Below are 144,179 nucleotides of genomic sequence, written 5' to 3'. Positions count from 1 at the left end.
ATTTTCAACTATTACAACCATTTGCATACTTACCAATTCTTCCACCAAACTCTAGCTCCTTTGTTTTTGATGATGCTTTCTCAATTGTTTTTATTGTCTCAAAAATCTTTTTCTCTGAATATATTTCTTCTTTTTTCTTTTCTTCTTTTCTTGGACGTAAGCTGTACTGTTCAAGCACACGCTCTATTTCCAGGTCTGGTTTCAACTTTTGCTGTTAATGAATAAAAAGAATTTACTAAAAAAATTCCCAGTGATTTTACATTATTTTGTGCCACTATTTTATATTCACTATAAAACACTGATCTATAATGTGTTCTACTTCTATGTATTTATATGAAGAGACTACTAAAACCAGTTTCATTGTGATCACTTAGGCCTTAATTACCTATCAGCAGCAATTCCAGTATAGGTCATCCATTCCCACCCTCCTCCCTTCCTTTCTGCCATAACTCTTTGCATTAGCTAACAATCAGGACTAAAGACCTGATCTGGCTAAAAAAAAAAAAAAGAGATAAAAAAATCCCAAACCGAACAAAACAAACCAAACAAAAAACTCAACAGTAAATTTATTTGACCTCGAAGTTTTATGTTGCACTCTATTTCTCCTTGATTATTGTACTGTTCTTTTCCAGGGATTTCTGAGAAAGCTCAGTTGGAATGCAACGTAAAACTAAGAGTAAATACAATGTTCGTACCTCCAAGATTATGCAGGATGTGTCATTTTTTTCCGTACTGTCAGGTTCACCATTGTACCTTCTGGTGTTATTCTCACTCGGTTTCTGGTTAAGAGGAAAAACACAGTTTTAGCTTTCTGAAAATAACAGCTGCATTAAGTATATAATGAATAATTAAGAACACTAACTATCTAGGGTTTTTTCAACTGCAACTGCTCTTGATTTTCTCCATGGGAAAACAAGTGGTTTCCATATCCAAAGTATGGACAGTTTCAGCTCACAAACAAGGGAAGAAAACTCATTTAAGAAAAGGAAAAGGTTACTGACCTTTTTTAATTAACAGTGAAATTAAGAGAGCATACAGCTTCCGAGTTATTTTTAACTCATCATTAGGAACTGCCAAGTACAAAATACATGTCTATGTAGTAATTCTACTAGGAAAGCAGAGGAAATTTCAGTGTCCTATACAAGACACAGCTCTGCAGGACTGAAAGTTTGATTTTCCACTGAGTATCTTTCTAAGAAAAATTCTGTTACAAAATTCCTTTTAATGAGTCTAGCTTACACAACACTGAGAACACATGACTCTTCTGTTTTATTTCAACTTAAGCTTTGTTGAAAAGGAGCAGGTCATTCCAGTCGTACAACAACCAATGATCAATCCTACTCCTCGATTAGAAGCCAGGAGAAAAACAACAAAGATATTTTAACCTTTTTGTCCAAAGTACAGTGTAGCTGCTGGCTACAAACTACTTAAAATGAGCATATGGTCCACAGGCTATGCACTGGGTCGCACAGCTCGAAGTAGTTCACTGCAAAGCAAAATCCACAGCAATTTCAGTGCCACAGAATGCTTTTATAGTAGTAGCAATTTACTAAACGAAACCTATCTATTTAGTTTAGATTGGTCTGGTTTAGTTTAGTTGAAACCTAACTAAAACCTCTATATTTTCAATAGATCAGCAGAAGGCATTTCCAATTCAAGAGACGTCTCAGGCAAGTATCACCTGAAGCTATCTCAATGGCACAAGAAGCAGAAGAAATGCCGTTTGTGTCTTAACAGAGAAACATCACCTCTACTATGCTTCCCTTACAGAACACCAGAACCATTTTTAGTACTCAATACAACCTTCACAAAAAGGCCAAGAACAAACATGATAAATTTCAGCTAAAAATCACATATTTGATAAACTTACAAATCCTTACAGGATCGTTTTTATCATGAAAACAGTTCTGCAATATTATTGATGAGCAAGGCCATATATGTATTCCACACTTGAATTCTGCAGCAGTTCTCCCACAGAAGCTTCACATGTTTGCCTTTACCATTTTAATGAACTGTATATGAAAACAGAACTTATTTTATTTCAAATTCTAATACCTACCTCCTATGTATTGATCAATACATCTTAAAAGTAGGCTAACTTCCTTTGCCCCATTTCATAAGTGGGAGCATATGGCTAACAATGACTTCAGTATTAAAAATATTAAAGAATTTGTGTTTGTTTGAATTCTGAGAACTTCACAGTACCACCAAATTCAAATCAAACTTAACAACGTAAGTTTACATTTCAAGAGTTTCCTCGCAACTCTGCAAGCTAGAAAGCCTATTTTCAAAGAAAAAACAGGCAGTTCTGAGATCCATTTTTGCAGCTGATTATGTTGCTCAGGGAACATGAACTACAGCTGGCTTTTACAATAATAAACCCAGGATGCATAAAACAAATCTTTCGCAAATAGCAAAAATTTGTTTTAAAAAATTCCAACAAACCCACACACAAAGAACAAACAAAAAAACTAATACCTGTAGAGCTAAGCTGGTTTCCTGAACAGTTTTCTTCTTGTCATCTTTATGTTCTCTGCTTTGGGAAGAAGAACGACGTCTGCCTTTTGCTGGCCGACCAGGAGATCTAGATCGAGATCTGCTAGTACTTCTTCTGGAGGGAGAACTTGAAGAGGACTGGCTCTTCCTGTGCTTGAATGATGATTGTGACTAAAAGAAAGAAGGGAAGAAAGCAAAATCTTATCTTAGATGCTCCAAAGAACAATTTTAGAAACTTGGTTTTTTTGTGACGAGGGCTCTGGCATATAGTTCTACAGAATTGTATCTTATTTCCTTTACTAATGCTGTACAAAGGCTGTTAAAAGAGCGCTACAGCCTACTCATTTTCTAGGTAATACCCAAATAATCCTGTCCCAAGTCCAACTGCTGACAATTCCTATCAAATCTACAGAAATCAGGATATGGATGGAAGCTATCAATGTGAGCACCAAGCTCTTAAGTGTACTACCCCCTTAAGCCTTTGCATAAGTCAATGAAATGATAGCTGTCTCTTAAGAAATGGCTAACATTTCAATTACTTAGCGTTATTAATACATTTGGCATATCAAGATGCAATGATCTGTTTAAGGCAACATAGCTCAGATCAACATTAAAAAAAACCCCAAGTGTGCTGGTAGTCAGCTAAAGCATTAAATTAGATGATTTCATAAACAGTTTTCCTCAAAAGTACCGAGTTTTGTTTCTATGAAGACTACAATGCTTATTTTCCCACTTGAAATTTCCACAACACAACTTTTATAAGCCATAAATGCTTTATGACAAAGAAAGGTATTTTCTTAGCTTGAGTTTGCTAACCTGCAAGCATGAAGTAAACAAGTTAGAAAGTCTTAGAGCAGTGAAAACGTTTGTCTAGCTCAAGGTAGAAACATTTTGTCACAAAAGAAAAGATCAGTTACAGGGCATGTACACTGCCACCAAAAAGTGAAACTACAGTTCACATAAAGACACTCAAGTTAGCTTTGAACTTCTGCAGGTTTCAGAACAGGCCTTAAAAATCAACTACAGCAAACATTCAAATAGCTGTCTCACGCATGATCACATTTTAAACTGAAATGAAACTTGTACACAGAGTTTTAAAGGCCTTTCTTAGTAAGAAAAAAAAGAAATAATAAAGATACGTAAAGAGGAAGGGATGTGCTCATATACGTATGACATGACCCTTTTTCAAAAGTCCCTAATTGTCACAAATAGAGCAAAATACTTTACGAAACCTTTGGGGACCTAAAACAGTACAAGCTATTCACAGATGTTATAAGTATGTGCTTAAAGGGCATGCACTATTTATATTTACAGTGATCCTTAACTACATGCTTGCATTTGTTTTCACATTGTCTTATTCAGAAGTGGAAAAAAGTCAAATTAGGATTAGGCCGCTGATTACTTGCTACCCGAAAACAATTTTTCATGAACAATCATGCTATAGAGTTCCTAAATGATCAGACTTGTTTTTCCTGAAATGTTTTTCAACATAAAGAAAACAATCATGCTTCTTTAAAGATAGGGTCAGCATTCTGAACTTCTACTTCACATGTCACATAGGAAAAAGCTATTATTTAGCACAAATTCCTTGAAGACACAGTTAATGAAAACTTGCAAAGCAACTATCCAATTATAAGTTGTATTTTTATCTACATCACAAAATCAATATAATCTTCCATTAGAAATACTGATAATTACATAAACGTGTACTCACCCTTATATCACTTTCTTTCAACGCAAGTTCAGTCCCATCTTTGTATTTAACAGTATAAAGATGAGAAACATCATCGTAACTAGTCACTTGTACTTCATAGTACAGGACACTTCCGGGCCAACGGCCCATCACCATCTCACCATCAGCAAACCTCCGGCTTGGCATCTTCCAAAAGGAATCCTTAGAAAAGAAACAAATCAATACATATGACAGCTAAACATTAGGCTTATTTTTTCCCTACTCTCTCTCCATATCATTTAGGCTGGAACAGGGAAACTTGAAAGTAAACAACTCTTCACCTTAAATAGGCAAAAATCTGCCTGATAAGAAAAAAAGCAATGATCTGTTTTCCGAATTAATAGTAAGCAGAAGAAACAGTCTTAAAATAGAGCGAAGATTGAAGTAGATGTAACGAAAAAATGTTCAAATGAACAGTATCTAGACCAGTATTCAACTATGATATACAATCTCCATCAGAGACCATCAAAACCAGGCAAAGCATATATTTGACCAAAATTACATAATGCAATTGATCTTATCTATAGGGGAAAAAGTAAATTAGATGGTATCTAAGTGTCCTCTAACCCTCTTTTCCCGTGGTTCTACAAAAATTACAGAAGTGATGATTTCTAAATGTTAAACGTTCCCAGTCTATTCAATACACACAGCCACATTACATACTTTCTTCAGTTTATTATGCCAAACACTCGGAAGTTAGGAGCCTAAATTCTGGTGTTTCCTGTCTGGGTTGAATATTTTCTCTTTTCCACCTATTTAGTACAAGGCATGTAATGGCTTTTGCAGGGGCCTGTAGGAAAAGAAAGTACAGCATCAGAGCAACCAGATAATATCCTGAAAAACTAAATTCCATCCCCCTGTCTGCACCATAAGGTTTTTACTTGATATTAGCAAAACATGGTTTAGGTGACTACCACCCTTGGTCCACCACACCATGGTGCTGGGAAAACCGCAACTGCAACTTAAAAGTTATGTTTTTAAATGTGAAGTCCTGTATAACTCCCTGAAAAGTGCCTTGTACTCCACCATTGCCTTCTGAAAATAGGTATCCATCACAGAAGATACTTTTAACCTGAACTTCTGTTACTCAGGTCTCAACATATAAAGCGATGGTAAAAGTCTAAGGTAAAATACATATACTTAATATACTATCACCTTTGTGTGATGAACATAGGAACTTAGAATGGGGGGGACACAACCCAAACAAACCAGGAGTTGGTTTTGTTTCAAAGCATTTGAACTTGTTTGCTATAAATAAGATGCGAAGCCACACAAAATGAGGTGAAAACAAATATTTAACTAGATACTCATTCATTACACATTAACTAACCTGCAGTGAAAAGTTAGATTCTTTGGCAAAAAATACTGTTAATATGCAATCACAGACCTTCAAAACACATTGGGGGATGGGGCTAAGTGAGGCTTTTCAATCAACTTTTGTTCTGGCATTTCCTGAAGCTGCTGCTGTTAGATTTTACACCTGTGTAGCTCTCCACGTGGAAGAAGAAACAAAAAAACTCGGCAAAATTCCCTTGTGGATTTTACTGCTAATATTCCTAATTGCTTCAGAACAGAAATATCTGGCTATCTCCTTTGCTGTAGAGTATTTGAAAGAGCAAAAAGAGTAAGTTTTATCATTTGGTTTCACTAATACTTGCCAGTTAGAAAAACTACCAGAGTTCTGGTCTATACTTATAGGCATGTGCTCTTCCAGTTCATCTATCTTCTACCTAGTGTTTCTTGTTCCAGTCTCTGGTTACTTTTTTTATTCTTTCTGAATTCCCACTCCTCCAACTCTCTTTTATCCCAGTCAGTTTAACCCCCTCAAATTCATAGCCTTGTTTCTTATGACTTCGTGAAATACAATTTCCATATTTTCATTTCAAATTCTTCCCCATTCTCTCCTTAACCCCCTTTAATTCTTTGGGGGGGTTCCGCCTTTTCTGCCCGCATTCATCAAACTAGCTCCAGTTCCTCTTCACCACCTCTGGGCCCAAGATCCGATCTCAATCCCCATCTCTGCCTCCTTGTCCAGTTTTCTCACCCAGAAGACAGTTCTTTAGGAGATCCACGTCTACTACTGCCCTTTCCCCAGTCTCTCGCACAGTTCCAGCTTCCTCCTCTTCCATAAGTAGTCTAAACACCACTCCTCCATCAAGTCCAGTCATAGCTTTCACCAGATGTCTTAACCTGATCTATGACTTCACTTCATCTTTGCTGTTGTACTTCCTACACTCCAGCCAACTCTTTCTTCTCTTGACCTGGAACACCTCAGGCATCATATGTAAACTCAGAGCCTGACCAAGACAAAGCTGCCAGATCCTAGGACAACGTTGTGAAAAACAGAATCTTTGGAGTTTAAGTCCTTTTTGAAAAAGGGAAACAATTTTTCATAAAATCGTTACTAAAGCCATGTAAACTGATTTTTATGATTTATAACAACCAATTCAAAATTTAGATACAATTTCATAAGGATAATAAAATGCAATTCCCTGTCAAACTTCAAAACCCAGCACTTTTGTACACGAACATGAAGACAACCCAAAGAAAAGGTAACCTGATGATTTAATTCTTTTTAAAGGCTGAAAGACCTTCCTCTCCTAGAGTCTTGTTCGAAAAAGGAGCTGAAGTTAAGTTTTAAGAAGTTGGAAAATGTGGTTGAAGGACCTGAACTGTGATTCAAAAGTAATGAACAATCTTATTAACAGGAAGACCTACTTATTTTTCCATTTTTTCCTTAAATATTAAAGCTTAATAATGGGATCAAACATTAAACACTAAAAAAAGTAAACATTACTTCTTACCCTATCAAAAATCACCACCTTGTTCTGCACCCCTGTGCCTCCTGCGAGGGAGGTTTTCAATCCTCATTCCATATATCCCACTTCAAAAAGCTACAACTTTTAAAGGCAGCCTTCATCTGTTCAGATAACAAAAAACATTACTGGCATCAGAAAAATAAAGATAGGTAGTCTTTAAAAAAAACCCACAGCTTGGAAATTACATTTTGAACTTACTGCTCTTTCAAGCTCTACACACCCCCGATAATTTTCAGGGTATCATGTGGCATCAGCCTAATGTTCACAGTAGTCCTATACAGACTTTTTAATTCCCAGGGCTTCAAAACATATATCCAAGCGACCTCAAAAGAAAATTATTTCATACAACGAACCCTGTACTGTACAGATACCTGATGGCAATACCTGATCACTTACTCCCAAGATGAAATTGTGGGTTTTGCACCATTACAATTCTCCTTTAGGAACCCAGGGAATGGCTCAAGAGGATTTTGCATCCTATACCAAGCCAAGACAATTAACGCAAAACTCCCTGGAGCTTAAAAGTTGGTGAAGAAGAAAAGTTACTGCTGACTCAACCAAGAATGAAACAATTAAAAGAGAAACATGGTGGAGAAACATATTGCTCCATACATTCATTTCTGGTCTTTCTTAATGACCCTCCCTAGATATGTGGAAAGATACTTCAGTCCTGTCAAGAAAATAAGAAACAGACTGCAAGCTTGTAGTCACTGGAAGCCCATACCACATCATCATAAGTTGGGTGCGCAGTTTTAAGAAAAAATAAATTTAAAAAACCCACTAAACAAAGTTTTCCCTCTTGGGAAAAGTTCATACATATCCAGTGATTCTACTTACTAATTCTGACATCTCAGCACTGGTAGATAACGCTGTGTACGTCAGAGGAGGGAGCCAGTTGAATGCAAGAAAAGAAGACAGGAAAATAAAGGGAACATTGACAGCTAAGGCTAACAAGACACAGCTTCCTACGTGGAAAGTTACTACTCAATTCACCAAAGAGCCCGAGCTGTGCAGAACCTTTTCAGGACCACCATTACTCATTCCACATTTCTAGCTCTTTACCTCCACAATGGTGGAGGCATCTACCACTGTTCAAGCTCAGCTCGACCGAACAGCCAAATTGGCTTCACTGCTAAAATGAGGCGCCACTCAAGGTAAAATAAAAACCTATCAATCCTCAGGCAGGGAAAGGAGGTTTTTCCCTTTAAAAAGGCTTTTCACCAGAAGCCCTGAAAGCGGAGGGCGAGCGCCAGGAACTTGGACGCCCCAGGCAGGGCCGCGAAAGGCGGCGGGGTGAAGGCCGCGGCGGGGCCCTGTTGACAGGAAGGGCCCCACGTGCCGGGGGCGGGGGGAGGCCCGGCCCCTCGGCCCCGCTCCGCGGCCCCGCCCCGACCGCACTCCCGGCCCGGGCCTGGCGCGGGGCCTCCGCCGGGGGGGAAGGGAGGGGCCGCGCCGGGCCAGGCCGCCCCTCTGCACCTCTCCCACGGCGCGTCCCCGCCGCAGCGGGTGGCCGCGGCCTTTCCCCGCGCCGGGCCCGGCGTCGCTGCGGAGGAGGACGGCGGCGTCCCGAACAAAGCGGGGGAAGCGCAGCCTCCCTACCACCAGGGCTCAAGCAAGCGGCCCGGGCACCGGAGAAGGGCGCCGCTCGTCCGCCCACGGGGAGAGAGGCCTGAGCGGGGCCGCGGCCCGACGCCCGCGCATGGGGGCGGAGAGAGGCGGCGGCGGCGATTGGCCGGAGCGCTTCCCCCCGGGAAGGCCGCGGAGGGGGGTGTGTCCCGGCCTGCGCCTGCCCCGGTGCCGCCATTCCCTTACCTGGCGCCCGCCCCCACCGGGCCGGGCAGGAGGCGCTTCCGCGGAGCAGCGGGAGCCGGGCCCAAGCGCGGCGCTCTCCGCTGAGGGGAACAACCGCCCTGAGCGACGGTTACCGCCGCGCAACGGTCCGCCCCCTCGCCCCGCCCCTTCCCGCCCGCCAACAGCGCCTATTGGCCAGGACGCGCTGTTTGAATCGTGGGTGGCCGCACGCTATTGGCTGTCGTGCGATGGCGCGGTCCTCCCGCGCGAGGCCCGCCGCCCGCCCGCCCCGGTGAGGGGACGAGCGGGGCGGCTCGGGCCCCTCACGGCGACGCGGTCTGATAACGGGTGCGAATGCGGAGGGGAGGAGAAGCTCGGGGAGGGGGGGAGCGGGGATGAAAAGCCGCGGTCGCCATGGCGGCGGCGTGGGCCGCCTGAGGCCGCCTGCGCCACACAGGCCCCGCCGCTGGGCGGTAAACAAAACCCGGGGTTTTGCGTAGGGAGCACTCGTGGCCTCGCCGCCTCAGGCGCGGAGGGGGCGTTTGAGGCGGGGAGCCCCCGCGTGCTCCTACGCTGACCGAAAAACTGCCCGCGCTCCTGGCAGCCGTACACCTCCAGCACCCAACGAGGCTGAAATGTGGTAAAAACACCTTCTCTCGCTCGGAAAGAAAAATAAAAAAGGGAAAAAAACCTGCAGTGAGTGGTTAACACCGTTCTTTTGAGGCAACTTTTCCAGAAAGGCTGTTCAAGTTACTGGCAGATTTTGAAATCAGGAAGGCTAAGCAATACTTCAGGAGGCAGAGGAAAAACAGGTTGTGAAAAAGTTAACGAGTCATCACGCATAGTGAGTTCTAACGTAAAATAAGTTGTTTCAAGTGTTTGGATCTTTGTTAAGTCCTTTAATCGTGAAATACGGACGTATTTACACCTTTATGGACATCCCAAACTGTCTAAATTCAGACACAGGCTCACAGGTCATATTCTGGCCTAATAAAGCTTCCCACATCCAGGAAAATTCCCGAAAGACAAGACCACCGTTTCCCAATACAGGAGACTGGCAATACCACACAAGCACAGCAAAAATCTCGGATTAAAAAAACCCAATAACAACAACATCACCACAGAACAAAAAACCACCCCAAAACCACAACCAAAAACGAACAGACATAAATAGGGCCTATGGTAACCATGGGCTTAACTTGTCCGAGATTTACTGTTACGTATTTGCTCACAAATTTGTTAGTTAATTTTTTTTAAAGCTTCTAGCTGTAATATTTGAATTAAGAGTAAGGAAAGCTTTTTACCTAAGCAAATGAATGCAGGAAATGGGCCTTCATATGTGAATTACCCAAGAAAATATATTTTACTATTTATTCTGCCTGGTTTGGCCTTGAACTTTCCAATTTTCCCAAGCAATTTTTTTTTTTCATTTTATTTTGTATCCCTCCTTTTTTTATACCAAATAGGTCAGGTTGTATTTTCTTATGCATTCATTATCTTTTTCACTACATGATACAATAAGAGGTATCTAAATGAGATTAAAAGTTACTCAGTCAAACCAGAGTCATGTTTAAGCACAGATTTAAATAAATTCAGTCAGAATAAATTTGTTCTTTAGTTGCGTTAAGGCAATCACCTTTTATCTGAAAGACATTTGATAACTCACTATGCAAAAGAATGCAACTGAAGCTTCATTTCTGGCTTCAGATAATGAATGTTTTTGGTTCCAGCTAAGATTTGCTTTATTACTATAGCACAGTTTACAATTACAATGTTAAGAACGGTTTTCAGTAGATGTCTGAATTACAGCAACTAACGCGTGGAATGAGCCTGCTTCATTCTGTTGGCAACAAAAGCCTACAATTACGCTTAAATATGAAGGTTTTCAGTTGTAATCTGATTTAGAGAATAAAGATGCCTTCAGACTAATGGTTTGGTTTTGGGATTGTTTACCGAACCTGGATTAGAAAGCTATTGGGCCATTAAGAACTGTTTATTGCAATTCTGCCAGTGATCCTGTTGATAATTGGTATGCATTTGAGAGACTATTTTGGAAATACTTATGGGACCATCACAGATCAACTATTAAATGGGACAAATGTGAAACCCAGTCAGACCCTCACCATCAAAATGATATTACCTGTGCACTGCTACAAGTTAGGTTTTCAGCGTCTGTATAAAGGACTCGGAAGCAGAGAAATTTGCCAATCTACACATAAAGCATCTCAATCCCACAACATAAAACTGAGAAAAGAATTCTCCAGGCTTTCATTGTAATGGTAAGTATGAAGCACTACAATATCACATCTACCCGAGAACAGCTGTGTCCTCGTAAGATGCTGATCCTTCAAAATTCAATCCTCAGTTCTTCTGATTCCAGTAAGAAGTGTAAGAGGGCTCTGGTGCTGGAGCTAGTCCCACCGAGGCTGCCTGCCACCTTTCCTTCCTCTGATTCCTCTCCCTGAAATACTCTTCAGCCAGAGGTAGAAAGAGGGGCAGAGGTTTGGGAAGAAGCCATTCACAAAGCACTGGGCAGTGGGTGTTAACCGTGACAAGGCTCTGGAGAATGGTGGAAAACAATACTGGTAACCAAAAATGGGATTATTTTACTTTCCTCCAGTAAAGGCCAGGAAAAATTGCTTCAGATCTAAGTTATGATTCTCAAGTCTCCTCAGGACACAAACGTAGCAATAAAAAGTGCTTGAAATTAAGAGAAAATATAAATCAGTTGGCTATGTAGAAATTTAATATGAGTAATATCATCTGTACTCTGTAAAATCTGAGTGTTGTCAAAGTGGAATTTGAGATTGTCTATAGGACTGAAGTCTCACATAGCTCTGATTAGCAGCTAGGAAGGTCTATAGGCTACGCTTACTTGCATGGTGTTACATACTTAACTAGTCCCGGGAAGTTCAGTTGTCCTGACTGGCCTTGGGAGAACAGCTTGGCTTTAGAGAGGACCTCTCTCCAAACAATGAACCCCTCTAAGACTGGAGGCACTGAATTTAGTATCCCAAGATACCAAGTTATCTTTAATTTAATAAAAGATATTTTTAAAAATACTAAGTCTAGTTAATATCCCAAGAGTTACAGTTCAGAATTAGTGACCATTCAAGTCCCCTGAATTGTTATTAACCAGGTTATTGCTGCCTGTGATATTATGAATTACTGCTATTAGCGTGTGTACTGATATTTAAGCTAATACACCTGGAGACTCATAACTGTATGCTTTCTCAATGCCATTTGAAAACTCAGGTCCCACAGTAGAGCCCTCAGATAAGTCAAGTCTATGGAACTAAATTCAGGTTATAGCCAACCTGTCTTCTTTTAATTAATGATCTGTAAACGCTTCCTGAAACATTAAATTTTACTATAAATCCTCTGACCTTTATTTTTCATTGTTACATAATAATTTTTGCATATTCAATGTCTATCTTGCATTTTTTCCCTTCCTATTTTTCATTTTACATGAAAATGTTTGTGGTTGACAAGTAAAATAAATCCCATCTCAGAAGTGTTCTCATTCCAATAGAGTTTAAAGACAAAAAATTTAACTCAACTTTCATTGAGCAGGCAAATAAAGTTCTTACATTCATTTTTACATGGTTTCTGTTCATCTACTTACGTCTTTTACTGTAGTAAGATGCAGATTTTTATTTTTTTAAAATATAAATGTTAAAAAGGACAATTCTGATACCAGTACCTATCTTTCATGGAATTAAACCCACTTTAAATTCACCAAGCCACTTACGCAGCATTAAGGGAAAAGTATACAAATATTTCCAATATTCAGGAAGTACGACCTTAACACACTGCAGCAATAAGAGCTGACCATGAACTCCCCTAAATTTGTTTAGCTCTGAAATACTTCCAACATTTCTGGTCAAAGTTGATCTTTTTCAGTCCCACAGCTATATCTAACAGCCTAGCTGTCTGGGGATCTCCCATCTATCCGTACCATACCGAGCCATCTCTGTGCTTAAGACAAGTACTATTGTTATTTGGGTTAGTTTACCCTTTTTTTTTTTATAGGTGCTGTAAGAAGGTTGCAAAACCGAGTCCTCCTATAAAGTTGCCAACCCAAGAAGGTTGAGAAACGTTCTGATAAATGGCTTTAGCAGAGGCTTGGGAGGTGGGTGGGGTAATCAGCTTCTATTTCCTCTCCTGATCAGCCCTTTGCTTCTGTGGAAGAAAACACCCCTAAGACTCATAGTAAGGTGTGGGTGTTATAGTCTGTTAAAAACCCCATGTATTTATAGATATGTGTACTATATGTATATACTATATATGCATATACTATATAGACTATAGTGTGTATATATATACACACACTATATGCTTTCTCTTTCTCCTTCTGTCTAGTATTATGTATGATTAAAGCATGCTGGCCTGTCTAGTGAAAATACCTCTACTGTTTGCCTGAGAAGAAGAAATCTCCTAGCTGGCAGCTGTCTTCACAACACACGCAGCCGAGCAGAGTTATCTGTAGTAAGTAACCTGTAGTAGGTAAGTAAGCAGTAACCAAGTAGATGGTGATGAACACATGCGTTGTCTATTTTAGATCACAAAGCATAACCTGGGAGAAAAGGCAGACTGTGTTCTGCACACTGACAAAAAACTTCTCCTCTCTGCTTTTCAAACTGCTGTTGAAAAACTAAGGACAATCCACTTTTTAAAGCTGTTGTGAAGATTAAAGAATGTGAGTGTGATCAGGCACTTTGGGGATTGTTTTGGTTACTATATGTGATTTTATTAATATTTTGTTCAGTGATAGAATGGTTTTTAAAAAAGGAGCAGGAGAATTGGGATTAACCTCTGAATTTTACTGAACTAAATCAATAGAAGTTTTGTTTGTATGGACCTCAGTGAAGCAGGGATTCCACCCTTGACCATAGAAGTTGTTTCTCATTATATATTAATTTAGGATACATCGAACTGGAAATTAAAACCCCCTATAAAGGAACAGCCTGCTAACAAACAGTACAGCTCTGGGTAAATTAAATGGAGCACTTGCATTCTGGGAATTTTTGCAAAATGTTTATCTTTAGAAACAGCTTTAAAAAAATGCCCAAGGCTATCAACCCTGCTGGGCTCAGCAATAAGGAGAGGGATACAGATACATACAAACTGACTTCAGTTCTCTAAACAGGAGAAGGAGAAAAAAACCCACATTGACACTTTGATCTCCACAACAGTGCAACAAGCTTCCTTTCTGTATTGTACGTGAATTTATAAATAAGACTCATTATTGACTAAGGGAAGTTGATGCAATTCTCCAAGCAATGGGTCTTAAGATAAGGGGTTTGGCTACTGTATCTTCTGCTGGGCCGCTTACCTTCCCATTTTTGCAGCACGACTGTTAAATTACTCATGCAGTAAGCCCCTGAAACAGTCGATTTTCTGAAAGCTTATGGAAAACACAGACTACAGTATTTCCAGGTATTTGTAAGATGGGTCAGAGGTATTTGCATTAAAGAATTGTAAATGTTTAAACAGAAAGTGGTTTTAATTCTAGAGAAAGATAGAAAACTTTATTACTTTAAAATATAAAGAAAAGCCACTGTCGCCTCCTGGGCACCTCCTGACTCACAGTTTCACAGGAGGCTTCTGGCTTTTGAACCAGTATCCTCCTGTCTTCAGAAAGAGCTTACAGAGCAGAGACTGACATCAGCTCGTGCTGCAGCCATCTGGGATCTCTGCAGGATGGGAGGGACAGAACATACCTTCTCCTGGTTCCTGTGTGACAGCCTGCCTTGGATGAAGGGAGAAATTTGGCCTTGCTCCCCATTTATGGCACGTTAACAGTGTTACATCCCTAAACCGTGAAGGCACCCTGGTGCCTGGAAAAAAAAAACGAACACCAACCTTGGCAAACGCAAAACAGGCAGAACCCAAAGGTTTTGAAGTGACAACCCAAACAAGTACACATGTATATGTGTCTGTGTGTGTATTGTACATACGTGTATATGTATAAAGAGTGAACAAAAATGTTAGCTCTCCAGCCTTATTTTTTGAGCCAATTCATGATTTCTGTGCCTGTGGCTGGCAGTATGCACAACTCCCTGCAGCAGCGGAAACTAATACCAAGGAGGCTTTGTAGTAGAAGCTGAAGAGAGCCACACGCTGCTGGTCCGGAGTGAACGAGCGGCGGAGCTGCTGGTGCTCAGCCAGGCGGGGGTCAGCAGCAAGGCTGCAGACTGGGCCAGGTTGGCAGCATGCGAGGCACTGCGTCAGGGTGGAATATTGCACCCAAGGCCAGTTTTCAAAATTGTATTAAAAATGCATTGTAATGATTTTAATTGAATTCTGAAAAGGGAGAGCACTGTACTTCTGGGAGGAAATATTTGAGGAAAATAATCAGGGTAAAATTGGGCAAACGTTTGTAACATATTTCTAGCAATGGGATATGTAGGAAAGATGATAAATTTCTTACCAGAGTACAGACACCAAAGAAATGATTTTATTTAACATGGCACTTATATTCAGTCTCTTGTATGCGGTGGTACTGCTATCCTCACACCTCTCATCTTCTTATTCTAGAAAAAAAATAGATGTAATTACTGAAACATGCAGGCCCAAAACAGAAGCAATAAATGAAGAAATCAGCTCGGTGCATCTCACAAAAGATGAGCTCACGTACCTTGGCTTTAGGAGCCGGTATTGCTGCGTATCTACTCTCAATTAAATTGACTTCTTCTCTGATTAAACCTGTTCTACTAGTCCTGTTTATTATTTTTTTTAAATACAGTAATTTAAATGTGAATTAACTCTTTGAACTTCAACAGCTATATTTCTACTAACATGTTAAAATATATACATGTACTTAATTTTTCCACTGTGTTTTCTCAAGATGGAGGCTTTAAACAGGTGCTGGCAAGAAACAAACAAAAAATGGAAGATTCATTCAAATGTGGCCACCAAAAGTGCAAACCTGTGCATGACTTCTGGACTGGGTTAACTTTATTTTTTTAGTATCTTCCACTGAAACTGCCCAATAGAGCTGGACAAAAGAAAAGAGTTCTAAAATCCAAACTAGCATACATGCATCAAGTTACGCATTTTAATAAATATTAGTAGTAAGTCAGTATTAGAGCAGAGCTTCAATGTGTATGTGTGATCCTTCCTAGGCATTTTTCATCACTCGACTTTTAAAATTCTTGTTACAAAACATACCCATATAAAGTTAATTTCATTAGAAGCAATTTCACTAAATGAACCAGAACCCTTCGGGGCAAGCCTACAAGGCTATGCCTCCCTCATTTCCATAAATCTTTCACACATTCCTTCCCTACATTTTAAAGTCTATACCCTGGCCATCACTTTCTACATGGCCCATTTATAACACAACAACAACTTGATCTCCAAATTCTTGGTTAAGCAGTGAGCAGCTAACAGCTGGAACAGAAGAGCTGAAAGACAATATTGGCGTGAAAAGTTTCAGCGAGCCAATACCTGGAGACATAAGAGGCAAAGATGGTTGCATACTTCAGAGTCTTCTCTTTTTCTTTGTCTCTCTCCCCCATTTCTCTCCAGTTCTCCCATTTGCCAGGCAGGGTGAGCTGAGCTCAAAACATGAGTTATGGGAATCAGAGGCTACGGTCAGACTTCTCATTTAATTAAAGGAGAAAGGATAATTAGGATGGTTTCTAGCCTAAACTGTACCAAAAACCAAATTCATAATTCTGGCACTAGGCAGACTGCCAGTTTTCAAACACTTCTTTCTTATGCTAAATTTTAAATGCAGAATCATCCCTGGCTGTTAATGCAACAGTCGTCTGTTCCTGCTGTGGATACATCTATAATTTTCAAGTTTCTGATAGCACTCGCAGGCGTTCCCAAGCAATAAACGGGTCAGTGTTCTGAAACGAATGACTCACACCTTTAAAAAAAAAAGAAAAAAAGTATTTCTGTTATGACCAATTCCCACACAATGTTTATTTGTTCAGCGCTACTTAACCACACACGCACAAAAGGAAAATACATTTTGTTCTCAAAGAAAGCTAGTGTTGCCGCAGACGTGGGTACCTTGGCTTAGAGTCCTGGTAGGGCAACTCAGGTGGCTCACAAATGTTTTTCCCCAGCCTGTGCAGGGCTGGCCAGTCCCAGAGAGCTTTGGCAAGGCTTTTAAGGCCAGAATTAGACTGCTGTGCGCACAACGCAGCTGGCATTTTCCTGGGCAGTAGATGGCAGGATTCTGGTTTAAGATTAATTGTTGTTAAATAGAGTGTTAAACACAAAAAACCAAAGCACAGGTACCTGAGACTGAACTGCATGAAGTTGCTTCCCCCCGCCAAGTAGGAGGGTCTTGCTGATGGCGCAAGCTGTTATTTCGCTGGCCAGAAATGCACCTCAGCGATAACCTGACCTGAAAGCACCCTCCCGAGCACGAAAACAAAGATGCTTCCTGCTCCTACGTGCTTTGCGTTTATGCCAGCAGGCAACGTGACTCACTCTGTTTACTTTTTAAAGTGTGCTTTCCCTTCAGAATGACTCCTGCTGACCTGGCCTGGATGGATCCTTTCCACTACGACAGCCAGAGCCGCGGTGGTGCACAAGCCCGTGGGCTGGAAGACCCACAGATCTTAGCAGTGCGTAAAACCGGGCCGCGCTGGACATATTTTCCCTTTTTCTCCTTTTGTTTCTCTAAGATGAAGCTGCTGTTGTGTGGCTCGGAGGTTATTCCTGTAAAGCATCAGCATTACCCATCTCACACACTCACACTCCTGAAGAAAACACACAGCACATGGCAGGAGGACCTCGCAGTGCAACGGCACTGGGGATCCGAGTCTGAAAAACACACCGCAATCTAAACGATACTTCACTCTCTTACTTCTCTGTTCCTTTCCTCTCTGCTATATATAAAAACACTACTCGGAGCACGTTTCCCCCAGTTACGACCTTTGCCGACGTCGCGCCGGCCTTTTGGTGAAGCTGTGGTGGCACGGGGCAGCTGGCTGCAAAGCGGTTTCCTGGGCTAGCTGATTTCGGGCTCTGTGGAGGTGCAGCATCCACCCCGTGTTCGCCTGCCGCTTCGCACTGAGGCACCGCGTGAGCTTTCCCCTGAGAAAGGGAGAAAAAAATAAAACCCAGGTAGAGTCGTGGAGCGGCTACTGATGGCCGAAAAAGCCGGGGCTGCTTTTGCAGGCTGAAGCAGATAAGGACTCCAGCAAAGCTAAAGAAAAATCAGGAGATCCGCACTGCATCCTCCAGCCTTACTTCAAAGCTGGGCGTTTAAAGCATTTTCAGGTTTGAAGTAGAGGGTTTTTTTCTGTGCAAACAGAAGAGGATAAAACATCATCAGTTGACATAAAATTGTCTCTTTCAAATAGTCACAATGGCTCACACGGGCTTGGGTGGCAAAAACTTTCCTGTTCAAGGTATCCGGAAACACTTCACAACATTCAGGCCACTAAAGGAGGTTTGTAGACAGCTGTTGAACCAGCCTCGCTCACAGTCCCACCTTCCGCCTGCAGCCCTCACTTTAAAAAGGTCTAATCCATAAGCGCACAAAATCTGGGGAGGCTTCTCATGTTGCTTCAAAAGAAAACCTCAGGGAGAGGCCTTTCTCCAAATGCTTTATTACCTACATATTTACATTTCAGCAGAGAAACTGTATGGGTCACCCAAACCGTAAACTTCGCCAGTGACACTGCTGCTCTAGTGTTCGCTTGGAACTGAGTTTTACTTTCAAGTTCAAGATGAGATGATTTTCTCTTCCTGCACACAGCTGCCAACCGCTTCTTGAGCCTTCTCAAGCGCGGCACGTTTCCTTTGCCGGGAGAGGAGAATTTCTGCTTTTCAAAGCACTGAAACCCTCCCCGCACCCCAGTCTATCCCCCGGTGACTGTACACAACCTCTCAGAAGACCAAAAAAAAAGCAAAATGCTGACTTGTTTGGCCCCTTTGTATTTATTTGGTTGCTTTGTTCATTAACTGTTCGTGTCTAAACCTTCCTTTCCTCCCCGGAGCCGGCACAAGGAGGTAGCATTAACACTTAACTGCAAAAGGGAGCCCGGGTTTGCTTCCCTCCTCACTCCCCAGTTCTGAATAAATCAGCACCAGTGATTGCCACTGACTTCCCTTTGCAAAACGAGAGCCCTGCTAGTCTTTAGAGACTTCTGCCTACCTGTCCTATTTCTTTTACTTTATTTTTATTAGCACAGGCGCCGCGCTGTTCTGTTCCGGCTTTGCAATACTGCTTTTCATGTGCATGCAAATAGACACGGTATCACAGCTCCGGAAGGGCCAGGGAGGAACCGAGTCATGCACTTGAGAGAAGTCGTCTTTAACTCAGTAGTTAACAAATGATGCTAAGCAAATCAGAGATTACAGGCTTAAAAACATGTAGGAAACTGTGTTTAAATAGGTAAGAAATTTATAAGTGCAAATTTATATAATTATACAGGCTATATATTGCACATAACCCACAATATATAATTAATAACGATAAAAGTATGCACAATTATATAATTCATGGCATTTGTAATATAAAACCCGTTTATTATATGTATGTAATAGAAACACTTCAGAAATTTTATAATAAAAATTTTACTTGGTAAAGCCAGCTGTGAGCTTTCTGTGCAATTCTGGAGAGTACTTTTTACTTGAAATCTACACAACGCAGTTAAAATCTAGTTTATAGCTTCAACACATTCAACGTGTAAAAATTTTGCCTATAAGCAAGCGTTTCCAGAAGCAACGCGCTGTTGTTTTGCTTCTCAGACAGGAAAAGTATTGTACTGCGGGCATCCTCATCAGCTGCGCTAGCGAGAGCGATTCTGAGACACGGTCTTCAGCAGTCCTGTTCGTCACAGGGATTTCTCCTAAGCTGCTGCGATTTACCCAGTTTGAGAATGCGCCACAGTGCAAGCGTAAAACAAAACGCAAAAAGAAAGAAAGAAAAGAAGGGGAAAAAAGGAAAGGAAGGGAAAAAGGAAAGGAAGGAAAAAAGGAAAGGAAAAAAGGAAAGGAAGGAAAAAAGGAAAGGCAAAAAGGAAAAAAGAAAGGAAAAAGAAAGGAAAAAGGAAAAAAGAAAGGAAACAAGAAAGGAAAAAAGAAAGGAAAAAAGAAAAAAAAAAAGAAAAGCACTTCAAGCCTTTAATTTTTAAGCAGTTTTCTTCATTTCAATACTTCTCCACACATTTCTTCCCACCTCTCTTCATCCCATTGCAAAGCAGCCAAACTTGCCTAACACCTACATTAGTGGCAGAGGAGCAGAGCTGAGCTTTGATGTTGCGCTCTGGGTCGGTGTCGCTTCACGTGGGGAGGAAAACAAACCCTCAGCCGTTTCTGCCAACTGAATTCCATCCCCGGGGTGCGCGTGCTTGGCTGCAGGGCGCAGCAGGGACCTGAGATTTATTTTTTTTTAATGCAGCCTGTTACCTCTCCGTAGAAACACCATTTTTAGAGACGTTCTCACAGAAACCACTGAGACTAATGTCATGGTGAGCTGCTGCTGGTCTTCACCTTACGGTCTCAGGGGTTGGTTTACTGCAGGGTCATACAGATGGGGGAAAAAACGGGACAAGGCAGAGAGGAGAAATTCTACGGTGAATTACACATCTTTTGCACAAAATTCAGCTAGTTTATTCACAGCTGTAGTACTCTATGTATTTGCTCCCTGGTATATACTATACAGAACAAAATGATACTTTAAAAATATGAGGGGCAAAATTAACAAATACAAAGAACATTACGGAAAAATCCTTTTGTGGGAACTAGAACGAGAGCTTCACCTAAATTGATGGAAGCTGGAGTCCTGCCTATCATGCTGATAAGAAACACGGGAGCATTAACCATATCCAACAGGACACCAAGGCTGTGGGCTACTCCACGCCTCGCTGGTATGACTATAATTTCACGTTCCTTTGGAGTGCATATTTCAACTGCTGTATTTTATGCATGATTATTACTCAGCTGGATACCAACAGCCCCCTCGCCTGCCTACTTTATGTGCTTACACTGAAGTCCTCCCTTGGTGACTGGCTCCCTGTGCAGAGAGGTGGGTGTTGGTCTCTTCTCCCAAGTGACGAGTGACAGGAAAAGAGGAAATGGCCTCAAGTTGTGCCAGGGGAGGTTCAGGCTGGATATTGGGAAAAAGTTCTTTACTGAGAGAGTGGTGAAGCACTGGAACAGGCTGCCCAGGGAGGTGGTGGAGTCACCATCCCTGGAGGTGTTCAAGGAACGTGTGGACATGGCACTGTGGGACATGGTTTAGTGGGCATGGTGGGGTTGGGGTGATGGTTGGATGTGATGATCTTACAGGTCTTTTCCAACCGTAGTGATTCTGTGATTAGCTGCCACAGGCTGGGGGCTTATTTTAGGGATGAACAGCCCACACAGCATTCATAGCATGAAAGAAAAAGGCATACAGAAGCTATCCTGGTTTCTTCCCTTTTCTTCCTTCAACATCGCTCCTCTCGGCTGTCTCATCTTTCTCTGCTGAAGCCCTCTGACAGGCAATGGGTGATGCAGAGCACTCACACGTGCGGCCGTCCCGTCTGCGTGAGCACACATCGCTGTGCTCCTTTCCAAAAGGACGTCGGGTGGTGAGCAACGGCAACCACGGCCCCTCCACAGTTTTCAGCCCAACCAAACCCGAGGACTCTGTACGATCAGGTTATTAGGGGGCTTTCGCTAGACCACAGGGAGCGGTTTGTAAGCCCAAACTGTTGGCTCTCAGCTGTGACCCACTCACAAATATCGGGATCCAGCTGGGCAGGCGTCTACCCACCGCCACAGCCAGCTCTTACTCTCCTGTGCTTTCTGAGGTCCCCCTAAAAATCTTTCAGGGAGGCAGAAGAAAGAAGAACAAATCTTACGCCACAGTTTACTTGTCCCGGTATCTTGACAACCCCAGGAATTGTTCTGTTAAAAAAAAAAAAAAAAAGGCTTTGATTCACTAAGTTGATAAATTATTTTTATCTAGTGCTTACACAAAGTTTCCTGTAAATTTTGTCTATTGAATTTGTAGCAGCAAATTCAGTCTGTTCCAGCTTCAGTGGCCATTCCAACTCTCCATCCAAAGAGCTTTCATTACTAACATTTGCAGGGAAATGTCTAAGACTGGATAAAAATACACAATTCAGTGACTGCAGAAGTTACTATTGATCTGAACCGGAATTAGATGACTGTGTGATGTCCTTTTTGAACCCTGCATCTACCGCCCTCTCAATACATGTATTTCTTCTTCCTCTTCTTTGAGGAAGCCATCTGAAAGCCATCTCAAGTGCAACTTGAGACAGACAGACAGACACACAGGGGGATGATACTTGGTAAACCTATTTTTTCACGTGCTACCTGAAAATTAGGATTTATTTGTTGTGCAGATCTAACAAGGTGACACAGCACTGGCTTGAGTTGGAAAGGCTGCCCTGTGCCTATTATATTATGACCTAAAGGGTATTTCTCAGTGTTAAAGCAGCTGCGCTGTTTGCTCTTTTAAAATACATGTCTGGGGACGAGAAACGGGCTCCAAGTGTTTGTGTGTCCAACCCCAAACATTCCGCAATAGCCTGCGGGTCACACGAAGCAGCAGGTTGGCAGAAGGGTGTGCAAGTGAGCTCCCTTCCTTCTTCAGCTCATAAAAACCCCAGCTGAAACAGCATTTCACACGTCTATGCACGCAGCCAAGCTGTAAACGTCAGGGCTGGGGAAAGGTTTTTGCACCATTAGCAGCCACCTCTGACAGACTACCACACAGCGAGTTCAAAGTAAATCACGCCTTTCTCAGAAAAAGCCCTAAGCAGCACGCCTCCACAGCAACCTCACGTACAAAACCGGAGAGGGTAACGCAAGGGACCGTTTACCGGTACCTCTCGTGCATGTTAGAGCGTGCGCTGGGAACATGTGGTTTCTGGTCTGAGGTGCTGCAGTTAGAGCAGGGGAAAGCACAGCCATCAGTGTAGGTTCTGACCTCTCCCACTGGGCGTGTATTAAACACATCGCAATTAGCATGCTAATTATCCGTGAGAAGAATGGCCTGTAAAGCTTCCATCCCTGTCTTTTCCTAGAGGGGGGAAAAAAAAAATGTACTTTCCATCAACTTGCTAGACTTTGCCTGTATCTCACAGTATTCAACTTTTTTTTTCCTGTTTGCAGATTTCTAACAGGTTTTTCAATGGAAGCGCAAGCCACTGCTTCGCAGACGTAGGACTCTGAACAAAAGGCTTACGTTTCTTCATTCTCCTCCGCGTTTTCCTTGGAATCATTGGCAGATCCCTAAAGGTTCATCGGCTGAGAATGGCGGCACTATGTTATAGAGCAGTATGAGCCGGCGGCCGCCGAGGCGTAGCCCAGGATAACCCCCCACACCGGGCACCCCGCGCACCCCTGAGCTCACTTCCAAAGCCAGGAGCCTGCGAGTGCCCCCCTCTCCGATGCCAGCCGGGGCTGACAGCCACCGCACCGTGGTGGGGAACCAGGAAAGCTTTACTCATGTAGTCGCCGGTTCCCCAGACCACCCCGTATGCCTTTGGGTGAGGTGTTCCTTTGCTAAGCAGCTTTCCTGGTCAGTCTCATGAAAGAAAATAGGGTTGCGAGACAGGGAGATGAGTCCAGAGAGAGAGCGTGAGAGTACGAGTGTGTTTGGGGACCAGGGGTTGTGCAGTCTTCCCCATGTGCAGCTGTGACCTCCTCCTGGCTTATTGAGATGTTGTTCTTGGGCTCATGCCCCACTTACCCAGTAAAACCAGGTGTGATTTACTAGGTGTTGACCTTAAACAGGCTGTGCAAGAGAAATCTTGAGGTTGAGGCACTTCTCATCCCTGCTCTTTCTCCCTCCCCACCCTCCTGCGTGGGACGTAACTTACTCACAGCGTAAAATCTTGATCTGATGCTTCTTTCGTGGTCTCTTCCTTGCCCGCCTTGTGACCTGTACCTGGTGCTGTGTAGAGGCCTCCAAGAGCAAAGATGGCATTTGCTGTGCCACAGCGCTGGTGTGTTATTAACCGTATTACACTTCTGCAACATGACTTCAATACACTGCAACAGAAAAATATTTCTCTACTGTTTAACGAGTAATTTCAAGCTGTGATAACACAAGGTTTCAATTTTTGTCTGTGATTTCAGCATCGTGAGATTTGCTGTCTGCCGGTAGGCGTATTCCTATGAAGACACTGAGCAGCACAGAAAAGATTGATTTTGTGCTTGCTGGATTCACCATCAGCTTCCAGGTAATGCGGAGAGCTGGGAAGGCTGCTTTGGCCAGTGAATCAGAGGAACGAACTGGATACACTCTTTCATCAGGAAACAGCATCCAGGTCCGAGCATTGCGCTTTGAACAAGCAGCCGAATTTTAATCTGGAGGGAGTTCATAAAACCACCAGCCTCTGGGACCCCGAGGGAGTGGATCGCATCAGAAGCCGCAGGTGTCACGCAAATCAAAAGCAACAGTATAAACGCACATACTTTTTTTCTGAAAGCCCAGGAGACTCCAAGGGCCCTAATGGAATAAGTTGTTGCGAACTCGATGCAAAAACCCCAGCCACCGTTAATGCCCCCACGAAGCAGAATCACAGAATCACTAAGGTTGGAAAAGACCTGTAAGATCATCAAGTCCAACCTAAAAAAAAAAAAAAACAAAAAAACCCAAACCAAAAACCACAACACACCAAAAACCAACCCACCCAACACCACAGCACCATGCCCATCAAGCTACATCCCACAATGCCGAGACTGCTCTGACCTACATTGCTCTTACCAGCCGTGCTCCAGCTTCAATCACGCTCCGCAGAAGCGAGCGCGCAGCCCTCGCCTCTCGCAGCAGCAGCCGACGCAACATCATTAGCAGGTCTGGCAGCCCTCAGAGAAATAATTACGCGCATTATGAAGCAGTGACAGCGATGACAGGCTCAGAAGGCGGTCCCATAATCGAGTGAATGTATAGATAAGAACAATAATAGCATACGGTAACGCAGAGGAAGATAACAAGGGGTTATTGAGATACGCTGGAGGAGTAGAAAGATCAACTCAGACAGGAGGGAATCAAACTGTCATTTCTTTTGATTCAAGTTCAACCTCAGCTATAATCTATACATTCAGGGTTAGGTCCAATTCAGACTACTAACGGACACCCCCCCACACACCCCACACAACTTCATGTATGGAATTGAGCGAGATCACTTCAGACTTCAGCTTCACTAGGAATGTTTTAAAATGTGAAATTATATAAAGTTCTGAGAATGCTCAAAAGGGAATTTTTCTGTAGACCATTTTTGTGTTGCTAGGCAAAAGATGTAGGAATCGTTCTGATTGAACCTCAGACCCAAGGGGCAGAATGATAATTTAAATCTTGATTATTGAAATACATACTTTATAAGAGATTTTAAAAGTATTGGTCATCTTTGGAAAATCACAAGTTTTAACATACTGGAAGTTATACATGAAAAACCAGTAGCATCCCTTTAACGTTACACCGGTGGCCTCATCAGCTGCACTTGGTAGCAAGTTGGGCATGTTTTGATTTGGGGGTGAGATACAGCATTTTATGCTAAATCCTGAAGCCCGTCAGTTTTCGTTGTATCCCATTTACAGCGGATACTTCCAGACAAACATGCAGCAAACCAACATCAGCTCTTGCAGTACCCGCCTTAGAAAAAAGGAACAGAAAACAGCAGTGTCCCCGTAGACTTCCTGGGTGCAGGTACGCTTATAGTCCTCTGTAGATATATGGTCATTTACTGCTTGCGTTCCTCCCCTCCCCTCTCCCAAATTAAGCAGCACACACTTTGATATCATGTATTTAAATCCCTACAGTTCCAACAACCAGGGCAGGACCTTCCCAGCAATGGGGCTTTTTTCCCTCCTAGATATTCTGCAATTTAAAAATTAAAATAAAATAAAATTTAAAAAAAATCTCTGGTTCGAGTTCAGTGAGTTGGATAAAGTTCAGATCATCCCCTATCAGCACGTCTGGAAGGCGTAGGTGGAGTGTGGGACACTGGATGCGTAACAGATGCGCCGATAACCTGCGTACGGGCACCGGCTGTACATCCAGGACTCCCGCACCCATTCCTGCACCTCGGCTGCTGGGCTGCGTGAAGTCAGACCCTCTTCCACAGGACCCGGGTTAACAAGGAGGACTTTAGGACTGAAAGCAGAAGAGATGGTGCAGATGGAAACCGCGATTCAGGTTCAGCGAGAGTTCACGTGGAGCACGGTTTAAGTTTCCAGGTGGAGCCAGACGCAACGCGGAGTCAAGCCCCTTTCAGAAGGAGATGAATTTGCCGGGGTTCGCGGGGCTGCGCCAAGCAGACGGCCGTGCTCGGGACGAGGTGCGAAGGTTTGCAGCGGCGTTTCCAGCTTCATTCAGCTCTTGCTCGCCCGCAGGACAAGCTGGGGGCATCTGAAAGGTGGGGAGGAAACGGGCAGGGGTTTTGTTCGGGGTGGTTTTATTTTTTTTGGTGCTGTGGCAGATGAAAGCCTTTGGCAGCGCATGTAACTTGCTGTCCCAGCAGCGTGGTTTCTGCGCTTCAGAGCATTTCCTGTGCGCTGCCGCAGCCCCGTAATTTCTTGGCGTTAGGGCTGAAGTGCTCGCCGTGCGGCGAGGATTTTGGTTAAAAACAAAGGAAGTTTCCGTAAGCTGTCAGGTATCAAATGCCCAAACAATAGGGCAAGAGTTGTTTTAAAATAATATATTGGATCATTTAGGTCAACATTAAGTTCCTTTATGCCTTTTGTTATTCTGTTCCAAAACACATCCCCTTGTAATATTCCCAAAGCATAATACACTGTGTCAGAGCATCAGTCCTATTGAGTTGCCCAAATAAAAACCTCAGACACTACTTAGGATCAAATTCTGCTCTATTAAAATAGTCTGAGTTGTGCTGGGTTTATGCTGTTGCAGCTCTGAAACATAACACAGAAAACAGTTTCATTTATGTAGCACCGATACCGTGCGCAATAGGTTTCACAAAGCTTCATCAGCTCTTTGCTGTATAATTTCTCTATTGCTTCCTGCTGTAGAGAATAAGTTACGTGTACGAATGGCTCTTGCACTCCACAGATAAAAGGTGAACAGTATTTTTATGATGCCTTTGATTTGGTCACCCGCAATATGTTTACTTGCCAAATTATTATGCAATACAGCAGTAGGCCCATTGAGATAATTTAGTTGTTCACTACTATAATTATCAGATATATGTGTATGTTTTCTATACTAATCTGAAACACTGGACCCAAAGAGTATCTGCGCAGACCTAGTGTGCCAAGTTAAAATTTTCCCAGTGGAAAAAGACAGCTTTCAGATTATTCACTTTTTTTTTTTTGCAATTATACATAATACGTTTAATGCCATTTTAGATAAAATCCACAGCTTGAAAGCAACCATACAATTTAGGTCTTCAAAAGACATCAGTACCAGACAGTGCTGCTTTGAATTACATGATTAAATGAGCTACAAGGACTTTTAAGCTCCGAATACAACTGCTTCTTGCTTACCACTGACGTTGTGTTAACTGACCATGTGTTAACTGAATGCATCTTTTTACATTACCTCCAGAAGAGTGAATACCTTCTGTGTCTAAAAAGCACATACTGTGTTCTTTCGCTTGACGTGTGAAATTCAGATAACCCTGTATCTTTTCTGGTGGGGAGCCTTGGGGGAGAATAAAGGAGGGTCTTACTTGTTCAGTTTAAATCACTGAATGTTTGTCTAAGAAGTAACTTCCTTCAGCATTTAAAATAAGTTGAGTCCCAAGTGGTGAAATACAGTTCCACAGACTTGTGTGGCATTTGATGGGTTTTCACAGCAACGTTAATTCAAGAGTGATTTGCATCGCCCTCTCTTCTACGCATCCGCATCAATGACTTGAATTAACCTCCGAGGGGCTGCACGCGTATGGATTAGTGCCAGGGAAACGCTTACGTACGCAGCTGGAGGTGCACTCGCTATTCTTCGGGTACCTCCTTTTGCTTGCATTGCTCCTTTCTGAGGACATACTGCTTGCTTTGACAGTGTCCCAGGGGAAAACACTGAAATTACCCGGCCTGACGAGGGAGACACATTCAGGTGGTTCAGCCATTTTTCATCTGTGCCAGACTGCAACGAAAGGCGACTTCAGCAGGGCTGAGATGTTCTAGGACTGACATTGATTCAGGGAAAGGAAATCCTTAAAATAAATAAGTAGATAAAAATCAGTGAGTTTATTCCATGATATTTTAAGCAAAGTATTAAACTTGTAAAGTGGATTACAGGGAAATTCTGGCTGGAACAAACCCGAGGAGTGCCTCACCCAGCCTCTGGCTCAAACCATGGTCAGCTGTAAGGTCAAGCCTGCTCACTCAGAGCTTTAAATGTCCTTGATACGGCATTTAAATAGGTCAATGAAACGTTCTTTAGTGCCCGTACTAATACCCAGCTATCCCATCTATCATCACCGAAAACACCGCTGTTGTAAACCTTGCCAGCAGATGCCACTACAGTAAAGTTGTTATAAAACACATAGAAGAGTCAAGATGAAGAGGTTTTGTTCCTTGGTATGACTTGGTACCTACTCAGCAGTTTCACAGAACTACTTAAATCAGAAGCTGGTCATTGGAATAAAATCCCCCAAATCCTGCACCCCCACCGCCCCCTCTCCCGGGGGACTGAGTTTTCTGGGGTTTGGCGCAGAAACAAACCCACGGCATTGCTAAGCACGAAGGTCTCGCTTGATGCAAGCAGGAAGGCTGGACGTGGCTGATCACCGCGTTTAACCCACCGGGGCAGATGCTGAGGTGGTCAACGAGGGGCACGACAGAAACCTCAAGGAACAGCTGCACTTGGAGCATCCTGCCTGCGGTTTGTGCTGCCTGAATCCTCGGAGACCTGCTGGTGCTCAGGCAGCCTGCGGCATCTCAGCTCCTTCCATAAGGAAGGGACTAGAAAAGGGCTTGGGTTTCGGTTTTGGTTAAGTTTCACATAAACTTCTTGATACAAGCGACCTGGCCGGGCACAAGCAATGAGCAGGCGCCAGCAGCCGCGTCTTGGGAAGACGGGGCTCCGCCTCAGCTGGAGCATCCTCTTGGTCGGGTCCCTGGCGCTGAACATCCTTACACTTTTCGGTGCAGGAAAGGGCAGCACTATTACTAGTAAAGTGGCCGGACAATACCTGTCTGTCCTTGAGGAGGCTGTGGGGAAGCGGTGGAAGAACCTATCTGCTTTTCTTGGCCTGCGTTTGCTGGAGACAGTTACTCAGTGATAGGAGAAGACCAGCTGCAGAAACACTCCTGCACCGCTGCCGGTTAGGCAGCCTGAGGAGCCTGATAAGGCTCAGAATGCCATGCTGGGGCCTGACAGCGGTGGCCCATGACTTATCCAAGAAGCAGCTCTCGACAGCAGCAAGGCGGGCAACACCACGCCCCGACCTCCCGCAGCTGCCTGAGGAACGTGACTTTATTTTTAAAATGAACCTTACGGTTACAAAGGTGCCGTAAAGGAGGTGGGAGGAAGATCGTATGCAGTGGGTCACGTACTATAAGGAAGGTTGAATGACATGGAGGTGAACCTTCAAATTGCAGAACAATAATTAAGGTATCACCGCTTCTGAAGACAGTTGTGGTGGGCACGGGAAGGCAAGAAAACACGTCTATAATGGCTTTACTTAGAAGGGGGAACAGAAACAAGGCAGACCCTTAAACAAAAAACATGGTGTCCACACAGTTCCTGGACATCCTATGAACTAAGGGAGCCCACCAGCTTCTGGAAGAGATAGAGAGGGACACAGGAGAAAAGCACTCTGCTCCCAGGAGGAGACAGGGAAGTCTCCCCTGAGCTCTTGGGTTTTCCAGAAGGGAATTTCTCCGTTCATGATGCCCTGGGGGAAGGAGCTGCATCCACAAGAGTCCACTCCTTATTTGCGCCAACGTTCAGCTAAACAAATAATATTTCCAGGGTCCTGTCAGCAACAACTAACTAACTAACTCCCCAAAGCCTTTTTGCCCTACCAGCCTCACACTCCACTGGCCATGGGATGGTACCACTTGTACGTCTCTATTCTGAACACATTGGTGGGATTAGCAGCTCTCCACACGGCAATTTTCTGTGAACGTAGATTAGTTGTATGTTTACGGCACATGAACGCGTTGCCTCATGTCAGGAAATAACATAACTCAAACCGCAGAACCAAGATTTCCTTCTCTTTTTTTTTTTTTCTCGCAATTTTAGCAGCTCTTAGAAATACAACGGTGTCAGGGTCAGATTTTTGATAGAAGGTAAAATGCATTTTTTTTTAACTGGTTGATTATTTTTTGCCTTTCAGAAAATTCTACCTGAACATAACACCAAGGGCTGAGATCAAGAGCCATTCAGTCACTGGAGTAAAACAAAAGAAACAGAGGAATCCTTCAATAAAATCACTTAGAAGAATGAATGCACTTCAGTAAAAACATCACTAATTTGCACCAACTGGACATTTGACAGAAGCGAAGCAGCAGATGCAGACCTCTTCTCCTTTCCCCCGCCAGCTATTGGTATTTGATGGTACTCTACCATCATCACTTGACATTTTAGCTGCTCCTTTTGTAACACAACCTAGTACTTGTGCATGCTCAATACAAATTTTGGACCACAGGCAAAGCAAACTAAACACACAGAGTACGTCTTGCTGCCCAGAAGCATGAAGTCCACTCATCTGCATCTTTTCCGCTCTTGCAAAAAGCGGAAGGCGTTGTAATTGTGAGCTTAAGTTAAGTAAGAGTTAAGATTTATGGATGAAAAGCCCATCAAGAATTTAATACCTTCGCTAGACTAAGAACATCACAGCTGCTGATTTAATGAGAGGAATGACACCAGTTTCTTGTGATACCCCCTATGTAGTTTGCTAGGAATATTTAACATGAGTATGAAAAACTCCTTTTTAAAAGTCTAACCTTGCAGTCCTCACGCAAGCAAAGCTTCAGTTTTGAATGAAATCTAAAGGATTAGAGCCTCTAATCAAAATCTCTTTATTGCCGCAGGCTGCTTTGTGTTCTTGCGTAGAATTTCTATAGACAAAATCTTCATAAATGTAACAGAAACGTGGGCATGGATGGGACCTCCAGGCATCATCCAGTGAAACTCCTGTGATGAGATAGGATCAGGGAAGCCTCGGTCAACATCGTTGAGATCGTACTGTAAAATCCTCCAGTGAAGAAGAATGCACATTTCAGGCTTTCACCCTGTGAAATAATTTTAAAGCTTAAATAAGTAATTTATACTTAATTTAAAATAATATTAACAAATAATTTTAAGACATTTCTTAATAAAATAGGTCTTCATTGCATCTAATGAAGATGATTATCTTCCTGAAAAGCAGCCATGGAGAATATGGATCTTCACATCTTTATAAACAAACCTTTTCCGTTGGAAGACCAGTGTGCCTTCTCGGTTGTCTCTTTTCTAGAATCAACATATCCGGTTCTTCCTGATTTTCTGTGAAGGTCATTCTAGCTCTCCCATCTGCTTGTTCTGTCTCTTAGGCCTTGACTAAATTCAATTAATCTACTGCCCTCCTCCCCGGTTCCAGGTAGGATGGAGTGAATACTACCCATGCCACCCATATATTATGCTTTTCAATACCTCTCCATTATTTCACGGGGGTTTTGTTTTGTCTTTCAACCAATATAACATCACGGGCTCCCATCGGGTGTGACACCCAGCTCACTCCCCGTTTTCCCCACAGCATCCCGTTCCCCCACCTCCACACCCGCAGCACCGGGTGAACGTAACTCAACCATGTCTGTGTGTTTCTCTTGCACTCGAGTATTCTGCGGTTCATCTGCGCTGAATGCCATATTTAGATTTGAGGCCGTCTTTTCAGCTTACCAGACTTGTTCTGAACCCTCAGTCATTTATTTTAAATGGCTGGAAGAAGCCAGCCCAGGACAGATGTTCATCTGGATTTCACTTGACAGCATGTCTTCTTCCCTCCCCATTTGGGCAGGGAAATAAATACTCCTTGCAAATATCTTCTTCCACCAAATCAGTCTGAGCCATTACCGTAACAGTAGTGAGCTCTAGACTACACTTTCTACTCCTTTATGTGGTCTTGTGGGACACTCCCAGAGCATCATTACAGTTAAGATACAATCTTGATGTCTTCCTCCTTATCAGCTAAGCAGATGACCTCATTCAAGAAAACTGGATAGGTTTGTTCTCTTCAAATCCACAATAGCTTTTTTTTTCCTTTTTAAGCCAAATTACTTTTTGAATACTTACAATCACACGTTTTAATAATTTCAGCGTCTTTTGAGGATCAAAGCTATACTGATGCCTCCACAATTCCTCCAGTCCTCCTTTTTCAACCCTCTTCTCATTGGTAATGCAGACTGTGTTACCAAAATCAGCTGGTACAGACAGAGCTTTAAACAATCATTTATGTTCAGCTGTCAAACCACGAATTTCTGGAGCCTATCAAATGCAAATTGTAAGACAAAGGTGCCTTAGAAAAGCTTCTTTTTCCATGCAGTTTCACTGCTGCTTAAAGCGCAGTTGTTCTGCAAAAGGGATTTAGAAGAGCGTTGTAAAGCATCACGCTTTTTGCACCCCGTCTTTGTACGACTTGTTTGTTTTACAAACTCAGAGACAGCTCTTCCAATTGTCAGTCCTAAAACTTAATCCTGCCTCTGGAAGTCAGCTCTTTCTTGTTCGGGAACCCCACCGCTATCCACAGCGACCAACCTTTATTAGCAATAGCCATCCCGCAGGCGGAACCAGCCCACTTAACAGTTCTGGGGGCAATGCAGAAACCAGAGTGCAGTTCAACACGACATGGTTGGCTCTGCGGGATAACTTAAACAAGTCCTCCCTAAAACCAGCAGAGACATTTGAACTGACGCGCGATATCCCACCTTTGCTTACAGTCAGGAAAAGAAGCTAAAACTGTGAACATAGGTGCAAGCACTCAGAAGTCAGGTAAGAAGTTAGCCATTTTAAACAGAGGAATTAAATAGGCCTTAAAATACCCGGTCCTTGCTCCAGGGCTGCTTCTGAAAACGAAGAACGGTGCTGACCAGCAACGCCTGCCACCGTGCCTGCTGTCCCACGGCTGCACAGCAGCTGGGAGGACAGAACCGCCCTGTGTTTCCTCTGACTTACCCCCAGACAGGTACAACCCTTTCTTCAACTCTCAGACGTCGCCATCCTTGCTTCCCAGTTACTATTTCACGAGATTATCTCTGCCAGCGATGACTTTTTTCCTTACGCCTGTCTCGCTCCAGCTTTGTCAGTGACACTTTTGCCTCTCTACATCCCACACAGACCACCGTTCCGTGAATCCCATTACGGCCTGAGATCTTGGAAAGATCTTTGTTCAGTTTTTTCATTTTAAACAGAATCTCGTGTGCTTAGGAATAGGGATCATATGCAGGAACCTCTTCTCTTAATTGCCCCATCGTATTTTTGCTGAAGCTAGCAGAGCGTAAACACCCCCACACCCCCATTACAATTAATACCTCTGTTCCCACAGACCTTATTTTTCCTCTTCGTTGGCTCCAGCTATTTCACACGTTTCCCGTGACATAGCACAATATTGGGCATTGTATCTGGAGTGGAACCGCCCCGTGATTTACTTCAGCTGCTGTCTTTGCTGGGTGATTTCACAGCAACTGATTATTTGCTCATTAATATACAGTCATGTGAGTAACGCTCCAGTTTGAGCATTCTTGGGGGGGGCATTTCATATGCCTTTATTTTTGAACTGTATTCTTGATACTGGAGTAAATGCTTGGGCGTTTGTACTACTGCGTCCTGAGACTTGTCAGGTTTGGTGTTTGGTTTTTTTTTTTCCCCACTTGTTTAATGGCAAAGAGCATTATTCCAAGCAGCATAGTCCACATCGCCTGCCTCCTCCCCCCTTCTCCATAACCGCAGCCAGACTATTTTTCCATTCATTACAGCATCGCTATTTTTGGGTATAACTTAAGATGATCCTGATATGGTGGGACTCCAGCTGCAGGGAACCAGCATAATACTAGTACATGATTGCTAATAAAGCCCCAGTGAACTATGGCAGGGTGCAGGTCTTCTGGAACCTAAACTTAATTACTATAACCCAAGTCACCTTCGCAAAGATTTGCAAAGTAGCTCCATATTTAGAGGCTCAGAACCACTCTTTGGCTGATGGGGCTCACCAGAAAATCCCAACCTCTGCCCTGAAGTGAGCAGGACATCTCATCTGCTGCAGCCCTGGAAGCTCAGGAACTCTGAAATACTAAACTCTGGACCAGAATACATGAAAAAAAAAAAAAAGATACTCTGAAGGTCATATATCTGATTGGCAGTGTAGAAGTGTCTCTAAACTCTTGAGTTGAAGACCCTTTCATTGGACAAAACTGTATGAATCCCATTATCCTCCAAAACATACAATTTCGATATACAGTGCACAAAGGAAATACCGTGTGATGTTCAACTAACATTTGGATAAACTGGCGGGCCCCTGAGTGTAGTGGAAGGTGGTTCTAGGTCAAGTTCTAGATCAACTTATGGCTCTAGACTTAGTTCCCGATCATGTTCTAAGTCGGAGGGAGGTTCTAGATCCAGTAACATGGAAACTTTAGTAACTGCTTAGTTCAACAGCCTGGACTTCATTATATTAAGTAGATTTCTGTAAACCATTATGGTATTGACTTTGTATTTCTTCTGTATCTCAAAAGGCCAACAAAAACCAGTCCAATCTTGAGTTCACAAGGACCTACAAAAAGTCTTTTGGGAATATTTTGATAGTTGAGCAATGAAGCCACATAATTCCTGGCAATTTCTAGAGTATCTTCCACTGTTTTGCACGGTGGTCCGACTTGAAGATGACATAATTTATGTTATCCACAAAGCCTTTACACTGCAAGGGAAAGAAATCAAGATGGCTCAAAGATCTTAAACGAGCAACACCCACCCTCCAACACAAGATCTGCCTTGTGCCAATGTTTGCTTTGGAAAGAAAAAATGCTGAAAATACATTACCCATTTAGAGCTTTTACACTTTATTTTACATCAGTCATCTTTATCTTCACAGCACCTGGGAGAAATTTAGGTGTCTGATTCTGTACTGTTCCCTACTATAAACTTTGCATTTTTTACATATGACAAAATTGATCAGTTTTAAGCATGACTTGCGAGAAAATAATTTTACTTGACCCACTTCATACTCGCTTCTTATCCTGTCCTCCAAAAATCTTCCTATCTTCTGTCATACTGAAGATTGATTCTATTGGGGAAGATGAAGACCTAGATAAAATTAGTAAAGGACACCACAAAACTGCAACTGCGAAAACTGAGCAATGGAAAAACAGTAAATTTAAAAGTCTCTTTAAACCCATACAAACATTGAGTGAAGTAACCCAGTCCCCAATCTGAGCGTATTTAGGCCTGTACGTTCCCGTATTGTACATTTATTAAAAGTGAAGACAACCTTTACAACGTGTTTAACAGGATGAGATGAAGATTTGATGCTCGCATCTCCAGAAACGTTTCAAATACATAACTAACGCCTACAAAGATTTTAGCTCCTAAACTTGAAAAAATACTAGTCTGGAATAGCGCAGCCTTTTGGCACCAAACGAGATTCCTGCGACCCTCACCGTCAAGCAGGCGACAAGGGCAACACGCTGCCACGAAAGGGGCAGTTCATCCTTAGCATCACGCTAGATGCTCTGCGCTCCCTACGAGCCCTCTGCTCATGCTTCAGGAGTTTTCTTTGCAACCAAACACCAAGATCATGCGCAACACAAAAGCGGTTCGGAGGAAGAGCTGGCACGTAAACCAGCCACATCCAATGTCTATCTTCTGTTATCTGACAAGATCAGAGTAACTGTGGAAAGAGAGAGTCCCCCAGCAGTCTAATAATACTGCTCAAGATCAGTAGCAAAACTATTAAATGCTGTAGCGGGAAGGTATGCATCTGCTTTTGCTGAATTACAAAAATCCAGGCAACAGAAGTACTAAGGAAATCCATCTCGCTGCAGCTTAGGGGAAGGATGCTGTGCCAGCAAAGCAAGAACTCACGATCCAGAATCCATATTGTGCATCCTTGAGACAACACTGTTTTCTAGGGGAGGTCAGGCAACTTCTGTCCTCCCCTCCGGCAGCTGCAGCACAGAATTTAGGTTTGTAACACAAAGTTAGCTGTGGCTTTAACACATACTTTTTAGCTTAACTAAAAAATGCCTTTTAACTACAAAAAAAGCCTTTTTAGCTTAAATAAAAATGCCTTCAGGCTTATAGGGTTAGTCTCTGCATCTGACAGAAACAGGGTTTTGTTAAACTTGCCTATGCTGTTTCTAACTGCTGGATGACGGCAGGCTCAAGAAAAAGAGCCAACAAGCTCAGTATGGCAGCACCGGAATGACCATTACAATTATTTCCTACTGCAACCTACGCGGAAATTAAGTTTCAGCAGCAGTATTTCAGCTTTCAGGTTCTTGTTTTGGTTAAAATGGATTTGTTCCCTCAGTGGCATCGGGCAAATAAGTTGTATTTTCTTGAAATAAGCTCTATGTGATGAATTTATGAGAAATATATGAGAAAGGATGTAAAAGTTCACAAAGGAAGGAAAGCGTTTTTCAGATTTAGCACTTACTCAGGCATCTGGAGGCCTAAGGTTTTGGTAGGAAGGTTAAGGTTTGTTTGACAAGGTGGTCATTTGTATAAACCCAGGCCCGATCACGAAGAGGCTGGAGGTTATTCCCATCTCCTGGCAGTCCGGGCTGATCAATCGCCAGACCAGCTAGCAGAAACAAGGTAGGTAAGAAAAAGAAATAGGCTAGAGAAACTGAAATGCCTTGTTCTTGCCTCAAAACCCAGCTCAGGCTCTGCCATGTGTGCGGTATGAGAGGACAACCTTGGTCAACGTGCAAGTGAGAGGCTTCTGAGGGAGAAGATTTTGGGAAGCCTGGAGGAAAAAATGAACCCGTACCTGTGTGTCTACCTTTAAAGATGAGTTTCGGCCTAAAAAGACCATGGCTGAACATGTTGGAGTGGGAGACGGACCCGGAGTAACGATGGAATCTCAATATGAGTATGGTCGTTCTCCCCTTTATTCAAGCTTACAGAGTACATATAGACAGATGCCAAGAACATGCGTCCACAACAGTTGTATGATTGGCTTACAGCCTCTGTTCACGCGCCAAGGCGGCGAGTGAGATTGGTACACTTCTCCTCTTCGCGAATGTAGCTCCTTCTTCTTGTTTACCATTCCACTCTCTCTTACCACAACAGGCTTTCAAGGACAGTTAACGGTTTCCTCTGAGCCTTCCCTCTCATCAGAGACTGGGTTGCTCATGGGAATCAGATCGTGTCCCTTGTTACTAAGCCATTCCTCCACATGAACAGTCATCCCCTGCCTTTCCTTAGCTACTTTAAGACTAAAAACAGCTGAAGGAAGTTGTTCTCCAGATTTTGAAGGGAACAGTTCAATTAACAGTTCAGCGATGCTTCAACAGCACCACAGGATATCCCCTAGGATCGGAACTATGACAACTATGAAACAAATCTGTTTTGATTCTCCTCATTGTTCTACATGTTGAGCATCTAAATCCTTTTGTTAAAAGCAAGCCATCACAGAGCAGAGACTTTTCTGGTTTGCGCCCTCTCAAGCACTTGAATTACCTTTCTACAACACCAAAAAAAAAAAAAAAAAAAAAAAAAAAAAAAAAAAAAATCAGTGCTCCATTGCTAGAAAAAACCTACGCATCTTACATCCGTCATTATAAAAGGACCATTTTTAAGTCACTGTTTGCAATACAGAATCTCAACCCATCTTTGCAGCACTGCACTGAATTTTCCTTTGGGAGCCATCAGCTTTGGCAATGACATCTGAAAAAAAAAAAAGAGACTCTGAGATAACTCTGTAATTGGAGCATTTTCATTTTTATTCCTTTTAAAGCAGACATCAAGCCATTTCTGAATTATTAGTGAGGAACTTCTCCATAAAAAGCTGTTTTCCTTACTTCTAGCAAGTTTAGTACTACTGAAACTCAGTAGCAGAGTTCATAACCTCCCTAACGCTTGAAACGGCTGCATCACCCTGTAACGCCGACTCCAGACAGCACGAGCTGATGATGCTATCCACCTCCTTACTCAAAAAGATGATGTTACTTGTCAGTAATTGCTATTTATTGATTCAGTATCTGTATCTGTTATTTAGCAAATCAATTTTAGTTTAGAAATACTGCCAAATGTCTTTTATTCTTTATTCACAGCATACTGCAAGTTGCTATAGTGCAGTCATATCGCAGTATGTGAAGTTACTAGGACATTAATAACATGCAACACCGTACGCAAAAGGCATGCCGTTCTTGACCATATAGATTGGAAGTAAGCAATTAAAAACAGTTTGAGCCATTCTGTTGTACCCTGATGGTACTAGAAGCAGGATTCCCAACCTCCAGTAAAAAAAGCCATTTCCTGTAATTCAAGTTATATTTTATTGCTTACATATTTTTCATAGACGCATAAGAAATACTGGGCAGTATTTCCTAGACTGTATACAAGACAATTACATCTGATGGCTGGAAACATTTCAGACTAAAAAGACCAAACTCTGTAATACAATGTGTATGGGCTTCAGAGAAGCTGAGAATACTCAGGGCTTGAAGATGTGCAGTATTTTTATTCATGATAGCGGAGAGCTTATAGAGAAACAGTTGCTATTTGGGTCCAGTTAAATAAAGCTCGAAACCTATTGCCTTTAGAATAACATGCAGGGTAAATATATACTGACTGATTTGCTCTAAAGGTTGCAGGCTGACCGACTGACACTTAAAAGCATTGGGTTTTGTTTTCCCAGAAGACCAATGACTTCATGGCAATGAAGTTGTCCTTCAGGAGATTGAGGGAGCAGTGTTTCAGACCTGCACTCCGCTCCCTTTATGTTAGTCAAATATGTAAAAGACACGGCTTCGGTTATATATGTCACCTTACGTTTCTATGCCGTTAATGAAAAAATAAAAGCATAGAAGTGAAAGTAATACAGCAAGACAACACAGTGTTTTATGAAGTGCTCATTCCCCTCCCCTTGATCATTAACCATTATTAACATCGTCACCGCTGGTTTTCCTTGCACACAATGCTTGGGAACACATGAAATCCAGACGCTCCAACCAACATCCTTTATTTTGACCCTGCTAAACGTGCCACCACCTTCAAAGCCTTTTGCAAAGCTATTGCTTCATTTTCAAGGAAGGAATTTGCATTTCTGGCTCTCAGAAACCCTCTTCTGGAGCCCTCTCATTTGCCTACCACTGCTGTGGACTTGTGATTTCTTTACCTACTTTCCCTAAAGGTGCTCTACCCCGTTCCCATCCCTAAGCTCATCCCTGGGGATCTCGACCTTCAGGTGACTTTCAGATGCCCTTCCATTACACCATGTCAAATAGCTCACACGAGGATTTTTCTTTCCAATCACCCTGTGCCGCTAACTCCACGTGGTAACCGAGCCCAGCCGTGCAGCAGAACTCAAACAAAGCTGTTCGTTCCCGAATGAGAGCACAGAGCATCTCGCTGACTCTACGATAAATTGTTAGAGCAAGCAGCAGCTCACCAAGTGAAACAAGAGATGGAAACACGTTTGAAAAGTAACACAAACCAACAGACAAAGAACTGAGAACTCCCATTTTCAGTTACAACCAATAAATTGCAGAACCTGCATATTTTCAGCTTGCAAGTTATCATTATGTAAAAGTCTTCTTTGAACAGTGGTGTTTTTAATAAAAAATAATTTATTTAAAGAGTACTTGCAAGCTGTCACTAGTGTGCAGCCTGCGTGTTCCCCTTTCACATAGCTTGAGATCTGTGTGGGAATGGGACCTTGTGAAGACTTGCCATGAGTTTGTCACCACAACTTCACAGAGTATCTGACTCCAGAGTATCTGAGAAGAATATTTAAATCTCTGATGGATTTTTTTTTTTCCCCTGTGAACTAGAAACAGGACAACCAAAGCAGGCTTAGGGGGCTCATCCAGCAATGGTACCTCCCAAAATGACCTGACCACACACTGACCTACCATGGTAGAGATACTCCAATCTCCAACTTTGCTTAGCGTCACTTACTATTCTCTTTAATAACAAAAGACTATAGGGGAAAAACCCAAAAAAACCAAAAATAAACCAAAAGAGAAACGGTGACAAGCGTTTGATTTCCTTTCGCTGCTGGAATAATGCCTCCTCCTCATCAGACAAAGCCTGAACCTGCGCAGCCCCAGCTAACCGCACTCTGCCTTTGGGTACGCAGTATTTGTCAGGCACCGCACCTCCGACGCACCTGAACTTCCCGTCTGACAGGATCGCACCCCTCAGCTTCCCCACTGCTTCTGGGGGCGGTGGTCATCTCTTTACATACGCTCCATGAAGTCATGTAACAGTGTTGATTTTGGGTTTCTAAGTGACTAACCCCTACTTCAAGTCACTTTTGGGAGGTCGGACACGTAAACTGGCTCCTTAACTGAGAGACCCACTCCCATACAACTAATAACATGTAGCATAACAGTAGGATATAAAAAGGTTCTCTCCTCCGACAACCCAAACACTCTCCGAAATATCCGAGTTAAAGAACATGACGTTTAAGGCTGCGTTATACGCAGAATGCAAAGTTTTGCCCTTCGGGTCAGGCTATGAGGAGCACTGCAGTAATGCAGATTGTTCCAGTAATTCTTGAAGAAGATCTGCTGACAAAACCGGCATACGTGCCAACAGTCCTTCGTGAATACTAATGTCTTTCTAGCATTGCTGGCAGCACCAGGCAGTACTCCTCAGGGCTGCATTTCTGTAATCGCTCACTCTGAACAAGGGAAAGGACTTTTCACTTACCCTATGAAGCCCCTTGACAGACCAACTCCATCGGGACTGGGCTCCCCTCGGGCCCCTCTTCGCGTCTTATACTGTAGCACATTGTCAGCCTGCGGGACTGGGAGCCTTGGAGAGCTTTTCTCATTAGCAGAGCAAAGATTACTGGGCAGAGATGGTAAGCCACGTTTTGGCCAATTTTGTCTCAAATACGAGCATCGTTCAATGGCAGAGATAAAGGTCTCAGCCTAAGAACCAAGTACACCTCTGTTTCTCATCTGCTGCAGCCACAAGGCTTCGTGGCAGTGACAGACTTCCCCAGATCCACATTCAGGAGGCATTTATGAGCGCGCCTGCACTCCCCCTTTCCTCAGGGCTACATTTCAGCTGCTGGGGCTGGTTCTGCAGCTTCACAGGACTTACCGGGCTTGGTAAGTTGGTTTCATAATACGGTACTGGAAAAAATTGTCAACCAGCAGATAATTTACCCTCAACACAGAGGTAATCTCTTTTTTTTTTTTTTTAAATGTACTAGGCCAACAACAATGGGCAAGCAGCCTTAAATTAATTGCCCAGAAAGCCACCTCTGCTGACTATCTCAATTTGTGGATTCCAGCAACATCCAGACTGGGTTTAAAACCTGTTAGCGAGTTTCCAGGCCTCTTGCAGCCCCGCTCATTTCTAGCTGCTTCCTTCCCTGCAGGTATCAGCCTACACCGAACATTTCCACAACTCCCTTACACTTTCTCTTCTTATACCCACTTTCTTGCTACTCTTTACGTTTTTCTCTGCCCGTGTCAGCAGCTTGCGGACCAACTCCTAGAGGCTCTGCAAAGAAAACCAGGATATAGTTCAGCACACTCACAGTGTAGTTAGCATAGATAACTTTATTGCAGAGTTGAAAGTTGTTCAAAAGAGTAGGTAGGGACTTAAGTGGCTCCAGCTGGCTAGTGATAAAAAAATGACAGATTTAAGACAGTAAACATAGACTCACGATGCAAGATCACTTCCAACTCTACTGTGCTTGAGCAGTTGCAGAAGAGACCTGCAGTCTCAAAGAGAAGTGAAAATGTCACACCAGGAACAGCTCTAAAATAGGTTGGGAAGGGAGGAGAAGGTGGTCCACATAACTGCACAGTGATGGCAAAATTAAGCATCTAAGAAAAAACTGTCAGCCTGCAGCGGAGAGCTGCAACGGCCAGAGCAGCAATACAGTTCATCTGCAGGAGTTGCTCCACGTCTTTGCCATTTAACATTTTATCAAAGTAGGACACCAGATAAAGAATACTCACTAAGTAAGATTCAGGACACCAAGCTCCAAAAAATAAGCGCTAGAAAACGCATTTATTGACTGAGAGTTCAACTGGGATCCATTTATAAAATGGAGGTAATTTTACAAAGCTCCTCAACTTTCAGCATCACTGTGACAACCAACTACCTGAAGAACACCCTGTGCAGTTAACAAAGGTACTGATTACCAGGTAACATGGAGACGCTCGTGCTGTGACTTTAAGGTTTTGCTGAGCTTTCCCAACATCTAGAGCTACACCACCTTTTCCGTATCTTGGACAATTACACCGAGTTCTATTAACACAGTTACTTTTTTTTTATTCGGATTATAAACCCAAATCAACTTGGATAGATTTCCTGACATGACATACCAATTTCAACAGTCTTAGGTGATCATCTCCAAGGAATGAAATACTTAACTCCTGTCAGGCATTCATATGGGCTAACTTAAAAGAAACAGTCTTTTGAATGTAAAAAAATATACATTGTAACAGTTGACTTAATAAACTTACCTCTCTCTCTTCATTAAGATTCTCCTAGATAGATGGAACTGAGCATTAAATAATCCTCAGCACTTCCATAGCAAAAAGTCACCCCCTAAGACAAGTATTTTAAGTGAACTTTAGCCTGTTCTTCAAGTACTTTGCACCAGCCCCAGATCCACTGAAATCACCGTCTCCTTCCCTTTTCACATGCTCTCTATCAAAAACCCCACAGTGATAGCCTACACAGTCAGGAAAATGTACGGTCCCCTGAAGAACTGCTAGTCTTGGGTACAAAGCCAGTTTTGGAAACTTTTTCCTTGCTCCCCATCAGCCCAGTCTTGTTCACCTACCGAAAACAGAGGGAATCTTCTCTTGATTTTGCAAGCTTTGTACGATTAGTCGTAAGAGACACAGTGGCAAGTAATATTTAGCACTGGAACTGAGCCTACTTAAAATATTTTCAGAAGAGCCTATGTAAAGTGCTGATAATTACCAGTTTGATCAACCACAGACCACCTTCCTACTTTTGTAAACACACAACTTTAAAAAATAGATTCCGTACACCTCTTGACACTGACAGACAGATTTTTCTAACACTATTCAGAAATTTAAATCAGAAGTTTTTATGCTTGTTGCCTAAATACTACCCCAATTTAGACCATTTTAGAATCTAGTGATAATTTTATTTAAAAAACCCCTTTATAACTCATTAAGGTTGGTGCCAAACTTGGCACCGGTACCAATGATTTGCCAAAGCTGGATCATCCCATTATCTCTCCGAACAAAAAAGCAACAGCAGAGAAGTACAGCTTTCAGGATGCTAAGTTAAGGACATTTAAACAGCTACGCTCAATATTCCGCTGTAAGACAAATTGAGCAAAACTGTCCTTAGTGTACAGAAAGCTATATTAATCTTTCATGGTAGGTTTTCTTTATTACCAGTATTGAAAATAAGTCATGAACATAAAAGCAGCAGAAGTCAGACTAACTGTAATTATTTTCCCCCACTCTTTCCCCCTCCCTCCCTTCAAAGTTCTCCGTGGATACAGAGACCAAAGTGTATGCCGTGTGAGAATGTAAATTAAATCATGCATTTAAAATGTATTTGAATTTATGTACAGCAGTAACAGTTCACGAACGTTACGCAGTCCCTGCAATTACATTCGCTGGAAGGTAAGTCTTCACTTTTCTCTACTGAATCTTCTGATGGAGAAACAGAAAGGAGGGGTGGAATCAAGGAGTAAGGAATGATCACAGTCATTAAAAATTTTGGGAACTCGAGTAGTAAACCTTGGAGAGTCTTCTACAAAGTTCCAGAAATAATTGGTGGCAACGTGTATATATTGCAATTTTATTTCATTCGCTCAAACAAAACGTTAGCATGTAAGAAATTTAAAATGACACAATATGATAAAAATAGCAGAGAATGAACTGAGAAACTAAAAAGAAGGTAAACCTAAATGCATGAAAAGTCAACATTCATTAGTGATCATCTTCAGTCTTTGATTGACACTTGATGCTCGATAACTTTTTAAAAACAATGAACTGGAAATCATTATGACTATCTGAAGAGATTTCAGCACCAGCACTAAGATTTTTACATTCAGTTGGTTTGCAGTTGACTTGGTAGCCACTTGTCTATAGTACAGGTTTATCACAGGTCAGATCACAGTGTTGAGGAAAGCAACGCCTTCCTGGCATTAGAAAGGATCCCTTAAACTGCCCTCAGCTTAAGACATCCATTGTACAAAAGCACAGAACCACCACAATATGGTTTTTAAAGAGCTTAGTTACCAGTAAGCAAAATATTCTTAGCTTCTGCAGTTCGTTTTCAATACTGAAATCTCTGGAAACGGTGCAACTGTCAGTAGGACAGGAAATGTCTACAGTAATCTTTAATTCAATCCGATTTTCTGGAAAGAACCAATTCGGCAGTTTGGGATTACAGAAAGTATGTATGTAGAAGCAGCACAAAAGACGACATCTGTTCCTTTTTCTTTTAAACAGAAATCATGTTAATTGTAGACCAAGGCACAAAACGTTTAGTGCATAAGCCAGTTCCTTGCACAATCTAGTAGTTCATCCTTTAATTTTGGACCACTTATACCCATTCATGCTATTCCACTATGCTACTCCTGGACTCTCCTAGAAACAAATCAAACATGATTTCTGACAAGGGTAAACTTCCTTAATGCTCAAAAAGTCCGTGGAAAACAAAAAGTTACATCAACAAAGATGAAAATGCCTCCTCTTGTTTTGAGAAAAACAGTACTTGACAAGCTTACTATGTTTTTTTTTTTAATGCCTTCAGTAAATGCATGCAGAAGAATGTTTTTGTTTTTCTTTTTTTTTCTTTCTAAAAAATTATTAATAAATTAGGCAATGGAGTTAGGCAACGTTTCCACTGTAGTCTTCTCTTAGAATTTGAACCTATAGAAACAAGAAATGTTTGAATTGGAGAAAAATTTCCCATTGAAGCCTTTCCAAAGCTGTAAGTGCTGTTTTGCTTTGGTGTTCAGCACTTAAGACAGTATGTTATTGAAAGCATTTGTCCTACGAATGGAGCGGCATGTACTTTTAAGCTGAAACATTAATCTCCCCAAAAGTTGTAAGTAAACTTTTCTTTTGGATCAGCACAGATCCCAAAGCAAACATGGCACCGTTACGGCTCAGAAAAATTGACAGTGCAAAGGAAAAAGGAAGATTTTGATCCATATTCCAAAGCACTACAGATCCAATTCACAGAATTTCTATTCCACTGAACTATACCACATTAAAAAAAAAATAATTAAAAAAAAAATTATTACAAGCATAAAATCTGAAAACCCTGGGAAACAGAAAGGTATCATCTCCCCTAAAAATGATTCTCAAATTGCTGACTGAATCCAATGGCATACCACTGCTGTTTTTCAGGGTTTGGGTTGTGTGGAGCTGTGGGGTTTTTGTTGGTTTTGAGTTCTTTTGGAAGGAGGGTGGCAGATAAATTAGGAGGAGAAGGGGACGTTTACTGTGACCTCGTGCTCCGTCGTTCTAAGGTAACTAACTGCTGTCCTGTTTCATTAAACAATCAAAAAAGGAGTCTCAGAAAAGAGTGAAGCAGAGGGTCATGGTAAAAAGGTAAAGGACAACGCACTTACGCAGGGGCATCCTCAGTAACTCAGATGCCTGCATGTTTGTTCTCTCACAGAGAAATAAGTTAGGTTCACGTGGGAGTTTCAGAACCATTATGGAAGTATTACTGAATTTCAAATAGAAAACTGAAAAAAGATACAAAAGGATTAAGTACCTGGTTCCATTAACATGGTTACTGATAAAAGTCACATTTTCCTCATGATTACACATGCATGTAAGATGAAGAAAAAGTGTAGAAATTAATAAAAATGTGTCACCTTCCCCCTCCCTCATCCCGCATCTTTCTGGGCATAAATTAAGCCTTACAAATGAAAAGGCTACTCTGTGACATGCAATTTTTCTTTTAATTAAAAAGCTGGCTGTGTTGTGTTACATTACAAAAATGTCCACATGCATAAGTCTAAAAAAAGCCCCAAAATCTACTGTAAATCTACAACATACTAATGATTTACATTTGACTGCTGATTCGCATTATGTAGAAGTCTTAGATTTGGTAAAGCATCGTAACAATGTAGGAAGGCATCTACATCTTTAAACTCTGGACTGTATTTGCTTTTTTTTTATTATTTTCCTATAAAATTGCATGAAGGCTAACTAGAGAGGCTTCCTATCATAGAATTCCAAAATCTTGATATGTCATCACTGTCTAGGTCATTCACTTAGAAATATTGCCCTTTAAAAGCGCGCGTTTCTAATTGTTCCATGTTTTGTGAACTGAACTTCTACACATCTGATCTTTTAAATTATCCATGGAAATTATCAGATACGATAGGAAGACAAACCTGAGATACATTTGAATTACAACAGTATAACTTGCTAACTCCTTCATTAATACAGAAAACCTCTCTGAAAAGCCTTCCCAAGCTTTTCCCTGTTTTTTGTCTTAACAACAAATTCTGAAACATGTGCAATTTTATCTTGACATGAGTAGACTTCAAAGCACTGTGATCTTGTCTGATAGGTGTAGGAATTTCTGCATAATCATTACAGTAACTTTAAGAGTCTTTTCCACCCTGCTGTAAAGGTCAGAAAAAAGCTGCAAACTAGGAGGGGAATAGCATATCACCAGAGTGATGTGTCTGAAGCTTTTCAGAATAGGTTGTTTCTCCCTCCTTCCAAGCGTCTGTCTGTCTGTCTCCGTTTTCTTCTAACAGCTCACAAAATGTAGTCAGTTTTATACCAAGTTAAAGAGTCACATCGGCTTAGTACTAGTCTTTCTATGCAGTATTCGACTTGCTGAGTTCCTGCCTGATAGCTAGAGAGAAAAAGAGAGAGAGAGAGAGGTTAACAAATCAAATAGTCAAAGTCAAGGCAGAAAGCCAGAACACACAACTGACCCCTTAAAGAAGGCTCACCCTGCTCCAACAGTCTTACAACGTGAATAACCTATATGCAAGATAGCTTCATGTGGCTTCAGACAAGTGTCATTCTCAAGCAGGCAGTACCCTTTTTACTCCTGTAAAATTTTTGTTAATACCTTATTTTTCAGTTCTGCATCTCCAGCAAGTCTATGACCTTACCTGATGACAATCACTACCACTGGGATTATGAAGGAGTGTGTGTGTGGGCTCATTTATTTAAATTTTTTATATTTGTTTTAAGAGCAGTCTCAGGGCCCTCCCTTGTTTGCATCGTACTGTTCTAAAGGGCTGCGGTACACAGCTCAGTCAAAATGTAAGGAAAAGCACTGCATTCTCTGTTAGCCCAAAACCAGCCAGCTCTTTCTTTCTACGACATCAGTTGATGACATTTGATATTTTACCCACAGTGGTATCAGTTTAATATGACTTCCCCCCGCCCCAGCTTTTTTCCCATACTTTATTTTGGTACTTTCCACAAAGCAAATAAGCACACCAAGGTGGTAAGTCACACAGGGTTTTATTTACTTCTCAACTGGTGGACCTTTAAGATCATGCTTTTTCAATGATTTCCCTTAACTACAGAAGAGTACTTCGGAAAATACCTTATGTTAAAAATAAAAATTAAAGTTGTGAGAATTCTTTTCTTTGACTCTTATGTTACAAACCAAAGAGGAGAAGACTGAAAGCTGGAAGCACAATCCTAGTGTGACTATTACAAGTATTGAAATATGCACCTCAGCAGCTCTGGATAACCCACCTACCACCACATGACACTAAGGATAACTGCAAATCACTCAAATACAGCATCCCTCCAACCACTTTTAAAATACGCTACTTGGTGTCAATGCTCCATTAAAACAAAACACACAGGAGAGAAAACATTGAAGCACAACAATCAGAACAGGACTGGCACAAATGAAAGTATGCCACCAGACTAAGAACGAAGCTACTTTTACCAGTATATCATTCTTGGGCTAGAAACACATTACATTTACATTGTTGTGCACCTGTAGCTACTTACTCTAAGTCTGAAGAGCAGAAGCAAGCAGATTGATACCTACCATCAATGAGTTCTTCCTTTAATTTCGTTAACTCCTTCCTCATTTCATCTAAAATGTCCTGTGGTGTCAGAGCATAAATAATAGATTAGTTTTGCAACATGAACAGATTTACAGGTGACAAAACTATTTTCTGTGGAGAGAAATCTGAAATTCTTCCAACCTTTAATCAACCTTGAACACTTCTGAAATGCCGAACCCACCCTTCAGCTTCCAAGTTAATCCCCTAAACCTAAAGCATCCTAAAACAGTCTTACTGCAGGTACAATGAAGAAAAAACCTTCCGTAGAAGTCCTACAAATTGATTCCTGTAGAACTTGAGAGGAGAAGGAACATACTGAAGTTAGAATAATGTAATTGCTAAATAAAAAGTAAAAAAAAAATATTTGGCACATCCCTTTAAAATACAGATGAAATATGATGTGGAATGCAAGAAAAGTAGGTAACTAAAAACCACAAGCCAAGGAAACATTCAAAGCGAAAAAGGAAAAAAGGGAGAACAAGTTCTCAAGGTATTTCCAGTCACCAAGTGGAATATGAGGGAATGAAGGTGACGGAGCGAAGTGCCGTCCCCCGCTTGCTGTTTTCTCCATCCTTTTGTCTAAATGATGTTAACTGATGATTTGGCGACAATATTTTTACAAGCAGAGTGGGGGGTAGTGTCTGTTTCTGGAGAGGAGACTGTCAGCTCCTGGCCAAATCTGTAGTCAGCAGGAAACTCATCCAGAAGATTTCAGCTGTTTCTTTTTCAGCTTTGGTGACAGCATGCTGTTCGCAACCGAATGTGTAATTACTCTAGTGTACTCTAGACTTCAGTCCTTTATGAGCTGCTGGTGGAAGACACATGCATGGACACACCCTCCCTGCCTGAAGTCATTCCTGGCGTAAGAGCACGTACCAAAGCTTCCAAGGTAGATCTCCCAATTCGCCAAGTCTTAGACAAGGCTCTTGGACAAACGGCAAGAAGCCTTGGAGAAGGAGTATGGCCACCAGTTGCTGGGAAGGGCAGTGGCAAGTAAGAGCTTGCCATGCGTCCAGTAGCAATAGAGTGTGAGACGATTTTGCCTCCAGAGGAAAGAATCTTAACAGAGGCAGCGAGAGTCAGCGTGCTAGAAACTTGGGAGAGCTGTGCTTTATGGGATGATAGGATCCCCATCCTCTGTGCCTTCAACTCGAAAGAACCACAGAGAAGAAAAAAAGCACCCCAGAAAAAAAACCAGAACAAACAGAAGTTAAAAAAAAAAAGCAGCCAGACTGCCATCTCAGCAGCCGCATTCCACGGAAGCTGTAGCAAGAGTACCACAAATCCTCTTGAGATGACAAAACAGGAGTACCCCTTGAACTAGATTCTAGAACAACCTCACACACAGGCAGAACCCAGAACAGATCACCAAGCCGGAACCCACTCAAGAACCAATCACCAAGCTAGAAACCTGCTCCAGAACCTCCCTCCCCACTTGGGGACCAGCCCATTGATCCAAACACCACTTGAGGAAGATCCTTCACCTCCAACTCCACAATTCACACCCCTCTAAAAACCACTGCTGCCAAAAACACCACCATGGCCCTACAACCAACCATTCCCTGAACCCGCCAAGTCTGGAACCCACGCACTGTACAACCAACCTCTACAGACTCCTGAACGTAGAGCACCCTGGCAACAGCAAGTACAACACTTCCCTTTTCAAGGGCAGGGATCCAACTTGAGCAGAGCCTTGACGGGAAGAGGCAGATCACACCCACTATAGACTGTGTGCTCATAGTCTCTACCAGAAAAGTAACTAGCACCATCTCAACATGCTCCCCAAGGAAAGGAGCTTCCACCAGCTCAAACAATTTCCAAAGCATCCCGGCATGTCTTTTCCTCATCTAACAGCAGGCAGCTGCCGCCTTCTTCCCACAAGACTCTCCTCTGCTCTTAGCCAGGATAGCCACACAAAAGGTGGTATCACTGGATGCTCTTTCATCACCAAACTCATAGCCATGGGTGCTCACATCTGATATTAAATGAAAACATGGTGACACTTGTTCTCCTAGAACTGCTCTGAGGGCTTGCTGTTTGTTTGTTTGCTTGTTTGTTTGGGTAGAGAGAAGAAAAGGAAACGTTTTCTAGGCAAACCAGTTTCCATCCGTAGTATCAAGACCATCTTGTCTGTCCTGTCTAATGCAAAAGCAGGAACAAGCATCTGTGAGAAAGTAATGGGGCTGTGTAAGACATCATCCTACAGTTACAGGTCCTAAGAATACTGAAACACGTCTGGGGAAAAATAATGACTAATAATTACTAAATCAGTATTTAACTTTGGAACTAGTTAACAAAACAGTTAAAAATTGGTATTGGACAGCTAGAAGTCCTTATAGCCAAGTTTCCTATTCAAAACATTATATACATACCTGCTTCAATCTGTCATAATCTAGACCTTCTGACTGTACTCCATTGGCACTGGGTTGCCCCGTTGGTGTAGATTTTGGTCTGCAGTACAAAAACATATCCATGAATTACTGGTCAGTCATTATTACAGGATACATAGGACTTCCCCACCAAACTTGCTAACATTCGTCTATGGAAAACACAGTAAAGAATCAGAATGAAAAAAAATGTTGGGAGTGGGAGGGTGGGAAAATCAGGCAGACCCAAAATACCACACAGAATAGAAAGCAACAACCAAGAACATTTTCCACACACTGGAAATATTAATTACCATAAGAGTTATTAATCCAAAACAAGAACTTTTCAAGTAGCAGACAGGTTTCACTGTCAGTGGTTTCTGATTTTTTCATAATGGGCATGAAAAGCTGAACACCTTCAAATGTCAGACACTTTTCCCTTCCCCCTTTTCAACTGCTTACTCATTTCAGAAGAGGCCCTCTCAAAGAAACACTCCCACTAATGACTACATGTTGATGCTGTAACTGTATGAATGCTGTGGAATCACCCTGGCAGATTTTCAACATTTGACAGGACATGGCTGAGCAACCTTATCTAACTCCCTTCCAACCTAAATTATTCCATCAATTGCTTTCTAAAGCTACTGAAAGCAAATACTGTAACAGCAGCAAGATTTATAAGACAACACTTGGGAGGAAGTTCTAGTGTTTTGGACTACGTCATGTTCAATGTTTGCTTATGTACTCCTCTCTTAAGACATCGAAAACTTGCTTACCAAGTTCATCTCGCATTTTTAACACACATTCCAGAAGAAGCGGGTTTTCTGCCTTCTCATTTCTCTTTTCTGATCCCCTCTGTTTATACAAGGTGTAACTCAGACTTATGTACTTCCTACACCTCCACAGGGCCTTGCATACCTACAGCTACGAGCGGAGACAGAACCTAGGTGCTAACAGCAGGAATACAGAAACAGTTCTCCAAAGCAGGGATGGATGGATGGGTGGGCAGGCGGTGTGGGACAAAGAGGGAGGAATGTCCTGCTGTTCTTAATTACTGTTTACATCTTGGCTAACATTCTCTCTCCATTACTCTATAAAATGTTAAGCCAAAAAGAAGCTGTTGATAAAATTGCTGACAGTGCATGTCAAGAGGTTTCCCCAGTGTTTAGAATTGTCACAGTATGTTAACATTATGGAAGGGCAAGGTATTAGTAGACTAAACTGGGTCCTTCATCATCCTTGTATGTGGCATCACTGAACAAAAAAGCCTGACCTAAACACAGTGTCTCACTTCAAAATTCTTACATAGGAGGAATTCATTAAATACTGCATTTTTCTGGACTCATTACCTGAAGGTGCAGCCTTATTTATTAAGATGGAAGCTGGCCAGGAACAAAAAAAGACAAACCAGCAGGGGAAGCACAGTTCTGTGCTTTATCTTCTCTCCAATACACACTATAAAACTATCTTTCTTCAGAATAAAGCAGAATGTGTGAGGGACACAAGCAGTATATCCATTGCTTTAGTTTTTCCATTTATTTACGTATTTTTAATTTAGCCAACACAAAAAAGCTGTGTTCTCACTCAGAAGAATAGTGAACCTATATATATATTTGTTTGTTTTTGCAAAATCAGTACCTTCAACTTTCATGCATCTTCCCTTACAAGACAGCAGTTCATCCATGAAGAAGTTGTCTGATTATACTGTCTTTGTTCAGTACGAGCTGAATAAACCTCATACTGGATTGTCTTGATGACTTTTATAACCTGACAGGACTATTTTCTTTTTTGCTAACTGAAGGAAAACACTCAAAATGTGACTCCCAACCGAAAAGGGCATGCACGCCAAAATGTCATTTTGATACTACAGAAACTTTCTCAGGTTTGTGCTCTCCAGCAGATACTTTTACCTCTTGTAGGTTCCCAGCATGAAAAATGTTAAGAAACAACATGGGACACAAGAGTTGCCTATTTTTCCTCTCCCTAACCTGTACAGGGCATGCCTGTGTCACTGAGGAGCCTGGCACATTCAAAAAATTAATGAAAACCTTCATACACATTCATAGCTACTGAGTAATTCTGCTGACAGGACATTTTAAATTGGTACACCCGAGCCCATTCATCTTTGCAAAACGTAGTAACTCCAGTGTAGGTGGTAGAAACCTCTTGACAATTTTTTTTAATGCTTCATGATTATTTCTGTGCACTGAGAAGTTAGTTATGTCAAGCCCAGTGGCACCCATTTAGGAAGAAACCGCCAGCAGTTAACCACGCAAAATAGGAGTCAGCAGAAGGGATTGTATTAACTGTCCCTTTGCTGCTGGACTTTGCATCAAAGCGGAGAGGTGCAGGAACATCCTGTGTTGTTATACCAGCTTGGTTCTTCACTTGGGATCACAATACTCAGTTGCTACAGCTGTTTAGACTTAAGTCTACAGCTGTTTAAATGTAAGTTCCAAGAGAGAAATTGCTAACATTATTATTGCTTGAAACACACCGAAATGAAATACACGATCCACCGAGTGAGACAGAAGATGAAATATTCAATAACTTGATAGTGGAAGAAGCTGGAAAACAGAATTCACCTTGCAACCACCAGAAAAATCTACAGTGTGAATTAATGCTATGAAGACAAACCACAGTTTAGGATCTTTCACGAAACTCTTTAGATATCGACAGTGCTTAGTTCATTATGAAAGAATTCCTTGCTCAAAAACGTTCATCAAGAAGAGATTTTTGGCAATTGCTGCTTCATCATGTATCTGATATTTAAAGTGTTACTCGCAGTTTACACCTCAAACTGTGAACACATATACTATGGCATTACAACATTTACTCAACATGACTGAAAAAAGAATCAGTGTCCTCTCAAATGCAATTCCTGGCAATTGCTAAGAGGGACCTACTACCTGCCTTAATGGAAGAACCCAAACAAGAATATGCTTTAATATTTTAATAAAATTACTTATGACTTTAATATTTTAATGAGATGACTTTAAAGAACAGCTCTCCACAGACAGACTGCTTCATGTTTCTTTTGCTTCAGATCTTTAGAATAAAAAGACAGCTCTACCAATCATACACTATATACTCCCCCATCTGTCAAAAATCTCAACAGGAAAGCCTCTTTATAGACTCTACCACTCAGTCTTAGGAACGTATTCCATTTTTACTTTCCGAAATGCAAGACATTCTTCATTCAAATATGAAAGCTATAATTTGTAAACTAGATGATTTCTAATCTCAGGCATATCTAGCTGTCTTCCCCCCAAAATTATCCTATTCTTCCTTCTTCAACTTGCTCAGAAGAAAGATTAATGGTGAATGCAGTTGCCGTTAACTATTAAAATTTAGTGAATAAAACATCCCAACCATTCCACCCTAAGATGGCTAAAGAGCTCTCCCATGTGGTTTTTCATAGCATTGCCTAACACGACAGGCAACCTCGATAGTCCCTTAAACACCTTAAATCAAGCATGCAAGTTAAAGATTTTATTCATGCCAACATGCAGAATACACCACCCAAGATAAGTAAAGGGGAACTTTTCATACAAAAGATTAAGTAGTCACCACAATGAGTGCCTTCATGAAAAACAAAGCTGGAATTTGACTCAGTAATTCTGAGGGGCTCTGTAACACGTTTACCTGTGGAAAGATCTTAAAACCTGAAGGCTTTCAGTGTCAGTATTTCATGACTGCCGCTACAGAAAGCGAAACTGAGATCTACAGTTTAAAATATACATGATGTTAATTCTAACTTGTGAATATGTTCCCAACAGAAACATTAATTTATGTTTAATGAGTCCTTTTTTTTTTTTCTTTTTTCCTCTCCTTTCTGATGTTTAAGTCAGGCAAAAATCTATTTGTTATCTTTATAAAATTTGCGAAAAACAGATGTGAAAACTCACCTGGAAAATTTATTGCTATACCTGTGTATCGAAACTTACACTTTTTTTAAAACCTGCTTCTCAAAACACTGCAAATGGTTCACTAAATCCTGGCATATCCAACAGGAATTTGTACCTTTGCAGGTGGCGACTGCTAGAAAACCACTACTTAATATGAATTCATAGCTGGTTCGGTTCTTAATCCATCTCAATTTGCCTCTGACACCATCTGCCTTTAACCAGCTTGTCCCCTGTACAAACAAAATGTGAAGAGGAACCTGGTGGTGCATGTGGTGATTACCAATCCTCGTAGAAAAAGTCCAACCCTGAACTGCTCAAAATGGTTATTACAAAGTCTCAAATCCCAACAGGATGATACCTGTTTAATGAATCATAGAACCTGTTTTCAGAAGCAAGCAGATTTTTCCACGGAGAGTCCCGTCTACGAAGGGGAGAAACACTACCTTAACAAGCTATAATAGGTCTTAATTTTGTTCAGTTTTAGCACCTTAAATACCATGGGGTTTCACTAGTTGCGGTCCAAGAGTTCTATTTGAATGTTTCAGGAAATACTAAAAGCACATAGCTTAAGTCTTTTCAAAGTCTGCTACAAAAAAAAAAGCCTGATTTTAAACAGGACACTAGTTATTTTAAAATACTTAGAAAATTAACTCTGAATAACAACTCCTCATTGTCTACCTGTTTGAAAGCTCCAAAGAGAAAATGTTGCTTACTTGCCAGTTTCTTAGGTACGCTTTGTTTAATCCCCCGTAAATGACTCATATCCTCTCTGTAGAGGTCAGAAGCAGGTTCTCGAGCCTTACCAGATGAAAGATAACCCCTTTCGGCAAACACGGTACTGGTGTTTCAAACAGCAGCACCCTTTGATTAACTCACTCAAAGAAAGTTACTTTAACAAGCTGCTTGCTTAGATAGACTTGGCAACTGTCAAGAATTAAGGAAAATGCAAGGATATTCAAGACAGACTTCTACTAATACCTTTTCTTTCTCGGTCCATGAAACATTCTTCATCCTGGCAGGGCAAGCTGTCAGGACTGACTAGAAAACTGTACCAGCAGCCTTAAAATATATGCTGTGGCACCTTCCAGCAGGTTATGACAGCACTGGAAAATAATACTGACATTCGATAAACATGGAATTCTTATTTTGGAAGTACTTTGAGAGTATACACCCAGTAAGGCTCTCATCAAGCTGATTTCTATCACCATTTTCCATTGGATGACTGGAGACAAAAGCTTGATGGAGAGATTTTCTCAATACATTTCAAGAGAAGCCTCACAACTCTGTACTCCTCTAGGTCAGAAAACATTTTTAAACAGACCTCTAACCTCTGAATTTCACCAGCTGAAACAAGATCAATGAAGTAGGATGCATAAAACAGTTTACAAGAAGCTATGGCTGTAGGGTCAGCTAGAACGAAGACTTAACGGTATCCCAGACTCCCCAAAGGTGTCTGTTATAGAGAGTTGCCCTATTTATTAATCCCTTCACTTTCCTTTCTTCAATTGCTTATCCATAGAGTATCTATAGCCAAAGGACCAGGTCAGCAACTATCTTAAACAATATGAAATATTACACAAATTATTTCTGTGACAAGTTCCCCCTCAATGCCATGTATTGATACCTCGATCTGCTTGAAAACAAGAGACCTCAGTTAAAGCAGGTAAGACCTACCAGGTGAGGGGGAAGAAGGTAGGGGGAAGTCAAGGCTAAAGGTAACGCGGTATTTTGTTACACTGACAGTATAGCAGAAAGGACATCACCACCAATGTCACCTGCGCTTTTTGACAACGAACAAAGCAAGCAACCAGAATCAAGGCTGCAGGCATTTTAAGCCCCTGGACTTAGTTATTTCTGAAAGACAGACAAGGATACTGATATAGGCTGAAAGGGTTTAGTGCCACATTTTAGAATAGATGATCTTGATGGCAACCTTGACCACGAGTAATGCCACTTAGAGGATAATTGTTTTTTCCTCTCTAACCACCAAATCTTGCATAGCTGTTTCCAACAGGCCAGAATTTTAAGGAGAATTCAAGTAATTTCAAACACAGCATTCTCAAGTTTAACACATTCTTTTGTTTTCTCTCAAGAAATTCAGGTAGCTTTGTCAGATTATCACAGATCAGAATCCTTTAACCTCTGTATGTAGAATATACAGGAATTCTAAAAATGAACCACAAGCCTTCTGCTTAATGTAAATGTCAATTAAATATACCTCAAAAAATAGAAGAAATTGCTAAAGCAGCCATTTCACTCTTTCGCTGAAATGCCTATCGAAACACCCCCAACTGCCTACCAAAGTTCCAGCTTTGACAAGTTACCAAAGATTGGTTAATGTACTGAAGGATGTATAATACTTCTATACTTCTTTAGGATGGACTTCCTTGGATTGGTATGAGATAAATACTGAAAACTGTCACAGGATCAAACCTTACCAAGATGGCTTAAATATCTAGATAACCATTCTATGACTAGCACAGAAATAGAAAGGAGAAAACCTATTCACTAGATTTACTACTGAATATATGAATCACAGCACTGAATTTGGTTTTCCCTTGCAGGAAATGTCAGACTTGAAAGAAAGAGAAAGAATTAAACATTCCTGTAGACAAACACACACGTTAATAACTGCAGTTATACACCAGCAATTGTTAAGGAATCTTTTTGGGTTTTACTTTTGACTTTACTGTCAAAAATTTTACTTACTAGCATTCTCCAAAAGCAACTCTTCATTCTTAATTAAAACTGCCAAAAGCAGTTTCACAGCAGTAATTTTAAACACATACATTTTGCTTTTAATACTATCAAGGTCATTTTTGCTATTTTAGTCCAGTATCTTTAGCATCATGAGCAACAACAGCAAACGAAAGGAAAAGATAGCTGGTACAAAAGGGAGTACCTGGAAATAACAGGTGACTTGCTTCCATTCACCGTATTTGTTCTTTCCCAAGGCTTTCTTGTTAGTTCTGGAAAACATAGTGAGAAGATTAAAAGCTGTCTTTTTCTATTTGTTGTGTAATTTACATGAGGAGGCTTCAAGTACCTGGCAACTTAAGTCAGCTGTTGGGGGTTTTTTTGTTACTACATTGCATTAGTTCTTTCATATTAAGCTATCTCCTGTTGTATTCATCTTATTTTTAGTCACACTACCATTTATGTTGTGATACCATCTTAAAAGTCTCACTTTTGTTCTAGATGTTGTAAATGCCATTTAATTCTTAATCCAACTGGGAGACGGTCTGCCTATACATTATGTATTTTATTGCTTCAGTTGTGAAATGTGGAATTCTTGGAACTGTAATCAGTCAGCTTCAAATACTGGGGAAAGATGTTTTTGAGGTAGACGAGTTTTCCTGAGCTGTTAATTATATAAAATTAATTCAGTGTAAATTTCAATGAAGCAACAGCAGGGATGATACAACCCCACACAACCAGAATACCTTTCAGTAACAAGGTATTTATTTTCCAAAGCCTTGTCCCCAAGAAGATACTTCTAAAGTTGCAATATATCGTTACACCCTTTCAAAATAACACAGACTCAAAACAAAAGGTACATTGTCCTTGGATCCAGAAGAGACTGTAGTTTACTTACCAACTGTGATACTAGACAAAGTTTTACTGCGCATTGTTTCTCCCATCTGGGCAGCTTATACTCTAAGAGCCAGCACTCTATTATACACTGCAAAAGAGGACTTTTGAGCCTAGTCTACAGACATGAGTCTAATTTGTAGTCAAGCTTTAAAAGCCCAACCTTTCTTTACCCACTCTCATGCTTCACTTTCCATTTTGGAGCCTGCTTTCAGTTCTGCTTAGAATCCTCTCCAATAAAACTTTGCCTCGCTATCCTGAGTTTATTACCGTGACCTAAAGTCACATGTGAAAGCTAGCTTTATTGTGCAGGTTTGTTTGTCAACAGCAGACAGACAGAAATCACAGGCAAAACAAGACAAACAGTTCAGTTAAGGACTGTTTATTTTGTGTTCTTGCATGGTGAATGAGATTTTTTTTTCCCTTTAGTTGTCTCACCTAAGCCCTTCCTCAGGACATACCTATCACCACAAATGCTTCATTCCTTACTGATCAGGTTTTCATTCCTTACGATCTGTACAAGTTAAAACAGTCTTTCTGTAGTGTGAATTGTTATTAATTACTTGCTATTGTTACTTACTCAGGACTTTAACATATCACTGATCTTATCAGTCTTTGTTCCAAATTTTGCATTTATTTACTTGTTTTGCTCCCTTTCTTTTGTAATGCTCAGCTGGGCAAGCTGAGAGGCAGAAATGCTTTTTCAGAGTCTCATACTGACCAGGAAGTTCTCTGGGATGCAGCTAGATGCTGAGAAGAATATATGAATTGCACAAGTCTGCTAGCATAGCCTGTGACCCAGCCAACTACAGTGTTGCCAGCTAGTAATGAGTCTTAAGCTTAACTTGATATCCAGGCTTCAGGACTTGTCCTTCCATAGGGGTTGTTTTAGCAGGATTTTAGCTGTATCTGCAAAATTATTTGAGAAACTTTTGCTGTGGCTGCAGCTTGCTCAAGGACCCCATGATTATCCTTACCTAGCTGAAACAGCAAACATTATCCAAGGGTCATACATCTGTTGCCTATCCCATGGTTTTGAGCTTGTTTTCTTTACATTATTACCTAATATGTTTTAACTTAGGTTTTACTTAGCTTCATGTGACTGCGTATTTCTTCCCCTTTAAGGGATATACCATATACAGAGAAGGACTAGTATGTTTAAGTAATCAAGGTGTAACTCCCCCTGTAAGCAAGAGGAGAGAGAGAACACATCCCCCCAACAGAGTTGAGATGTATCAAAATAAACCGAAGGAGACCCAAGCTCAGGACAGAACTGTCCCCCTTTCAACATCATACTCCTCCTGACAAAGAATGTGGAACTCACCACAGTGAATGTGAATTCACCACAACAGCATATAGGAAGGTTAAGCACAACACCAAAGGAAGAGGTAAATGCTAGCAAGTCTGTCTATAACAATTTCAGCTATATTATTAGTGGTAATTAGACATAATTACACAAATTTTTGACCTGGCTTCTGCCGACTATGCCAAGCATTCCTCTTAAAACATTTTAAAGACATGTTCCAATGATGAGGCACAGCATTACCAGAGCATTTTACATCATCCAGAAATGAAGGGAAATCTCTCCATTGGAAGGAAACAGTCAAACCTCTGGATGCATTTGACATTTTTAAAAAGTTTGATGAGGCTTGTTATCATGACAACCCATTAAAGGAACCACTTCACTTCTACTGTTTTTGACTTCCCTCTTTTGGGCCTATGTTATTAGAAGAAGTGTTCCAAAAGCAATCATTTCCCCAAGGCTAATACCATTTCTCTGTTTAACAGAATGAAGCAAACGCCTAAGCTAAGGAGGGGGGGAGGGGGAGAAGTATGAAAAACCATAGTCATTTATTGCCTTGCAGTCTAATTTCTTTACACTACCAGCTCTATCTCAATACTAACAGTTTTCCAGTTATTTCTACCTGGGCACACTTAGCTCCTAGCTCTCCTTTTTATCCCACAGCCAGTGGCCACCTGGGTTTTGTTCACCCTACAGCACCGGTTTTCAGTATCAAGGCCTGCACACCATCAAGTGGCTGAATCACCTGGTGAAGAAGTATTCGCATGGGCACACAATCAACAGAGAAAGCTAGAACATACTGAAGACTGGTATATTCATTACCCAGTCATTTTCCTTCTGCTTCCAGTATCTTTTGGGATGACAAACTGCAGGTTATATGGCACATCCTCCCCCTTTTTGTATGTGCGTAGGGGGAGGTGGTGGCCAGGGAAGCTAAGGGTACAAGAAGGTACTACTAAAGGACAGGAAAAGAAAGTCTTGAGTGTCACTTGAGTCCTTGTAACACAAGTGTTTACTGTATAAATATATATGCATGCTGAAAACACATCTTGGCCAACTACAGAATTGGTGAGATGTAAGCTTTCCTTACTCATTGCAGCAGAAGTGTTGGCTACACAGTTCCAAACTCTGCCACAAGCATACCTCAGCAGAGGAATCCATGCATTCATATTGATTTAGAAAGAACACTTGCATGTGAGGGAATCTTTACTAAAGTACCTGGAAGCAGCAACTGTTTCTGTCTGACTCTGATAGTCTTGTACATCTGCCTTGAAGGAAACAAACTACTGTCCCAACTCGTGTTCAGCAATGACTGAGACAACTGCTTTCACATTCACTACCAACTGTTTTCCATGCATCAGCCCCATAGATTCGACACAGGAGGACCCTATACCAAGTGCAGTGTTTCAGTGGATGTTCTTTTTATCTGCCATCTTCTGAAACCCTTCTGAATCAGGATTCATTCTACAGCAAAATGCCAGGCTGTAATCATGGGAGAAGAGGCAGGCTCCAAAATTCAGCATAGCCAACTGAGATTTGCCATTAGGTTTTAGCATTATAGAGTCACAGAGTTCACAAACCTGCACTACTTACCAGGTGTGCTTGTTGAAGAAACCTTGGAAGTTGAAGACTCTGATTCTTCCTGATTAAACGGGAGGAGAGAGGGAGAAGGGGGGCAGAAGGAAGAGAGAAAAATAACCACCTTTGACTCTTGTGAATCTAACAGATTAATCTCAGCTGTTCAAATATTTATTTCACTTTTTGTATAGATTTAAATGGTTCTGCTCAATTGTATGTAGAAAATGTGCAGGCACTATGCACTTCACAAAATAGTGATTATGTGTATACATAAGGTAAAGTATAAATAATCTCTCATGTACACCATTAGAATCTTTCTCATAATCTAGTATTGAATAACGTAAAGTGGATAGTATTTCGATAGTATTTCTCAACTCACAGTTTTATCTTCTTTCTGCTCTGGTTCTGTTGATCCCTTTTCAGCAATTCTTCTCCTATAAGCAGAGACAAAAGTTACCAAGATCATCATGGCTTTAAGACGGAAGAATGTTGTTTAGTGTAATTAGAGACATACACAGCTCGATAGCTAGATAATTGAAAATTAGTGTTTAAAAAAGTACTTTCAAAATACTTTCAAGGACAAAGCCCTCCTGTCAAAACGACCGTGCAATTCTTGCTCCTCTTGAAGTCGGTATCCCCTCCCCTACTGCTGCATGAAGACTTACACAGAAGAAAAGTACTCTACGCTCAAGTATAAATGCTTATTCACAAAACGTTATCAACTTCACAAAGCAACCACATGAGCAAGCCGGTGTTTATTTGATCCTTAGCCAGCTGCAAAGAGGCACCCCAAATCCTACCTCTCCGATGACTAAGCGGCTGGAGCTCAGGAACAGCTCCTTACCTCCTGGCCAGCAGGGCGCTCATCTCTTCCATCAAGCCACTGCCTCCCAAGGGAAGTGGTCCATTTCCACGGCCACTGTCTGCTTTAGATGAAGCAGAGCCGCTGCCTCCTCCTCCTCCACTTGAACTGGAGGAGTCTTCACCCTTCACGATACACAAAATAACAGCAGATGTGCAAATACAACGATAGCCAACTTGACGAAAGAAGCAAAGTTCACATACGAGAAAGAAACAACTGCATAAAGATGGGATGGGCTGATAGTACATCCTGTAATGCTTTTTTAGCAATAAGTTAAGCCTACCCCAAGAGTCTTGATACGGCAATCAAACTTGAACAAAAATTACAACCAGTTCAGGAAGACAGGATTTAGAGACAGGAATTGGAAAAAGAAACAAAGAGTCGCATTTACCCGTGAGACTTTCCTAAGTTTGGCTCCAGCAAGCGCAGCTGCTAGTCCAGTTAAAGGGCGATTTTCTTCGGACACGAATCCCACTGAAAATCCAGAGGCGGGGAGAGGGGGAGCAGGAGGTGGAAGGGGAACGGGAGGAACTTGGCTAGGAAGCGGAGGAGGTGGTGGTGGTGGCGGAGGCGGCCCTGAAGGTGGAAGTGGAGGTGGTGGTGGTGGGCCAGGAGGAGGTGGGGCTGCTACTGAAGACTGAGCTGGGCCAGGGGGTAGGGGAGGTGGGGGAGGAGGTGCAGGTGGTCCTTGGACAACACCTAGTATCAAAGAGAAAACAAATAGACTATATTAAGGATTTAGAAAAGAAAGATCTTATTTCCATTGAAATACCGGTTCTTTTGCTCAGGGTACGAGACTTTAATACTCGTAAGGGTCCTTTTTATAGGCAAGAAAACACTGCAAGTTTCAGCAGGAGAGAAGCATTCTTATTAAATGCACTAAAAATATTACATAGTATGCTATAAGAGATCAGACAGTTTCAGAGACTTTTACATACAAAACCCATCCGGTCAGGTTCTGTGCTGCAACCAAGAAGAATCTTACACTGGGAAACAGGCAAAGCTTTTATGAAGAGTCAAGTAAGGCACGAGCACCAGACCACGTAGGAACAATACTGTTTGTCCAAATGGTGCTAAACACAGAGTGACCTCTCATTGTACTAACAAGCATTTAACACACCGCCCAAACATCTGAACCCTTGAACTGTTTGAGTTCCAACACTAATTGCTAAGCTGCATAAAAATCTTTCCTCTAAAAAACATTCCAGGAATCAACTCGAATAATCTAACACAAACACTAATTAGTGAGTTAGAAGACTGACATATTTTAAGCTGATGGGAACAAGCTCTTCCTTTCTTATCTACCTATCTTTAATGCTTTAAATTCACATTAATATGCAATACAAAACGTGTTTTGAAGAAAGAATATTCTGATGATTACTGTGTTATTATTATAGGAACAGTTTAAGAAATTGTGACTAGGAAAACAGCCCCACACATCCTCCCCCCGCCTCGCCCAAACTGCCGTAAGCTACTCAAAATGCTGCGCAACCACCTTAAGCAACCTTGACAGGCAGGAATTTCACACGCAAGTCTTCCTGCTTTCCTACTCTGCTAACCACTGTGTAAATTCAAAAGCCTTTTGAAACTCTCTTGGCATCACTCACCATGCAAGAGCACACTTTTATTCCATACTACAAGCGAGGCCATTCACCCTATTTCCACTCCATCACAGAGTAGCTCACTCCTTCATGTAAAACGAGAGTATGGTAAAAACAGGATCTACTCTGCATGGCTTGTGTTGAAGAAGCCACAGTCTACTCGTTCCCCAGAAGCCCCTTTGCCCACACCTTTAGCCAAGCTACTGCAGACTTATGTACGAAGACCTAAATCTATTAAATCAATATAAAAGCAGGATTCAGGTTAACAAAGACATTTACATCTATGTAATTCACATTTCTATCACATTGGTAGAGCATCCATTAACACTGTCACCTGCTTAACCATACAGCCATATATCAAAATACGGCCACTGTCCAGAAAGAAATGCTGTAGGTGTTACATACTACTTTCTAAATTTGAAACTACATAGAGTATCAAAGTGGTTCAGATTATTCCTCGCTTAAGGTCATTCACATGTCCAAAGCAGCACATACGTTCTTCCATGTTGGCTGCCATTAGGAAACTAATGATGCTGCCTGTTAACACCGTGTTCCAAGGTTAACTAACAGTGCAAGATTTACCAAATAAGTATTCAACAAGCTCTGTTCTCGACAGATGAGAGCTTAAGAAATCGGAATTTTACTTATGACAGGCCACAGAACACTGGCTCTTCTCCACGGAGCTTTAAAGTTTCCCTTACCCCAGTTTTCCAAACGGTATTTCGTTGTGGTATTAAGATCACTGCAACTTTGGAAGCATTGTATTAATTCTTCGGGGCAGTTACGGGCTTTGAGACCAATTGGTTTCGACTGCATTCCTGATTAGTGCATTAGTAGCAATAACAGAAAGCCTTACCCTGCTGGGTCGTAGGTTCAATCGGCTGAGAGGCTGCCTGCAAGACTGGCTCAGAAGCAGAGGAGTCTCCCAGCACAGAGTTTAGAGAGTTCTCAACAGAGGCAGGGGTAGCTGCAGAGGGAGAAGGGAGAACACTAGGCTTGGATGAGGGAGTCGAGGCATTCGGGGAGTTGGGAGAAGGAGAAGCTTGAGGTCCAGAGAGTGACAGAGGCGGAAAGGAAGGCAGTGGGGGGGGAGGAGGTGGCGGAGGCGGAGTTGGACCTGAGGTAGAAGGTGAAGGAACCGGATAAGCCAGGTTTTCAGGAAGCCCGTTAGGAGCCGTGGGAGACGTGGACATTTGGGTCACTGGATTACAAGCTGACACTGGGAGGACAGGTCTCGGACCCGTAGCTTTGCCTGGTGGACTGCTTATCATTACTGGAGGAGATGGGGGAAGGGGGGCAAAACTGGGCGCGGACCAGGCAACAGGCTTTGTATTTGGAGGCAAAGTCGCCGGGGCATTGACAGGAGAAGGGGGCCGAGAACTTTTGTTCAGCGGACGAGGAACCGTAGCATAATGGGGGAGAACAGGGTGGAAAGCCGAGCCTAAAGATGTAGCAAAACGTGATGCAGAGTGCCTTAGAGGCGGTGTAGGGGGAGTGGAAGTCGGTGGTGCAGAAGTCACTACAGCGTACTCCGGTGTGGCCTCCGACATTGGTGCTGAGACTGCTTTTGCATATGATGGAGGAGGTGCTGAAGGAGGCTGGCAACTGGAGTATTCAGGAAGTGGAGTGCTATACGGGGAGTTGTCGAAAGATGGAGCTGGACAGAAGATGGAAAGCAGCAGCAAAGGCAGGATAAAAAAAGGAGAAAGAGAAAAAGGGAGCTAATGAAGCAACAAAACCAGCATTCAAACAAAATGTATAAATGTAGACTACAGTTAGTACCAGAGGATTAGGCACAAGTGAAAATACTGTTAGGAAAGTTTTACATATTATCAACAGCTGCTTTTAAATTTTACCAACTATTTTTGTGCCAACATTCGAATTTACAAGTACTTTCTAGAGCAAGTTTTCTCAAATCCCATCTGTGAGATGGATTTGATACAGGCTTGATTAATGAATCTTTTTATCAGCTTTTATCTTCTTGTTTGGTTGCAAACTGCAAGCAAGTGTAGTGATCTTAACATTTGTTACAACTCCACTAACAAAACTCATACCATAGGCAGCAAGTATCATCTTTCTCTTCCCCAGAAAAAGCTCCATCGCAAACTTGAAAGTACTGGGAATAAAACTACCAATAAAACCCTCTGCTCTGAAGTGACTAGCTCTTACATAGTATTCCTTGACTTATACCATGAGCTGACTTCTTATGCAAATTGAGTTTGTTACTAAAGAACAACCAAGTGCTTGACATGTGTTCCATTATATTACCAAAATGAGAAAGCTTTCAGTTATCACTGGATACATTTCCGCAGGCAGTGCATTATCTTATCTACAAATATATATAATACATTTCACTAAAATGTTACTACAATGATAAATCAGGCAAGGCTTCACAGTGAAAAGCATTTCTCATACTATTACTTCGCCTTATGTAGGTACATACCTTCTACATTAACACACTCAACCTGGTATGTTTGAGGTTTGAGGGGTTTTTTTCCAAATTATGTAATGAGAATACATCTTGTTTAAGAGAAAAAACCATGATAAAGTATTTAGAAATTTCAACTTCTCATACTTTAACCAGTGTTGGAGGTGCCCAACATGATTCAAGTTCTTCAAGCAATCAGAGAGGATGGCAATGGAGTGAGTAAATAGTGCAAAAAATTTTATTTCATAAAGTCAAAGATCTTGGACTTCCTACCATAAAAAAGGAAGCAATTCCAGCAAACAGAAGCCTGAAATACTGACTGTTGGTGCACAACTGTACTCACTGCCCTTTGTTGCTTCTCTCCCACTCCATCACCCAAACACATAAAGAGTAGTCTGGTACTTGAATACACTCAGTTTTGAAATTCTTACCAGCATTTGAAATTCTTCTCTCTCTTTCCCATTCCAATTGTTCCCTTTCCAACTGTTCTTGCCGTTCTCTTTCTTGCCTTTCCCGTTCAAGTCGTTCAAGTCTTTCTCGATCCTGCCTCTCCTTCTCTTGTCTCTCCCTTTCTAGGCGTTCTTGCCGTTCTCTCTCCAGTTGCTCCTGTTCTAGGCGCTCTCTTTCAAGTCTTTCCCTTTCTAGCCTCTCTCTCTCCAGCCTCTCCCGTTCCATTCGTTCACGATCCAGCCTCTCCCGTTCCAGCTCCTTCTGCCTCTGTTGCTCTTGCAACTGTCTACAATTGTGAAAAAAGGAAAAAGACTAAGCTGCAAAGCGAAAACCAGAAATATCAAGCAACTGTTAGAGGATAAGAAGAGATAAACTAATCAACAATCTTTGCACCAGCGAGAACAAAAGCACAGCATTTCTACCTACATAAAATTCTTAATTCTACATGTTATTTTTCTGAGCTGGATAATAGCTGTATTATGCTTACAGTAAAAAGAATCATATATCCAATTTCCTCTTAATTAATTTAACATTCTGAGAGATGGCTTTCGAGAGGTAAGAATACAAAGCTGTTGCTGATAATTTACTAACTGATGCAATCTTCCCAGTTTGGGATATGGAGTTACTTTTGTTCTTTGCACAGTATTTTATACTTGAAGCAGTGAATAAAAGTACATTGAAATAGTAGTAACACAAATGCTCATCAAAAAACCCATCCCCAAACAAATTACGTTTTTCAGATAAATTAGTTAGCTGGTATTTGCCCAAATTTTACAGAAGCATCAAAATGTATATGTGTCCCTCTCCACTCGCATACTACTACATGCACATACAACTTAACTGGCATCAAGACAAGAACACCATGAAGGCAGCGGAAAACTGGACATGGTCAGAAAAAAAATCCAGGGTGCAGCAGCCAGGGAAACACTGCAGGGAGCTGGCAGTGTTTCCAGCTCATGAGAGTCTTTGCAAAGGAAAGCAGAGAGGGGGAAGCCGTGGAGAGCAGGAAAACAAGTAAAAGCCAGGCAGAGGAAATATAAAGAACTTCCTAAGGGTAAGAAGGAATCACGCACAATTCGTTGCCAAAGCTACTAGGTTGGCTGAAATAAAGGACTTTACAGCTTTTTCCCCACTGTATTTTTGCAGGAAACAACCCTTTTGCTTTTTTCCCCCCTCAACTTGTTTTATATTTTCTTTAGTTTTTTTTTTCCAAATTGTATTAAAAAAAGATACATGTTTCTAGTTGGCTAAAATACAGCTTTTTGATTTTCAAAGCTTTTTCATCTCTTGGGGGAACTCACTAGTAAAGCAAAAATTAGGCACATCCTCCTCAAAGCTGTGGCCAGCATGTCCTGTCAGTACATATCACTGAAAACGTTCTTAGTTATTGTCCTCTATTTGAATTCTTATTTTCAAAAAAAATCATGACATTTAAAAAGAAAATGTGTATATAAAGCACACAGCCATTTTTTGCTGCCATGCTTCAGATGCAAACTGAAGATACCTTCTCACCGAGTACAAAGCACAGGCAGCTTTTAACTATAAAGCAAAAAGGAGACCTACATTTTAACACCTTAAGCTACTAGATACGTGTTTTCTACAGAATGCCACTGGGCAATCTTATTTGGAAGGGTCATTAGTAATTCTATACCAAACGCTTACAGCCATGTAAAACTGAAGCCTGAAAACAAAGGGAACTTCAACTACTTCATTCCTATTCATGCTCAGAAAAAACTGGCAGAACTGGAAACCCAGCTCATACAGTGTTACTACTGAAGTCCATCCTCTTTCAGAACAATGTTTTCCCTTTAAAGAACAAACAAACAAATCCCCTGTAAAATACTGAAATTTTGTAATTGCTATAAGCAATTAAGTTCCAGTTATGTACAGCAAAAGGACTTTTCCCTACTGAACTTGTTACCCAACATCCTCAGAAGCTGCAAAGTAGTTCTGCTCCTGTATCAGTTCTTCCATCAGCTCCTGCTCTCCCATATAACAAAGTTGTAATAGCAGTCATTAAGAAATCAGGGCTGCAACTCAGCTTGTTAAACGCTTGATTTTTAGCCTCTGAAGTCCACCAAAAAGTCTGGTAATTGACTAATAGATATTTCTATAAAATATCAAGAGAATACAATATAAACCACAGAAATTTAAGCTCCAAAAGGGATATTAAAAATATTTTTGGCATTACACTTTTGCTTGCTCTGTATTGTACAAAACTAGTTTTATTATGTGCTCTTTCCCCCTCAGATAAAATCTATTATTAGAGGAAAGCAGGGTTTTCATCATGGGTAACTTCAGCTTGGTCATCTTAGGCTCTTTTTTTGTAAAGGAGAGGTGGATGCACAGAGGTTTGTAGCTAAAAGGCTATTCAGAGCAGGAGTCAACATTTACAGACTCCAAAGCAGCTTTTGGTTATTTTGTTCATTCTTTTTCATTCATCTGCCAGAAACCAGCATATTCTACCTAGAAATGTACACACTGTTAGTCCTAAAACTAGGAGGTAGATAAGGCATGTAAGGTTATAAACATTTCATGTTATATTTAGTTTATGAAACTAGAAGGTATCAATTCACCGGGTTTAGTAACACATCAAGCAGCTGCCAGATACTTAAATTTTCTTTTTCTTAAAGAGATCTTCATTTCTTTACAGAAACAGAACCTCGATATATGTCACTTCTCACATAAGAGCAGTGTCACCGAGGCAGTTCTGCAATAAGACGTAGCGAGAGCTGTGCCATTTCATATTTTCATAAGCAATCTGGAAAAGAAACAGTGAGGTGCTCTTGACTAAGCTCCTTAATATTAAGTTATTTAGGATAGCAAGGACGATGACTGATTATAAAAAAACACTGATGGATCTTCTAATTCCAAGTAACTGGGCAATAAAATTGGCAAATAAAACTCAACTGAGACATAACTGCAGTGATGCAGTGGAGAGAGGGGAAATCCGCTAAATTCATGTATAAAATGCTGGACTATGAGTTGACTACCGATTCAGGAGTGAGATATTAGGGTTATGACAAGCAGTTCTATGACAACACCCATTTATTGATGTGTTCTGTTCAAAAACATAAACCAGGTGCTACACATTAGGAAAGGATTACAGAGCAGTATAGAAAATACCATCATCCCACTTCACAAAATCTCAAAAGGGGGAAAACAGCAGAACTGAAAAGGTTCAAAGAGCACCAACACTATGATCAAACGTACCAGTTTCCATTAAAAAAACAAACCTAAAGAAGCTGGTCTGGAAAAGACAACTGGAGGTCTATAAAAATCCTGAGTGATGAGGATATCCTAATACAACAGCTGGGAGGAAAGAGTTGATGCAACTAATAATAGCAAAGCTCAAAAAAAATTTAAGAAATAATAAATAAATAAAAAAGAGTGAGCACCTCTGCACATCAGGCAGATGAGCTGTGGAACCTCTTGCCAGAGTGATTCAAAGAAAGAGTAGGAAAAAGCCCACATAAGAAAAAAAACCATGGAAGGCTATTTAAAAAACAGAAATTGTATCATGCACAAGAAGCCGTTGAACCAAAAATGCCCTGAGGACTGGAGAGTAGCAGGGAGAAGTATTCCAGGCATTTGCCCTGGCCCAGAAGGGTGGGGACTTCTGTTACGTTTTTACTTAACGCTTTTCTAACTATTGAGAGAGGTATGTCTGCATGTGTGTATGTATGTAATATGTATAAAGGAGGGGAGGAGGGAGACACGGATGATTCAACTGTATATAAATGTATACTCTGTCTCTATATACCATGTAATTACATGCAATTTTAGCTAAAGCGTAAGATGTATGCCTAAATCAAACTGTTTATTTGGGATTGACTAGTTCTCCTAACATGCGTGAACACGTTCCTGAGGCTCACCCAGGACTTTTCTCCTCTTTAGAGAGCTATAAAGACACACAATGCCCATGTGTCAACACAAAATGTACCTAAGCATTTATACGCTTTAACCGTTACCTTTCAGTCAGCAATCAACACTATCAAACTTTATTGGCTGTCTAAGATAGAGATAAACGGCAGTGAGATAACCACTTTCACCTACACAGAACCTAAATGACTCTCATACTAAATACTCATACTAAATAAATATTTCTCATAATAAACAGAACTAAATAAATAGTTCTCATACTAAATAAATATTGAGTGATTCAGTATCTAATGGTTTATTTTTGTAAAAGAATCCTCATTTTCCATTTCTTCAGGAAATAAATGAATAACCCAGAATTTCATTAAACATACAAATAAAAACTATGAACAAGTTGAGCACTTTGCTAATGATACAAATGCTCTACCAAGAGAGGGCAGCAAAATACCTTGCAAACATTTCCTATCTTAGATAAAATTCCCATGCAATAAGATATATGAGATGAAATACACCACCCTTGAGAATAATTTGAAGTTTAAATTATTCTCACATATTGCTGAAGCATCCCTTTGTCAACAAGCAAAAAAACCACCCCAAACACTCAAAAACCCCCCAAAACCAAAAAACCACACACCACAATCCACTGCATTTTTACAATAGTTTTAAAGATTTTAAAGATTTTAATAAAGCTTTCAGACAGAAAAGCAAAAGTGGCACAGGTCAAAAGATGAATATGCCAGTAATGCAATCAAGTTGCTTCAACACAACTTAATGGGCAAGGATGAATTTCATAAACTAAGAAAGAACTACAGCTTAACAGGCGTAACAGTTGTAGATTAAAAAGATTAAGAACTCATTTTGCTAATTAAAAAAAGAAAGAGGATACATTTGTTTGCATTAAAACCCCCTGGTTTTGTTTAGTTAGCATTAGATAATGTCATTTTATTTTAAGATTTTGTCAGAGAACAAAATTATATTATGCAAAAGCATTAGTAGATTAAGAGTCACTACGTATCAATTAAAGCATTTCTGAAATGTCAAGACTTTGGTAGTCCTACAGCAAGGGGATGTTCAAAAACATTGTGAAAGCAATACATGAAAATCCTTCAGCCTTAGAATGCACGGTATCTAGCTACCAGGACAACTTTTGAAAAAGCTGAAGAGGTACTAAAAATGCCCCCGAAAGCTATCTTATAGTGAAATGCTAATTATGCTAAGGCAAAGTGATTCTAATTATTTTAAAGGTGTGAATTACTAGAACCCAAGAGCTAATTTACATTGAATGGTTGAGACAGTGCTATAAAACTGATCAGTACGTCAATCACGTGCAACGTATGTACTGTTACACGTGGTTTTCGATTCAGAGAGTCAACTTCAGAAGAGCTGCTACCTTTATCACACATTCTACTCATGAAACTTTCTTTTTGGATTTCAGTTAGTTCCATGGCAAAAGCATCTTAGGAAACATCACTTTGGGGTGTTGAGGGGGGTAGGGTTGTTGTTTTTAAATTAACTTACTTTAAAATTGCAACAGCTTTTGAAGTTATTTCCCATCTTTTTCTTGCCCTCATACTTTTGTCCAATTAAAGAGGTATGAGGAGGTATAGTCAGAGGATGAAGAATGAATCATATTTACAATACTAACTTGTCACTTTGAACTCTATCAGCATTAATCCTCCAGTTCTTTGGGCAGCCAAGAATCAGGAGTGTGACTACATTCTTGAAATAACACAAGAAGAAAAATGCAATGAGCAGAGTTAAGTGCACACGGTTGCATCCCTGATGAAAAAATCCCCACATTTTGCGATGGTGAAGGTGTTTAGAATTTCTCCTACAGAACTGCAAAACAGAATTACTGTTAGTTTATCCAGGTACACGCAAAGCCTTCCTAGTTTGTTCTGAATCAGAGCACAAAGGGGAATAACAATAAGTAGTGCTACTATCTCAGCTCTTGATGTTATATGAAATGAGCCAATACCTCATGTACACCAAGATCACTTTCTACCATGCCTTTTACTAGCAAGTAACATCACTGCATTCAAAAGAACGCAGCAACTAGGAAGCTATTCCAAAATAATACTATTCAATACCTTTAGATCTGTATTTTGGGGGTTGGGGGTGGGTGTGCGTAAATACGTTGTTTTAGCTTCTGCTCCTGGAGGTGAATGACTGACAGTGACCCTTTGGTCCCTTTGCTAAGGACTTCAACATAGTCATTCAGAAGAATTGAAGCCTCAATTTTCTTAAAATATGACCATTACCACATGGGTTGAAGGGAAGACAAAGTTCTCAATTAGATTAAGAAACTTCAATGTTTAAAACAATATTCTCTGTCAGAGCAGACTTAATAGCCAGAGAGAACCTGTCTTTTTCTGGAACGCTTTTCATGTTTAAGCCCATACCTTGGTCATCTGCAGAAGAGTTACTGCAAGGGTCTCAGTTTATGGAAAGACTGTCTCCTTCCACCAGAGAAAGTATCCCTCAGCATTAAGCAACTTTCACTGTGTCAGAAAACCAGAGCTGTTGTCACAAGGGCACCAAGAGGAAAAAACCTACATGTAACAAATCCATTGCTGAAACACTTTGTGAAGGCAAAGAGCTGTCTGCTCTGGCAGGTCACCTTGTTTCCTCAGGTGGAAGTTTTTCTCTATGTTCACATAAATCTTCAGGATTCGAACACTGGCTTGCTTTGCTCTTGGACATGAGATCAAGCCATTAAATTTTTTCCTAAAAAGATGATAGGAAACCACACCGAGAAGACCATATATCAACCTGAATAACAGAATTCAGCCACAAACCCGAAAGGCTTCTTGTCATGGAGCCAGATACATTAAAAACAGAGGTATTTCCATAAACAGTACAGACAGAAGCATCTTTGTATCACATCCAAATTCAACAGGCACTGAGCTGATAGACATTCCAAGATGAACAGAAACTGGTTTGAAATATTTGATCTTAAAACTCACTGTAGAAAACAAAGATCCAAGACAAAGCCTGCAGAAAACAAAATATCTTGAGGAACAGACCTGACTGAAGTAATTTCTGCATTGAGTGAAGAGGTCAGCTGCAGGCAGGTAATACCTAGTATTTGACAACTGTTAGTCATCGTTTATGAACACACCAATTTCATATTCCATTCTTTCTTGGCTGAGTAACTTGGTGTCAAAGCAAGGCATCAAATCACTCAGAAAGATCAACAGGAATACTATCCCTGTTTCATCTGCTTACAGATAGAACAACATGGATGGGGGGAAAAAAAGTCACTAATAGGATGAGTGTATTGGAAAAGGACATCAAAAGCGATCACTTGAGCCACTAAAAAAAGTCCAATTAAAAAAACCCAATAAAACAGATTCTCTCTTGAGGGGAGATTTTCAGATTTGTGTCCCACATCTTTTTTTTGCTTTTTCTGAAGAACAGTTTCTTGCTTGTGCTGTTACCTATTGTAAAACAAACAAACGTGGCGTAGTGGAGGACAGACACAAGGATGACACCCAAAAGGCAGCGTGAAGATTGACCATCGCTAGCTTAAAACATTGCAGTAATACATTCTGCACTTTATCTATTCTGAAAGTTACCATTAAGGCATTCTATATAAGAAACCAGATATGATTATAAGAAAAGTATTCAACCATGCATGCATCTTTCATTCTATGCTTCACTAGCTTTTTAAAAAAATGTTAATTTTATAACCCAACATAAAACAAGAAATCTAGGAATAACGCTACTATGTCAAAAGTTCTAAAGGTAAGTGTATAATACCAACCACAATTAATTATCAAAACCTGGATTCATCAACCCAAACCAATGGAGTTGTTCAAACTGTTGGTGATCTGGCCATTAAACTTACATTTACCAATTAAATAAACATTAAAATACATTTAACCATTAAAATATGGTTACAACTTTAAAAAGCTGCATTGCAATGACCAGCCAGCTTGACAAGAAAAAGTCCATAGTATTCCAGTCCTGGAGTCTCTATATGCCTAGACTTTCAGGGCTGCTCTGAGCTCTCACACCAGCTCCTCTAACCCTGCCTCAATCTATGGAACAATAAACAAGACAGTAACATTTGGAGTTTTATTCTAAAATGCTGAAAGCCCCAGCATGCGGGCATAGATACCATTATCTAATCCAACAGTCACTACCTACTAGAATACATCTCACATGATGGTTCTCCTCCTCCCACCACTGAGTCACTGCAACAAATGGAGCAGCTGGCTGCAAAGAGGCTACAGAACGTGTAGCTGAGCTAGAGGCGCCAGCACCAGATGCAGGGTGACCTCAGCTCCGTCTGAAGCACGTTGTCGTCTACAGAAGAGCAGCTACCTTGTGACTGCAAGGAACTGCATGTACTCTATGGGCATCGATTTAACTAGACACAGTCAACCTACTTTATCACTGTTACAACCGGTCATAGAAAGAACTAAAAAAGTGCTTGAACATTATTTTGAACTTAGCTGCCAGTTTGAGTTTTAACAGCTTAATCCTCTAATCTTCTTCTGCACAAGTTCAGAAAAGGAAAAGGTGTGTCTGCTATGGCCCTTCAAGTTTGCAGGAACTTACCCGAATAACAAAAACTGAGTATCAACATTAAACTTGCACTTCCATTTTTAATATAAAATATTTATTCATCATTCCAAAATTCAGCAATTACCACACAGCTCACTCTCACGTATTCAGTAGGTTTATGGGACCATACAGATCTCAAGACATACACATTAATGCTTATGTACCATGGAATGAACACACACCACCCCCCAAGTTCCATAATTCATTTACAAAGAGAAAATACAGTCCAAATCATGTCAATACAGATCGCATATTTCCATCAAACACAGGCAGCCTCCACTGAGACCGAGAGCCTTCATGAATAAAAAGTACACTTGATGCACCAATAACACAATCTCAGCAGAAGTGATCAATATTTAACCTCTCTGCATCTTCCTAGGCTCCCTCAGTTGCATAAGCTTCACTTTGCATCATCTGAGCTGAACTCTTGCTATGTGCTCTCACTAAAATTCTTACCAAGTTAGCTTTATTGTTTTTCAAGTACTAGACAGTCCAGACAGCTTCTACCTGAGCATACTGCATGTTGTTTCACAGAAACCCAGACAAGAGCTAGTCAACTTGATAAAATAAGCAAGAAACAGACACTTAGATCTGCAAAGTTTGTTCAAAGGCAAGAGGTTTGTGAAGTGAGTTTATATATATGCTCTGGAACTGACAACTACTTCCAGTTTCAACAGTGGAGGACCTCTGGTTCTTTAAACAGTAGTGAAAGGTAAGACTGTTTCAATTATGTCTTTTTAAGTGTAAAGTGTTCTTTGATACAAACTTAATTTAATGCAAAATTATAAAGGCATTTTAATTTACCACCCATATCATGACTTTGAAGCACTACGCAAATCTAGAGGTCATTACAGCTATCTCCAATATTCAAGCAGCTTTACCCTGACTGATCACTACCGCATGGAACACTTGCCCGGTTGGTTTGATTTGCCCGCACACTAGTGTGAAGACATCCTGAACACCAATATTTGGTCTACAGGCTGGGGTTTTTTTCCCCCCTCAAAGCGTCCAAAAATCAGGACACCAGCCATGTATTATTTCTCATTCCATTCTGATCACCAAAACCTGCAACACCATCCAACTCCTCCTGTTCTCCTTTCTACTCATGCATCTCAACTTGCATCAGCAGCAAGGACTTATTTTGTTCAGCAAAACACCAAATAAAATTTGATTGCTCCCAATGATGCAGGAGGAACTGCCTGTTCTTATGCTCCTCACACTTCCACAGCAATCCTCCCCTCTTCCACCTTAATTAGGAACTTCCCCCTCTTGGTATCTGTCAAATGCTCTACTGAAGTCCAGGAACTCCGCAGGAACAGCCTTTCTTCTTTTGCGAAAGAAAATTTTATCTGGGTATAGTTTACTGTGCTATGTTTTATCTGGTTAATTATTATTTTCTTCAAAAGTAGTTCTAAAGCTTTTCACATTAGCAAGGTCAAACTAAGAGGCTTTCATTTCCTTGATCAAAAGGGATTTAAGGTCTAACAACAAGCTTTTATGTTATAAGCTCAAATCACATTAGTTGCAAATAAGAAAATAAGAGAAAGAACTAGGTTTTATCAGTCAAGCAAAAACTGGTAACCAACCAGCATGATAAAGGCATGAAGAGGCAACTATAAACCTCAAGGTTATTAGATACAGGATTTCTAATAGAGAAAGGGCTCTATTAATGCTCTTTGATCAAACCTCATCAAGGCTAGTTTTCCTCACCTTGATCTTTTCAACTTATTATGTAAACTACCGGAACACTTGAACTTACCTGGCAGAAGCCAGATCGCAGGAAGTCATCTGGGCACATCAAATTTTAGAAAAAAAGTAAGAATCTCAGTAGAAGTATTATCTACTTCCATTGGCAACTCCCTCTCAGGGGTATCGTAGTGAGTATGGCCGAGACAGAACTAATTGCATAAAAGGGAACCACAATAACCAAAAATCTGGAAAAATGTAGAACAGTTTCTAATCCCAATTTCATGTTTTGCATTAAACAGGAAAAACCCACAGAACTGAAATTTTTGCAGAAAGGGTGATTTCAAAGAGACATTTTCCAAAGTGTTAACTAGGATACTTGTCAGAATCATCCTTCAAGCAACATCCATATTCAATCGCAGCAATTAAGACAGCAATTTTGCCAATGTAGTCAAAAGACTGCTTAATGGAAGAGCACTCTTCTCAGTCTGCTAAACATGTCAGTGTTACCCAACATCTATCGCTATTCAGTACTGTAACCAGACGGCACCCAGTACCTCTCCATAAAGCCAGTTACTAAGTCTCTGAAAGCTAAACTTGACAGAACTAAGGAAAACTTTACTGTGAATGGGAAGAAACTGTGAATGGAGTGCGAATGAGAGGCACTAAAAAAAGTCATTATTATACCAGAACTCTGTTTTCCAGAAACTTCGAGGACAAGAAAAAAGAAATGAAGTCTTTAGGATGAGATAAACAACACTGACCAATGGGTCTTTTTGCTTCTGTCTCTTTTTGTCTCCCATCCTACTATGCAATGCAGAGGCTGGAAAGATCCAAATGGCTGCAGGCTGTCCCATGAAACTACCTCAGCAAGCTCAACTTTTTCAAGTTCACACTGATGTAACTTTGATCTGCTGGAAACCCTTAGTTTAGGCATTAAAAAACCCCCTTTGATTCCATCTACACCATGTCTCCGGGATGCAAACTTCATGCAGATTTTGTAACACACACAGCACGCAATACAATCATATGACAGTATCCTATGGACCATTCTCATACCCTAAATCAAAAAGCCACCTACTATATTATATTCATATGCCTGTAACTAAGCAAATAGTTCTAATCTGAGATCATCTAATCAATCCATATACCTTTAAAGAAATCCTGCTTCCTCAAAATAAGCTGACGGATACATGGCACAACTTCAAAAGCAAAGGAAAACTGGAAACAGTACATCTGGCCACTAACTAGAGAAAGGTCATGGGCTGTGGGAAATCGGTAGAAACCAGGCTACCAGGGACAGAAAGTGACAGGCAAACTTTCCTTTCTTTAAATTGTTATAGCTGCATTGCTACTGAACTGTAGGATGCAGGGTTTTTTTCTTTCAGTATTTCCACACGTTTTCAAAACAGCTCAGGAATTATAGATGTAATAATTACTAATTTACAGGGAAAAAAATATAAATTCTTTTACCGTAGTTAAAAATTAAGATTAGCAAAATCTCAGAAAAAATACTTTCAATCTGTAAAGTAAAAAGCACTCCTTTATGTCTATTGGTAATAAGAAACCTACTTTTCTAGCACAGTCACACACCAAGTTTTAACAGTATCACTCCAATCCATGATACAAACTAGAATTGTAAGCAAACTTGAAGTATTTAACAATTACAAACCCCCCTAATATTCCACTGTTGTGTTTATGTGAACTTGTAACATTTTTGAGTACTTACGACAGAAGTCGGTCAAGTTTTGGTCCATTACGTCCCTGAAGGACGGCAGGCGGCTTGTATACCTTCATTATCCCTTACAATCTATACACTTCCTCTGTTTCAGGTGTTCTTGGTCTCTTTATTTATGAAGCAGTGATGATTTTGAAGTTATTTATAAACATTAACTCATTAAATTCCCGAGTGTCATATTAGATACCAACTCAGTGACTCATATTCCTGACAATATATTTATCATGGCTGGAAGAGAAGGTAAATTTACATGCACGAGTAGCACACAGAGGCATGCCATGAACTAATCTCTTTTTTTAAAATGGTATTTGACATTAAGTAACTCTGAAGTTATTAACAAATACGTATGTCAATTGAAGTTGGCTCACTATCAAACAATCAGTGGAATTTATAAACACTGCCTGACTACCACTGACAAAATGAAAAACAACCCATATAACAAAAAATCCCTTCATTTTTGAGGATGAAAAAATGGAAGCTGGAGTGTTTTAAAGCTTGTTATCACTGTACTTAAATGAGTGCAAGTCAAGGAAAATTAGAGTTATCTTCAAGTACTCCCTGACAGGGAAAACATACACCATGTGTTAAGGTTTCTCAAAGGAAAGTAACAAAGTTATCAATTCACCAGGCAAAATTATTTCATTGACCACCGTATGCGTAATCTTGGCCTCATAAAAACGTCAGTGTTTTAGAACGCACATCTGGTCCTAGTGGCTTTACAGATTGTCATCACCGCACAGTATACAATGCAGATATTCAAGTAACAAGCTCTGCAGCAAAATAAACAAAGTAGTATTATTACTTTAGCACTTTTACTCAAATTGTAAGGCATCTAAATCCTTTCTAAAATAGAGAAAAATCTTTGAACCAAAATAATACACTTTTGTTGCCAATGATCTAATTTAATTCATCAGTTCCCAACTTCCCCAAGATTCTTGAACACTGGTTATAAAAGTGAGGGAAAACATCAGATCAGTTGAAGACCTCTCTTTAATATGCCATTCTTCACCAGTCACTCCTTTGGCAAAATATTTCTGAGGAAATGTTTCTACTTGTGCCTAGGAAAACCCTGAAGCTACAAGCCACATAATTTAACTTTGAAATTAGTCCTGCTTTGAGGAGAGGGTTGGACTAGATCACCTCCACAGGGTCCCCTTTTCAACTTTAATTTTTATGTAAGCAGATTTTTTTCCTCAGGCTTAGAGTAATTTAAAAAATATTTTCCTGAACTTAACATGGGAGTCGGTCAAACCCTACTGAATCCACAGGTACACTTAAGGGGAGGGATATGAGACCAGCACTTAAAGCCAACTATTATCAAGCTACATCTTAAACAAAATCGCCACCCCACAGACACACATTTCACGAGCAATAGACTTAGCAAAGCCTGCCCTTCTACTGATCCGTCACAAACCCCCGGTTCCTTCCTACACAGTAACATTTATTCCCTTCTCTTGCATTTCCTGTAGTCTTACTGCTCCCCACAGAATTCAATCCTGCCCACGCTGCCTTTACTGAGACTGGAAATGTCACTTGTAGGTATATGAAAAGTAATAGATACCTAAACCTTTTCTTCCCAACTATTTACTACTCTCTACATTATGGTAGTAAGACTATTGTTATTACAGTCTGCAAGCTGAAAGACACTTACCACAGAAGAGAAGCTGTAGCTTAGAGATAATTGAACTGTATTATAACCATATAGTCACAGTAGTAAAGAGACCAGAAAAGCATCTGTGAAATGTTTTAACAATATTACATTTTCTTCTTAGGCTTAATGACACAACAGCAATAGTCTTTCCACAGACAATCTGGCTAGCAGCATGAGTAAACACTCATTCCAGTTCTCGATCCTTTTTTAGGGGAAAAACAAATCAAAACCAGGACCAGACTTCAAAGAGGACATTATATTAGATGAAAACAAGTAGAGCACACTGATCAAGTAAGAAAGTGAAGCCATAAGAATGCCATCTAACAATATGCCCTCTACACACAAAAAATTTCAAGAGAGACTTGCGGAGCTCTTAACATGGGGCAGCACTTTTTTCTGAAGAGACATCTATCTACAATGCTTCTCTGAAAAGTATTTCAGCTTTTTAAATTTCAATTAATACAGCCTTCTAAAAGAACAGAAAGGAAGTAAAAATATGAAAAGCCATTTCTGTAGAACAGGAAAAAATATCGAAAGAAAAAAGCTTTTTAAAAGTCTGTCAAAAGAAGTGACATAAAAGACCTTTATCATGACAGCAGATTTGCATGTAAACACGAACAGACAGACTTGTAATAAGCTTCTTGCTATTTGTTTTTAAACAAGGAGACTTTCAGATAAAGCGATCCCTGCTCAGATTTAAGAACATACTGCAGAAAAGAAATGGATAAGCATGACCAGTTTTGATGTCAAAGCTTTGTTCAACACGTATAGCTAGTTTATCAAATCTATAATATGAATTATTCCCAAATTAGCAATCTGATTCTGCTCACCTTGGCATAAACAAACTAAATGCAAAATGTCAAAATGGAAAAGACTTCAGTGCCAACTAGACCCAACATGTTAAAATATTCTTCCAGTTACCACTGAAAGCTATTAAGTGCATTTACACCATCAAACTAGACCACTTCCTATTTATTCAAGAATCCTGCATCTGTACTGCATGTGACCTAAATCGCTCCCAGCATCCCTTCTGGAAGGGAACAGCTAATCTCCTGGGAGTATTTTGATGGTAAAATAATCCAGGACTGCACCACAGGCAGTATGCTTGAGACAGCCCAAGGTCTTGCTGTTTTCATTTAACCCAGACTGAAATAGCACTATCCTACAAGACTTTGCCATTTCATGTACCCATATCCCAGACACTCAACCTACAGCACTAACCCGTATTGCCATGCACCAAAAGCAGGAATATGGCAAACTAGAAAGTTTGTTCCCAGAACTTGGCACGTGATATCTAGTGATTATTAAAAGGCACTGAAAAAACCCCATATGTTAAAAATGCTACGGGTCTGAAAAATATCCCACAGGGCATGGGACAGGGTACAGTGGCTTTTCATTGAAGGGAACAGCTTAGCTTGGAGGAGTGCCAAGTGCTGAGAGGAACAGGGACTACTCCCTGAGGGCAGCACAGATATAACCAGTATTACTACAGCTGAAAGTTAAACTACTAAAGGCTCCATAAATTTATACACTAAAAGCAGAAAATGAAGGTTTCTTTGCTAAAGAACTAATATAGTATAAAGGTGAACAAGCTTTTCAATACAGTATTTTGATCTAGTGCATCTACATCCAGGAACAAAAAATGTCATTCTCCATGATGATTTAATTCTCTACTTCTAAAAGGTTAAAACTTCCTTCCTTGCTTGCTGCTTTCTTATTTATACACCTATGTCAAAAACTGAAGACACAACAGTCACTGGAAACTTAGTCAGTCTGGCTGAAAATGACTGCAGTGAAATCTTCCAAGGCTTCCCATCTGACCCACAACTCTTCCACGACAGGCCATAGCAACGGCTTTGGTTGAATGGGTGGAGATCACAAACATGGGACCTAGATACAACCAAAGTTTTTACACAAGAAAGCTGCACTACTGAAAACTGCAACCATACGGATGCTGCCCTAATGCAAGCGAGTAATTATAAGTTCTTGACATTTAATTTCTCATCATTAGTGACGAGTTATTACCTTCTTTAATTGAACAGCTGTTCACTTATAATACCGTACCTTCTCTGGATTTCCAATTCTTCTTGTGATGGACCATTTTGTACTTGAGACGGAAGCTGCGAATTCTGTCGAGGCAATGTAGGACCTAAAAGGGAAGACAGACCATAAATTAATGATCTGAACTTTTACTTTGCAAAAAAGGCACAAAATCAAGGAAAAAGGCCAGCCATCACATGACATTATAGGAACTGTTTACTTCTGCTTTTTAAGCCAGACAAGCTCAACAACATAATACAGCAAATAAAAACTGCAACAAATGTTACCTTACATATTTGCAGAATGGATTTATTTCACATGGATGAAAAGGTTTCACAGAAATGCAAAATAAATTTTATATATGATGGAACTTGACAAAAGCTTTGAAAAGCACTCCAAGTCTGAGATTTTCTTAAAACAATGCACAAATACTCTTGGAGGCACAGAAAAGGCTCAAAAAATTAAAACACTCACCTAAATAGAACACTGGAAAGGGGGTGGGGGGAGAAGAACAGGAGAAAAAACATCAGAAGCTTATCACCATATCGAGAGAAGGAAGATAAAAGTACGTTTCTATGGGTCAGACCAAAATATACTCGGATTTTGGCTTGTCAACTTGGAGCAAAGACCTTCCTTTGTGGACAGGTAAGTATTGTATCCAAAGGAACAGAGGCATATAGCGAATGTACAAACTGTGCATTCTGATAAGCAAGAAATGCAAAAGGAAGGACGTGCAAATTCATCTTCGACTTTTACTGATGGGCAATTCTGAATCACACATATTTCAAATAATTATATATGCTCGATCTATCTTCTAAATACAAAGAGGCTTTTCCACTTCCCTCACTATTGTATTTACAGCACAGAATTATTTAAAAAGAATTAACAGAAGTGAAGGATGAAGAAGTGTGGAATGGAATACAGTAGATCATTAATGCATTGTTTCTGTAAAAATGGGCAGTAAACCAGGAAATTATTTAGACCATAGCTACCCTTACGATTATGGAATTTATAAGCAAGCAGAATTAAAAACAATTAAAACGTAACCAGTTCTGAAAAGGTCCCAAAGCAAAACCGTAATTTCTTGCTGATATTCCACCGAACTAGTTAGAGTGATGAAGCTGTAATGAGATCTCCCCCATCTCAAATACGAAAATGTAGAAGTTGTTTGCCACCTGAACTTGTGAATGTCAGCCAAAAACACTAAGAGATCATGTGTGATATATTGAGACATCAAGGACAGGTAATCTGCCTCAGACTCAGCAAATGAGTGCCCTGTTTAAAGGCGATACATAAAGGTTCATTTACTCAAAACAGCACAGTGGTCACACTGTGCTCATAAAGACAACGAATCCTGAGAATTATAGAAGCATGTACTAGCTACTGTACCCTACAGTTTAAAAAGTAATGTAAGAACTTAGTTCTAGAAGATAAAAGCAGGAAGGGTACTACGGGGTTGTGTCTTCCTTGTTTACTCTTTTCAAGAAGTATTAGGTCCTCATATCTAAGCACATGATGTTGCCCTGGATGTACTATTTTTGCTTGGAGTATCTCCAAGAGATACCCACAAGATATAAATCTATATTATTTTTAATACAAAAGATTTGACTGCAATGATAATTAAGTTATAAGTAAGCAGAAACATCTGTCATATCGCTCATCTGGAAAACTCTTCTGCTTTCAAACTTCCAAAGTCACACGTCCTCCTCCGTCATCTCCCCTGCATCACAGGTGGTAGGCAGGCTTTTATGCCCATTAAGCCATGACCGCAGCTCCCAAGCAGCCGGGGAAGCAGCTGGGCTGTTTGCTGTCTGCACCATGCTGCAGCCTTTCATGGACTTTCAGAAGTAAACACAATCCAGCAGCAGCTGTGTTGCGGCTTAAAGGTGCTATATACCACTACCGCTTGCCACATCTAATGTACTCCTTTCCCTCAGATCTGCCGTTTCGCAGTATGAAACACATCGACCTAAAAATTAATAACAAAGAACAAAAATAAAAAGGAACGGTCATACTGTGGCCATTTGCCAAGTGGGACTATGTTGTACTGAAAATACAGTAGAAATTAAAACCTCACACTTCCAACCATTTAATCGTTAAGAGTATTTAATGGTCTTTTGAACAAGGTATTATCATGCTGCAGTAGCTGAGTTTGCACTGCCACTCTACGAGCCTTCTGCCAGTGCCCCCAGCTCTGTCTTTCACTAGCGCCACTGGAACCAACCATCTAGCTTCACTTGCACTGGCTCTTCAAACCAGCCTAGCTACCAGAAAACCTGTTCTCATAGTCTCAAACTTCCTTCTAGAGCACACTCCATCAGAAAATCACGTTGTCTGTAAATTCTGCAGAACACAACCATCAGCAAGCCAAGCCAGTGGCCAGACTACTCCAGTAAGTTATGTGCTTCTTTCATAGCTATACATGCAAGAGAGCCAAAACCAATCACCTGCTAACAATTAACATGATTGTTCTAGTATTTCTTATACATTTTTGCCATAGGAAAATGCAACCTGAGTATACCAAAGGCTTTCAAGAAAGGAAAGTTCAGCTACCAAGTCATTTGGCCTGTTCTCTGACAAATACCTCTCTGCACGCAGAGACTCTTAATAACCACCATGCTAACAGATACTGGCAAGTTAAAGGTACATACCAGGTGGAAAAGCATGTTTTATCCTACAAAATTAACTTACCACAGCAAGCCAAGACCACCACTTCATTGCTAAAATACAACTGTCTGGATAGCAGGACAGATTGTATAATAAATAAATAAGCAGGAGTTAGCTAATAAAAAGCTCTCAGAGGCTTTTGAACACTTCAAGATACTTCAGAAACATCAACCCCCCCGAAAAATATTCACAGATATTCACTGCCTGGAAAAAAAGTCTGATCCTTCTGCAGGATCACTTTGCCTTCAGAGACCGGTACAAGCCAAGTAAGAGATGAGGCTGAATGGTCTATTCATTCCGAGTTTTGAGGAAAACCTAACACCTTTCTTTTTCTAAAGAAAGCACAGATGGTGCACTCTGCGGCGCACTCTGACAGACAGAGGATATAATTTCATACTAATTTGTTCAGCAGCCCTTTCAGTTTAAATGCTTTCTGTTTTTCAGCTCATTCTCACCTTTGCTTCACCCTTCCTCTATGACAGTTCAGGCAATTGCGTAGTGAGAGATGGACTGGAAATCCAACGCATTAAAAATCCCAGGGGAAAAAGCCTGCAAGAAGTGTTTTCACCAGCTCGATCAGGGCCGGTTCTGGTTCTTCACACAGCCACACAGACAACTATGCTGGCGTAGCCCTGAGAATGACATCAGACTGCTGGGGGCTGCTTGAGCCAAATTAAGCATCCCCAACATCACCTTTTTAAACCACAACCGGAGTTGCAGTTTATCAAACTCCTTAGCTTCATTTTCACCTCCAACTGACTTCTTACCTCTGTGTGTCCATTCCAGAGCTGAACTAATTCCAGTTGCACAACCCTATGAAAGTATAACTAGCAAGCTGGAGATGGAAACACATGGTTTCTCCTCTCTAAATGCCTTTCAGTTCATCAGTTCCTTCAGTCTTTGCAGTTACATTGTCTGCTTCGGCATTTCAAACCTCTTTTTTAATGTCACCTGCCTTATGCTAGCAGTGTTGACATAGCACCTGGCTGACACTGAAGACATCACATCTCTATGAGGTAATAGCCCTAAAAAACCCCAAGTATCTACCATTCAAGATTGGAACAACACATATACTACAGGTTATACAATGAGCTGCAATGTGTATTTTCATTTGGCCGGACAGGCTTGCTTGGGAGCTGGTAACATAAGGATAGATTAAGTGTTTATTGGGGGACCACTGGCAGTCAGCTCACATGAAGTCTTCCTCAGAACTCCGCACGTCCTAGGGTTCAAGGAAGCCAAAACACACACAAAAAAACCCACTCCTGCAATTACTGTACTGTTCGGAGTAGAGCATTAAAAGACAAAATATAATTTTTCAAAAATCTAGTACCTTTAGAAAAAGTCGGTCAACTATTACACATGAGAATTTTAGTTTGAGGTGAAGATCTCAATTTTTCCCCCAGAGAAACAGTTTTATATAAACAACTCGGTAATTAAGAATGCCCACTCTTTCATTTCTCAGTATGTTAGTGCCAAAACTAAGCAACATTCCAATTATACAGTCTGATATTCAAATCAAAGTGTGACTGACTTTTCAAAGGAAGAATGGATTGAAAGCAGACAGCAAGTTAATTTATATAGGCATATGCTATAAAGATAAGTATACTAATTATAATCTTTAGAAAGATTTTCATTAAGGACAGTTTGAGTACACCTAGTAAGCAAAGAACACACCCCAGGCAAGAGTTCAAAACCAGAGCAAAAAGATGTATTTCTGTTGTAGAACATAAGAATTTAAAAAAAAAAGAAAAGAAACCACCGCATTTTACCAAATGCTTAAAGGTTTTCTGAATGAATGGAAAGCAGGCTTCTTCAGAGATCTGTACTAGGAAGTAATAAGAAAAATTATTGTGGTGAAGTAACCTCTTTCACTTGTCTCTAGCTCCTTCTCCTCCCATTCGGAACCTGCCCCGCTCTAGGACGTTACAGAACAAAGTCTGGGGAAACTTGCTAACTAGCCTTCAGCAGTAGCAAAACAGCACCACTTGTATTACAGATTTATAACGAGACTATGATGGTCCAAACCCAGGGCATTAACAAGTGACAAAACTATTCTCTAGTACTTATATTTGATGAACCACCTTCCAGCTAAGCCTTATCTTTCCTTTAAATATCTATTTCCTCATACACAGGTACCATTTTATAAGTACCTACAGCTGAGTTGATTTACTCATCACTGATGTATTTTAGCAGAGCGATAACTATGTTGCATTTTCTATATTGAAAGTAAATGCTTTCTGGTTCACTTCACAAGCATTTTTACCTGATCAAGGTAATAAAAGGGGCCAAGAATAACAAAACTATTCATTAAAATACATTCGAAGGTAAGTAGAGATAAGCCTCCTATCAATGCCAGCAGAGCCTTGGAAACAGAGTGCTGCTAACCTGGGTGCTAGGCTTGGCTCAGCGCTAGCTTGCTGGGTGACCTCGAGCAGGCTTGTGGTTTCCCTCTCTGATGTCCTTTTGTGCAGGGGAGACAGAGACAAAGCTGCAACAGTAGAGTACTACGGTTGCTTAATGAAACTACAATATCACAATCTTTAAAAAGCAAGTATCAAAAGTTAAATATATCAATACCATCTACTGCAGGATATTTATTACTTTTTTTCTGCCCAGTTCTGTCAAAATTTGTTTAAATAGCAACGTTATAGATGATGACTCTCACTTTTTGTATATAATACTAAAGAAATGAGCCTTTCTAACAAGGCTGTATTTCCACAATTATGCTCATGATTCTATGATAACACCCTGTTTCTGAAAGGCAGCAGATTTAATATAGCTACAACTTCTACTGGTAATATTTAAGACAACAATATGAACCCTCAAGAGGAAAATAAAATAACATTCCCCAAAGTTTATTAAACAAAACTTTATCCACAAAATTAACATACTTCTATGTATGTTTGCCATGCAGTTTAGACCAACTACCAAATTTTAATGGAATTTTTTGGGTTGCCCAAACTTGAATGCTTTCACCTGACACAACACTAATCCAGAAGAACCACAGAAATCAGAAACACCACACAGGCATCCCTTAAAAGGGAGTACAACTCTGAAAACTTAGCAACTCTCCCTTCACTTCCAAATACCACAACTAACACTGATGATGCTTTCAATAATCTTACGTGCAACTAAAATGGAACTGTTTCATCCACTAAACAATTAGAACTTCCTTTAGGTCAATATTTTGGCATATAAACCAGGATTAGTTAATCAGGATTAGCTATTATAGAATCTAGTAACGACAAAAAATTTCTGTAATCAATCCCACATTTAAAAGGAAAAAGAGAAAACTTACTAGCAAAAATAGAGATATTATCCAACTTCTGACAACACAGGTAATAATACCACATCATGTTACTCCTATTCTGACAGGGAGTGCTGACAGCCTGCTCCAGCAGCTTGCCAAGAGTACAGGTATAGCATAATTACTTCATTGCAGTAGAACAATTTTCTCTCAAAACAAGTTTTAGCATGATGTGAAGCACAACAGTATGAGAAGAAGCATTTGAAATCCCAACCCTACATACATGTTTTTCATTTCAGTCTCCTACAGTCTCTACACGTATTCCAATTAGGCAACCCCAGTTTTTGTTTGAGTTTTCATTTCCAAAAGATAGTAAATTATTCAATCTATGATATGAATTAAGTACATTCCCCTATCATCAGCAAGGATTTAATGAATTATCTTTGCTGTAAGGGAAAGGACAGCACATCAGTTATGCAGCTGTGTACAAAGCATGCATCTTTTCCCCATAAAGATTTGATTATTTAATAACAGGGCAACCTAAATTCCAGGGTTACTAATAATTTCAAAGTTTAACCTCAATTTTTTTCCCCCAAGATAAGACCAACAAAATAAAGAGACCCTGGAAACAAAACAATATGTTTTTTTTCTCCTCCCCATATTCCTATGAATTAAGTGTCATCTAAGGCAATATTACAACAGCTTCACTGAAGCCATTCCTATTCTTGCCTTTATATCCAGAATATCCAAAAATCTTTTCAAGAACCAATATATAACTGTTAAAGATTAGTACAAAAACAATTATGAATCTTACGTATATGTAATTCTAATAGAAAGTATTAGAATAGGCCTATTTGCGGTTGTATGACATCCTTCAGTTCTTCTTTCGCGGCTTTCACCTTCTGCAAACAACTCCAAGTAAGTCCTCAAATGCAAATTACACATATGTAAGTCTCGTAATTAGTTTCTTATTCTCTTAGCAAGGCTTTCCTGGGACTGAAGACAGATGCCACACAAAACACCAATTCTAGCTGAACTAGAAGGTACTTTTTGCAGCAAAAGTGAATATGATCCCCCTTTGTTCCTCCCATCTCCCAACACACACTTCCCTTACTTGCCCTTATTCCTTCAAAGGAATAATCTATTTTCACACAGAGAATTTTCTCAGCCATCTAATTTCCCTTCATTGAGGCTTTTCTCTCATTCAGAGTCTATCTGATTGCAACATTGAGCTCTACTTAATGCAGATATGAAAATTTTCTTTGTAATGCAATACAAAACCTTCGCAGAAAGCAGTCATCTTTACTCTAGACAATTAAGACCAATTACTGAGTATCTGAACACACTGTGCACAGCCTTAATGCCAGAAATCCTCTTCAAACGACCTCTTAAACTGATGACACATACTTGTCATTTGATGAAGGTGTAACTTTTGACTACCTCAGACAATTATTTGGTGAGTACGTCTTTCAAAATTTTCCAAAATGAGTGCCAGAAATAAGTCTTGGTTCATTTTTAATACATCTCCTAAATAGTATGGGGCAGAAACTTGTAGCATTCATAGTCTAGCTTAAAATTCCAGGAGAAAGTGCAGTTCTGTGTTGTTGTCGTCCTTCTCTTCTGGATTTGCAGGTAGCCTACAGTCTGCTCCACTAGTCAGCAGCCAGCAGGAAAATAGGGTCTGGTTGAATAGCTACTAGCTAATACAATCATTCAAACCAGAACAGAGTGAAAACACTTTGACTTTACATTTATTTAAATGTAAACGTTCCAGCATAAGAGAAAGTAAGACGATCACACGATCAGCACTGCAAATCAGGGAAAGGAAAAAAAAAAAATAGAGACACAGCGTACTTCAGACAATCTCACTGAGAAGGCAGCCATCAGTTCTGAGTCACAGAATCACAAAATCACTAAGGTTGGAAAAAACCTGTAGGATCATCAAGTCCAACCATCAACCAACAAACACCACTATGCCCATTAAACCATGTCCCACAATGCCACGTCCACACGTTCCTTGAATACCTCCAGTGATGGCGACTCCACCACCTCCCTGGGCAGCCTGTTCCAGTGTCTCACCACTCTCTCAGGAAAGACATTTTTCCTAATATCCAGCCTGAACCTTCCCTGGCGCAACTTGAGGCCATTTCCTCTTGTCCTTTGACACAAACCTGTACTGTTTTTTTAGAAGAAAACTGCCGATTGCGGTAAAGCCTTTACTCTACTCCAAGTTCAAACACCTCCATTCCGCGTTCTGAACTCCTGAGAAGGAGAAGGAGCCTGTCACTGCGTCACTTCTGCGGACCTGCTAGAGGGAGAGCCTGAACTGGACAACCTCAAACCATGCCAGCAATCCGGCAGGTGAAGATGCCAACTGCAAGCAAGATCAGTGACATTTTTCACATATATGCATGATATTTTTTTTTCCTTTCTGAAGGGCAACAGAGCCGTAAGTAACAGCTGGCTTGCAAACCAAAAGGATGCCAACAAAATCATCTTTAATATTCCTCAGAAGTCGTTCAGATTTCCGTGAACCCTTGCATAAAGTTTAAAATTCATCTACAGCTTTATGGATTTCTGAACAGTATGCTCAGCTAACATTACAACTGCCTGCCTTTTAGGAAAAAATACAACTTAAAATAACCAAGCTAATAAAAGGAATTGCCAAAATGAGAAACACAGCAGAAAATAAGGATACTGCAAGAATCAAACTTCAATTGTAAGCAATTCCAGAGTAAAAGGGAAGTTATCCATATAGGTTTTCTTTATTTTACTTGAGTTGGAGATTCTGTATACTGTTTTAGATATACTAGGAAACACAGCATTTTACATAAATTATTAGAGACAAACTGTCCTCTTCAGGTACAGATTTTTGAAGCAGTATAATCAGAATACCAACTAGGACTGCATGTGTTAGCAATTTTGAAGTCTAGCAGATAAATTGGAAGAAACAAAACTATCAATATATAATTTATCAATCTTGACATATTCGCGCAAATTCCTTTCACAACATATACCATATACCCCCAAAAACCTTTTCAAAAAAGGCTAATTTGTTTATTGGGGGTGGCCCCGCGCAGTTGCAATCCATTTCCTAAAATGCAGAGTTAATATTACAGCCTCATAGCCTGTGACCTGTTTAAGTAAATATTCAGCTATGTCAGAGATGCTGGGGAGGGGGGGGGGGGTGGATATTAACACTACAGATTCATTTCTAGCTGCACTTTTAGGAAATTATACCAACTATCGAGAAAATAAATGCATTAAAATCTTTGAGCAAGGAGTCCAATTAGTTTGTTTCTAAACTGCAAGCTACTTAGTATCCTATTTCCATTACTGAAGCAGGCATGTTCAGAAAGGTACTTGATCTTTTTTAGTTCTTACGCTGATACAGGTCAGAAAAATTAAGTAATATGTAGATCATACAGTGACAAACCTCCCAGCTGATAAAAACTTAGGAACACTCCTTGACAGTATTCTGACACAGATACATTATGAACCTTTATCTTTAAACATTGCCTGGAAATGGTAACAGGCTTACAAAGCGATTCCATATGCATAATTACGGATTTTTTTAATTTTATTTTTTTTTTTTTTACAAGCAGCAATGCAAAACTACTCATCTTCAGACACCTGCTGAAGTGATGCTGATAACATTAAGCTTTGTTTTTATTTCATCTTGACGGAAGGTAGAGCACCTATATGTCTGCGAAATAGGTAAGTGATAGCTAATCTTAAACAGCCACAGTCCTTCTTGGCTGACAGAAGTTATAGAAGAACAGTTACCTCCTCCTGTGTCGATGGTGTCCACCATTAGTTTGTGATGCAACTAATTAACACATTTTGACTTGTACCTACTACTACCAAGTCAAATCACAGGGAAGAGAAACAAAGCGACTACTGTACAATTCAGAAAACTTAGAGCTTACAACCAGTCACTATTAACCATAATTATGCAACTTAATTCATGTCCTTGTCAGACCTACATCTCAAAGTTATTAAGAACAACCTAGGTAGACTACAGCACTGCAGCCAGCAACCGGGCCATGATACTACAGTCATACTCAACCCTCATTTCATGAACCACACAAAAATCCACCTGAAAACAAAACAACCCCCCCAATCATCAGGGATTAACTGGTATTAAATTGAATGAAGCAGACAAACTCAAACTGAGGGGCCACTTCAGAGACCAATGAAGAGACTACTGGCAGAATGATTTGGAAGAATTCACAATTTGGGGTGAGCAGAGGATGGAATTCTAAGTACAGTGATTTTTAGACTCATTGCAAAGCTCAGCTCCCCTCCTCCTCCCCCCACCATTTAGGAAATTATTGAAGTAATGCAACAGAAAGAAGAGTTATTTTCATTGAGTTGTTTCCTCCTGTGGAATTACATTGATTCTAGGCTATTGTTTCAATGACATTTTGTATTATTAAAGTCACATTCAAGGAACCCCCTAAAAACTATTTTAGTTTTGTCCAAGTCTAAATAATGAGTTTTTATGAACTGAAGTGGCACCTTAGTTCAATAAAATTTGTACTACTGAAGAATGTAACAACGTAGTTGTTAGCCCACGTGTATTTTGCATAAAACAGCAAGAGAACTAGTCATTAGATGAATTACAATAATCTGTGAAATGAAAAACCCAATTAAAAAATGAGCACTGTCATGCCTGCCTGTCATTTCAGCCTCTTTAGTAGCTCAGTTTTAGCATTAGGAGGAAGACTTAAATTAAATTATGAAAAATATGTATGTGTATATACACATACACACTTGTTTGAAACGTGTATCAAACTCTTCAAGTACAGGCAACAGGAAACAACTTAAACCCCTCAAACTTGTGGTGATTACCATAAATCAGGCCTTTTCAAACTTTACATCAAATGAGTAGAAACCATCACTTTGTGTATTCCCAAATATTGGTTGGGAGATAGGTGATGAACAGTCAGAACTCGCGAAATATTTACAGTAAAGCAACCCTTAAGGAAAGAACTGAGGGATTTAGAGGAGAAAATATCCAACTGAGAGGTAGGAATGGGATACACAACTGGATTATTTCAGCTGGCAAAAAGAAACCTTATACCTCTAGCTTCCCTTTATATTTTGGCCTCGTGTACTGCATAACAGCATAAGCACCACAGAATGTATCATCCTTCTTGGTCTAGATAGCTTACTTTCAAAAGGTAAGTCTTGAAACAACTATCAGAATGAAAAGCAGCTCGATAAAGTCACCCTTTTTTGCTGTAGTTGAGACAGCGCTAGTAAGGTTATCTACAGCCTTTCTTCTATACAAGAGAAAGAAAACTGGCACAGAAGTACTATCTCTTGTTACACAGCCAATCTTTAAGGTTTAATGAGGACAAAAGAATTCTGTTTGGTTACAAGAACAAAAAAGTCTCTTGAAGTCTTTTAAAATAACACCAGGACACACACAGAGGGAGTTTTTATACGGATCAATTTGCTGTAGAGCCTATCTAGAATATATTACAGACACCACCTGAAGACTGAAAGCCATTAAGCTTTCCACCAATGTTTTAAACCCTCTATGTCATCCTGTTCTCCAAACAAATTAAATGATAGATCTGTTGTCTAAATTGTATGTGCTCATCTGAATGTTACCCCTGGATCCAAGGTCTCCAAGCTAGAAAACTCTGTATGGTAAGAACTGCCAAAGATGATGACCTGAATTCCAAAGTTCAGAGGAAAAAACCTAACATTTTCATAATAAACCAGTATTCAATGAGAAGGAAAAATACCAACACACACTAAGAACGCTGGATGTCTCTAGAAATCCTGAAAAGATTTCTAGAAAAGAAAAATCCTGATTAAGAGCTATACATTTGTTGGTCAGGTGTTTCCGTTTTGTTTCCTGAAAAAAATGCAAAGTCAGCAAGTTTCTATAGGTAATAGATAACAAGTAAACCTGTTTTCATGTTAAGAATTGCATTTACACAGATCGCAGTCAAGTTGAGAATCATTATTAAGCAGCAGCAATTAGGCAGACAAAACATCTAAATAATTAAAATGGCAGGAGGCTGAATCATGATTAGAAATAAGACTTACTGACTTTTATGCATAAACATTTGAATTTTTTCCATCTCTGTATTTGAACGCTCTTCAAAAAAAAAAAAGTTAAGAGACTCTTACCAGCTTCCTGTGAATTTAATACTTCTAAGGCATGCATCATGGCACTTGCGAAGACATTGGCATCTTCTTTACTGCCAAAATTCAGACCATACACCTGTCTAGCATCACGCCACTGGTGGAAGGTCTGTGTAGCCTGATTGTACTTCAGCCCTTTCGGAATGGCACAATTTATTACCACCTATAATCATTAAAAAAAGAAATTACTTCTGCTTAAAATTGTTATTTCATCACAAGTTTCAGCTTCATATAGATTTTATTCCCTAACAATGTGGGTTAATTCCGGTCCCACAGTCCACAAGATCACTATATTGAAGCACATAGTCATTTCAATTTTAATTTCAATGCCGCATGAAATCAGTGATGAGAATACACAAGGGGAGTAATGAGATATTTTGTATCAACTTTTGTAGCTTAAGCATTCTCATTTCAAATGATACAGTGATGTTTCGTAACAGCAATGTAGTAATATCAACAGTTCTGACTTTTAGTAGCAGAGTACTTGATGCAAATACCCATTTGGATTTCAGAAACTCACTTTTCCATTATCTTCAGAGAGAGTTACTTGTTAGAATTCTGTTTTTTTAACCAAGTTATCACCTTCTCACTGTGGCTGCTGCACCCCTTAGCTTGCCGTGCTTTCAGTGGCAGCTCATGTGGACTTCTACTATGCATCACAAGGTATTATTTGGCAAGATTGTTATGGGTCACAAAAAAGGTGATAAATTCTAGCTAGTAGGACAACCATTTATTACAAGCCATCCACTAAGAGGATCCCATTGCACTTGGATAACTATATCCTCTCACCTTTTTCCATTGAATAATAGGAGGAAAAAAAAACCAAACCAGGTTTGTTCTCAGATGAATGCACAGAGATCATTTATTCTTGGAATAAGTGTTTAACGACAAATCACACAGGAGATTATCAGTATATGCTTTAGGTGTGTGATAAATGACCGAGAACAGACCAAAAGAATTTATGAAATGCTGGGAGAGAGGTCAACAGATATAGAAGCTTTCCTCAAACAAAAAGATCAGGTCTTTAACCTCACCCCAAGTTATCACAAGGCAGAGCGTATTTCAAGTCAGAGTGCTAAGTTTGCCACTTAATCAAGATCTAATAACTTCTTCATCAAGTAAATTAAGATGTAATCCTTGTCGCTCCCTTCTCAACCTCTCAAAGTGGTAGACTATCAGCATTACCAAATGTCAGAAGGTTTTTTTTGTATTAACTGATAGAGAGAAATGAGAAATCATGCATCCAACTTTTCATAATATAGGAAGAGCTACAAACAAACCGTTGGTACCTACATAGACCACAGCTAAGAGAGTAGGGAAGAAGAAAAGTTTTAGGTTGACACTTTGCCTTAAAGAGAATCAGATGACTTCTGTGTACACCCCTAGCCTTTGTATCTGTCTGTAGGAAGGAATGGTAAATAACACACAAGGACTATCGCCTTGGACACATGTAAAGTGCTTAGTTTATGGGGGAAAAGCCATAATACAGTTTTGCTACTTCAGCTCAAATTAAAAGTAAATTTATTATTTACAGTTCCCATAATTTTACTGAAGACCTATTTCTTCAGGTTAAAAACAATCACAAAAATAGCTTAAGATTCCTATTCCAAATTTTCAGAGATTTGCTTACCTGATGATCCTGAATCTTCCTGCCCACTACTCTGAATGTGTTGTTGCCTGTGTGATGATATATATGAACTCTGCTGAATCCAGTTGATCCACCAGCTGGTACCCATTTCTTATTGGCATCATCATAGACCATTACAGCAGCTCGTGCTTGGCAGATACTCTGTTCACTGTTAAAATACAAGTATTTTAGAGTAGAACATGAAATTACTTAGGGCAAATAATCATCTTTTCTGTTAACTTTAAAAAAAATAAAACCAAACTCAAAATGTTAAAGTAATACTCCTTGCAACTTGCTGAAACATCCACCTTTCTAAATACAAAACCGCTAGCACTTTGACTTCCCTTAAAGGTGTTCATTCTGAAAAACTGTGGTCAAGACAAACAGGCCTAACTACTAATGAAAGAGATCAAGAAGAGATTTACTTCTCCTTTTTTTGCACTTTCCTCCCCTGCAGGTTCCCCCCCAATCCCCTTCTCCTCACCACCAACCATGAAGTTTAATTAAATGCCATAACCGTATACAAAGTTTTCTGCAAAGACTGGAGAACGAGGAATCTGGAGTTGCACTGGCTTCATACAGTTTATATTTTCCAGTGGCAATTACTTCTACAAGAAATCGGGATTGGAAGGCCCTTGCTCTTTTTAAAATATAGAAGAAAACACACACACACGAAGTTCAGCACAAAAAATTCACCTGCTCATAAATGAAATGCTTTTTGGTTTTGACATATTTTACAACAGTTGACACCTATATGTAACATTTTCTCCCTGAGAAAAGGTTCTAGTGATTACTGAAAAGCACAATTTCATCAGTAGCTAATCCTGATTATGGCAGTTATCTGGAAGCTAAGGTATAGCCTAAAGTTAAAGGGGAGCATATCATGAATGTTGTCATATCAGAAACACAAGAAAGCAGAATATACAATAAACACACTATTTATTAGGAGAGGAGTGGGTAATACTACGCCAGTTGTCTTTACAGGAAATGTCCAGATGCAGACAGAAAATAAAAATAGAAAGGAATGATTTCTTATCAGTAAGTCAAATTCTCTGAACATACCACTCCGGCACATCCAACATTATAGAAAGCACATGATGCCTGGCTTGCAAGGAATGTGGCCTGCCATTTAGAAAACTGAGACGGCTGAAGAGACATGCATTCTTCATGAATTACAAAAGGAGAGTAATGAAATATTTCTTCATATTTTATGAAGGAGGGAGAGGACGAGTCTCCCCCAGTCTTTCTTGGGGTTTTTGGTGGTGGTTTTATTGGTTGGTTGGTTGGTTTGGCAGGGCTGGGGGGGTGTGTTTGGGTTTTTTTTAAAAGACCATGCTGAATTTCCCAATATTGTATTTCCATCTCCCAGCGCAAGAAAATTCAGCAATGTATCCAGCTGTTTTGTTATCTTCCAATACTGACGTTTCTGAGAAAACATAGCATCAATTTCTATCACACTTTCCATGGCACTCCAACGACGAGAAAAACAGTCAACACTGGGATGCTTTTCAAGGCTAGGGGAGAAGAGAGAATACTGGGATCATGTCTCTTATGCATGCAAGAAATTCAAGATCAGTAAGGACATATATTCTTAAAACGCACGTGTTCTAGTCTCATCACCTATTCAACAACTAGATCAGAATGGGGTAACAACCTCTAATTAGACCAACCATTTTCTAGCCAGAAATTAGTTCAATATAGGTTTATACGTATATACAGTGCTTCTTTTCTAAGCATAGTTCATCTTATAGTTTACAATTTAGACCAAAAGGGCCACATCTGATCCAAGAAGAAAGAGTAGATGCAAAGAGAATAAAATGAGTTACAAGTTTCAGGTGTTTCACAGTCCCATTAAAAACATGCCACAGGTAAATAAGAAGGTTCCCTCATCTGAGAAGAGGACAATGCAAGAACCTACTGGATTTCTTTATTTTTAGAGTATTTTGGCACACAACTATGTTAAAGTTCAAACCAAGAAACATTCTGCACTGATCACAAAGTACAGAACAAACAGTAGTGTTTTTTCTAACATGCATAACAGTTATTACAGAAAACGTCTGTAACATTTCTGAACCCTAAACAAATTTTTGCTACACTTGAATTTGGATCAATCACAGGCATGATAAACCATAGGTACCAGGATCTAGATACAGATTTAGAAGCAGAGCCATGTCATTTGCAGGGTTCTTGCCAAAAAATAACTTTATCTCAATCATGTGTCAGACAGATAAAAAAACTCATTTAGATTCTATTAAAAATTGAGACTATGAGTACAAGCTAATATGTTCCAATTACAACGAAGGTAGAACCAGAGACTGATTGAGTAATGGTACAGTGATCAGAAGACTTAATTAATAGGACAGACCAAGTTAAGATGTTCTTATTCAGAGCGTTCTCACGCTTTGCCCTGCCATGGTCCTTCCACAGGCCTAAGTTTTTATAAAAGCTTTGGTTTTACGTGATTTTATTTAACATAACAAGAATAAAAACCTACTAATTTTAGAACTATTTGGCATTCAAGTGGCACAATTCATAAGTGCAAATAAGGTGACCTTGAGTAGAATGCCTATCTTTTCTTTAACAACTGTTAAACTATTTTTAGTTCCACTTCTCAGGCTATGCCTTATAACTGAAAATATTACACAAGTCTAGATCTCAAATATTTCATGCTCCATTTAAAAGAATTTTCTTAACAGCATGGGATTATTCTTAACCATATAAAGATACAAGATGATTCACATACTTTAAAAAATGACAAATACAAACAATTTCCAGTTGACCTATTCAATCATTACACAATAAGCTTTCTGCCTTCATTTCACACAAATCTTATAACTATAAAATTTTAATTTTCCAGGTCTATAATTTTCATATCCAGGTACCAATCTGAAGGTGACATACTCCCCCCCGCCAACAGTTCCCACCACCCATCACTTTGTTTATCAGACTGCAGCAGCAAGATGGAAAAATGAAGCTATCACTATCAGAAACAAACTGAACCATCACAGTGTGCTAGCCTTTTTCCAGGGTTCAATAATTGCACATTACTAGATGTAGGGGAGATGAATTCAATTTCTTTCTCTTAGTAAAAAGTTCTGCACTCTAAAGTGATTACTTTTTGTTTTAAGAAAAGCATGGAGGCAGGAGCTTTAACAAAGAAGAATATTTATGTCTGCTCTTCAATGACCATTTGATAGTTTAATATTTGAATATAGTATACTACAGCAATTAGACACCATAAGTCTCAAAAAAATTTTCACTTTTAAAAAATGACACATACCTGAACTCCACTAACCTCAAAGGGCTATACCAAATCGAAAATCCGTGCTGTTAGCTCATGACTCCATCTTTGACAAGTCTAATGAAAAGCAAGGTTTATTTCTATGATCCACCTTTTCCTAGGAAAATGCTGAGATTAACATATAGACTGTTACTAGAACCTGAGCCAGTGCACTTTGTATTCCTCTACTATATATGAACTTAAACTTCATTTCAAAGGAGCAGGAGCCAAGCGAATCAGAACAGTGTCCTTTATCATATTTCTTGCTCTTCAAGATTATTACACTTCCCTGCTGTACTTCTAACAGTAGACATGTCTTCAATGATCTCAGTATTTCTAAACGAACTCTTCACAGACCACAGGGGTTTCTGCAATACACATGTCCCTCAGACTGCAGGAACTGACCCTAAGATACTAGAAGATGACTCACTTCATTCACTGCACCAGAATCACTTTGGTCTGATCACAAAGGCTTTTGGGTTTTTTGTTTGGTTGGTTTTTTGTTCTTTTTTACAGATTATTTTAGCACTACTGGGAAATAAACAAATTGCCTACAGTCATGTTGCAAGAGAGAAGGAAAAGGGTCTTCACCTATTTGCCATATCATTAGGCCTTCAAAAGCATCCTACAGGGTTTACTTGCCTACCTACAAATTTTCCTTTCTCTGGTGTGCTGTACTGGTGTAAGGGTTCCAGAAACCATTAAACTTGGATTAGCCTGCACCTTCCCAACATGAGAGCTCACTGGGGGATGCGGGAGAATGAGCAAAGGGATCCATCTCCAGCTTCAAAGCTGCTCAAAGAACTGATTGCTAACTTATTAGGGCAGTGGGTTGGGGAACTGAAGTGACAATCTAAATATTAACAAAGAAAAATTAAGAAATTGTCTGTTCCCAAGTAAACTTACCTAACTAAGTATATGAAATTATATGCAGAAAAGGGAAAATTCATAAAAGGGAACATTCATGCAAAACAGTGCTTATCAAACCTTAAGAAACAAAGTGTACAAGCTCTCTTCCCAATATGTAAAGCTTGACAAATAGCTGGATAAATATATGTTAGGAGGACCTCTTCTCTAGACAAAGATGTAAGGCTCTGCTTATTAAAGCCAACCATTATTCTAGATAAGTCCACCTACAGCAATACCATATAAAGCCAAAGACAGGGTGGTTGGTTTTTATTTGGGGTAGAAGAATGGGGGGAGGTCTGGCACTCAAAAGGCTCACACAAAAAACCACAGTAGTAATGAATCATAACTATGAGATTATTCTTATGGGAGAATATACTTTCCTCCTCCAGTGATGAGATCATACGGAAAGCTCAAAAACCACAGCAAACTGAACCCTAACAGGCCATTCTTTCGCCCAGATGGAATGTGTTCATTCTTTCACATCCCAAGTTCTTAAGCTCAATGCACAGTGGCACCAATCCACAGTCTGCTGACCTCAGCCTTCTTTTTTTTCTCTCCCCCAAAAGTGGATGCTTGGTTTTCCTCTCTCAAGAACTAAAAAGGATAAACAGACTTAAATGATCAAACTCATATGGAAAACAGCACGATTGCAGCCACGGAAAAGATCATTTAACTATACTAACAAGAGCAAGGAAAAAGCTGTGATTGCTCTGATTCTCAACCTTTCGTATTTTTGTCAGTCATGTAACAACTAGGTTTTCTGAAAAATCATATCCTGCTACAGCTTCTTCTGGTGATTCAGGGGTTTTTTGGCTGGTGTGTTCTCAGTTTACAGAAACATAACAACATGTTCTTAAATGTGCAGTCTTTGTGGGGCAGAAAGGAATGGAAAGAGACGCTGATTCATCAAATGCCTGTTTCGGATTTTCAAACCATGTGGCACAAAGCTAGAAAGAAAATCCAAACATTTCTAATACTAATGTCTTAAAATACACATTTTCAAAAAGCAGCCGGATGCCGGTCCAGATAACAAGTTTTATGTCTTGGCAGTGGTGTTTTGTAAGATGATTTTCCCTGCTCGTTCCTGAACCCCAACTGGCACATCACAGTGAAAGTGTGTGATTTAAAAAAAAAACACTACTGGGTACTGTACCAGTACTGTCTAGTAATTGAAACAGCCACTTTGTAGAAAAGGTTGTCATGTATTCTAAGCTGCTCATTTGGCTTAACTCAATAGTTAACCTACTTGCTGGCATCTTAAAAGTTAACGTAAAAGTGTTTCCAATGCCCTCAAATATGCTCCTCACATTCTGGTCTGCTAAGAGCCAGACTGCATTCAACTACATACTGTAATATTTATTTTTGGGAACACTGGAAGGTTTTGTACTTGTTTCTGGGGGGGAGGTGGAGGGGTGGTGAGTGGGTGGAGGGCAAGAGCTTTGGGTCACTTAAGCTTTTAACTCATACTCCACTGCTTTAATTTTACTCATTGTTTTGAACTTTAGCACTTCAGCCAAAAGCAAATCTCAGAGGAAGCCGAGTATAACAAGCACAGTCTCCTCCTGCCCACTAGACTGGCATCCATGCCACCAACAGGACATCATGAAACAATCTAATCCATTTGGACTCAGCAAGGGTTAACATAGTAGTTCTTACAATTAATTTTCTCTGTAACCCATCCTCAGTTGAAAGGTAAGAACCTCCAATTTTTCTGCTTTACTAAAACCTAGCTGAATATGCTGCTGCGGGGGAACATTACGTGCTTGGTACAGCAGAAGAAACTACGCCGTGCTATGCTACTTGCATCCAACTTCAAATTACGTGGCTTGCCCACTCCAACACTTCAGCTAGTACAGAATTTGCTTGCTATTCAGGTTTTAGAATAAGACTAAATTGAGACCAGCTGATTTATCTGACTGGTTTTCATGCAAATTCTTCTTCTGACACTATAAACCCACCCCCCCACCCCCGCCCCGAGGACAAGAGTGGTTGTTGATTTCTTCTAGCAGGTCAAACTCATACAAGAGTTGGTGTTCAAATGGGAGATGAATGCGGAGGGAGTAGTTCCAGATTGCTTCACTAACAGCTCTCCTGCTAATGAGTTAGTACTTGCCTGTGCCTAAAAAACTTTTGATTGATAACCAAGAGATTCATTCATCTCTCCCACTTTTTCGTCTCTGATAACAGAGAGATTCATTCATCTCTCCCACTTTTTCTCATGAATTACTCAGAATACAGACTAGCTGCAACATCAGAAACCAGAGGGAAATTCTGTATGGGAAAGTCCCAACTAGAAATAAAACTACTACTGCTGAGGAGCAGGGGAAACTGAATCTAAACTGGGATTAATAGCTGGCAAAGGAAAGGTGCTTTGCTTTCGACACAGATCTCTGCAGCACTCCATTCCAGAGTTGTAGTTGGTACACAGTTTCTTGAAGCTAACCCTTCTTTGCTCAATGGGCACCTTCCACTGAAAGAAAATTGCTTTTCATCTCATGTATAAAAGCATTTAACATTAATTTAAGAGCAGTCTGCTCTTGGAGCAAGTGCAATTTACAGAATAAATTTCTCTTGTTGCTATAAATCTGTTCTGTCACAATTCTGCAGTTGTAGCTTGTTTCACAGCAGCAGGTGAATATCAAACAGGTGAAGGAAATCATTGCAGGACACTCAGGCAGAAAAAGAAATATTTAGAACAACAGCTTGATGTCAAATGAAAGTCTACTTTTCACACAGAATTACCAATTTATAACCAAGAATTTTTTTTTCAACATTGTTTCACATGCCATATTTAACATACAAGTATTTCATGCAATGGACGAAGTAATTTTGAGTTGACAATTCAATATTGTCTCTAGGTTTGTCATATACTGGTTCAATAAAAATTCACCTATTCTTTTTATTAAGAAACGTTACTTCAGCTTGAAAAGGCATGCTGGAGTCAGACTGAAATGTTCACAATGTAGAATAGTATTCTAGAAATACTCACCTCCTTAAAATTTCTGTATAAATTGTTTTTTAAATGGCGAGTAACACTTAGAGAAAGCACACAAGCTGAAACAATCTGGAATGAACACCTACGAAATTGGAAGAGAGAACGTGTTCTAGCCACAGACAGTGCAAAGAGTGGCAAAAGCCACTGAAGTTCCATGAACATTTCAATTGAGGAAGAATACTGTAAAGTTTTGAACTATCTTAACATGTTAACTGGTGTTGTATTGGTGGTCCATTGTAACAAAGTAATAGGTGGACTTCAGAGTAAATTGATGTTAGTAAGTGCTAATACCTAATCAATTCAAACTCAAAGGGAATCAGGGATATCTAAGAGAATATGATGACAGTCAAATCAAGCTATAGCCACACTACAGTGACGAACCTTAATAAAAACAAAGGATTGATGGGAATTAATAACAGCAGGCTGAAAACCATGGATTTTTTAATAGCACAAAACTAGTTCTATTAACAATGGCTAACTGTATATATAATATGCAATTATATAATGCTATAATTTTAATATTATGTATTCTTATACATATGTAACTGATTTTATTTAGTTACAATCTCCATCCCAAACTTAAATTCATATATACTTTCCAAAGTCAACCTTCCAATTCTCATATCAAACTGAGGATGACATTAAGATACCTAGCACGTATACATTTCAAAAATTACTGTTCTATCCACTAGACATAATAAGCAAAATTTAAAAACAAAAAAGGTTTCTAAAGTGGCTTAAGTTGGTTATACCAATGAAATGTTTCAAGCAAGGAACTATTTAACCAGTACAAGAAGTCACTTCTCAAATCTTAAACTAAAGCGATTGTATGATTACTCAAAACCAGGTTATCAGTTTTCAAACAGGACCAGAAATTAAAATCATTTAATACACAAAGGAAGGGATGTTTTTTAAGCGATTACTTCAGCGGAGATTTGCTGTCTTTTTTTTTTAATAAGGAAGAATAAAATTCTTAAATTTTATCCTCCATAGTACACATTGCCTTCTATAAAACCAGAGATGCTCAAAACTATTACCTAAACAACACGATCCAACTCAGGACTTCATCTCCATCACTTAATTTTCCATAAGTTACTTGCTAACCTTGATTTTTTTTCCTTTACTTGTTTGTATTACTGTACTATCCAGATATTAATCTATTTTTGTGTCTGTTAAGAGGAACAGTTTTTCACAGCTTGCACTTCAGGTTCAAGGTTTTCCTTATAACTAATTTGGATTGAAAAAAATACAGCACTACAGTGTTATACCTGTCCAAAAAGCTCAGCCTTGGTACAGACAATACTTTGGATGCTTAAAACAAAATGTGAGGTTTTATATCTCAGTGAAGAATTTACTTTGAACAACCAGATATTATAAAGTTTGTCCAAACTTTCCTGTCAAAAAAATACCAGGTTTACTTAAAATTACAAGTTATGAGATGGAGAAGTAAAAGCTTGGATATACTGGAACTTTATACACAAGATTTGGTCTTTGCCTTGTATGCAAACCTAGTGATAGCTTCATATAAATACTTTATTAAAAGCCTTTGTTATTTAGTTTTGAGATTTTCAATGAAGCAACCTGCAAGTGACAACAGCAGTAGTTTCCCAGTTTCTTCTAGAGTTCTCTAGATTTTTCATCCTATAAAGGAAGATTTTTTTTTTCCCCAACAAATGTTTCCAACAGGTGTTTTGAAAAAAAAATCAGAACTACACAATGGCTGGCTATTTCATTATAATGCATTTGCACTGGGTGTGGGGGGGGTGTGTGTATGATCTTTCTAGCCATTATTTTTATACTGGTAAAATAAAGTCTTACATTTAGACCCCATAGAACCATGAAATAAGATAATTCAGTTTACGTTTCCTCCATGCACTCATCCATAATTCTTGTTTTCTTTTATCCTCTTACACAGGGTGTTCTCTTAGACATGGCATTTTTGGTAATTTATCCAGATATTTTTCCTGAGAATACTGCATTGTTATAATCAAATCCATTTTTCCACTGATTCATCAAACATATTTCTCAAGGGCATTTACTACTTTACTTATACTAAAAGGTTATGAAGAATCTATGCAGTAATTTAAACAGATTATGTTTCCTCAATGCAGATTCGATACAGTGGCATTGCAAGCCAGAAGTTTTGCCACAGTAAGGCTAATACTGCCTGGATACCAATTTTACTCATCAGTAAAACGGGAGCAGAAGATTCCTGCCATGATCTTTCATCCATTTCAAGGCAGATTTTTATCAAAAAATCCATTTCTGGGTTTGTCTACCTTTTGACAAAGCTAATGGAAAATAAGCCGCACAGCACAATCTGGGAATGAACCAATTTGCAAGCCCCGGGGTATGCTGTAACTGAACAAAGCTAACAGCCATAAAATCAATACCTTTACTGAGTAGGAACAATCATGACAGATTTAAAAGTTCGAATCTTTTAACTCCGAGGTCTTAAAGACCAGGGCCAAAAGCTAACCAGATGCATTACTTCTTTCCTAAAACCAGTCTGGTTTTGCTGGTTTGTTGCTTTTTTTGCTACAGCTCCATGAATCTGAGCCCAGTCATACTGTGGAAAGGCTTTTTAAGTGGGCATGAAAACCAGCATCACCTTCAGTAACTAGACTGACAGTTGATGGTTTCCTGTGAAAAACCACTTAACATACATTTCCTATCTTCTATACACGTTTTAACAAAAAGTGACCTTATTATGTTACTTCTTAACCTTTCGACACACGGTACAAATCACCGCTTTCGGAGTCCAGATTCCCCAGGCAATCTGAGTTCCCGAACACACACTGCAAGAGAATCCGTCATTACATTGCCATCGCTGCAGATCATGTAACTCATTTTACTTTCAGATAAAGAATGCCCAACTCCTCCTGGAATAGCAAGATAGCAGCATTTTTACATCACCTATTTAATATAATGGCTGTGTCTGATGTAGAGAGCTGTGTAAAGGGAACGTGGCTGTTCTTTGGTTGAGACATTATAGCCCCAGTGTTAATACGCGAATATGCAATTCACAGTTCATTACAAGAAAGACTCTTATACGAAATGTCTTTCTAAAACTTAATTTCACCTAAAAAATTTGAAAGTAAAAATCATATTTTGTTAATTGAGCACTTGTTTTTAAACACCAAGTTGATGTTAACATGAATTAATCAAGGAAAACGTGGGTCCATTGCAGAAATGAGACAGGTTATATAGCAACAAAGGGTGTCCTTTGCTGGACAGGTTACATGCATTTGCCTTGGTCTCTGCTGGCAAGTTTTGTTCTCAGATTTCCCTGGTCTGCATGAGTCCTGGAGTACTACCAGCAGGAGAGAAAAATTAAGTTCGAGGCCCCAGTTCGATAAATTGGATACAGAAAGTCTATTGCATTGAACAGTAGGTACCCAACGAGGGTGGAGGTAGCTAGGTGCTGACATTACGAGGCCACTCTAACATCTTTACAAGGTGATCAAGACAAGTTCCTGACAGCTGGAAAAAGGCAAGTGTCATGACCATCTTCCAGCAGTGCAAGAACCAAGGTTCGGGGAGCCAGAGGCTCAAAGGGTTGCAGTAAGCAGTTTGACATCTAACTGGTAAGCTATTACCGGTGAGTTTCTCAGGGGTCAACACCCACTCTGATGTTGTTTAACGTCCTTGTTAACGACCAGGAAAATAGGATGGAATGCAACTTCAGCAAGTCTGCAGATGGATTTCCCTAAATTGGGATAGATTGATATGCTGGATGGTAGAGCTACTATTCAGAGGAGTCTCAGCAGGTTGGAGAAACCGGCTGACAGAAACCTCAAGAAATTCTAAGGCAAGAGCGAAAACTTGCACCTGGGACAAAAAACCCACCATGCTGCAGAAGGTGATTATTCCCCTCTATTCAGACCATATCTGGCATACTGTGCCCAGTTCTGGGCTCCCCAGTAGAAGGAAAGACTTTGACAAATTGGAGGAAATCAAAGAGAAAACCATTAAGGGGGCTAGAGGAAAAGATGCATGAGGAGAGGCTGAGACAGCTGTGTTTGTTCAGTCTTAAGCTAAGGCAGGAACGTAACTGCCATATAGGTCATTACAGAGAATACGGAGTCGGAATCTTCTCAAAAGTGCACAAGAGAGGATAAGAGGTAATGGTCAAAAGTTGCATGAAAAGGAGCTTTCAACCAGATAAGAAAAAGTTGCACCAAGAGAGCAGTTAAACACTGAGACAGGCTGCCCAGAGGAGCTGTGCAATCTCCATCCCTGAAGACTTCAAAATTCAGCTGGACAAGGCGCCGAGCAGCCTGACCTAACTTACAGGATGGGCCCTTCTGAGCAGGGGACAGAAGCAGATGAACTCCAAGAAACCGCACCTTGACTAAGTCATTCTATGGTTCTAGAAGAAATAATATTCCTTTGAGAAGATCCCACTGATTTGCAGACATATCATAAATACCTTGTTTATGACAATAACTGCCTTAGCACCTGATTTTATTGAATGTTCTTCCCAAAAATAACATCATGCATTTCACACTTGAAGTTTCAACCAGCCTCTCCTTCTGTAGCCTATAAATACAGGTCTTAAACACTAGTAGTAGTTCTAATGTTCAATGTCTAAAAGTAAGAGGTTTAAATAAACTACATAGTATTTACATTGCTGACCTGTACTACAAAATAAATGTCTGGATATTTTAAATAGCATTTTACTAGCTTTTACTAAGTAACTCACTGAATTTGACTGTGAAAGAGAAACAAAACATTACAGTTCTCAACTATGGATGGAATAAGGAAGAGCAAAACAAAAATCATTGAACTCAAAGGTTTGGTAAGTAAAGATCCAAGAGAAAGCAGATCCTTCAGTATCTTCCTTTCTAGATCTAACCAACCAAGTTTTTAGTCTTCATCAATTTATAGCTCTTCCTAAACCTCTCATCATTCTTTCTACTATTAAGAAAACAAAAATATCCCGCAAAACTACTAGAGTATAGTGAAGTGAGACAGAGACATTTAAGCACATTACTTCAACCGAAACACTGCTCAGAAGTCAAGTGGAAGGATTACTCCAACCATCTTCTATGCAATACTTACATAATCCTAATGTGGCTCCCTCACCCACCCCACCCCTCACCACCCCCTGTTTTTTTGAAGCACCCAGCAGATGCATAGACAGGAATAAAAATCAGTACTCCCACTAGAGTAAGGCAGAAAAAGTAAAATGTGGTTTCAAAAAAAGCAGGTGACAAATTGTTTCCCCATGGACAGGAAAAGGAAGAAGAAAAAAGCCTTAAGAATAAATTTTGGTTAAACATTAGACAAAATTAATTATAACTGTAGTTATGCTCCAGAACAGTTAACAAAGGAGTTGCTAGAATCCCCTCTCATTTGAGATTCTTTTTCAGAAAAGATGAGACAAACACCTGTCAGGGCTGATCACTGTATTACTCGCCTCCTTCCTCCAAGAGAAGACTGATTAGATCAGTCCAGCTTTCCTGTATGCCAAAGCTTTTTGCATCTTTCTTTTCCTTCTGTCCTCATCCAGAGCTTTCCCTTTTCCTGTCTACTGTGCTACCTGCTGCAACCACCCCACTCTTTCACCTCCTCTCTCCTGTCTCCCCTCCTCCTCTACTTCATGCTGTCTTGCCCCAGCAATTGCCCTTACTTCACTCACTCCGCAGCCCTTGGTTAACATGACTGACTCCTCAAATCCCTTCATCCCAGATAGGTGCCATTCTCACTCCCCCAGGTGAGACCACCTCTCCCCATAACCAAGCCCAATACCAACTCCTGTTCCTCACCAGTGTCACTGCTTCTCAATCTCACCCATCTCCATCTCATCAAACATTACCCCTACTACCAGCTAGCAGTAAGATGAGCTGCACCTATAGTGCTATTCTGAACTGGCCCTGAATTAAGCCACACAGTGCAGCAGACCTTAGAGGTGCAGATCACACGGAGACCTGCACCTCATTTGCCTGCAGAAGACATTCACTAGAGAGATAGATGCCTCTCCCCGATTTAGAAACACTGGACAAGAAAAGGCCCTTTTCAAAAAATAGTATTCTTGTTCTGTATGCTTCAAACGCTTATCTGATTTATGGCCTGCCAGAAAAAGGACTGTAAAAACTGACAATGACTAGCCTACGTTTTCACACAGAAGTAGCTCACAGGGCACAGAATTTATTCATCATCAAGTTCACAAGAAAGCCATGGAAGGATTCAAAACTGAACACACTTATACTAGCCTTATAAAAGGCAGTTTCTTTGACACAGCAGCAGATTTTTACTGAACATTGCAGAAGAAAGGAGTAGCATACCTTTTTACAACACTGAGATACTGGAAAGTTATTAACTTTTTTAAACAAAGACAGAATCTGCATCTCCAGTTAAAAACCCTAGCTTCATCACCATCATGTTGTGCAACTAAATACCTCAGTACTCACAAATACTGTGCCTGGTAAGTCACACGGATGCACCTTGCTCTAGGAGAAGCACCTTCCACTAAATAACCAAAACTCAGTTTTGAGTTTGAACAGCAGGGCCTGACAAACATCCTGTTCTCCTTTCTACCACCGAACCAACCAGCCCAGGGAACACCTCAAAAGGAGAGAGCATCCTGCTCAAATGATTTCATTTCCAAGCAATGATGCTAGATGACACTTACTAAACATTACAGATGTGCTTATGATTATGACAAAGATTCTTCCTAAAGACTATTAGCATTTTCTAAAACCATTACAAAATTAGAAGAAAAACAACTGGGGTAGTTTCAAGTTACTGAAAAATAGTTTACTAACATTTTTATAGGCAATTACAAAACCAGAGAAGTATCTGTCATGTTAGTAACCCTAACATTCTGAAAAAGTATACCGTACCTAGCACAAAGCTATTTTCTATTCTTCACAAAAAGCAGCACCAAAGACAAAGCAACACCTCAATTTTCTCAAGTCAATCTTGAAATACTTTGTTCCCTAAAATGAATGTACTGCTAAAAGCTTAGTCTTGTGCCATATTTATTCTACTCCATCTTATTCTTCTTTAGAAAGCAACACGTTTATTCTAAAGCGTACGCAAGAGGAAACAATTTTCTCTACTTGAAAGACTTAAGACAAGTAAGTTTCCTAACCTGGCACTTTACCACAGCAGCTTAGTAAACTGTTGTAATATCCATGCCAGTTCCTTATCTCTCACACACACACGTTTTCAATACATACACTTTGCATTTTTAGATTTTATATCAATTATACACAAAAAATCACCTTTAAAAAAAACAGGAAATGTTAGAAATAACTGATAATACTAAATTAACAAGTTGTAGAAATTTCTTCAATAGAAAAAATTAGGCTAAATTAATGTTAAACAGAATCTTACCACGTTCAATAATTATTTCTGAGACAACAAAAAGTGAAAAATATTGCGGTAAAATTACCTATGGTCGGTCAACAAGACAAAAAGATGCAGCCTTTTGTGCAATAAGCCTTGCTTCTTGCATACTCTCCTCCCAACAAAGCACATAAGATTGATTCATGAATTTCCGAAATCTCTTAACAAGTTTGTACTACAAAATACTTCAAATATAAAACACACCTCTTGACAATCTCATCCTTATTTCCACGGGCTCCAGCATAAGGCAAAGTTACAGGCCCTATTCAAGCAACTCTAAACAAGTGAATTCTTAAGCAATCCAAGACCTGTCAACAGTGCAGTAAGCAAACACTGATCTGCAAAAATTACCCTAGCTACAACCGCTTCCTTGTACAGGAAGATCTAATGAGCATTCTCATGTTGTGTAGTCAGTATAGACATTTATGATAATCTGTAAAACAAACGAATACTAAATTTCCACTTATGCACCTATCTACAGCAGAGCTCTACTCCCTTTTTTGAGCAGGGGTTTCCACATACAAATCCCACCACAATTCGAGAAGAGTTTATCATCATCAAGTTGACCCAATCCGGAAGCATTCTGCTTCCACTTCAATTATGGTTTATTGACATTTGCCTTTGAACACAGTCAAAGTTATCACCTATATTAAAATATGAATTCAACTTGCATGCCAAACTACTGCATTTACTCACTGAATAGCACATAGTTCTTTCACTCTTCTCTTCTTTGATCCAAATTACTTTTTGGCAAGTCTAATTCAGCCTTATTTTGAATAACTCTGATTTCCTTCCCACACCATTTAATCTCTAAGTATCACTTTTTAAATGAGTGATTATTTTTCACTCTTTCTATACCCTACTTATTACTAATATCCTTTTTGAAGTGGTTACTCACACAGCTATTTCAGAAGCCCTTCTTCCAAGTTTGACTTCAAGTCAGTCAAGATTTTAGCCTCCAACTTGAAGAAAGTCCTGATTCCACCCCCCCCCCCCCCCCCCCCCCAATTCCTCACTTCTTCCAGCAATTTTTACTAACACACTTCCCTCAAGGTACTAAGGCTTGTCTTTTCAAAATCTAGTCTCTTAGGTATAAACCCACTTCCATACACTCTTCTATTAAATGCAGCTTAAATTAACCCACAGTCATTCAGACCTGTGATCATTTTTCCTCTGAATATCCTTCATACAGTGCTATTTAACAACAAACAGTAAAAAATTCCGCATTTCCCCAAGTCTGAAGTTTGGCTTCATCAGTTAATGATTTTGATGACAAGGTAGTAAAGGTGATTTGATCTAAAAATTCTACCACTGTTTCATGGTAGCCACGCTTTAAAAAGAAAATCTTTTTTCATGAGCTGGTGGAGGGATTCTGTCCTGTAATATATGTGCTACTGTAATTCTAACAGAAGGGACAGGTTACTTTTACATTAATGAGGCAAAAGGCTTCAAGGTTCTACTCTTCTGCTCCAAACTAGTAGCCAAAGAACAGCACAAGCAGAAATACAAAAATCAATGCCAGAATTCATTGCAAAAGTATTTTGAGTCTCAGTGACCCACTTTGAACACCAACAGATGATTGCAGTAACTAATTCAATCTAGTTAATAATTAACAAACATTTGTTCATTCATTACATCTGATGTTCTGTCCTAGAAAAAGGGATGATCTAGATGCACCACAAACCATCAAGTAGAAGCTGTTTGATTTTCTCACGTCAGCTGTTTCCTGCATGTCTTGCAATAAAAATTAAGCAGCTAGAGTGAAGTGGCAGTAAGCACAGAGCCCTTGAACAGAAGTGTATCAATGCAGATGTGTGCTCTAAACATTTGTTTGAAGGGGGTTTATCCATGCAGAGTAGCTAGTATAAACAGACATGTGAATTGTCACCTCAATGAGTTGAAAAATAGTTTTTGTTTTACTATCTTGCCTCTCTGAAATAGGTCTATTATCAAAACTCTACAAAAATGGTTACCCTGTGAAACAAACACAAAGAACAGTCCTACTCCAGAACGGACAACACACATTTATGAAATGACTAAATTACGACGCAAGTTCTTAAAAGTTATAAAATCGATCAGCATCTTTATCATGACATTACACACTGTTTTTCCAGAGAGCAGCTCTTCTAGTATTTCAAACCTCTTGGCAATGTAATTATTGTCCAAGATCGCAATACTTTATTTCCCCCATTTTAGGATGTTTTCTTTGTTAGCTTCTTAAATATTGCCATTGAGATCTACCTTCACACCAGAAAAACAGTTACCAAGTTAAACAGTGAGGAACTGTGTTTGCCTTGGTTTCCTGGTCTCAATTCACAGTTGTTCTCTCTGCTTTGCAAATGCTCATGTTGTGATACAAAACCTGAATTTTAAGACTGGGAAGTCAACTCTGTTTCACAATAATATTAAACTTAAATAAGTTAATCTGTTCAACAGTGAGATCTATGGTAAGAAAGACATATGCACATTCACCTGAAGAACTTCTGTTCCATTACAATACCACCTACCTCTACCCCTGAGTTTTAGAACAAACTGTATCACATCTACTCGTGATAGCAGCAAAAGACGGTATTTCCCCAAGAGTCCTTTCAATTTAAAACTTTCCCAGACAGGACAGTTCATACCTTTCTTATGTATATCTGCATGAATAAGCACAAATAATTATTCAACAACTCCAAACCTCTGCATGTGAATTTATATTTGTATTTGGGCACAAGATTTGACTCCAGAGTGGGCTAAATCTGCAGATAACATTACTCAAAATAAAAAAGCCTATGGATTTTTATATTGTCATATGTTATATTGTATACATAATGCATTATGTAAAAAATTCCATTGTATAAGTCTTTTATACACAATGGTATTATCAGCACTACTCGGGAAGTCCCTTAAAGTTCTGACAAAAATATTTTTTCCTTTTAGGGCAGGGAGAAAAGTAGTTACTGGCTTCCTTTACTAGAAAAACAGGAAAAAAGAGTTTTCAAAACAGCAATAAGATCAGAAAAACCTGATCTAAGAGTGCATTTATTACATTACTATCAAAACTGGAAGAGGTGTTTAGACACTCTTTTCTAATATGAGTTATAATCAGGTGTCAGTTAGTCTATCTCCTCCCCTTTATGAAGTGTAAGTCCTTAACCTTCTCTCACATTCAAAGGCCAGTATTTAAACCGAAAGTAGTACCTACCTTACTACTACTTTGTACTTAATTTTTCTGCTTATCTTTTCTTACCTTCTCATTAAATTGAAAGTATAAATTCAGTCCAGAAAGCACCAATACAAACAGTCCAAACAGAACAGCAGCTCTAGCCAATTAAGGCTTTTGTTCTGCAGTTTAAAGTATTAAAAATACAGAGGACTAAAAAGCTAGAGATCTATACTAATCACTGCTTTCCAACTGAAAATAGAAAAAAGTCATTTGTAAGCTCCAACTGGAAAAAATATTTAGAAGTATAATTATGTATTCATTAATTATTTGTGCTAATAAATTATTTAGTAGAGTAATTACAACACAAAGGTGAGTTAAAGAACAGTTTTGCTCACACTAGAAAATTAAGACTCCTTATCAGCATATCCATTGTTTAGGTTTGTGCTAACTGCAAGTGCCAGAAAGCTTTGTCTGAACAAGGATTTTCACTAGTTCAGCTAATCCAGCAGTAATTATTGGAAAATGCTATTTTAAAGTATAAAAGCAGCACAATCCGGCTGGCATCCCACGGGCCTCTTTCATTGTACAAGATGGCTGTTATGGAGCTAGACATTTAATGTGGCTTTCATTACTCTAGATCAACAGTCCAACCATTGTATTATCTCCTCTCCAGCTCTAACTTCATTTCAGAAACCATCTTTTCCAGGCAAACTTGCATTATTTTAATCAGCATTTTACTTTATTATGTTACTGTCTATGATAGTCATTTAAGTGCTAAGATATCTTAAGCGTCATGCCACAGGACAAAGTTCTGCTATTTACAGCATTTACTACTAGGCTGAGTTTTTCCAGTGTCATGACACCCTTCTAACAAGTACTTCAGAAGGTTAATCTTTAAGCCACACAGGGAGCGTCTTGCACCTTCCCTCTTACAGAAGGTTTGGGAATCCTACTCTCTACCCAGGGCCTTCCAGATTTGTTGCATTTACTCACTATCAGTATCACTGGCACTAGCAGGTTCTGCTTGCAAACAAAGAATTTGAGGCAGTTTGGGTTTTTTCATTTGGTTTTTTTGGTGGGGTTTTTCTGTTGGGGGGGTGGGGGGATGTAACTCAGGCTACAGTCATATACCACTATGCTACAGCGCACACACATCAGTTTGATAACACCAGCTACACACTTACCAAGATTTGGTTATCTTCAGTTGTTACCTGCCCCACAAAAGCACTCTTTTAGGTAAGCATTGCACAAGGGGCTTAACACGATATTGCATTTTCAGGCTAGCTAAGCATTCATATTCTGGAATATATTATGCGATCAGCTGCAAACTTAAGGTAAGCAAACAAGAACAGGCAGACTGCACTACCAACCGTAAATATGTATTTTGTGGGGAGACACAGAGAAAAGAGAAGAAGTTTTATTATCAGTTTTATGCCATGTGTGGGCATATGCTACAACCACAGTTCAGTTAGCTGGTCCCTGATACAGTATAATCCATTTTCCATTTTTGCATATTCATTTGTCCAAATCTACTTTTTAAAGAGCGTGTGATGAAATGTAACAGTAAAATTTGGTTAATGTAACATGAAACAAAGTCAACAGAACTTAGTTTACACGTCTGTATGCATAAAATGTAAAGGTAATGTTCCAGAAAACACTATCAAGCTTATTCTAGACTTTAGAAAAAGATATACTTTAAACTTTTTTCCAGTATGACCTTTTTTCTCTCCTACATCAGCATATTAGTTGTGGGGTTTTTTTGTTTTTAAAGTTTATCATTATCTTTAAAAGCAAAAAGGTAAACTGCTTGTTCTCCCTCCTCCTACGTACAAAGGAGCAGCATTCACTGTATCTATGAAGTACCTAAGGGCTGTGAGTCATTTGTTTTGGAAAAAAGCTCCCAAAGGCTATCAAGCAAGACTGTTGAGATAAAGCCTTTCAAGACTTACATCAGGGTTTCCCAGACACTACGTGTACCAATAAGTGCAGACTAATCATATTTTGTCAGACTGCACACTACTTCTGAATCCATCTACCAGCATGCCAGTGAGGATAATGTAAGCCCAAACTATTAGAAGCACATGCTACTCCATGCAGCTCTTCTGTATCCTCACATAAGTTGCTTCAGAAGTGCTTCACGGCTTTTCACAAAATTAAAATTAAGACAAATGGACTCATACGAAGGAAAAACAAGCAGGCGGGACTCAAGGCTCTGATTGCCAGCAGTGAGCGAACAAAGCAGAAAGCTACAGAAAGGCTGTTTCAGACCACAGGAGAAAAGAAGCCCCAGCAAACTGGCTACCTACCCTGTCAGCACAATCCACTGAATAATCCAAAGTTCTGGTTTGGTTTAGAAACCAGTTACTTCAGCTTTTATTCCAGAAATCAAAGGCTGCCAGTGACCTAGGCAGCCTAATCAAATCCAGGCCTTGTTAAAAACAGTAGTTTGAATGTCAGTAGCTGTTTTTCTTATGGTACTTGGTCAGACTAACAGCATCATCTGTCCTCAAAGCAGGACACAAAGTTTATTTAAAGCTAGATATGGCAACACAGCTCCCTCCAGTAGCAGGGACATTGGGCAGTATTCTTTAACAACTAGTATCTGTTAAATGAAGTAGATGCACACACAGATGTTCACAAGAGCAAGAATTCTCAAAAAAAACCAAACCCTAAACCAACACAAAAAGAAATGTATAAAAACCAGATGTATAAAACAGAGTTTCTTCACCTCCATTAAGTAACCAGCATTCATACTGTAAGATCTAGAGATGTTGATGCTGGCTTAGCCAAAACAATTCAAATAGTATCATTACTGCCAAGAGCAAGAACTTCCTATTGAGAGGGAAATCTACCCCAAAGCATGAAAAACATGCTCATAAAAACCTAGATTCCCAGTTATCTGTGGAATGTAAGATTTAGCACTTCACAACCTTTTCTGTGACAAATCTATGGATGAGTAGCTTGCCATGAAATAGTGCATGTGGGGAAAAAAAAAGTTGTAACTGCTAGTGGTCATCTGGGAACTGTTGGTAATAATCTGGCCCAGGTAACGCAGGCGCATGCAAGACTATATGCGAAGTACCACCTCGCTACCAGGAAGGACAAGAGATCGCATAGAAGAGATAGGGACTACTTTTCATCATGACCCAACTTACTTGGGGCGGGGGGAAGAAGCACTGCACGCTAAGTATATGGTTTTGATATCCAGAACATTACCATATAAATAATTAGTAAAATAGAGGTAGATGTAAAATCTAAAGGATAAGGAAAAATTAACTACAATTAGCTTTCTAAAAAACATGAGCACAACGTAGAATGCTTTGGACTACAGCAGGCATTACAAGTTGGGAAAACACTTGGGAAGACAGAAGCACATCAAAAAAGACATGGGGGTTACAAAATAAAAGAGCAAACCATGCAATGCAGAGGAAAAAAAACTGGGAATGTACTAACATCCTCCACAAACAAGTAACAGGAAAATTCCCCCAACTGTAACAGCAATGAAATACTGGAACAGACTATTTAGAAATATTGTGAAATCTCACAGTAGGTCACGAAAAAGTTAAACATGTCAAGATAACTTTATTTGATTCTTGCTCCTCAACTCAGTATTTTAGGAGTGTCCCTGCACATAGGCTGCCCTTGAGCCTTGCAACCGTCAGAGCATGCTTCGAGGCAGAAGATGCAAGCACCCCTTTGACACCGCTGCGGGGAGGGACAGCACCCTGTTGTACGGTTCCTCTGGGGCAGTGATGCAAGGCAGCGACTTCGCCGCCCCAGTGCGCTGGGCTCACAGGTATCTGCTGCGGGTGAACCCTGCCTGCTACAGAAGAGACCGACACTGGCTCTATGCGAAAGTAAGGCCAAGATCCAGCAGAGTTACTAAATGTGTTGCAGCACTTAGTAGGTGCTGATTTTATCATCTTAAGATCAGCAGGGTGCTGTTTCGGAAAGTATGGAGTAAGAATCAATCAGCCAAATGAATCTGGCTCAGGTATTCCCAGACCATGGCTCTGGTCCATGTCTGTGAAACAGCCAGGGAGCATGTAGAACTTCATCATGATCTGAAGCTACAGCTCAACCGATTTGCAATTACAGCACCAGCTGGTGCCCCAAAACACCGTGCTGGGTCATTTGAGCTTCTGCATTACAGCCCTCAATATCTGTGGCAGTAGAAATCCCGGATGCCCAGATTATCCTGAGTTCCTTTAATATTCAAAAGACAAAGTTAAATGTAAGAAATCAACTGAGCAAGGATCTAAACACTTGCACTTACGTTCATAGTTTAGGAAATGGAAGAGAGTCTTCTCAAAAAACACACACTGAATTCAGAATACCTCATCAACACAAGTGAGACACAGCTTTATATCCTTAGAAATGTTCTTACTGTTTTCTCTCACCCTTCTCCAATTGATTTGTATTTGGCTTATCTGCCTGGGATAAACAGTCCCTCAAATGCAGTCGTGTCTAGAAACGTTCCTGGTAAATTATGTGTTGGCATCTCATTAATTCTGAGTCCCAGGATAACAAATTACAGAATGAGCTTTTTATGGATAAAGCAGAATGTTCCGCCTCCTTAGATACAGGACTTCCACAAGATACACCAAAGACCTTCAGGGCTGCTGACAAACAAACAAACAACCCCTCCTCCCAAAAAGAAGGCAGTACATGCATAATAATGGTTCTAATTAAGTGCTTCCCATATGCTGATGGAGAGACTAAATTGCATGTCTTCAAGGTCAAAAAGCAGCATTTGTCCTAAAGTTTTCAGACGAGTTATCAGAGACAAATGTTCTCATTCCAAGTTTCAAATATTACATATGGTAGCACATGTAGCAATAACTTCTTTGGGGGGAAGAAGCAAGCAGATATCCTTCCTTTACCTTCGTAGGAGGCATTTACATTACTGTTCTGAGAAGCAGGAGTTACTCCACACAGCACTATAATATAACCTTACGGATGGCCCTCACAAATGATGGGAGATTGGGAAAGAAGAGTAAGGATGAATAATCAACATCAAGTGTTATCTGTCTTTATCACTCCTAGAACGCGTTAGCCTTCAGCAATAATTTTCCTTAAAATGAAACAACCAATCCCTAAATGGTCTAGGAACAGACTCTTAGTTGCAGTTCCCAACAATTTTTAATACAGTAAAACTGATAATTTTGTTTTTAGTATTATTCTACTTAAGTTTCAGTTGTATCAGATTATAAAGGTGCCTGGTGAAACTCATTCCACTGTGGTTACTCAAAGGCTATTTGTTCCACCTGATAAGAAAATTCAAGTTTTTCCCTTAAACAGTCTGGATCTTTACCCGCTTCTTTTAAAAGTTCTGGGGTACAGGTCGTTCCAAAATTCCTCAGCAGGTACAGCTTCTCTTCTTATGTAGTGCACTACCAACTTTGCTACCAAAATGCTCAAAACACCGTTGTACTCGAGTTGTTGAAGAAACCCAAGGACGTTAGCCAGCACAAACATCTGCAGGTGCCTGGCAATTGTATCTATGGCAAGTTAGTATCTGTTCACCACCTTACCAGAGCTTACACCACCTCCGCAGCACAGCTGCAGAAGCATACATGCATTAGCTTCTCAGATGCTGCAGTCCACATTTAAGTCTAATTTAACTTCAGTTATCAATATCTTCAGATGTTTACCCTCTAGCTGCTACTACTGCCATAGCAACAAGTACCAACAAATGCTTGAGCAATCAATCTCACCAATGTCCCTGAGAAACTGGGCATCAGTTCCCCTCTGAAATCCCACAGTATTTGGATAAATTCTAACACCTTGGGACAACTCTGATAATTAGATTCAAACAACTGACTGCTGAAGGTCAAATAACTATTAACTCGCTCTTGCTAAAAGAAGTTCGAGCCTTTTGGGTTTGTGGTATTTTATGCTGGTTCTGAAATCCGTTGTTTGCTCTCCAGAGCTCCAGCCACTGTGAATGACTATGTGCATAAATCTGTATAAAGGATGAAGAGAAAATGCAGAACCTTTTCGTCTGCTTTTTTTGTAATAGATTGGTCTGAATCTGTCTGCAAGAAAACAGCGAAGAAAATTGTGTAGGAGAGTTTGCATGGATGTTCTTTGTCCCAGAATCAGGTTGGTGCTATCCATGCTCCCCTTTTGTATATGAAGTCACATTTTTAGAAATACTGGCTAATGGAAACTTAGACAGACTTAAAATTTACATATATCAGCAATATTTACAGTCATCAATATATATACAGCAAATTTATATTTTTTTAAAGTTTTGACTTCAGCATATACGGAGAGGTTACATTTTTAACAAACTGAATTTTAAAAAACCTGTCAGAAGGTACACAAATCTGTTTGCAGAATGCCTGCTCAAATTCCTGCTCTGTCATTTGACTCTAAGTGCAACCTGAAAGGCAGCAGGTCCTTGTTTTTTGCATGCCAATTTTTAGCTTGAATTAGTGAATATATTGTCTGAGTTTGCATGACCATAGCTGTAATGGAAAAATACATTTAATTTAAAGAAATAAAGAAAATTCTCTCTCCCCCAACTTTTACTTCAAAGTAAAAGTAGAGTACTTCAAATACTTTTACTTCAAAGTAAAAGTAAAGTACTTCAAATACTTTTCGATAACATAACATCGCTTGTTATTCTAAAGCGGTCTCCAGTCTTAAAAACTATACAACTTTGCCAGGAAAAAAACTGCCTTACAAAGCCCCACATTCCTGATTCTGAGGCTAAAATAACTTTCCATATAGTCCTATACCTTAAAAAGTTGCTCTCAGTTTCTGATGTCTCTCAAGCTTCTTTACAATCAGAACACAAAGCATTGACTTCTGTCATTGTACCATGTTTCGTACAGTTTTAAGTGGTATCTACTTAAATAGTAAGTTATTGCAGAATCCACTTACACTCTTCCTAACAGCTCGGCTAAGCAGCCTGGGTGGGGCAGCACTTGGGACTGAAGGCACCCTCCAGACCTCTTCTCCGGTTGATAACAAGCCTGCGAACAGCTAAGAACGCTTATAAAGGAGAATTTCAATACAACAGCACTTTCTCTGAAGAGAAAGCCATAGCATGAAATTAATATATACTGTAATGATTAGTACTGTAGTCCAGGTTTAGTTTATCTGATGTAGCCTAGATTTAATTCATTTGAAATCTCTATACTTACATTTAACTAACAATCCCATAATTTTAAGTTTTATTGGAAAAAATATTTCCTCTTGTTTAATGCTTTTTGTTCAGTTATGTTTTCTCTACACTAATGCAGAATCACAACAGTCAAGAAATGCTGCTCTCTGCAAGATTTATGGGGCAACAACAGATAGAATCATGTCCATCCTTCACCAGTATTCAATTTTGGGTACTCCAGTGATAAAACTCAAACCAAATGATTCAATTATAATAGCAAGCTGCTGTAAACAGAATTTCATTACCAATTTGTTGTCACTACAATTTTAATAGGCATTTTTATTTATTGCAGTATTTTTTGTATTTTAATCTAGGTTACGGTATTATACATGCCTATAAAACAATTATCAGAACAAACATTTATAGCGCATTCATTTATTAAAAAACCCAACCAAACCTCGAACACCTTTTCAGTCAAGAAGTTTGATTCCCTAGGACAAAAAAAAGCATGTAAAAAGAAGTTACATACAAGTATACTCTGATTTTTGCAGCTAGCTGTCTGCAAAAATACTGCAGAGAAACAAAATAGTTAAATGCAAAGTTAGACATCTTAGTTGGATCAAAGAGATAATTCATTAAGCTCGCAACAGTTTTTAAAGGAAAGAAAAGTCAGAGTTTTTATGTATTACAAAAGCTATTCACCTTAAAATGGAGTTAAGTTACTTATAAGGGCATCTCATTGTGGTCAACATACATGCTTACTAGGTGCTACCTCTTTGTAATTCTAATACACAACACAAGTAAGGCCTTTTCTGCACCATTCACTGTTCCAAAACATCTGAAAGAACCTAGTTTGGCCTAAATTTAAATTATATAACCTCCGCTTCTTTCAACGGGAGCTTTACAACTGTAAATAAAGACAGCTTTTGGTCCTGACATGGAAACTTAATTGAATTTTGAATGAACTAGAACATAACTACTTTTTTTTTTTTCATACAGCTACGTTCATTCTTTACAGCTAGCAACTGTCAGACAATAATACGAGTTTTCTTGTAAGTAAATGCACCCTCTGTGTGTACACTAAACTTTTTAAAACTGCATTTCAGATTCCCCAGAAGAAAGCAGGAAGAGTTACTCATCAGTTTCTTGCCTGGACTGCAACATTAGGTTGTTAACCTCTCGAATACTCAAAGCTCAGCCACAAAATTGGCACCTTCCACCGCTGAAGTACTACTCCTGTTCACAGCAACAGAGGATACAAGAGAGAAATCAAGCCCAAAACCTTCATTAGTGTCAGAATAAGACTTAAAACATCCAGGAATTTATGTTAAAATTCCCAGAGGAATCCTAACATTCATGATATACAAACTATGCCAACCCACAAATATAAGCAACAAAAACGTAACAGCCACCATACAACTTTAAAGAGGAGTAATTTCAAGCATTTCAGTAGATCTTAACCGTGACATTATAGATGGTGGGGTTGTCTTCCAGGCAATAAACACACTGAAAACCTCAAGGGCCAAGTAAAACAATTCTATCAAAGTCACACTATATAGAGTGCTGCCACCATAACTATCTTCTGAGGTCACCATGTTTTCTCCAGTAAGTTTTTACAACTCTCATAACAAGAAGATAGAGGAAAGGAATGTGGAAGAGTCAACTGAATCCTACTACACCATAAAAATCTACTGAGTTTTTTCCTGACGTACAAGGGATCTGTGAATTTGAAGTTTAAGACGACTTAGTACTAGCATTTCTGGATTGCGGGTCTAAACTTGCAAGTTCAATATTCCTCTGTATCATAGGATTTCCACTTCTGTTTTCTGGGTTTTGCTCTATACACAGCTACCTAGGTATAATTTAAAAAAAAAAACAAAAACCAAAAAGGCAAGAAAAACAAGCAAAACTATACTGACCTGTAATATGAGTAACGAACAAGGTACAGCAGCAGTACAGTGACCTGAAGCAATAGCTGCAAGGAAGCCCTGCTCTTGCATAGCGTAAGTCATACACAGGAGCTGTGCAAGTTTCAAGCTCTTCCCTCCAGCCATAAAAATTATGCAACATGTACTGCCTCCGTGCTACATACACAAAGAATACTTTTATAGAAACGGTTTCATAAAAATATTACAAACTGCTAGAGCAATCACTAAAGTAACCTGTCAAAAAATTGTCAAAATGTTTAGAAAGATCTTTCCTTACTACTGCAGACCTTTATTTGCTAAAGGGAATAAATTGGAAGGTGCAATTTGGATAGTCTAAACTACTTCATCGGCATATCCGCTTCATCCACACTGAGGGACATTAACAATGCCCTTTTGGCCTTACGGTAGCACAAGCAACATAATTGCTTCTCCTTTTCATTTCACTTGCAAAGAAATAAATTCACTATACTGCACTACGTACCGTAAAACAGACTGCTTAACAGAAGCAGAACTCACAACGAGGGGAAAAATTGAAGCCGGTTGCCAAATCTGAACTTTGGATTTGACTTAACATCAATCCCTACCACACTAAAGGTTACGAAGTTACATACAAAGACAGTGAATTTCTGGACTTCGTTGCTACAGGAAGTTATGGAGGTAGATAAGATCAGCAAGCTAAAAAGGGATTAAAAGATTTCATGGACAACAGGTTCTTAAAAAAATAAATAAAAGGAGTCAACAGGCATGTTCCAAAACGTCTCAAATCAGACAACGGGTGCTAGGGTGCTGGCAGAGGGGGAGGAAAAGGGATCGCTAAGTGGCTACAGGTAGTTTCTTCCGAGCAATTTCTCCTATTGCTGCTCTCCGGGACAGAGTACGGGACTAGACCAACCATTGGTCTGCCCCAACAGGACACTTCTCATTTTTAATGCTACTCCGACACTGAAATCTCTCTCGTTCACACAAAACCTAACTCCTCCCATGGGCAGGGAATCCTAAAACTCTGAAATTTGCCTTGTTTGAATTATACATCCTGTTTTCTTTGTTTTGTTATCAAGGGAGTTACATCTAAGATAGGAAGCAAAGCGTTTTAGATTAAGAGTTGTTTTCTATTGTTTTAAGTAGTCAGAAGGAAGTCCCAGTTTAAATAAACAGCCACACTGCCCAGAGATCAACACTGGGGAAATCTTTCCAAGCTTTCTTTTTTCAATCTGACATTAATTTTAGATATAACAGCTTTCAAACCTATTTGCATGATTTCATAGGTAATCTATTGCTACACTACTTTTGATATGTTCTTATCCAATATTTCATAACAAAACACTCGACCTAAATCAAGTCCCTAAAAGCCCAGTTCTCTAGTTATCAAGCAACATCAGAAAAGCATTGCTACATGCCCCTCTAATAGCATGTTATCAGATGTAAGAAATCTAAAAATACAACATGCTGAAGTACATTGCAGACTAAGACTGAATTTTAGACAACGCACAGATCTGTGTGCGCCCCACGATGAAATCACAAAGAGTTCAGTATCCAAATTTTACACTGAAGAAGAAAAAAAAAGAGACGGTATCTTCTGCAACAGGCAACAGCAAAGAAGCACACATACGTGGGTTAGTGACACTGTCGTTATTTACAGGCTAGACATGAACAATCTTGTCCTCATTACTATCACACACACACAAACACAGTGTTTAATCTCTGTGGTGAGGAATTAATGCAGGAAAAGCGCTTACACTTCCAAAAGACTCTAAACCGAACAGGAAAGCTGAACACAGTGAACTTCACAGGCTTCTAGAGATACACTGCCTGCAGTCGTCTTAAGCATTTAAAAGCAAAACCAACCGCGTAAGTTACGGTCTCCCACATCTCAGCTCCCCCACAACTACTAAAAGGATGGGAAGTCTGCCAATATTATCACCTTTAACTACTCAAGACCGATACAGCAGTGCAGCAGGTCTGGCTAGACAGTGTCAGAAGAGAAAAACAACTCCTGCTCTTGCTTCAGCTGGAGAGCTAACAATAGATGCAGTGCATTCCATGGATCAAATAGAGCTGCAAATAATCCCAGCATTTTTCACCATGGTCACACGGGGTACACAGGCTATGTCACCAAAGTTCTCCCCAAACTGGGGAAATACTGGGGGAAGCCTTGGGGCTTCTGTAGCCTGCAGCCACTCTTTCAAATGGCTTTTTAAATTATAACCTCTGAAGATGAGTGTAAGCAAATAGATTCTAAAGTGGTTTGAGCTGACCAAGCCTTGCCTAAACTGTGGATCAAGACATTCTAAAGCTAGGAAACAAAAGCCCCCATTTTAGACAAGAACCTGTTTTGCAAACAAGACATACCGAAAAATTTTAAAAATGCAAACTAAATTTAGGATTGATAGTTCAGCTGAAGTTTGCCCAGTTAATCCCAATCACAGAAAAAAAAAATAAATATCTTTATAAGAATAAAACAGCATTTTAAAAAAATAGTTTTAATTGGCATTACAAAAAATAATGTTCAATAATAATAATGTTCAATTAACTTCAAAACTTTTAAGACAAGAATAATGGCAAAAAAGCAGATATACAGTTATAAACAAAAAAAACGATTCTGATTCTAATTTCCACAAAGCTCACAATGAACTACAATTTTAGCAAGTGCTAGACATCGCTCATCAGTGTTTACTGAAGTTAGACAAAGCACAGATCAGATAAGCTTCATAAGCAACATTTATTTTGAACGAGCATAATTAAGTTCCAAAACCGTGACCTGAGCTAAGTTATTGAGGTAAAACACAGAAAACAAGGAGAACGGCGATATGCATTAACACAAGTTTGCAAACTCCACTACCAATCAAGTCCTCTTTACCGTATTAAATTTTTTTGGTAGCAACTCCATGACCTCTGGGCTACAAACCCAAGCTATAAAGATTGCCTTGTGCATGTTGTCCTGATCACCCCATTTACAGGTATCTGTAACCCTACAGTTATCATCTGGAAAGCGCGCTTGGCAGGTTGAGCTAACAGAAAGGCATTAACTGCTGAGTGAACAGAGAAAGCATTGGTTTCGTTAAGAACTCCACTGACAGAGGCTGGAAATGCAAGTAGTATTTCAGATTTTCATTTGTGCCTTTGCTGGCCCTGCTAGTTAAGATGTACAGGTGGGAGTGAAAAGCAGCACTCGTTTTTTGAAAGGAACATGATGTTACTGCTAAGAAAAATGGTCACTTACCTCGCACATCTGGATTCTACTTAGTAGAGTAAGTTAAACTCTTTCTGTACATGCATTTGCTAGAGCTAGATAAAAACACTGGACACTTTCCCCGCTCCCATTCCCTTTTTGATCTGTTCTTCCATATTATCTATGAAGCGTTTTAAGCCTAACAGCCGATAGGGAGACAAGCAGCATGAAGTTACTCATTTAAACCTAAAGATACTCAGCAGCGTACAGTAGATTAAAGAAACTCCATGAAAAGACCGTAACTACAAATAGTAGCTTGTTGCAACACAAAAGGAAAGCAAAATGAAAAGGTTTCCACATTTTTGAGCTATTTTGCAGACCAGAGGTATCATACTGACAATTTTTAATGAAAATTCAGCTAGTTTCTAGAAGCAATCATTCCATGATTACCACTTTAAAAGCTTATCCCCTAAGCGCACCAGCTAGCTACACAGAAAATTAGTATTTGATAACACTGTGTAGCAGTATTTCCAATACTTTCAGGCTGCTATGAAACACAAATAAGCCGTGCACAAAGAAGGCACACTGCCTATCTTTTCAGGTAGCATTTTTGCTAGGTGCAGAAGCCACAACTACTGCCAATTACATCTCAGCAAAATTAACTCACATGGTACAAAACAAAACAACTTCCATCAGAGATTTGTTTTCAAGTAAAACATTTTGCTCTAAAAAGAACTAGCTTATAATGTAGAAGAAGAACATACTGACTGTAAGTCACAAAATAGTCTCTAATGCACTAGACTTTCTTGAAGGCTTTTAAACTATGTAGATTCCTGTTATGACAATATACCTCATTCTGATAAAAACCTGGAGTTTCTCCTGAAAGTCAGAGCAAGTTCAAGCACTTTAGATTCAGTACGGAACTCGCCTACAATCCACTGCAGCAAACAGCAGCCTGGGTCGAACTGATTTTAATCAGGCGCCTACGACACACGGGTACCACGGGTAAGGGAACGAAATCTGAAGCATACTGCAGTTGTGTAACTGTCACAAGACAAGTGTTTATGGTAAAAAGAGGGTTACCCCTGCAAACCCGACCTCCTCCCTTCTTTTAGGTTATTATCAGCAGGCTGTAGCCCAACAGCTTACTCCATCAACTCTTGCACCCCGCTTGGATCCCAAGAGGGTAATCCTTCTTGACACCATGCCTCGAACATTACCAGGGAGTCTCATAGCATTCTCACTCTTTACACTTCAGTCTTTTCTCTGCGATACTATTAGCGATGCTAGCAACAGATTGCTCCACGCTGCTTTTTACAAAGCTCATGTTTTCAACCGCGTAAAACTTTGCAAGCTTCAACCACGACAGATGACTTTTTTTGTACACTTTGTGTCTGCATTTACTATGGATGTTTTCCCCATGAGAAAACCCTGAATGTCATAGCTACAAGCCTCAGTCTTCAGAAGACTGCAGTCCTTGGGCTTAGGCTGAACAGATTCCATTCCAAGCTGAGGAGAGACTCAGCAAAATTTTCCCTGAAATTACTACCACTGTATTTTCAGCTAGTGTTCAGAACCTCAGACCACAGAGGGATGTTGATCAGATTTGCAGAAGCAGATGCAAGGTTCTGAATGGGGAAGGAAGCAAGCTGTCAGGTTTATGAAGTTCCTATGTTTAACAGGATTCCTAAGAAAAACAGCAGCATAAACAATTAGTAAAAACCTGCTAACAGATAACAAATACATCTTTAACGTTACTTATGAACTAATAACGTCAAAGAAGTTTAATTTCCTCCATTTCTGAAGTCCTACGCCAATTACCACAGAGAAGTAGCAGATGCTGTAGAATGACTTGGTTCTTGACAGAATTTACAGGGCATTTTCATAAGAAAGATATACACAAAAATTACTGTAAGGAGAGCAGAAAGGAGTTTTGAAAACCATATTCAGATAGCAGCTATTGATGCTACACGCAGAGAACATGTCTCAAGCGCAGTTTTGCAATGCCTGTTCTGCAGCAGAACCATAAAGAAATGGAAGAGTACGCTTGCTATCATCGGAGAGGACAGAAGCCCAGAAGAAGATGCAAGCAGGAAAGAGGACAGGGTAAGAATTCTGAATAATATCGGCATAATGGAAAAGCGACTGGAGAGAAGTAAGTTCAGGTCGACATTTAGATATATTCCAGTGAACAGACGTAAATCAATACAGGACAGACTCGACAACATCAGCCTTGGCTTCCAAATGATGTAGACCAAGAGGAGAGTAACAATGGCAGGAGGTCTAAAAAACAGCCCACAATGAAAGATTAATGACATTGGTGATTTTAATCTGGAAAAGACTTAGGAGAAACATAAACCCCCACATACACTAGAGGTAGCTTCAAAGAGGAGAATACACTGTTCTCTACTGTCCACAGTTAGTGAGTATGGAAGCCTTAATATACAGAAAGATAGATTTAAATCACACAGTGAAACAAAGACTCCAAAGATAATTCAGAATGGGAGTAAGTTTCCTGATAGAGGCAATAGCATCTCAGATTAAAGATACATTTAACTGAGGTGCCCAAACTGCAGTCTACAGACCAGAGTCTGCAACAAAACTCTGGCTGCCCAGACTGCTCCCTGGCACCATTTTTTCCCCAGAGCCTCCCAAGATCCAGCCAGAGAGCACGTACAGCTATTTTGAAAACCTGTTCTTGCTGCTGTGAGGGTACCACAACACCTCCCTCCTTAATAACCAGGCATGCATCTGCCACATAGCCAAAACACATAGAAGTGACCCACTCTGTCATTCATTAGAGAGCAGCTGCACCTCCGAGTAGCTAAAACGAGTCACCTAAGTGGACTGTCCCATTATATAAGAAGACAGATGAATTTTTAAAGAACCTGAGAAATTACACTGTAATATGGTTAAAAATCAACCTTCAGATTTTAAAAAAAAAGTACAAGAGTTAAGAACAACTAGACGTTCTGGTTGCTTATATATGAGAGGAAGGAGTGACTTACGGCTGTAAAACCATTAAAAAAAAATCTTAGTTGTATACTCCCTCCTCTCGCCCCTCCGACCTTTTTGCTCAGACTACCTCTACCTTAGGCTAGATGGACTGAGGAGTAAACGAACAGCTAGCAGTTTCTTCATTATTCAGTGTGTAGTGACGTTTTTTGCACGTTAATCAAAACTTGTTCTGAATACCAAATTCAGAAGTTATTCGTGGTTTAAGCACAGTGTCATAAAATACAGCATTTGAGAGCTTCAAACTTGAAGATGCTTATTTTAAGAAATTAGCAGAAGTTGGAAATTAAAAGAGAAAGAGATAGGAAGTTCTTTCCTCCATGGGAGAGCTGAAGCACAGTAACTGGCGTGCCAAGCCTTCTGATGTTGATCATTTAATCCAAGATGATCTAGGGCCCTTTGTCTTCAGTGGCCATATAATGTTCTCTGTGCTTTGAAGGATTAAGGTACGGGCTGAATAATTTAGTGTTTTGACAGATCAGGCCCACAGTCTTAAGTCAGTCAATAAGAAAACAAGTCAGGACATAGCTAATGAACATCCCTGACAACTCTGAACAACTCAACCAGCACCAAAGGACGGAAACTCTCTGAAAAATAAAAAGCAGTCAGTTCTTGCAGAAAAACTGAGCTGAGACCATGACATCCTCTTCTCTTCAAGCAGTTCCCTACCTCATTCATTAGAGACTTTCCAACCTCTGCAACAGAGAAAGACAACCTAAACCAAAAAAAGCAGCCTCCAAACCACAAGCTAATTCTTTCTGCAAACCAGAATCCAGCCTCTATTGTAGGGGAAGACAAATAGCATATAATCGTTCACATGCTTCCACATTCTTTTTACATAGTTCTGCATATAGTGGATGCTTACAGGTATTAATTAATGACCAAGAGCTGGTAGGCTAGTGTGACTGAGCACACATACATGAAGAATGTATGGACTTCTCTTCAACAGCCAAACAGAACTTTGGACCTACTTGGTACCAACTCTATAGGATTTGCCCCAATTTAATTTCAGGTTTGGGGGGGAAGATGATGGACATGAGAAAAGCTGACTATTCTGTAATAGCCCTATTTATAGCAGTGTAGCACCGGAGCTTAAAAAAAAAAAAAAAAAAAAATCAAAATAGTATGCCCTACCCATACCCTGATTACTTTCCTCTGGCAACCATTAACATGGAAACGGATAGTTGCTTTATCTGCCACATGTTTTTGCTCATTTTGGATTGCTGCTCCATTATACTAGGAAGCACAACAGTACAAACTCCTCAAAGTAAAAAAATAAAAGTAAGGAAGAAAAGGTTGGCGGGAACAAAAGGAAAAAAATATTTTAAACCGTGTTTGTTCCTAGCCGTTAATTTTTGCTCCCCATCATTTGCCTCTCCATCCCAAAGTTATGCTTGGAAAATGTCTGTGGAGATTTTCTTTAGCCCTGGATGCTGTCAGCAAAATCACAGCTGTTACCAGACTTGGAGGAAAAAGGAGAGAGTGGGCTACTTGATAACAGGAATGAAGAGATTACTCCCACGATATTACAGTTGGATTTAGGGTCTGATCAGCTAAAAGTGGAGGGGTACTTTAAACACCTGAAGATAAAAATAAATTGATTAGTATTTTAAAGCATTTAACTTTTAAATGCTCTCTGTCCTACAACCAGTGTTTTCAGAACATCCATTTTCTACTTTGAGTTCCTTTAAGATTTACCTAAGCAGCCTACCAACGCGCTACTTATAACTTACATCTCCAATTTCCCAGTTTCCTGCGTGTATTCTAGAACTTCTCCACTCTACACATTTAAATAAGTTCATTTCAATGAAGTTACAGCTAAAACTGTTACCTTCACAATTGAATGGCTTTCTGCCCCCTCCTCAAGAAGGAGGCAGTTTTACAAATTCCTACTGCTTCCTGTGCCAAAAGATACCATTAAAACAAGTCATCGTAGCACTGAAAGCCACAGGCAGTATTCGCCAAACAGTTCTGCAACAGAAGAAGGATTCGTCTTCCCAAAACAGAAAGCACAAAGCCCCCAAACATCCCCCTCCCTGTCATTAAATCATTTCCCTGTAACAGAGCTCAGGTTTGATCTCACTACATGTAGAATGCCATAAGAATTTTTTTAGGTTGCATCAGGTTCTCTTTGTGTACACAGAGAAACGGTTTCTCTTGGGTCTGCCTGGGAACAGGCGTGCAACGCTCTGGCATTGAGCTCTGAATCAAGCAGCAGACTACAAGAAAGAAAATGCTATTATTAATGGCTGCTTGCTCTTTTAACGATGCCTTATCTATTGGAGGCATCCCTTTGGCAAAACGAGCAAGAGAACAGTACTGAGAGATGTTTCGAATCTTTCCTTTTGAATCTTTCCATTTTGACTCTTCCTTTTGACTTCTGCTTTATTAAGAAGCCACACATGTAAGTAAATGTACAATAACACTAAAAAACCCCAGCTCCTTACAAATGTACTTCAGACTGACGATTTAAAGAGATGTTAGACAATTCTAACAGCAAAAAAAGTGACAGTATTTGACCTGCTAATTTTAGTATCTAACTTAATTTCAGCTTACATTTGGTGAGTTGGCTTTCAAAATCCACAATAAAATTCAGAGAACTGCTTAAAATAAGACGGATTATTATATGGGATAAACATTACAGCACGTAAGACACAATGCATGCATTTTATTCTTAAAAGCACAGTATTAAAAATCCGCAGCTTTCAAGTTTCTGCATTTCAGTCATCTGCATCGCATGACAGCCTTTGAAACAAAGATCAACTTAACATCCTTCCAGCTTTCAAATATTATTGTTGCCTTCTTTTCCACTACAGAAGTCTAACTAGATCATAAAATAATGCCTTACCAGATGTTGTCATTTGTCCATTACTTAATTACTGGACCCCGAGCCACAGAAGGTAATTTTCCCAAACACGCCCTAAACATTTATTCCAGAATCCATCTAGAGTGAATGTAAAGAGTTTGGATGCTTAGATTGGTTGGTTTTAGCACTGGGGGGAGTGGGGAGATAGGGAGGGGAGGTATCAACATATTCAAATACCAAAGTTAATTCTAATCGTTAAAAATGAACCGGATCTTTTGGTTTCAAGATTCACATAGTGCTATCTGCATTAATTTCCTCTGCATCACATTTAAAGCTTTTCAGAATTCATAGCCTAAGATTTTTTTCCATACAAGAAATTTCTCCCTTTTGAAGCCTTAACGTGTTGCTTGGCAATACCGTCCCACCTCGGGGAAGATAACCACCACCCTTTTTGTCTGGTTGGAAGCCTGATTGTGTTGCACAGGTGTCCCATCCATCTGAAAACAAAGAAAGGCTCTGCAAGTACGCTGACGTCACCGCAGCTACAGCAAGCACCAGAATAGAAACTCAAATACCTTCTTCATACTACAGCCCTGCAGCAGGAAGTCAGAACCATACCCTCCCCTTCAAGTATAAAATGAACGTGCAGAGGTATGTGCTGGGAATACAAATTTAATATATCCTGTACTAAGTGACAGTCTGTTTGTTGCATAGCAACAGGAATCTGCTGCAGAAAAACAATATGGAACTTTCGGGTTTTTTCACTTGCCAAGCTACAATTAACCCCAGTCTTCCTGAGAAACAGAACGACCACAGCATAAACATTACCCTCCTCACCAACCTAACCAAAGATGCTAGGTCCAACACTTACTCTGGTTTACATTAAAATGATTCTGTGCATTTAAATGTTTGTAGTGTACGGTGCTGCTGAAAGGAAATCCATTGCTGCAGTGCATATGGCCAGCAACATTTTAATTCTCTGGTAATGTCCAAGAAAATGTTCTTAGGTGCATAAAATTTCCATTCTTAAGTGGGCAATGCTTTCATCATTTTATACCAGATTTTTGTCATACTATGCAAAAAAAATTAAAGCTCTCAAATTCGAGAAGAAAAGCCTATGGCTTTGTTCCTAAACAGTCTCACTTTGGTTTGTTTGTGCTGTGTGTGTTTGTTTGGGGGCCTGGTTTTGTTTTACAAAAAAAAATAAAAACGAGCATCAACCCAAACTACTTTGAATTTAAGATCTGTTCTGAATTTTGAAGCTAAACTACGTGTGGACATGTAAACTGTGTTTCTCTTCACGGGAGAGAAAGTTTTTTGCAAGACAGTATGAATTGCATACAATCTCTCCCCCTTCCCCGAAGAACAGGGAAATTACGATCACTCAGCCGGTTGGGAAATTGATACATGGTAAGTTATATGAAAATACGCAACACCAAACTGGGGAGATTCCTCTCTGGTTTTGTTTCTTTGGGTTTCTTACAAACACCCTCCCCATTCCCGGACAAGACCACGGTAAGTTCCCTGGGAGTTACAACCAAAATATCTGATGAGTGGGCTTTGGGGCGAGTCCACTCCCTACACCCACCCCAACTGCAGACATTAGGTGAAGACAGGGAGCTCAGTTCAATTCAGAAGGAATAAATGCAAGATTTCAAACATATGGATGTTGAATACTGAGGTTGCCACGACATAAATCGCCAAGCCTGAAAGCATTCCTAAGAGTTACACTAACAGCTCAGTCTTCATCCTAACATCACTTAAAAATATGTGCTATTTGCTTAGAAGAACAAGTTAAGGAAAAAGTTATGAAGGCCTTACTAAATAAGGCCCAGGTAACCCACAGCATACCATTAATGAATGAGCTTACAAACACTTCCCAATTCAAAACAGCTAAAGATTTCTGGTACCATACAGTTACTTCTCTCCCTCTTCATTCACAAGTAGTGAGCCACAGAACAGACCAGACAGAAATCAGATACCTGATCATAAGTGAAGATTGTCCATCAAATATTGGGACTCCTAAACAAGCGATCCCCTTCGTACACAGGCAGCACACAGACGTTAACAGTACGTATCAGAAACAGTGTCTTCTTTTTATTGTTGGGGCAGGGAGGAGTGCAAGGGGAGAAAAGGATGCACACGAATTGAAGGCAAGATATTCACAGCATTCAGAACTGGCTTAACTGTACACTCTTCTATCCCGTGAGGACTAACTAGGGACTTCAACAGGGCAAAAATAAAATCCTACTATTCAGTATTCTTAAGCATAAGTCACGTCTAAAGATGCAACCCTTGCAATGCAATCCACTTTTATCTGCATGTTACAGATTGACTATACACAAGTCACACTAGTGACCAAGACCACGTCCCCACAGAAGTGACACAGATGGGCTCCTCAAACAAGGCACTCCGAGCATTTTTTTTTTCCAGTGATTCCCAGTAGTCAGATGCTTCAAAGGAAAATACACCTTCACATTTCACCCGGGAACAGTAACATTTGAAAAGTATTTTCACAGTTTTCCTTTTTGACATTTTTCTCTGCAATGCAATCTCCACTTCCTTTATGCAGACATTATGTTTGCAGAGTAATGCAAAAACAAATGGCAATTTAAGTAGTATCCTACAGCTGCTTACCTGTTTTCAAGCACATAATTCCTTATTCTTTGAAATAAGGATGATACCAAATATTGCTACTAGGTCAGACATCAAAACTATGAGCTACCTATAAAAAAATAAAACACACAGCAACATTTACCTGTATCTGCAACGTGCCTGCAACAATCCACACAGTACAAAATCTCCACATGGTGTCTCCAAAGAATTGAATAACCTTCTCAGGAACTCAGCATTTGAATGTCTGAAAGCTTGCCCGTGTCCTGTTCTCCACCACAGCAGCAGTTGATCTAATAAAAGATATGGCCTCTCCTTACTAAACCTTTGTCTAGTTTATATCCTTAGAGCAACACAGCTACAGCAACAGTATTCAGAACCTGCAAGACAACCTTTGTCTTCATCTTACTGCCATCCATTCGTGGATTTAGCTACTGTTTGAAATGGTGGCAATTACAGTAACACAGAACTGTTCTATCAGTGAATAAGAAACATACAGCAAATAAAAAAGATACAGGAATACCCTTTGGTTTTAAAGTTGCCTTTATAGTATGCCAACCCAAGAAGCCTGAGATGCACTATTCTTTCAAACTTTATGAAAAGACTACTCTAAGATATTGTCCAAATACAAAATGAAGTCCCTGGACCCAGCAGTCTAGATTTCTTCACCTCCCAACTTGGTTGTAAGGTCAGATGTAAAGTTCAGCAGTAATAATTTTGAGAATAATTTATATATGATGCACTTAACTGAGCTGATCACTAAACTAAAGGCCACTAGACTGATCACACCATATTGTGGAAACTAGAACAATGGTACTACCACAATCTTGGAGATTGCAGCATGAGATCTCTAGGGTGCAAAATTTGTTTCATTTACTTCTTTTACATATTTGATGCTTTAGTTTCCTCCCTCAATCTCAAGTCAAAATTTTCATCTGAAACCTACTGCTGCATTTCCAGACAGCAGCTAAAAACCCAACGAGACCACCGAAATGCTATGAAACCTCGTTCTCGATTACTCTCCAAAACACGTAACGCTGAAGAAGCAGCTGAAGTACTGGATTCAACTTTTGCTTAAGTTTATTAGCAACAACTTACTGCTCAAGTGCTCTAGCCATTCATCTGCTCTTCCTTCTACTCTTGATGACACACGGATTCCCTGCTAGCTTTCTAAGATTAACATACCTCCTCGGCCATCTCTTGGTCAGAAGAACATTGAACTGGATAGGTCTTTCATGTCTTCGCTCACCCCTCAAACAGCAGGCTCTAACCAAGAGAAAAGTAGGTACTACTGTCTCCATACTCTGTTTCAGACCAGATGGTTCGTATCTGACTAGGAAGGCAGCCCTGTGTTCAAAACATGTTTGTTTCATATACATACATGCACTGAATGGAGATACAAAGGATCGGCTGTTTCCTGCACCATCCTCCTGCTCTACTCACACCAAAGTGATTCAACTAAATACATCAGTGTATAAGAATAAACTAAAAGACAATAGGAGTCTCTGAATATAGTCAGAACTCAAGAAGCTGCTATCAAAGCAGTAGTATTCTGAACTAGAAAAAAAGTACCTCTAAACCCAATTTTCAAGAAAATCTGTATTTTTGCTAGAGTAGTATATAACTATAACCAAACTATGCCTGCTCTTAAGTAATATGTTCAGTGATTAGACTTACACATACAAATGCTGAGCTTCAGCACTGATCATTTTCCTAACAGCGCTGTCATTTGCTATTGTGATTTACTGTCTCTGCCATAATTAGGTTCATTTGGATTAGGTCTCACTGTTTTGTCAGTCTGGCCACACCATCTATTTCAGACAATAGGTAACGATGTTTATTCTGAAGTTGTAAAGTCCATTTAACTTAATCCACAGTAGCCAACTGCGGTTTTCTAAAAATGGGCTTTGTAGATGTGTTCGAGAACACAGTACAAGTTTTTAGTAAAGCTTCGCTGGGTTCAATTTTAAGTACAAACCCAACAAGTTAAAAAAAGAAATCTGTTCCATTAACTTAGACTGAGTACTTTTCTAGAAGAGTCAGCATTGTTTAATGGACTAAGGTTTGCCAAAAGGATCATCATACACTTTCCTCAAATATCAACAAGATTTCAACACAGGAGAGAAAATGAAAGATGTACACATCACTATGCACTGTTTATAAAAGACTCCAAGCTTTTAAAAGAAAGCAAAGAAGGGGAAAGGCATTTTTATAGAACAGGAAAATATACAGAGAAAACAAGTTTTCAAAACAAGTAGCAGTGTCTATTGTTCACTGTAATGCGTTTCTGACATGAACATCTACAGTACCTAGAAAAGACAAATTCTTGCTAGCCTAGAGTTGGAAGCTTGCTACCTGAAGAACACTTAGACTTAACAAAGGCTATTTCAAGAGCTAATGATTTTAAGCAGCAAGACTACCAGGTTCAAGGCCCAGATTTACTCACAGCATACGCTTAAGTCAGATATGCAAAGCCAACCAGAAAGCTGAATGGAACCTAAAAATACCAACCGCCTCTTTCCACCAAGGCCAGGAAAAATACCACTAATACAGAAGTATTTGAAGTTCCATTGGAAATACATGAACTGCAACAGAAGCCTAATCATCTTCCTGTTTATTACCTGCGTTTTCAATCCCATACAATAAGAAAAAATGCAGCTTCAGTGGAAGTCTCCACAAAATATACAATTCTAGCAGATATGACCACATACAAAGACATATACTGATCTACATAACTGAAACACAAAAGCAGTTACCAGTAGCCAGACGAGACCACAATAAAACATTCCCTTAACTACATGTCCCTCAAAGTTTTTCAGGTAAAAATCTGGTATCGCTGTACGGTAACCTGCAATAAAGTGACAGCAGTCAGTGCACTAAAAAATCTTTAAGGATTAAACTCTATTTTAGGAAGTTGCTTTAAGGAGAATGACACGTACACAGAAATTTATTTCCTCTAGAAAGAAATGAAAATATTTCTCTAGGTGCTATAAAACTGCAACTAAGGCATAATAAGAGGCTTTACCTATACCAGTGAGCACTCTTCTTCTTTTACTATTCTGCTAAATACCAAGTTTTGAAACTTTTTCTTTTTTAAACTAGGTGACTAGTATGCTCAGAACACAAGCACCCCACCTCACCTTCTTTATGGAATTTGCAGTAAGGATGGATTACTTTGTCACCTGAGTCAGGAAACTGAAAACAACTTTCAAATTTGTGAAGAATAACGAAAGAACGAGAGAACATTTGAAACAAAATCCTTCCAACCTTGTTTGTGCTGCAAACTGGGAGTTTAGAAAGCTTTTTCTGGCAGCACACCAGTCCAGCAAAGTAGCATTTTTGTACCACCCTCGGGAGTGCAATCAGTTTCTACTTCTCTCCCCCATACTGCACTGGGCGTCAGCACCTTTCTTCACCATAATTTAAAAAAAAAAAAAAGAAAAAAGAAAGAAAAACCCCACAACATCAGCCTACACAGTTAGCAGAGAAGCATACCAGTTTTGGACTAAACTGAAACAGTTCTTACTATTCTTCCTATATATAAGCCAGCTTTGCCTGCAAAATTTTTAATGCATGAAACTAAGAGCAGATTTTTTTTTTTGCTCGAACATTGATCGTGTTTTCTTTTCATGAGCCCTGCCTAAAGATCACTCATGGAGAGCAAGAGAATCTTACTTCAACTCCTCATCTTAACTTGTGCATTCATTCCCAAAACACGTGCTTCTTACTTACTAGCAGTTGCACTGGAAAGACTAATCCAAAGCAGACTGACAACTCATCTCACGTCACATCGAACAGCCCTGTTTTCTCTATCGGGCTGTCACAGCATTTGGGCAGTAAACCCAGAAAAACGTCCCATCACCTCCCAAGGAGCAGTTCCATAAGCTGCCCCTGAGTGTCTACAGAACTACATTAGGAGCAGCACATGTGTAACACTGTCAAAAGGTGGAAAGCGTGATTTTCACGTTCTTTTTTGGAACTTTTTAAACGTTAGTCACGGAACAGCTACAGTGAAGGAGACTTGTAATCAGTAATAGTAGGGGAGAGGCTTATCAATTATAGATCTGAAATAAAACTCAACGTTTTCCTCTAAAACCTGTATTGGTACAGAGCGTTTTAAAACGAGGGAAAACTACTTCCGACTCAGTCACTTAGATATATGTTTTTCTTTCCTAAGTTAGAAAATTTGGAAGTTAAAATAAGGTAGTGCAGCCACTTCTAAAGGGAAAAAAGATTCTGGATGTTATTCAATCCAAAAAGCTATATATAACCCTCATTCTTTTCCAGGTTTGCGAGAACACGTGGGAAGTTGGGGCAGAGGAGGGACAGCAGGGACACACCACCAGCTTTTCATCTATCTGGCAGGTTTAAATACGGACAGATACAAAAGTGGCTTGGCTCCCATATTAATCCCAAGACAGGTGCCAGCCGCCTAAGAACACAAGGTTGTTTTATACGATTCACGAGGACTGGCAGGGAAAGGCAGGGGTGGGGTGGGGGAGCGAGGTAGGCACCACCAAGAACGACTTAAATACACTGAGGCTGCTCAACAAGGCTTGCGTGGCTTCTGCCCCTGCTACTTCTACTTTTCGCTACTACTGACAGTCGAATTTCTTGAACTGAACATAAAGCACATATCTCCTGCTTTCTCTCAACACTACAGCACTCTTAAAACCTCAACATGTCTGCATGTTGAGAGAGCTGGCACATGTATTTCTACACTGCTGAGCAGAAGCAGGCATGAACTGTCAAGAGCAATTCGAGATAAAAGGTCAAAGTAAAGGAGGGAATAATTCTGTTTCACAAAATACATTTGCTCTCTAGTAATGAAAGCAAATGACTCTAGCCAGGGGTTCAGTAACCTGCTTCCATGACAGTTCTGCATGAAATGCACTGGCATGGCAAGAAGCAGTTCTCATTACAAACTATTTCCAATCACATGCCTAAGGCAGCGCCGCAACACGCCACTTAGGGCATACGCGTGCCAGCAAAGCATCCGCTGAAACAGGTGCTGGAAGAGTAATTCCTCTGCTTTTTATGGAAGTGTAGAAAAAAGCCTTTTACACGATAGCGGTCTGAAGTAGGACGCTAACTAACTCGCTCTTGTTTTCTGACCTCCAACAACAAACAACATGAAGCCCTGAATCAGAGTCAAGAAAAAACTTGTGCATCCCATTACAGAGAGCGTTCCTGAATTATACACACTCCCAGACTGTTTCTAATTTTTAGAGGCTGACAACATAATTGCTAAGATGGTCATAAATAGCTTTTTCTAAAAAAAAAGTATCCTGATTCCTGCACCCTCCATTCACACAGTAATCTTTTAAAGACTTATACTTCTACTATCAAAATAATTCACTAAACTATCCAGAGACCTTGAGGGCAAAACAGTTGTCAGATTCCCTATCAGGTGGGCAGAAACAACCCATCCAAAAATCACTTGCAACTGTCACAAATGAAGTGCTCGCTAAAGACTGCACTTCTATCAGACAGATGACTCAGTCCATCTGTTAGTTTACTTAAGAACAAGGAAAATAACCTGAATTCTTGCATTCACCTGGAAAAAAAAAACTGCCTACACCACCAATTTTACTCTTGAGATACAAGCAATTTCAGGAACTGTAGTGGTTGCAGTTCTGCGTATCCACGCTAATTTAACTGCCTGCTTGCACTTCCAACATTTCGTCAAATATTTCTCAACCAAATTAAGCTTTCTACTTCAAATACGCTATTCGTGCAAGCATTAAAACGAAAGCGAAGGCACAATTCCAAAGCGTTACCCTACATGTTGATGTACACAATAACTTAATGCCACCATTGAAATTAATGGCTTTGCTACTCTGCTATTTTACTACCTTAAATAACTGCAGTTATTACAGTAGACTGAACCACACTACTGTCACTGATAATACAATGCTCTTGTATACCCACTTTTCTGGAAACCCTGGGAAACGTGTGTGGGTTCCTTCAAGAATTCCTAGTCCCAATGAAGGTACATGTTTTGTTACTTTTGCAGTGGGCTTTCACTCATGTATTAAAGACCTAAAAAAACCCTGTTGACTATGGTATCAGGTACCTTAGCACATTTAAAATATAACGAAGGCTTACTAACCCAGGCATAAAATACACTGACTTTTAAACGATGACATGGATTACATTCTAAAGCAACATACTTGAGCAGAAAAGCTGCTGAATGTAAGTAAGTGGAAATTTTCATACGGTTTAGAGACCACAAATTTAGCTGCTTATCTTGAAAACACAAGTGAGGATATGACGTGATTTTCTAAAAGCTCAAAATCTACAATAATTTAGCTGCTTGCCCTGTCTAAACACAGAATGAACATGCACACATACAATATGCATAGTAGCCCACCACAACCACAAATCAATATACTGAGCTCTGGAAAGACTAGAATTTAAAAGTCTAGAAAAATACTGTTTCCTTCCGAGTTCCTGCAACTTGGGTAATGAAACCAGACTAAGCAGTCTGCTTTCCGACTAGCACACTAATGAAAAACAATTCTTTCCCACACAAAGAAATGGATGGAGTAATCCCAAGAGAAGGCTGTACAGTTTGATTAAAAAAACCCGTCAGTATCTTGGAAAGCTCATTTATTTTCATTGGAGTTAGCATACAATATGAGCTTGATACCAAAAAATAAAAATTTAAGAGAATGCAGTTAACCTTCACTGTAGAATCCCAGCTCTAGCAGGAGAGTTATGTTTATCAGCTTCTGTAATACAGATTTCAACATACGCTTCAACAAAAGTCTGTTCACGCATGTTCTTCTCGTACGAATACGATGGGAAGTTATGCTATTACTAGAACCAGGGCACCAAACTGTGCTGTCACCTAGATCTTCACTAGGTAACTTTTCCCCCCACCACATTCCAGTCAGCTAGTAAATGGAAACCTCACTGGATATGCCTATTCCTGGATACCTATTACGAGCTAAGGGCATTCAGGAAACTCTATTAAGAGCAGTATTTAGTCAGCTCACCACAATACAGTAAGAACAACAGGCATTCATGGGAATCAACTGTTTACCTAAAGCGGGGGAGAGAGAGACACACAAGCCCTGGTCAAGCTGGCTCCTAAAACAAGTAACTTCGTACTTAGGCTAGACCATTGAACTGGGATATTTAATATTCAAAGTTTATCAGCAACCTATAACCCCCAACAGATGCTACTCAAATAGCATCTAATTTTAAAATCAAATAACAAAACAGACTTCTGCAACAACTAATTCTTGTGCACCACTGATGTTTCCCTCTTACTGAATTGCTGATTATTTCATAATATGACGATGCTCTTTACAATGATGTTTAGTTTTCATTTGACATAAGGAAAACCAGTTTGCTCTTCAGTAACTGACCAGCTGACCACCCCGACAAGATGCAAGATCATAACACGAAATCATCAGAATTCTTTCAGGCTCGCGATGGCTGAAGAATAGGCTCTCGCACACGTATGTGCCAAAGGACAGAGCAGAAACTGAAGGCTTTTTTTTCTTTCACAGCTCATCTCAGAATGACTTCTAGTATTTCTTTCTTTTTGTATTCTTTGGAGCACCAACTGCATACTTACCTGCAGAACAGCAATAGCAGAATGCAGTTTATGCATTCCAGGAGACCACCAATACTGCTTCAAAAGTTATGTTTTTAGTATTAACTGCCAAGATTTAACACCACCTGCAAACAGAGGAGCTATACATGAAACGCTGGTCACTCGTCCCGTCCACCTTGTCACTCCTCCCCCATCACGACTTGCCTTGACCACCAAATACACATGACAAGACATTTCCCTGAACAAAATACAGCGTGAAGATACTGTTTAAACACGTTTCAGAAATAGCCCGTCAATCCTAGCCTAAACAAGTCCAAAGAGAGAGCGTGCACTGAAAGCTTGCCATTGTACTGGAGCTGGACCAATTAAACACAACTGAGTCGATTTAATAGTGCCTCTATAGAGAGAAAATACTTCTTTAACCACATCGTTTTCTTAGCCTGTGTAGTTTAAGTGGTACAGTTTGCTTCTTTTTACGAAAGGCTTAACAATGAGCGTTCTCGAAGGCAGATTCCTTTGAAATACCCGATGACCACTCAGAGCGACCATCCAGCTTGCAACTACATTTCCCTCTTACCAGCTTAACGCTCTGCACTCACGAGAGCAGGTAGAAAGTTTCAGACCTGTAATATATTCATTTGCCTGTCTTTACTAACTGCTTCAAGTCAACTACCCAAGCATCTAAATAAGCAACCTAAGGGTAGGTTCAACCTAGACACTTCCCTGTTACGCTGGTTAAGAGAAATACTTGCACGCCCTCCAAGCTGGCAGAAGTCCTAGCACACACGCAGTTACATCAGCGAAAGAGCAGTCTTGCTGGTACGGCTTACTTCACCCAGCATCACCCCCACAACTGAAATACATTTTGCCAGTACGAAAACCAAATTTATACGGGGCTTCTCAAAACATTTATGCCAACTTTTGCTAGAGTAACAGCACTCACTGTGTTAAAAACAGTCAAGATAAGAATGAAAAAAAAAAACCCCTCTGTCTGAAGGATCTGGGTATGAACTGTACGTTTTGTAAGTTCTACCTTTTTATTTGCAGAGCATCTGACTTCTACAGGAGCAACAGGAATAAGTGAAAATAAATTATCACAAGCCAAACAAAGCTTAAAATAACGTAGGACATCAATACCTGCGGTTAACAAAGAAAACTAGAGGGAAATACAGGAACACAATTCCAAACAGAACAGCAGGGAGACTGTACCCATGCTTCTCGCTGCAAGGCTGCCCTTCCACTGAAGGCGTGCACACGCGGGGGGGAACCCTTAAAGTTCAAAACATGTAATTAGGATTCTACTGTCTTTACAGAGCATTCTAATGGCTCGTCAGTTTTACGCCGCAGAGGAATTTGATGATTGTCATCACGCAAATCTCGCCGAGCTGCACTCCAAAGGACCTCACGACTTAGGGTCATCTTTAAGACAAAGAAGGTTCAAATCCAACTGCAAGCCAGGCAGTACCTTCCAGGGGAAAAGACAGAAAGAGAAGAGCGACTCGCCCCCCGCCCTTCAGCCGAGGGACGGGCCTGCAGGGAGCACACCGTCCCCGGACGGAGAGAGCAGCGCTCGGGCTACCGAGTCATTTCCCAGCGGGTCCTGCGCCAGTCCCGGGAGGGGACGGTGGAAACAGAGCGGGCACCAGAAGGAGCGGGGGGGAACACCGGGCACGACACACGGGACGGGGAGGAGGAGAACCGCCTTCAGACGAAGGCGCCGCGGGGAGCGGCAGTCCCCGGCGGGAAGGCGGGAGGGCCCCCACCTCCCTCCTCCCCCGGCCCCGCCGCGCCCACCTCAGTGTTTACACCGAGACCTCCAGACGCGACACCCCCCCGGCGCCTCTTTATCCGTTACCGAGGGAAGAGCCCGGCGGCGGCGGCGGCGGCGGCTGCAGCGCAACGCGCGCCGGCTGAGGCGGCGGGAACGGGGGAAACACCCGCCACCGGCAGAGGAAGAACGGAGACGGGCGGCCGCCCCCCCGCCCCGGCCCGGGCCCCGCCGCCGCCTCCCGGCGCAACTTCGCCGCCGCGGGGGACGGGGACGGGGACGGCGGGGCCGCCCCTCCCCCACCCGCCACTAACAATGGGCCCCTCCCCCACCGCGGGGCTCCCCGCAGCCCGGCCCCCGCCCCCTCCGCCGGCCGAGCCTCGCGTCCCCCCTCACGGCTCCGGGCCGCTACGGGCGGGGGGCACGGCGCCCACCCCCCCACCGGCCCGCCCGCCCCGGGGCCGGCCCCTCACCTCATGGTGCTGCCCGGGGCCGGGGAGCCGCTCCCGCGCCCTCGCTCGCTCCGCTCTGTCCCCCGCCCCGCTCCGCTCCTCGCCGCTCCGCAGCGGCCGGCGCGTCAAGGGACAGCGAGACCCGCGGCCGCCGGCGCCTCCCCGCCCGTCTCCGCCGCTCCCTCCGCCGCCGGGCCGGGCCAGACCACCGCGGGGAGCCGGGGGGTGGGAGGGGACGAGAGCGGTGGGGGAAAGGGGCGGGGAGGAGCGAACCAACGCGCGGGAAGGGCGGGGGGGAGGAGGAGGAGAGCGGGCGGGCGAGGCCGGGGACACCGGCGGGGCCGAGGGAGCGGCGGCGGGCGGGGGGCGCGGCGGCGGCGGCGGCGGCGGCGGGGGGGGCGGCGGGAGGAAGGGGCGGGCCGCGGAGGCCGCGCCCCCCGCCGCGCTGCCGCCCGTGCGGGTGAGCGGGGCTCGGCGGCCCCGCGCGGGGGGGGCCGGGCCGTCCGCAGGTGAGGCGGCGGCTCCGCGGGAGGCGCTCCGCAGCCCCTCCTCCGGAGGCGCGGTCGCCCCGGCGGCTCTTTCCCCCGCGGCCCCGGGCCATTGTCCGCCGGGGCCGGGGCCGGGCGGCCCCGCGGGCCGGGGGAGGCGGAACCGGGCCCGCCTCGGGGGCCCCGGCGGCGGGGCTCGCGCCGTGACCCGCGCCCGGAGCCGCCCCGGAGCGGCGGAGGCGGGCGGGGGGCGGGGAGGGCGCCCGCAGAGGCGCGACCCGTCCGGCGGAG

General features: G+C 40.3%; 2 protein-coding genes across 6 annotated transcripts in view; both read right to left on the bottom strand.

Annotated features, from left to right (window-relative positions):
* LBR (lamin B receptor) overlaps window positions 1-4,384 on the bottom strand; it is a 14,066-nt gene extending 9,682 nt beyond the window's left edge. Inside the window, exons 1-4 of one of the 2 annotated variants that reach the window (XM_059830216.1) lie at window positions 4,211-4,384; window positions 2,479-2,667; window positions 696-779; window positions 34-211 (exon numbers count right to left, since the gene is read on the bottom strand). In XM_059830216.1, the coding sequence (XP_059686199.1) occupies window positions 34-211; window positions 696-779; window positions 2,479-2,667; window positions 4,211-4,375 (616 nt within the window). In that variant the 5' untranslated portion in view covers window positions 4,376-4,384. Of the gene's footprint in view, window positions 1-33; window positions 212-695; window positions 780-2,472; window positions 2,668-4,210 lie in introns of both variants that reach the window. The other variant, XM_009810951.2, reaches the window with a different exon arrangement.
* A 39,194-nt stretch (window positions 4,385-43,578) lies between these two features.
* Window positions 43,579-143,464, bottom strand: ENAH (ENAH actin regulator). 4 transcript variants are annotated; one of them, XM_059830055.1, is made up of 15 exons: window positions 143,422-143,464; window positions 95,284-95,449; window positions 93,639-93,816; window positions 81,596-81,680; window positions 65,987-66,291; window positions 63,984-64,784; window positions 61,918-62,225; window positions 61,509-61,651; window positions 61,044-61,098; window positions 60,680-60,728; window positions 57,095-57,161; window positions 54,551-54,613; window positions 50,291-50,369; window positions 47,900-47,957; window positions 43,579-46,732 (listed from the first exon to the last, which is right to left on the bottom strand). In XM_059830055.1, exons 1-15 carry the CDS (start codon window positions 143,424-143,426, stop codon window positions 46,695-46,697), a joined length of 2,400 nt encoding a protein of 799 aa, XP_059686038.1. In that variant the 5' UTR covers window positions 143,427-143,464; the 3' UTR covers window positions 43,579-46,694. The 4 variants fall into 4 exon arrangements, with proteins under 4 accessions (XP_059686038.1, XP_059686043.1, XP_059686051.1 ...); XM_059830060.1 differs by lacking the exon at window positions 54,551-54,613; XM_059830068.1 differs by lacking the exon at window positions 63,984-64,784.
* Between the last annotated feature and the right edge of the window lie 715 nt (window positions 143,465-144,179).

Source organism: Gavia stellata, chromosome 2 (assembly GCF_030936135.1).
Source record: "Gavia stellata isolate bGavSte3 chromosome 2, bGavSte3.hap2, whole genome shotgun sequence".
Taxonomy (NCBI): Eukaryota; Metazoa; Chordata; class Aves; order Gaviiformes; family Gaviidae; genus Gavia; species Gavia stellata.
Note: the sequence above shows the minus strand (reverse complement) of the source record. Positions and strands in the feature narration are given on the sequence as shown.

What these genes read in the sequence shown, in the direction of transcription:
- ENAH (XM_059830055.1), bottom strand. An exon ending in ATTAAATTCACAGGAAGCTG is followed by an intron (nt 81,681 to 93,638) that starts GTAAGAGTCTCT and finishes CTTCCCTTTTAG; the next exon opens with GTCCTACATTGCCTCGACAG. An exon ending in TTCTTCAACAAGCACACCTG is followed by an intron (nt 57,162 to 60,679) that starts GTAAGTAGTGCA and finishes TATGTTTTCCAG; the next exon opens with AACTAACAAGAAAGCCTTGG.